Source organism: Xiphias gladius, chromosome 2 (assembly GCF_016859285.1).
Source record: "Xiphias gladius isolate SHS-SW01 ecotype Sanya breed wild chromosome 2, ASM1685928v1, whole genome shotgun sequence".
Classification (NCBI taxonomy): Eukaryota; Metazoa; Chordata; class Actinopteri; order Istiophoriformes; family Xiphiidae; genus Xiphias; species Xiphias gladius.
The window spans coordinates 735,982-876,207 of NC_053401.1; the positions used below are offsets into that span (position 1 = coordinate 735,982).

General features: G+C 47.7%; 8 protein-coding genes and 2 non-coding genes across 16 annotated transcripts; 1 reads left to right on the plus strand and 9 right to left on the minus strand.

Annotated features, from left to right (window-relative positions):
* Positions 1-5,916: 5,916 nt before the first annotated feature.
* Positions 5,917-11,434, plus strand: crebl2 (cAMP responsive element binding protein-like 2). Its single transcript, XM_040151003.1, has 3 exons — positions 5,917-6,148; positions 7,437-7,634; positions 8,827-11,434. Exons 1-3 carry the CDS (start codon positions 6,134-6,136, stop codon positions 8,983-8,985), a joined length of 372 nt encoding a protein of 123 aa, XP_040006937.1. The 5' UTR covers positions 5,917-6,133; the 3' UTR covers positions 8,986-11,434.
* Positions 11,435-11,773: 339 nt separating this feature from the next.
* On the minus strand, positions 11,774-15,916 carry gpr19 (G protein-coupled receptor 19). Its single transcript, XM_040141364.1, has one exon. It carries the CDS (start codon positions 15,901-15,903, stop codon positions 14,626-14,628), a length of 1,278 nt encoding a protein of 425 aa, XP_039997298.1. The 5' UTR covers positions 15,904-15,916; the 3' UTR covers positions 11,774-14,625.
* Positions 15,917-20,782: 4,866 nt separating this feature from the next.
* Positions 20,783-35,968, minus strand: tbk1 (TANK-binding kinase 1). 6 transcript variants are annotated; one of them, XM_040146533.1, is made up of 22 exons: positions 35,528-35,758; positions 34,608-34,714; positions 32,306-32,446; positions 32,047-32,176; positions 31,537-31,718; positions 31,036-31,196; positions 30,847-30,957; positions 30,274-30,453; positions 29,646-29,842; positions 29,042-29,100; positions 27,873-27,964; positions 27,385-27,486; positions 27,198-27,276; positions 26,286-26,407; positions 26,129-26,205; positions 25,866-25,905; positions 25,643-25,744; positions 25,439-25,535; positions 23,946-24,046; positions 23,756-23,827; positions 22,517-22,559; positions 20,783-21,005 (listed from the first exon to the last, which is right to left on the minus strand). In XM_040146533.1, the coding sequence occupies exons 1-21, from the start codon at positions 35,622-35,624 to the stop codon at positions 22,520-22,522; spliced, it is 2,289 nt and encodes a 762-aa protein (XP_040002467.1). In that variant the 5' UTR covers positions 35,625-35,758; the 3' UTR covers positions 20,783-21,005; positions 22,517-22,519. The 6 variants fall into 6 exon arrangements, with proteins under 6 accessions (XP_040002467.1, XP_040002460.1, XP_040002481.1 ...); XM_040146526.1 differs by having other exon boundaries at positions 20,783-22,417; XM_040146547.1 differs by lacking the exon at positions 35,528-35,758 and adding an exon at positions 35,785-35,968 and having other exon boundaries at positions 20,783-22,559.
* Positions 35,969-41,438: 5,470 nt separating this feature from the next.
* Positions 41,439-90,805, minus strand: lrp6 (low density lipoprotein receptor-related protein 6). Of its 2 annotated transcripts, none has more exons than XM_040150816.1 (23): positions 90,481-90,805; positions 86,999-87,395; positions 75,686-75,883; positions 74,383-74,579; positions 72,477-72,608; positions 69,866-70,262; positions 68,038-68,209; positions 61,277-61,493; positions 58,645-58,934; positions 57,325-57,551; positions 56,524-56,708; positions 53,295-53,621; positions 52,000-52,202; positions 51,686-51,897; positions 49,755-49,945; positions 47,591-47,800; positions 47,196-47,321; positions 46,837-47,073; positions 45,323-45,433; positions 43,873-44,103; positions 43,652-43,788; positions 43,013-43,110; positions 41,439-41,766 (listed from the first exon to the last, which is right to left on the minus strand). In XM_040150816.1, exons 1-23 carry the CDS (start codon positions 90,533-90,535, stop codon positions 41,454-41,456), a joined length of 4,863 nt encoding a protein of 1,620 aa, XP_040006750.1. In that variant the 5' UTR covers positions 90,536-90,805; the 3' UTR covers positions 41,439-41,453. The 2 variants fall into 2 exon arrangements, with proteins under 2 accessions (XP_040006750.1, XP_040006741.1); XM_040150807.1 differs by having other exon boundaries at positions 46,828-47,073.
* A 3,538-nt stretch (positions 90,806-94,343) lies between these two features.
* On the minus strand, positions 94,344-97,072 carry LOC120802726 (integumentary mucin C.1-like). Its single transcript, XM_040150828.1, has 2 exons — positions 96,824-97,072; positions 94,344-96,067 (listed from the first exon to the last, which is right to left on the minus strand). Exons 1-2 carry the CDS (start codon positions 97,063-97,065, stop codon positions 95,767-95,769), a joined length of 543 nt encoding a protein of 180 aa, XP_040006762.1. The 5' UTR covers positions 97,066-97,072; the 3' UTR covers positions 94,344-95,766.
* On the minus strand, positions 97,071-104,567 carry mansc1 (MANSC domain containing 1). The gene is made up of 5 exons (XM_040152608.1): positions 103,998-104,567; positions 100,754-101,086; positions 98,627-98,767; positions 97,324-97,765; positions 97,071-97,101 (listed from the first exon to the last, which is right to left on the minus strand). The coding sequence occupies exons 2-5, from the start codon at positions 101,004-101,006 to the stop codon at positions 97,071-97,073; spliced, it is 867 nt and encodes a 288-aa protein (XP_040008542.1). The 5' UTR covers positions 101,007-101,086; positions 103,998-104,567.
* Positions 104,568-105,632: 1,065 nt separating this feature from the next.
* Positions 105,633-109,075, minus strand: c2h11orf98 (chromosome 2 C11orf98 homolog). Its single transcript, XM_040140131.1, has 4 exons — positions 108,939-109,075; positions 107,812-107,936; positions 107,094-107,191; positions 105,633-106,076 (listed from the first exon to the last, which is right to left on the minus strand). Exons 1-4 carry the CDS (start codon positions 109,050-109,052, stop codon positions 105,964-105,966), a joined length of 450 nt encoding a protein of 149 aa, XP_039996065.1. The 5' UTR covers positions 109,053-109,075; the 3' UTR covers positions 105,633-105,963.
* Positions 109,076-115,441: 6,366 nt separating this feature from the next.
* Positions 115,442-123,340, minus strand: pthlha (parathyroid hormone-like hormone a). The gene is made up of 4 exons (XM_040150177.1): positions 123,246-123,340; positions 122,820-122,941; positions 116,607-117,137; positions 115,442-115,461 (listed from the first exon to the last, which is right to left on the minus strand). The coding sequence occupies exons 2-3, from the start codon at positions 122,924-122,926 to the stop codon at positions 116,630-116,632; spliced, it is 615 nt and encodes a 204-aa protein (XP_040006111.1). The 5' UTR covers positions 122,927-122,941; positions 123,246-123,340; the 3' UTR covers positions 115,442-115,461; positions 116,607-116,629.
* trnat-ugu lies at positions 118,984-119,056 on the minus strand. Its single transcript has one exon. It is a non-coding gene; the product is annotated as a tRNA-Thr (tRNA).
* On the minus strand, positions 119,406-119,478 carry trnat-ugu. The gene has a single exon. It is a non-coding gene; the product is annotated as a tRNA-Thr (tRNA).
* Positions 123,341-140,226: the final 16,886 nt, after the last annotated feature.

A 140,226-nucleotide genomic window follows, 5' to 3' on the forward strand; every position in this document is an offset into this window, starting at 1 on the left:
CGTTTGTTCAAGGTGGTGGAGACCGGTTCACGTACGCTCCTCCGCCAAAAAAAAACAAACCGCTTTTATTTCTAAAGGAGGTTCGGCATTGCTTACGGGAAGGGGGGGTTCGCGAAACGTAAGGTTTGGACGTTAATGTCAGCTCACAGAAAGTCGCGTTAACGGTATCTGACGAGCACACGAGCGTGTGGGTTGAGTTTGGGTGAACCTCGCCCGGTTCTGGGCGACAATCTCCGGCGTTACGTGAACGTTTCTCCCGACGTTAGCTAACTGTTCTCTGACATTTTCCGTCGGTCCGTTTCGATGCCACCGACCGACCGACCGACCGCCGCCAGGCCGACTCCCGTTCAAAACCCTGAGAGGCGACGTTTTCCTGCTTCGCGTTCGCGTCGGTAAAACGGCCGCGTTACCGTCGTCTTCGACAGACACATGGACTAAACTTTGACTTTAGGCCCCGTCAACGTAACTTTACCAGATGCCGCCGCCGCCGCCGCCGCCGATTCGCACCGTAACCAGAAATTTCGGTAAACTCACCGTTTGAAAAACTCGACGTCAAAGTCCCAACACCGCCTCAACCGCCCCGGCTGGTCGGAAGACGGGGGTCTGGCCCGCCGCGCCGGTGAGGGTTCGGGTCTTGCGGGAGCGAGGGCAGAGGCGGCAAAGTTGCGCTAAAGAGCGAAGGGGAGCCGCGGTCCTCGCGCTGCCATAAGCGATGAGGTCACCGCGATAAAAATAAAAGGATGTCGTCATCGGAGCCCCAGTCGAATGAACTCCACGGGCTGCTTAAAGGCGCAGGCGCCGTCCAGGCTGCGCCGACACAAAATGACCGCCGGCTTTAAGAAGGCGCTCAAGTACGGAGGACCGACGCTGCCCGGAAAAATATCCGCTCGACGTTAGGAATGGCGGAAATTAAGTTACTTACAAGTCTATATGCAGTGTTTAATGTTTGTTACGTTATAATGCTTGTTTCATATCTGTGTCCCAGTGATATACGTTACATGTCGATAGATTATCAGTTTGGGTTTTTTTTTTTTCTCAGCGGAAACGTTTCCCTGTCACCGTCTTGTATAATGTGGGTCAAAATAACAAAACAGTGAGTCGAAATGTTGGCCCTCTGAGTCTAAATGATCGCATATCCAGTCGGATTTTTAATTTTTTAATTCACAATAACTGTGACATTTTAAGTCAGAATTATGATAATGAAACACAGTTATGACTTTCTAGGTTAAAATCAAACCATGGGGCGTCCAGTGGCCTTCTGGTTTAGGTGCACACCACATGACCACGGCCCCACTGGATTCGTCACGCGCGTCATGTTGCACGCGAGTTAGAATCTGGCGCCGACCGCTACACGAGTATCAGTTGACCCGCGGTTTGACAACAGGTAAGATTATTTTTTGCGCTCGACAGTACGGTCAGGAGTCCCATGCTGAACTCGTGACCACAGAGAACGTGCAGTCGCTTTTACATCTTTGTAGCTGATAAACACTAAAACAGCTGCTAAGTCATCAGCGGTGCCAACTTCAGGGCCCTGACTGAACATAACGCAAACACCTGACGATATCTGGACCGTAAGAATCGATTATGTGATCAACAACGAACGATGTCGGACCGGTGCGCACGTGAAACGTGAGACTGCACATCAAGTCACCGTCGTGGTTAAAACTCGTGTTATTTGTTTTCACTGAGTTGTTTCTTTGATGGACTCTTGGACCTCTTCTCGACGTGGGACGCCCGCGTCCCCGGGTCTGCCACCGCTCAGCGGGCACAAGGAGGACCGCTCACGCCGGTCGGCCGTGTGACACGACGTACCTGAGGCACCTGCTCCGGAGCCCGGGAGGCTGACCCCCTACCTAGCGCCGGGGTCCACGGTCCGGCCCTGAGGGGAGCTATGTTGAGTGTCGTACCCTTTTCTCTCTGCCCTCGATTTCTGTCTCTCTCTGGACTGTCAAGTGTAAAAAATAAAGGAAAAATACAAAAAAAAAACTTAAAGATTATCAGACAGGTCGCCAGGTTTTCTGGCACGTTAATGCCACCAACTGTAAATCAATGCAATCTTGTCAAATCTGCAGCAGCACTGTGAGTCAAGATTAAGACATATGTGTGTGTGTGTGTGTGTGTGTGTGTGTGTGTGTGTGTGTGTGTGTGTGTGTGTCTTAATCTTACTATCTATGGACTTTGTGGGCTCCATACGAAATATAACTGAAATAAACATTTTAACTTTATCCTGTTAAGTTACTTTTCTTGTGCAGACGAGTAGTTACCTCGGTGTAACGTCAAAGTTTGGTGAGCGCGTTAACCGGCTGCGTCCCACACGCAGGACTTCATTCCCGTCCTGAGGCTGCGGTTACGGGACGGCGAGCGGACCGGGGACAATGGCTGCGACGGGGGCAGAAGGAAAGCGAGAGGCTTCTCATACCGGAGCAATTAACACGCGTGGTTAAGTCGCGCTGATGAATGCGAGCGAGACAAGCGGAGCCCGGAGCCGCTGCGGAGCCGGAGGAGACCGAGACACTGAACCCGGCGTCGGTCCAATCAGGCTGCAGAAAATACGCGTCCGTGTACGTGTAACCGCTCGCAGCCGGTTCGCGCAGCCAGGTGACATCGGTCTTCCGTTAGTCGGCGTTTGCGTCTGGGCAGATGTGGAACGCATCTGCGGGGTTTGTCAAACCGTGCTCCTCGAGGCAACCTGCGTCGGGGCCGAGCCGCTGCCTCGGACTCACGCGTCCGGGTTTTCTAGGCTTTTCATTCAAAAAGAGCCGGAGCCCCTTGACGGGAGCAGCCCGACGATCTTTGTACCCAACCTGCCGGTAGTTGAAGCGTTTTTCCTCTGGCTGAATATTCGTTCTCATCTCATTTGAGTTCCACCCTCCTCTTTTAATTTCATGTTTCGGGGGAATCGTCCTGACGCAGGATTCGGGGTGATTGTGAATTTGACTTAAGTTTTAGCAGCTGAGTAAATGTTCTTGGTTACTTTGCGCCACTCACGCGGTGTTTATCCTGCGTGTCCCCGGCGTGGAGTAACGAGGCCCCTGACTGCAGTTGACTCCATCAAGGAGCTTCTGTTTGCTTGTCTGTCTGCAGGATTGCGCAAGAGCTACCGAGCTGATTTACACCGACCTCGGCGGAGGGACGGACGGGGCCCGGTCCAGGGAAGGGCCCGTCAAATCTCGGGGCAGATCCGGTTAAAGGGTCAGATCCCGGAATTTGGTTTATGGCTCTTGGCCCGTGCGCTCCGTTGAGCGCCGCTCTAGTTACATAATGAAATCTGTCTCAGTCGCAGCAGAAACCTCCAGAGCATCAATGGACCCCCCAGTGCTCTGTCGTCGGCCTCGTCGCCGTGAATCTGGTCGATGGAGCCGCCGTTTATTCCGTATCGGCTGCCCAGTTCTCCCAGCGCCGCTGCCCCCAACAACAATACTGGGTTTCTGTGAGTCTGCCAGTTGCTCGTGGTGCAAACTCCCACAATCGCCAGTTCAGCTCTGCGGGGCTCAGCCTCTCGGTTCTGTCGAAAAGCTCAGTGAAGCTCGGTTTGGTTGTGAAGTGAGGGTGTGGGATAAAAAGAAATCACAAGTAGGATGACACTAACACGTCTTCTTTAGAGAAAAATAAATCTTAAATTTAAAGCGAATCTTTGCAGAGCTGATCAGAAGTCTATGGAAGCTCGTTACTGCCAAGAAGAGGGGCAGAGAAAAAAAAGGTGAAAAGTGATAATATTCCCCAGTGTATTATAATCATGAGATGCAAAGACAAAATCATGAGATACGGGAACAAATGTTTTTAATTAGTAAATCAAGTCAAAAATTATGAGATGAATCGAAAAAGGTCATTTTTGAGTCAAAGTTATGAGACTGAATAATTCAAAAGCAGATAGTGAGTAAGAAATGTACTTATGGAGTTAAAATGGTGAGACAGTAAGTGATAATTATTAGACACTAAGTCAAAATATTTACCTTTCTAAGCGGAATGATGAGACGCTAAAACAGAAATTTCACTTACAGGTTTGACAGTTATGTGACAGTGAGTCAAAACAAAAATGGCAAAAAATATCTGACACTGAGTCACAATTATGAGCTACTAAGTCCAAACATGTACCGGTAAAGTCCTGCTTTTGAAGCGCCAAGTGGGAAATTATGGGATAGTGAGTCAAAACTGTACTTAATGAGTCTAAATTACGAGACTGTAAATTATGACGAATGACAGTTTAAGTCATGATGATTCTGAAATAAAATTATGTAAATGCTTGATTCAAAAAAGTGACGTTGACATTATGAGGTTATCCAAAGCCGTTATTGTGGCTTATGGCCTCATTACGAGCCATTTACTCACTATCTCGTACTTTTGACTTGTAATGGGCATCTTTCATCTTTCGCCGTAGTTTTTCAGCTCTTTCTTTCTTTTCCAGGCAGAAATGCCCTTTCATGTAAATACCATCAGAGTGAGAAGTGAAAAGATTTGGCGGAAGTGGAACGGGGAGATAAAGGGAAGAGGGCAGTGGAAAACAGAAGTTATTCTCTCTCCGTCAAGTGAACGGGTAACTGATGGTTGCACCGAGGGCAGAATAATGAAAACTATCTCAGTTATGGGAAAATCCAGATGGGTTTCATTCTTGAATCAGCTCTTTTACAGAACAAACCAGACCGTGAAGGGAAAACGCTGTAAAACAGTTCTTACACTAATGACTCTGTTTTGATCAACGAAAAACATGCTAACAATAAATTGATGTATTGTGGCTTCTTATTATAAAGACTATATCAGTTTTTATTACCTATGTATTTTCCTTGGAAAGTGGTTTCCAATAGTTCCTTGTTGGCGGATCGTCGACCTAACGTTCAGTCCTTATAAAGCCACATTTTTCCTTAAAAGAGCAAAGCTGTTGTTTCATATTATGATGGTATTATTTTAAATAAAGCTTTATTGTACACCGATTATATGGCAGTGTAAGATCAGGTGTATCAGTCATTACTGAAAAAACTGAGCTGCAACATTGAATTTGGCAAAAATATAGTAATGTATAAAAATATTAATAGTGTATAATGTATCCAAAAATAAAAACATTTACACTTAATTTTTCAGCATTAAAACAACTAGTTTTGGTAAAAACTGGGCTTTTTTTTTTTTTTAAATATATTTTATGATTCAGCCCTTTCTTGAAATTAAATCATTTAACCAAAACACTGGTTTAATGTGAATAACTCAACAACTGTGAAAACGTTGGTTGGCCTAAATAAATAAGTGATTATTTAATACTGTAATAACTCTTTTAGCTACGATTTATGTAACACCACTTTTTTTTACTCCTAATAAAGATGACTGACTGTAAATGCATATATTGCTTTTAATTCTTTAATTCTTTTGTTTTATTTGTATTAGTTCTTATTTCTTTTATTTATCATTTGTATATATTGTGTATGTATGTACACGTGTAGTAATTCTCTCATACTGAGTCAAGAATTTTACCTAGAAAGTCAGAATTACGAGACACAAGGTCAAAATTAAAAACGTTATTTTCTAAGAGAAAATTTTGAGATATTAAGTCAAATTCTTTAGATTTTGAGGCAGAATAATCAGCGACTGAGTCAGAAATTGTTCTTTTTAGGTCAAAAGTGTGAAGCAATAAGTCGCAATTGCAAGATACGAAGTCAGCCATTTTATTAACTTGGGAAATATTATGAGATAATAAAAAATTTGTACCATAACAGTTCAACTTAAAATGTTCCGGTTTTGAAGTCGGTCGAGTCGAGTCGCTTATCCTCTGCTGTTTCAGTCCGAGTTAGTTTATCATTTATTGTCATTTATTTATTTTACTATTCTCACATTTTACTCTGCGATTCACTTTGTTCGTTGTCAATTTCATTTCCTTCAATAAAGATTTTGTTGAGGAAAAAAAAAACCAGAACGCGACGAGGAAGAAGACGTATCGCTGACGTAGGCGGGTTACGTCACGAGGAAACACGATGTAAACAAAGCGAAACCGCATCAGGTCGATTATCCGGGTGGATTTATAGTCCGAGCGATTCTCGTTGGCGCTGATTCACCTGAAGTTTGTTTCACTGAGCCTTTTTGCGAACTGAGCCGTTAGCTGACCGTGGCTAACGTCAGCTAGCTGCCAGCACGTTAGCTTTTGACCAACATGGATGATAACAAGGTGAGAAGCTAACGGCGACCAGCTCCAGTTCGCCCGTAACCGGCGGTGACTCGCAGTCAGGCCCGTGTTTACCGAGCTCGTAGCGTTAATAACCGTCCTACCGGTGACTAGCTAGTTTGTGAGGCTGGCTGCGGTAGAACGTGTACGGTAGATGAAGCTAACTGTAGCTAATGCTAGCAGCGTTTCTGCGGGTCTGCTAAAGTCTTAGAAGGCTTTGAATTCAGTTCCTTAAAACGTCCCGAGTCCGAGTTTTAAAAGGTCTGAATTTCATGAACAGGGTCTTGAATATCTTTCCTGCCTGCCACAGACAGTAACATTAGTTAGCACTTCTTTTGTTGGGAGGCTCGTCGACTCTTAACGAACTTAAAACTTAAATTAACAAATGTATATTCGTTATGTTATTTGGTTTTTAATCGGTTTTCTGCCGCGTCGTTTGCAGTGGTTTTCTGTGTCTTTGTGGTGGTTTTCTGTGTCTTTGTGGTTTTTGAACTGAGCTCTGTGACTTTGAGACAATAAATATTAACAGTCTGTTGATACAGAGGGTCTGGCCCAGGAACCCCCTGACCTTTAGGGCCCCTGGGCCTGGGCCTGTTCAGTAACCCAAACACGGGTCCAGGTCTCTCCAGGTCTTGAGTCATTATATTACTAGGAATAATTGTTTTCTAATGCTGGGAAATGCCGACGAAAATGTCATATATTTCAGAAGCTGGAAGCAGCGAATGTTTGGATTTTTTGCTGGAGAAATGACCGATATGATCATTCAGTTGATCAAAATAGTAGATTGACTTTCAATCAACTGATCGATTAATCGCTGCAGCTCTAATGCTCATAATAATCAGTGATCATACTTGTAAGGAAAGCATCTCGATCACGTCTAGTCAAAACCCAGTACCTATAATTAGCGCTACTCTAAAGATTGATTTGAAACTGATAACAACTCTGAAAACTTTGAATATCAGCAGCCACATTGACGATGAACATCAGATGTTATTTTGTTTAGTATCCTAGAAGTGAACAGAGACACACTGTTAAGTACTCAGTTGTACATAACTAATCTTTTATTTTAATGGATCATTTTATACACAAAAACGGACATATACTGGTAGAAAGCCTTATTTTATTATACTTACAAAGGAGATGAAATAATCCATTGATTTGATTTGTTTCTCTGTAGATATAAAATCATAAAGACTTGCAGCTCGTCTTTAGCTCAGTGCGTCTGTGCTGTTGTACGCATTTTGGACCTGTTTTATGGTTTCAGTTACATATACGTCTGCTTTGTGGCCAGATGGTGGCTGGTAAAGTGAAGAAGCCGGGGAAACGCGGCCGTAAACCTGCAAAGATCGACCTGAAGGCCAAACTGGAGCGGAGCCGTCAGAGCGCCAGAGAGTGCAGAGCCAGGAAGAAACTGAGATACCAGTATCTGGAGGAACTGGTCTCCAGTAAGGAGAGAGCTATCTGTGCCCTGCGGGAGGAGCTGGAGATGGTAAGGAAACTTTTCGCTTGATGGAAATGTACAGATTTTTAAATAGTTTCCCTCAGACTTTGATTTACAAACATGGGGAGACAGAAGCTTGACATTAGACTCAGTTTTTAATGTTTCACTCACTCAAATAAACCCTTAGTTTCCTGTTAAATTCTCCTCCATAACCTCAAATCATAATGTGTTCGACTCCCTGAGAGAGAAGACGACTCCAGTCAGAATTCAGTCCGTCCTGCCGTCAGCTGCTTATTTCAGTGGACGTGACTTTTCTTGAGCTTGGTTTTACTTTTTGAAAACATGACACCAGCGCTGGCTCGTGTCTACTTGCGGCGTTACTGCGTCGTAAGACCGACGCCGGGGCTTGAGATCGGGAGCCTGTTTCGCGCGGCAGGTTCCCTGAGTGATTTTGATCGTTTTCCTGAGCGAGTCGTGGAGTTTAAGAGCTGCAGGCGACGCACATTTACTGCAGTTTGGGTGAATTCAAAACTCCGGCGTGTCAACAAGGTAAGAAACACATTGGAGACGCCGATTGGTGGCTTCTGCTGAAATCCAGCTGAAAACATCAGCCGACGCCCTGCAGGTGCGCGCACACGCCGTCACACCGACCTTTAAGATTATCGGTTATTATCAGTATGTTGTTTTATTTTCGGAGATTAAATTCTCACCGGTGATTTTATTGTAAAAGTAAATGCGTCCGTGTCAGGATTCCACGTCTCAGTGAGTTTACATGTTTCGTTGTGAACTAGAGAAGCTTTGTGTCGAAGTGAGCCAGTGTCGTGTTGCTGTTGTAGCCTGAGTTAAGTCTAAATTAAGTTAATCTGCCGATCGCCGCGGATCTCGCTTTGTGATGCAGACAGACAGGCCGGATTTTATCCGCCCGTCCAGCCCAGTGGTTCCCGAACCGTTTCAGTCGATACAGCGAACCCCGTGATGCATAAATCAGGAGCAGCACTGTGATACGTGGCAACAAATGGCGCCGAGCCATTAAAGCAATGTCATCATTTCCCGTTAGTCACTGTTATCAGGCTTCTTCACATTTTAATCGAATCACTTTTTAAATCCAAATCCTCCCACGTCCCTCATCGAATCTCGTTAAGTTCATCTTTCATCATTTGCAAGTAACTAAAGTTTCAAAGAACTACAACTCAGAGAGTCAGTTTAGGTCTGTTTGTTACTCTGATCTGTGTCCCCACAGTACAAGCAGTGGTGTTCAGCCATGGATCAGGGGAAGATCCCCTCCGAGATTAAAGCTCTGCTGACAGGAGACGAGCAGAAAATGCCACAAGGTGGCAGCAGCACCAAGACGTCCAAGAACAACAAAAACAACAACATCAGCAGCAGCGGCCAGGGTTAGTCTGATCTACGAGGACCGCAGCTCCTGAGAGGGAAGCCTCCGCCTGTGACGGAGGTCAGAGACTGATGACGGGAAGGCTTCAGAGTGAAACTGCTGCTGAACAACACACAAATTAAAGTTCTAGTACAGTTTGACTCACAGGAACGTGCATGTAGTTGCAAACTCACAGCCTGTTGATTTTCTACATTTCCTAGTTATTCCGGTGTCTGATTTTGCGTTTGACAGTTGTTTCACAGATACACACGAAGCTGCATTCATCTAAGTAATTCCCAAAACCTGCGTTTCCACGTCTTAGCGCCAGTGAGATACACACCGTTCCAGCACGCCAGGCTTCATTCAGCAAAAACCCGCAGCCGCCAGGCCTCCGTCAGGGTGTCGGAGGTCGTTTCTGTCCTCCAGTCCCGCGACAGCGTCGTGTGACCTATAAACCACCATAGACAGTGAGAAAAGCAACATAGCTGCCATGTTAGTCAGAATAGTCTTTACTAACCCAAAATGCCTCCCTCCAGCCGAAGGATTTTTAGATTACAAGTCTGACAGGGTTAGATGAGGAACTGAAAGCAGAATTTACTAGATTACCTTTGTTCTTAAAAAACAGGAAGTACTGTATGACGGCACGAACTTTTTAGTCGGAGCCAGAATGTGTTCAACCTTGGACCGACGGCGAAGGGGAAGGCTTATCTGTGACCGTTAGAAGACGTCACCCGTGTCTTGAGAACTGTGGAGGAAACAGGAAAGAATTTGCTGATCCTGGATGAGAATGGTGATTCATCCTTTTCACCGCAGTGGGTCTCGAACTGAATTCATTCTTTATCAACCATTTATATCTATCAGGGAAAACATTACCCAAACAAGCCGCGCTGAATTTCACCGAAAAATATCATTTGGGGCGTTTCCAGAAAATCCTAGAGCTTTGGACACAAAAGAGTCAAAGTTCTGCAGCTACAATGGCGGTAAACCTGAGAGCAGAGTTTCAGCGCACACCATCCGGCTCCCCTACCACCACCGTGGTCCTGCATGTCTACAACGCAACAGTAACTCTTCAGACACGTGCGGGAAAAAAGGGAGGCTCAAGTTCTGTATAAAACTCTTTAGGTGAAATTCATCTTGAATCAGTTTCTTCAACAGTGTAAATCGCTGTAATGGACGATTTTAAAGTTCATTCCAAAATTTTCTTGGCTTCCAAAACAGGGCAAACAGAAAAAGGTTGGGGACCACTGTAGGATGGGTGAAAAGTCTGAATTTCCATTTTTTAAAATACAGAAGAGAGAAAGTTAAACACTTAACCTCATTTTCCAATCTCATTTCTCAAGACACTGTCTACTCAAACCTCTGCAATCTCTCTGTCCCATTTTTATTATATTTCATTTGTTACGTAAAGTGTTCCTGAGTAGTTTTATGGTCACTTCATGGTTTATTAATGAGCGATTTTGAGGTCAAGCTTCAGCAAACCTCACCACACCCCCCCTTTAAAAAAAGTTCAAATAATTCAGGCTTCAAATCTGGTTCCTCGTTTAACTCTTTCAGTGAGAAACCACTTTTAGATTTGTAAATACCGATTCTACAGAGAAGTTGTTGTGTAACCTTATTTTGTGAAATGAGAGAAGGACTTCGACGCCCTGATGAAGGTAAAGAGAGCTGAAAACCTTTGGTGAGGGAGTCTCGTGCTGGTCCGTCGTCAATCGTGTGACGGGCTTTAGTTTGCTCTTGGGAGGCCGTTCTCTTCCTGTTCAGAAACATTCGAGGAGGACAAACAACACGGTGGACATATATTTTTTCAAACTGAATAATTGTGTCTCCCGTTTTAGCATCAGAATACAGATCGGAGGTCTGAGGTTGGTCTGAGGACCGGGAATCAAAATGTACAGTGATGTTGATAAGCGAGTTGGACACACGTGGGATATATTTTTGTATTTGTATTTTCTATCGGCTCAGAGGAAGCACGCCGTGCCGTGTTTGTGCTGGTGAATGTTTGGTCCAGACTTGGTCGGTCTGTCGTTTCAGCAGAACAGGTCGGACTCGGCTTTAGTTCTTGTTGGAGGTGAGAGCTTCTGCTTATTGTGAGTAAAATGAGGATAAATTATGCATAAACGATGAGTAGGTTCATTGCCCACAGCGTCTTGTTATTTTCTATCTACATCTGCAAACTGACCGTCTACTGTTGTATCTCTGTTTCTTCTTTCTGCTTACCTGCAGCTACCAGTCGAAGCAGACAGATCTCTGCAAATGTTGCCCTTTGATTTCATTTTGGACCAACAACTTTTAAGCTCTCTTTTTGTTTTGTTTTTTTTGCGGTGAGATGATAAAAATCCTTATTAAAGTTTGTGCACTTTCTTAAATTTGGCAGAAGCACTTTGTTAGATGATTGTAGTTTGAGGCTTTGCAGTGATATCTGTGAATCTGCTCTTTTTGTTTTGCAAAGGAAATAAAAGTGTGTGTGAGACTGTGAGTGTGTCTCTGCAGGGCTGCTGCTCTTTCATTTATTCCTGAACATATTCTTACAAAGACACATCGACACCGTCGTCGGTCCACGTTCGTTACAGCAGTAATTTACCGCCCAAAGAAGAAGAGAAGAAGAAAAAGAAGTTTGAGAACCAAAAAGGTTGAATCTGCATTTTTCAATCTAAAAATTTTATGCTCAGCCTCATTTTCAATACACAATAAAGTCAAATCTTCCGTTTTTTAATACTCAATAATTTCTTTTATTTATTTCCCTCGACACCCCGACTGAAACGTCCTCCCCGCCCTCATCCTGCATCAATAAACTGAGTCAGATGTGACACCTTTTTCATGTATTTACACAACAGTTTGATGAAAGATCCTAGAAACTGAAAATGTTACGATCTGAGCTTTATGACCCTAAACCTCACTTGTACCAGGTGTGTGGTTTGTTTAAGTTAAACCTCAGATACAGTGACCTCTGAGGGCGTTCAGGTGATTTCTACAGGACACAACAGCAGGTTGAAGTGGACACGTGACTTTGAGCCATTCAACGCTAAACCACAGCGAAGCTACCGGGTCTGTCGGGACGCGCCGTCTACAACCATGTGGATGAACACAGGAAACACATTGAGGCCATTTATGTCTTTGCTTTTTGCTGATTTTACTAAGTATATTTGAAATGATAAAAGAATAATTTATTTGTACATACAGTAGCACATTGTCTAGACAAACTTCAAAACATTAGAACCACGTGTGCGTCTTGTGTTTAAACAGAATTTAAGTATAAAGCATGGACCTTTTAAATCACAGTATATCTGACAGGTTACAGAAAGCTTCAAAGACGTTTCACAGGTGTTTCATCACACAATGTCGATGTGTTTTTTTACAAGCAGGTAAAGCGTCAGAACTGAGCAGGTAAGGAGCCTCTTTGGACAGGTGAATCTGCCTCGACCTGAACAGACTCTGGTGCAGCAGCAGCAGCTTCTGGACAGAGTCGCTTTAACTTAAAGTCTGGAAAACTCTACAAACTCGTCCAGCATCAAATTCAAGGCAGTAACTAATGATCATTTTTTTATTATCGATCGATCTGCTGATTACTTTCTTGATTAATCGATTAGTTGTTTGGTCGCAGCTCGCTGAAGACCAAGGTAATGTCACCAGATGCTTTGTTTTGTCTGACTCACAGTCCAGAACCCAGGTTTTCTGCACCATGAAGACACAAAAAAGCAACACACTTCCACATCTGAGCAGCTGAGACCAGTGAATTTAAATGACAGAAACGTTTAATCGAATATCAAAACAGCTGCCGATGGATTTTCTGTCCATCAGCTATTCGATTAATCGAATAATCGTTGCAGCCACACTGGGCTATATGTTCATTACAAACCAAAATACAAAACAGACAGAGGGATGAAGAACATAACTGCTCTCATCTTAGCTCTTTATCATCCGTTGGATGAAGACGTAAACTCGGTCACAGGAAAATGTTACCTAGGTCAACCAGTCCATGTACAGTGGCTGTCTCGGGACATCTCATAATTTCCTAAAGATCCTCTTGTGTTTGGCTGTAAATCACAAGGATTTTTCCAAGAAAGGCCAATGCAAACAGTTATTAATTATTGGGGAAATGTAGAAAGTGTTGCTACAGTTAATGAAGTAGCTGCTCATTACATTCGAGTTAAGAAGAATCTTAAGAGTTCATAAACAGACGTCAGTATACGTCAGCGTTTCTTAGAAAGACGGGGGGAAATCGTTGAGTAGATAGAGGATGGTCCTCTTTATTTTCCAGGTCTGGTCTTTGGACGTCAGGTAGAAAGATGTTTGTGCTGAGTCGGTGAGGTTTTATTTGTTGATCAAAAAAACTAAGGAATTTCCACTGCAGCTGAACTTCAGGCAACGTGTAGTATAAACGTCAGTTAAATTAATATTTACGACACATAGTTTTGTCTTAAAAACTCAAATATAATGAGCGGGTATTTTTAACTGTAGCAACTAGCAGCTAAGAAGCTGGTCTTGAAGCAGGGCAGGACTTGGGCTTGCTGTAAACTTACCAAGTGGGATGAGCCACTGGTTTTAGAAGCGTTATCCTTTACTCCAAACTCCCATTTCTTTAACGATCTCTGTGTTTGTCAAGGTAGAAACACAGGACTCTTCTGGATAATTGAGCCATACTATAAGCTGTATGTTATGGCAATCAGTTTAAATTACTTTAACTTAGCCTCCAGCCCATATCCCAAGGGATTATGTCCATATCGGAGGATTGAGCACCTCACGACTGATGGAGAGTGTTATGTGTCCTTTATGTGGAAAGGTGAAAACTAAGGGGGTGGAGGTCGGGATTTGGAAAAAATCCGAATTTAATGCAGGAGACCGGGGTTCACGTCCAAGTAATTTACCCTTACCAAGATCTTTTCCAACCACACTGTACTTGCCATGTGGAAATACTGAGAGTGAGAATTTGAAGCCATTTTGAAGCCATATACAGGGGTCCAAAAGTCTGAGACCACTCTGAGCGGGAAGGTGGTCTTTCAGACCCTACTGTATGTAGTTACCAAATGTAACTACATACAAAACTGATCCAGCTGCTCTGAAAACTCCTGTTCCTCCTCCCACTTAGCAGCTCTATAATCTTTACTCTTTGTTGTGAGTTTTACTTTGAGACGAGTCCGCACAGTTAACCTGAACAGACTGGACATTTAGGGCTTTGTTAGCTCACCATTACTCTTAATTCAGCAAAGCAAATGATGTCAATGTTAACAAACGGCTACTAACGTTAGCTTCTACCCCATGCATTACTGCAGCAAATCAGACACAACAGGTCACTGACAGATGGCCACAGACTATGGTTAGCTAGCTAACAAGCTGACATTATCGAAAGACAAAATCTGACGCATCAATGGCTAAACAATCCATCAAAACACGGCACAGAAATAAACTATGATTAAATCTATAGTATAAAAACCGGCTAGCTGTTCACAGCTGTTGAGAACCTCCAATATGGCCGCCAGAAGGCTTGTTACATCAGAAAAAAAAGCCCTTTATGCAAACTGAACACATTCTGCTTCTGTTGGTTGAATACAGGGCTAGCCTGTAAGCCTCCAGCTAGCTCACCTGCCAACACTGACGTGCTGATGATGAATAAAGTTTCACACAGGTCTATTTTCGTATGTTCACAATTTCAAAATCGTCCAAGGTCATTTACACAAAGGTGTTTGGCGGATTGGCATTCGTGAGCCAGGCTACCTTCTTTTCCTTCGCCTCTCGGTCAAATTTATCATAAACCGAGTCCTTGGTGACCATTTTTGCTTGCACTGGGATGTCCACCACCCCAACGTAGTTCTTTTTGGCCATCCGAGAGCTCGCTGTGATGGTGTACGCATTACTGCGGTAGCATTTCATGGACGACATACAGAAGGTCTCCCGCATGCCCCTCCTGAAGTTTGCATTGTAGACCGAGTACAGGGTTGGTTTGGATGCTGTGGAGCTGAAGGAGATCCAGGCGATGGCTGTGAAGAACAGGAGCCCCTGCCTGCTGGGTCCATCGGACTCCCTCGGGTGCCACAGCTGAGCGACGTAGAAGGGCGTCCAGGTGAGAAAGAAAACTGAATTTAGCATGAGGAACATCTTGATGGTCTTGACTTTAGTCCGTGGGACGATGTTCATTGTCCGGCGCACCGTGTGGCCATCAGCGCTGATCCTCCAGATGTAGCGGACCACCCGCTGGTAGAACAACACAACCAACGCTACTGGGACCAGAAAACCAAACAGCAGGTGAACGGCAGCGTAGGCTATACTGCCCCAGTTGTCCGGAAGGAAAAAGTCACAATGACTGCTGTCTGTAGATGTGGACCCGTAGAAGAAGAGGCAGGGCAAGAGGAAGGTTGCATCAAACAGCCATGAGGCCAGGATCATCTTCTTTGCTTTCTCCCTGGACACCTTGAAGCTGAGGGGGTAGACAATCGTGTAGAAGCGGTCTACAGAGATGGAAAGCAGAACGCACACCTGCACACCCGGGCACAGGTGCTGCAGGTAGCGTATAGCTTTGCAGGCAGCAGCACTCAGCGGCCATCGTCCTGAGGCGACCTGCAGGAGGACGAAGGGGGCGCAACCCAGGCTCATAAGCAGGTCTGCACAGGCCATAGACACCACAAAGTAGTTGGTGGTGGATTGAGTCCGTCGGCTCCGGTGGATGACCAGGCAGACGAGGGCATTTCCCAGGATGGAGACCAGCCAGAGAACCCCAAACACCAAGCCCAGGATGGCGACCTCGCCTGAAGTCAGCTCATAGGAGGTGAAGGTCCGGTTTGGCTGGCCGGAGGACGAGCCCTCGAGGCTGCTCACGGGGGTTGTGGGTAAGGCTTCCAGGACAGTTGAGTTTTCCCTCTTGGAGTAGTTAAATGACATCTGATACGTGAAAGATGGAGAGTATAGGGAGGGATTGACGCCAACCGTGTTTGATGACTGGGCATAAACCATAGCTATGCTGCTGCACCAGAGAGGAGCTGTGGAGACAGAAACAGATTCATCATTAGTACAAACACTGGAAGTCCTTCACAGAGCTGAATCAAGACTTTGCGGGGCCCTAACCAGAATCAAGTGCTAGAACTATTCCTTGACGAATGACCGTTTATCCTTACGCACAGTACAAATAAAAAGTGTTTCCAGCTACAGCAGGGTTTGCCAGATACAGCTGTGAATCCTGCTTTTGGTTTTGGTCTTGGTTCGGGCACAGTGATACCAAACCTGGCCACCTCACTGTGACGACAAGGCGTCAGCAAGCTGCCCTCAGTCACTGCAGCCAGATGATGTTTGTGAATAAATAATTCCCACAAGTAAGGTAGGTGGGTGGGCAGATTGTTCATAGGTTGCTTGGTTGGTTTGTAGTTACGTTGGTAGGTAGGTTAATTGGCTGGGTGCTTGGTTGGTTGATTGGTAGGTACTGTAAGTAGGAAGGTAATTAGATGTGTAGGTTGGTTAGTTGTGAAGTAAGTGGGTTTATTGCTTAGCTAGGTTAAGCTGGTTGGTTTGTTGGTAGGTAGTAAGTAGGTTTGTTGGTTAGTTGGTAGATTTGTAGGAAGGTTTGAATAGTTGGTTGGCTGGTAAGTTGGTTGGCAGCTTAGTAGTAGGTTTCATGGTTGATTTATATGTAGATTGGTGGGTAGGTTATTTGGATGGGAGGTAGGTTGAGTTGGTTGGTGGGACGGTTTGACGGTTGGTTTGTAGGCAGTTTATTAGTAAGTTTCTTGCTTGGTTTACAGGTAGTTTGGTAGGTAGGTTATTTGGCTTTGCCATCTGTTGGTCAGTAGACTGGTTTGGTTGGTCAGTCAGGTGTTTGCATGTGTAGTCAGTTCGTAGATATGTAGGTAGGTAGGAAGGCTGGTTTTTAGCCTGGTTGGTTGGTTAGTAGGTAATTTAACTGGTTGACTAGTTGGTTGGTATTAAGGCAATAATCTCTAAAGCCTTAAAGACCTCGTTGAAGATGATTTTCATTTCCCTATAATGGAGATACTGAAAAGAACTAGAGCGTTGTCTCTATTTAAGAAGGTCACCATCACTGACTGACACAGCAACGCGCCTCAGCGGGCTGACGGGGACTTTAAATAACGAAGGGAAATGAGCGATGAAGACGTAGTTCCACAGAAATCACATCTGGGGAAATGTAAATTCTCTGGAAAGTGAAGGCTTCCCGGGAACATCAGTGACGAGACTGCAGAGTTTTGCTTTGAAATGAGAAATGTGGCTTGGTTTTAGAGGTTTCAAATCAAAGATAATGACCAATAATGAATCTATAAACACCTTCCTGGCCTTTTCTATCAGTATAACCACATATAAGACAATGAACCCATCAGCAGCAGGTCATTCCCAGTCTCTGCTGACGGTTGATTTCATTAATCTTTCACAGGGATCCGGTTTGGTGTCCACAGGGACCCAGCTCTCTCCTGAGGTCGCCCATTAACTGAACGAAGAAGCCCACGAGGGAGAAGCTCTCTGTTTCCCGTTGCCTTCGTGTTTACTCTGCTCGGTTTCCACCTTAGCAACCTCATCCATTGCCCGGTGGTTAGTGGGTGAACCTGGCAACGGTAAACCGAAAACAGTTTCAGAAAAGACGGGGATCATGACTAAAATCAGAGGCGATCCAGAACAGAAAAAATCTTCTTTGAGGTTTTTACTTCAGGTGAATGGTTGACAGGAAAATCTGTCAGATTAGTAAGAATGTTTATATCAATGTTAATCCACAGGTCGCACATTAGTGAGGACAGTGAGGAGTTCTGTCTTCGGTCTTCACAATTCCACATGTATGGATTACATACATGTGGAAGTTCACTTAGAAAAATGCCAATGACCCCATTTTATCAGCATCAGCAGATCAATCAATAATGAAAACGATCATTAGTAGCAGCCCTTATCCGGCTAAAGAGAGGAATCGACAACACTGTACAACATTATGACCCATCACAACCTCGGAGTAAAAGGCCACAAAGCAACGGCGAACCTTCCCTCAAGGCGGGACGTGGCCCCAGCCGGACGTCCGCCGCTCCGCCAGAAGCCCCAAGACGACGCCGGAGCAACCCGCCTCTCAAACGAGCGAGCCCCGAGAAGCTGGTTCCACTCGGTAAAACTACTCCACCCGGACACAGGCAGCGACACCTCCCACCCCGTGGCGACGTCCGGCCTCTCGCCGCGTCGCTCCGTTGTCTTTCCCGATGCTCGGAGCAGATGTCGTCGAAGCTGCTCTACACGCCCGGATGTACAACCGGAGTAGAGCAGGACTGTCCCAAGTACCGGACCCGAACAGAAACAGCATCCGAGTGAACGTGCTTAGTTACCTCCCATCACTCTTTGCGAGTAGGAGCTTTTTTTCTGCAAAGAAACGAGAAGAGTCGGAGAAATGTGGCGGAGGGAAACAAACTCTCCCCTGAAAAGTGTTGAAGGTCGCAGGCGATCGACAACCGTCGTCTCTGACATGAAATCGGCAGTTTGTCCTACCAAGTCCCGGGAAAAGGTGAGCGCGGGTTCCTTAAAGCGACCGGGCGGAAAACCCGACGGGACCGTGGGCAGGGCGGATCGTCCCCCCCGTCCGTCGGTGGACTGACCCGCCGCCCGCTCGTCTCCGATCGCCGGTAACGCTCAGCGGTGACTCTGCGCCGGGGGAGCCGGCGTCTAGGTCCCTGGACACCGGGTGACCTCACCCGCTCACCCGCTCCTCTGCCCAACGCGCCGCAGACAGGCTCCCGCCTCCAGGTGAGCACGAAGGCCCCTTTCCATCCCACCTGGATGCGTCGTACTCGACTAAATGTACTTTCACTGTGGTCGTTTACCTGCCAGACGACTCGATGAACCCGCAGCTCGCACACACTCTTCTGTATTTCAGCTTTGAGCAACAGTGGATTTCTAAAAAATAAATAAATAACTATTCAACACGCAGAGCCGTTAAATCAGGTCCGTTTACCGATATCCGATATCACTGGAGCGTCGTCTTTACAACTAATCGATCGATCAGTGATCAAACAAACAAACTGACGGATAAACAAGCTCCAACGAACCGGGACCTGGACGCGGAGCGGCATCGTGAATCCGGGCCCGAGCGACGCGTCCGCTCCTGCACCCGGTTCTCCGCGACGGGGGGACCCGCGGAGAGACCGCGTTAAAACCAACAAAATGAAGCCGGACTCTGGTCGCTGCGTCTACCGGAGACCAAAGCGACCGTTCAGACGCGGATCCGAGCCGGGAGCCGCAGCGAGCCCCGGCGGCGGTGCCCGTTCGTGGGGGAAATGTCGGCGCTGGTCGCTGGACTCACCGGCGCAGAGCGGAGCAGGGACGGACGCTTCATCCTGGTGTTTTTCCGTGATTCAGAGCCGGTGGAGGAGACGAGCGGCGGCCCGGAGGAGGAGGTCCGTCATGGCTGTTCGGTCCGTCCGTCGGTCCCCCTGTGGACGCTGTCCGTCGTCGCCACGGATCCGCTGGAGGATGCAGAGGAGGCAGCGGGGGCGGACGAGGCCGATTCTGGGGCCCAGAGCAGAACCCCGATGCGGTCGAAAGGCTCAGAAGGCGCCGACCTGTTTATTTTCTCACTTGCAGCGTGTGAGGACGACTCATTAGGTCTCTGACCCCGAGCGACAGCGGCCGCGGCGCTGCTGCACGTCCGACCTCCGACGACCGACCCCCGCTGGCGGCGCCGAATCACGGATGCGAGGGGGCGCCCGTGCGTCCACAGACCTCGGGTCAGTTTTTACTACTTCGTTTCATGACTCGCGGTTCTCTGCTTGTTCCGTTTCCCCGCCGAGTTTACTACCAGCCGGAGAAGTTCTCGAACACGTATCATCATCATCATCATCATCATCGGTGTCGTCGTTATGTTTCGGTTTTCTCGTGTTTGTTGTTGTTACGTCAGGATTGCGTCCGCGTGCCGCCGCCGAACCGATCGGATGGATTCATTCATCGACGCTTATTGATTTTCGCGGCCCCTCGGTGTCTCCGCGACACGTCTGCTCTGTGAAAGGAGACGATGCAGACGGGGCCCGCTGTCGCAGCGTGTCGCCATGGCGACCGCAGCGCCCGGGAGACGGTGATTTTCCAACCGGCCGGTTGCTACGGGCGACCAGCAGTGGTGCTGATGGGAGAGGAGGAGGAGGAGGAGGAGCAGAGAGGGAGTGGGGACGGCAAATAACGTCAAAGGGGAAGAGGTGAGAGTCTGTCTGTGTGTGTGCGTGTGTGCGTGTGTGTGTGTGCGGTGGCGCTGACAGGCAAAGGTGTTCCGGAGATCCTCCAGGTTTCCTCTGGTAAACGAGAGGAAGGTGAGACGTTCACATCTCGACGTAACTCTGACTCCTCACAAGCAGCCCCAACGTGAGGCGGAAACACGTCACCGGGTTGTCACCCTTCAGAGACCCGTCAGTCCGGCCAGAACCCCCCTGAAACAGACCCTCACCCGCTGCAGTCCGGTCGCTGGGACGCTGCGTCCCGATGATTTGGAGTTCGCTAAACGGCCGGTATCACGCGATACGTGGAGGTGACGAGATGCCACAGGTGGAGGTGTCCTGACGCATCGTCTCAAAAGAGTCGTAGTTTGGTCTCAGCACGGGCCGTTTCCTTTCCCCGTCCTTACTCCGCGTGCAGGTGTGTCTCCTCGAGCTCACGCGGGACAAACCGGGATTTCCCGCAGAGAAACGGTCGACCGGACCCGGACCCCGGACCCCGGACACCGACCGACCGACCTCGGCCAGCAGCAAGGAGAAGGTCGGGGCCGTCACCGTCCACGTCCGGGTGCAAGCTCGCGCTCTCGGGCTGCTTTTGAGGGGAGCAGGCAGACGCGCGAGACAGACGAGAGTCAAAAAGCCGCACATTCATTCATTCATTCATTCATTTATTTATTTATTCATTTATTTACAGGTTTTTCCAACAGTCCGAGCACTTTGAATTCTGGTGATCGACAAACCCAAACTTCGACATCTTTTAAAGAGTAAACAGATGGAGAGCAGCTGACGTGTCCGTCCAGGTGAACGTGAGAAGGTATTTCTGCTCGTCACTGACGACGACCAGCGACTTCCTGTCCGGAGAAAGCACGTGACGAGACCGAGCTACAGAGAGAGGGCGGGAAGCTGACGGTGATTATTGATCGGCCGTAAAAGAACAATAAATTAATATCTAACAGAACCGGCAGTCCGCAACGTAGCCCCTCGAAGTTCTGCCTGCACATGGCATCGGTGTGACCGTGAACAGAGACGCCATTCCCACGAGGCTTTAGGGAGAAGATGGAGTTGTTTTCTGCAGGTTAAGAGCTTTTAAAGAAGTAAAAAAACAAAAAAAAATCCCTTAAAGTTGAGCAAATGACACGAAAGCGCTCCGTCCAGGGTTTTTCAGCTAAGGGGAGAATGGACCCGACCCTGGTCCCCCGGTCACCGGGACTATCGACCGATTGCATCCTGTTCGTTTGACCATTAATTCACCCCCGACAACACATCGAGCGCCTCACGCGACTTTTCCCTTCGTCGGCACGTTTGACAGATTAGTTATCGACGAGTCTGAGGAGATTTTGAGGTTAAGGTTCGAGCTCTGAAATATTTTCAGACACAAATTCATATTTTTAGTCAGTATTCAGGTATTTATCAGCTTTACCTTGACCTTCTAACACGTTCACGTACTAACTACATTAGGAGTTTTTTAGGGACCAAAAATCCCTTGAAATATACAAAATCAACTTTCCAGATACGTCTTAACTTGTACCTAAACATTACTGTAATTCTGGGATTAATTAATTAATGGATCGTGGATTTTATTAATTCATTTTAAATGAATTCTCTCCACAATTTAAAGGGTTTGCAAAGAGCAAAAACTCTTTTAAATGTAAGAAAGGGCCTTCAGGCTATTTGGTCAATTTTAAAAAGGTCTTAACCAAACAGCTTCAATCGCTCATTTAATACATTAAAAACCCCTTAAAACATGACACTGCTCCTTTAGAATAAGCCAACATGTCGGGAAGAACCTGAATTTGCACCTTAACGGAAAAACGAAGGCAGAAGTGAAGGGGCACCTGAAATGTTTTGTACATTTTAAAAACCCATGAAACACCAGTGAACACTTTCAAACCCTTTCAATTTAGTCCAAAATCTGAGAAAACCTGTTAAATAACTGAATACTGGACAAGTGCCTCAACATTGAATTATTAACGTGTAGCTGAACAAATCTCTGAGCCCTAAAACCAAATCCCTTCGGTCATAACTAGTGGATTTGACAAATACTCCAAGTTGGACGTATCCCTTGAAAACCTCCTTCATTTGTCGCCGAGGGGTTTTGTCGAATCGATTCAGACCGAGGCGCCTGGTGTGTTTTCAGGGGTCGAGTCTGGATCGCTTGGGGCGCTCGCAGCTCCGAGTCCCGTCACCGATCATCAGGAGAAAATATGGAGCCGAGCGGAGCCGTTTCTAACGCGGGGGAGTCCCAGCGTGTTCGAGAACGGATCGAATGACAGATGGAATCGGACGAGAGGCCCCTTCATACAAAACCAAACAAAACAAAAACAAATCAAAACCATACTTCATCTTACAGTCTCACAGTATTTACAAGAAAAAGACACTGAATATGTACAAACGTCTCATCCTCTCAACCCTCCGTCCAGCGTCAACGTCCCGAATCTGCAGGAGACAGAAGTCACAGGTTAACACTTGTTTCTCAGCGGATCGGGGTCAGATTCAAAGACGGCTTGTAGTCTGGCTCCACGGCAACGACAGAGAGAACCCAACATCTCCAGCTCCGTCTGATGCAAACGTTCATCGAACGGGTGTCGAATCAGCTGAAACGGGACAGTGTGGTCTGAGCAGCGGTTTGTGACTCCGCTCGGTCCGTCGGCCATGAACCCGCCACTAAAACCACCTTTAACTTACTCCTTGGCAACGATGGAATAAATTCATTATTTCATGGGTTGTAATTTATTTTCACTAAAGGACCTGAAAGTCGTCTCTATATTTTCACCTTCAGAATTTGGGCCCTTTTAAGATATAACTCATCCTATGAAGGGGTTTATCAATCAAATTTGGGGACGTCGTCGTTCCTAAAGATGTACGTGTAACGGAGTTAATTCATAAATAATTTGGATTCTGCTGTATGAAGGGGTAAAATGACTTAAAGTCAGAATTTGTCTTTCATGCTATTTGGTCAATTTTAAGGATTTCTTAGCCCCCATCCAAAGTTCTTATTAATTTATTCATGAATTATCCCTCTAAAAAAAAAAAACGCTCTAAAGACAGTCTCACTTCTTTAACCTCAGCTGACCAAACGAGACTAAAACTGTCCCTGAATTTCCACCTTACTTGAAAAATAAAGGTGTTCTTGTGAATGGATTAAGAAGGTTAATTGAAGTAGTTCAGGTATTTTTATGACTTTTCTGCAGAGTTTAAGGGGTTTAGAGGGTAAAAACCCCTTAAAACGTACAAAATACCATCAAAGCCGTTCCTGAATTTTCCCTTTAATTAAAAAATGAAGGCACCTCTACGGAGCTTTAAGGCGTTTTTACCGAGAGTCCATTAAACACGAGATATTACCAATAGAATCTATTGTTTATTCATGAATTAATCCCAAATTTCGATCCTGCCCTGTGACAGTTACCAAGTTTGCACCGTGAATTCAAAGAAAACAAGGCCTTAATGGTTTTGCAGTCACTACGTCTCTGGGCTCTGGGTCCCGCTTCTACAACATGTGAATCAGACGGATCTGAAAGAAGGTGGATTTTCCTCGTGTCATGGAGTGATCACGCTAAGCTAGGCTAAATGTTCCTCTGTGCTCGGGTGACATCTGACACGTGGGGAAAAAGGAAACACGTCCGGTGCCTGACCTCTCTAAGAAGTGGTTGTTCTCCGCCAGCTCTTTGACCACTCCCTCCATCTCCTCCTTCAGCTTCTTCATCCTGAGAAACAACATGGAGTCAGTCGGCAGCCTCAGAAACAGGTTGAACGCTTGGTCTGGTTGGTCGACCCTGGAAAATCTGATTGGCCTTGATGATGAAGAGTAAACCAAACGCTTACCCGAGCGTCATCTCCACCAGTGTGTTCTGACTCAGGTAGGCCTGCGGTTTCATCCCACTGGACACCAGAGGAAGGACTTTCTGAGGCAGCTGTTCCTGCAGCTGGACGACACACACAGAGCGCCACTGTAGAAGCACCACCTACAGGCTGATTTTAACACAGCACCTAGCACCGGTCGCTTCTCATGTGAGTGTTGAATACTCAAAAGAAAAGGCTCAAAATGTTCAGCAATGAGCCCATTTACCAAACACTGATGTGGTCGAGTTTTTCAGAGATGAACCAAAACGGCTCGTGTTGAGATGTTGCCGAGATCGCCGACCACCCAACCCGAGGAGCCAGCGAGAGTCTGATGCTGTGCCTGAACCCTTTAGAAAATTTGACCCCAAAACAAAAAACCCCGAAGCTTTCAGCCACATCTACTGGCTTTCCTCCGTCATCTCCGTGACTTCTGAGGATCCATCCACCGAGGAAGACCATGACATGTGGTTAAAGCTGACCTTTGATCTTTGTCAAACCAGCGTCTCCAAGGTCAAGAACGAACCTTGAAGCTCGACCCCTGGAGACAGTTTTGGTTTCATACTGAGACCTGCAGACTCTGTTTTTCATTCTGTTACGGACAATTTGAAACTTCATTAACTGAATTTCAATTTTAGAAAGTCGAGAGCCAAATGTAACAGTGTAGAGTCTCAATGCTGTGCCGTCATTTCAGTGTTAATATCGAACACAGTTTGCAGAACCTTGGAGATAATACGGAGTCTTTCCTATTTTTATTTCTGGGTTTGTGCTCTCGTCTCCAGCGATGTGCAGTGGTGGAAGGTGACCAATTTTACGAATTTTGAGCTACTTGTGCTTCACTTGAGCATTTTCTTGTCATGATAGTTTACGCTTCTACTCCGCTGCATCTACCGACAGCCGCGGTTAGCGGTTAGTCCTCTACGCGAAACATTTGTTTAGGAGAACGTGCAGTGTTTAACTCCCCAACTGGACATGAAGCTGTTCCAATCGTGACAACTTTAAAATGCTGCAGCGGGAAGGTGGTCTCAGACTTGGGGCCCCTACTGCACGTCAATGAACCAGTAATACTCCAATAATAAATACTGGATATATGACAAATACAACTCTGAATGGAGCCGTTTTGCATAGTGAGAGTGTTTTTACGGTTTTTAGTATATTTACTGTCTACTTATTTTTGAGCAAAATGTTCAGGACTTTTACTTGTAACAGAGTTTTTTTTTCTTTGTAGTATCGCTGCCTTTACTTGAGCGAAGAGTCAGAGTACCTCCTCCTCCTCCTCCTACGCTGCCCATGTGCTGGAGCTCCAGTGCTTGTGGGGTTTGATGGAAAGTTGCAACAACGGCCAGCGAAGAGCGCAGATACAAACGCCGGCCTGATCTTACTGAGCAACCTTTTCTACAAACACGGATCCGAGCGTGGACCCGGGCTCAGTCCTCCGCCCGGCACCTGGGTGTAAAACGTGCGGGCCGGTCGTTTACCTTGATGGCTCTCTCCATCATCACGGTGACCTCCTTCTCCACGCTGATCAGCTGACCGGACAGACCGAGCAGCTGCTTCCTCACGTGATGAACCTTCCTGAAAACACAGACACAAGGCCTCAACGCTCACGCTGTCACTAAGGAAACGGAGGGGGTTATGGGCGCGGGCCCGGCCCAGTTCGCCGCCACCGATCTGCGTCGTACCTCATCCACTCCTCGCTCTTGGAGATGAACAGACGATATTTCATGGCGCACTCCTCCGTGAACAGGGATCTGGCTTTACTGGCGTGAAGGACCAACTTCTGTCTGTCAGAGAGACCACACACACACACACACACGTAGGTACAGGTCAGGACTTCAGGATAAAAGTCCAGACTGATGCAGTGCAGAAACAGAGTCGGAGTCAACGGCTGCCGAGCGAACTTACTTGTCAAATTTATGGATCTGTTCCTCGTTGTACGGCAGACCTTACCCCAGAAAATGAGAAGGGACAAAAGGACATGTGTTTGACGTGTTAGTGAGGAAAACAGACAAAACAACTATTTGAATGAAATTAGAAATCAGAGAAATGCGCCGTGGTGTTTGATGTTGGCGTCGGCAGTAACGGTAGATACTCATTAAAGGTGAAGCCACTAACAGCTGGCCCGTCACCCAGCTGCCGTCTCGTCGTGTTTGTGCTGAAAAACTCACGTCTCTCCGCCTTGTCCTTCTTGAACTGCTGGTAGATGGCTGTGATGGCGTCCAGCAGCACTTTGATTTTCTCCACACTGAAAGAGACAAGCTCGCCGTCATACACCCATTTATTACACCCACACACACACACACACACACACACACGCAGTCTTACTTCCTGTCCTTGGGGTGGGTCCCCACTTGTTGCGTCCAGCTGTCGGTCAGCAGGCCCCCTGAGAGAAATTTACTCTTGATGTCTTGTGTTGTTCGTTCGATGGGCTCCAGAGAGCTGGAGATCTGCACACATGAACATGTCAGCATGTGTTACAAACGCATCCTCAGAAAACGCCATCGCAACCTCATACGGGACACTCGGTAACACACGGGGAGTAGGCCAGAGCTACACTTCCACTAGCATCCTGCCTGCAGCCTGGAACAACCTAGAAACTACCTGATAAGACTGCGTGGCGACGCCCTAGCAACCGGCCCCTGAAGACCCGGTCACACCAGAGAGTGGTACCGCACAGTTAACGGGCACATCTTCGCAAACTATTTGATCATTTCACATGTCAAAGTTCACCAAAGTTGATCCAGGCGGGAATAATTAGTGTGGATTTGCTCCGCCCCCCCGACCAAACCCAGCCACGGCGGCGTTTCCGTTGGCGTGAACTGGAACAGCTGCAGACTGTTGTCGTCTTAAACGCTGTCGTGACCTCAATGCATCAACAACCACCCGAAACATCTCGGCAACCGCGCGCCGACGCCCGGGCAACCACCTAAAGCACCTCAGTGACCACATGCCGATGCCTGGAGAACCACCTCGAACCCCTTAGCAGTCGCATGCTCCAGCTTCAGCCGCCGCCCGGCATCACCTCAGCCACTAGCGTTCAGGGCGCTGCGCTGTAGCAACACGACGTCTCTGAGAGGACGTCATCGGCGCTGGCTGGTGATGTGGACAGACCACGGTCCTCTCGTGAGACACGTCTCTCCGTTGACCCGGGTTCCTCCTTCACTCACTCAAGTTTTACCCTCCGGGATAAACAAACAAACACGGCGACCTGTTAAAACCACTGTGCGGAGAACTCACCCTGAGAACCTTCTTGTGCATGTCCGAGATCTCGTCGTACTCTGTCGACAGCACGTTGGCCTGCATCAACACCTCGAACCTGTACGACAACACAGGAGAGTTAACGGTCTCTGAGGGGAACCTGTGTCCTCCGCCGCCGCCGCCGATGTGGCCGGATGGTGTTTATCAGCGAGCGCGAGTCACTCACAGTTGCTCTGTCTTCTCCAGTATCTGTGTGCAGTAGTTACACAGGTGGAAAACCTCTGACTTCTTGTGCTGAATCTCGCTGTAGTCCTCCTTCATCAGCTCACTGGGAAAAAAACGAGAAGCTTACAATAAACAGGTCAGGTTTTCATCATCAACACACACTGAGCTACGGTTGATTCTCTCTGGAAGAGGTGAGACGTCTTGTAGAGAAACTACCTGTCAGCTGCACTTTTGTTTTCCTTTTTTAAGCTGTTGGTTTGTGCTTTTAGCTTATTATTATGATTTAGGTACAGATTCAGGGTCACCTCCCTCCCTCTCTCTCTCACCCTCTCTCTCCCGTTCAGTTCAGCCTCTGTCATCCTCTCTCTCTCCCTCTCCCTCCCTCCCCCTCCCTCTCCCTCTCTCTCTCTCTCTCTCTCCGCGTTACAAACGGTTTCATTTTTCTTTCCCATCATTCACGGTCACACGGACCGTCCGATGCGAACTTACATCAGACCCCGAACTCCTTTTCGCACCAGTTCCTGATAAACCAGCAGAGACTCTGAGGTTTTCCATAAATGTCCGACGTCGCCTGCAAAAGTCTGAAAAAAAGGAGAAGAATGTCAGTGTGGATCAGACGAGCAAGACAAACGAGTCCGGCCGCGTCAAGTCCTCCTCCAGGCTTTCAAGTGAGCCTTCCGCCAGTTCAGCCAGTTCAGCCAGTTCAGTTCTGTCCTACCTGCGGTCGAACACACTCTGAGGTGTGTATGAATTTAACGGACATCTGCCGGCCAATAGGAGAGCAGGATTCTTAGTGGCTAGTCAGACATTAAACAAAAAGCAAACGGAGTCGCTCTAATTTCAGTCTCCTTCGTGGAGTCACAACTGGATCTGGACTTTGAATCTCTGAATCGTTCGGTTGCCTGCTGTTTACATTTTCTTTAACAACTCACTGACGACGGAGCGGCAGCCGTTGGCTACGGAGCAGATACATGAATGAAATGAGTTTAAGAGTAATTGTTTCTAATCATTCAAACACCTCCATCTATTGATCTGCTTCTGTCATAGCAACTGTCCTACGGGAAAAAACAAAACAAAAAACACAAGACGTGTGGAACAAAATGTGAAAAAAGGTCCTGGAAAGCAAAGAAGCCTCGACTCTCTCACAGGGACCAAAGGTGAAAGTATCATGAAAAAAAAAAAAAATTTCATAAAGTACCTGGGGACTCCTCGAAGGGTCCCGACCCCCGGGTTGGGAACCACTGCTTTACAGTGTAATCGATACGGACGCAGTTATTTAATCTGAGATATCCGAGTCATTTAAACGGACAGTAGTGACTTAAATCTTCCGTGCATTGGTCTGAATTTCTTCATCAGATGTTCCTGCTGCTTTTAGCCATTTGTGGATGAAATTTCTGCGTCCGAAGTGTTAAAACGTTCTGCAGGCTAAAATCTTGACACACTACGAATCACGCTTTTTTATACCAGTGCGTTGTGACGGGTCCCTGACGTCTTTTGTTACTGTACGTTTGTCGTGTTGCTCCCTCTGGCTGCCGCTCGGAAAACATTTCTCGACAAACCGATGAAACCTTAACGGGCTGCACTAAAAGCTGTGCCTTTGTTCTTTAAATGTGGACGAATCTGACAGTTGACAGCTCTCAGTTTTGACTGACCCGTACCTTTGCGTAGCTGGCGTCCAGGTCCAGGTCATAGCGAGGCTGGACTTTGGGAGGACTGGCTGCGAAGACGAAGACACTCAGAGTTAAATGTGCATCACTTCGTTTGGTCTTCATTTAAATATTCAAAATGAAACAAAGCAGAAAATCAGACGACTGAACTTCAGGGCAGAACTGCTGCACTGGTATTTAAGAGTTTAAGAGTTCAATGTTAAGAGTTAACATTTAAGTTTTTCTAGGATCTGCAGACCAGCAGAGAAAGACTTTCTCAAAACAGGACACGTGAGGGAAGTGTCTCCAGAGCAGAAGAAGTACAGCAGCTTGATAATACGATTGTGTCTGACTGGACATTATTTCAATTCAGAGTGTGTACGTGTGTGAAGGAAAAGGAAAAGCGTGAAAGGAGATCTTTTTACGGGGTGTTGTAAATCATGTTCATGCAGTTGGTTCTATTGATCCTAGAAAGAATCCAAACACAGAAATGATGATCTCCACGTTTGGTATTTAACAAGTTGTACACATCAACAAGTCTCTGTTTTGGGCTATTTCAGGGAATGCTTTTAATCGCCCTGCTGCCGCCTGCAGGGGGCGGCGTCTCGCTACGTACGGTCTTCGAAGATGAGCCCGACGGTGGTGATGGACTCGCGGCTGACGAGCATGATGGGGTTGTCTCTGGAGGTCTTGGGGAAGGTCTTGGCCTGGCGGTTGGGGTCGAGGACGAGGCGGCGGCCCTCGTACAGCAGCTCCTGGTTGTGTAGTGGGATGCTAGTCCTGCGGGACAACAGGTCCTGGAACAGCACCGCCCTGTGGACACGTGGAGAACGAGACCACGGCTTTCAGACACACGGTGGACAACTTTACATCCGGGGAGGGGGAGACAAAGAAACAGTCAAACCCCATTAGTGAAGCCAGCGGACTCCGGTGCATAATGCCAACGTTTATTATGCAAATAAACATTTAAGCAAAAAACTTGAAATGTTCCTTTAAGCTGTGCCCAGGCAGGTTTAAGCTTTTGGGACACTGTTGGAGAATTGAGATGAATATGGCCAAAAAAAAAAGAAAGAAATCATAGTAATATTTTGAAAATGAAGCCATGTGATATTTCAAGAGTAATTCCTAATATTTCCAAATGAATAGAAACATACGTGCAACAAACAGGAATATGTAACAGTCGTGTTTTCTGTTTTACTTCGTTTCCTGTCTAACGCCGCGTCCAACGCGTCTCTGAGTCTTACGTGTTGTACTCATGGATGTAGACGTGGTGCAGCGTGGCCTGCTGCAGACTGAAGACGTAGACCACGGTCCTGTGCAGGATGTCGTTGGTCTCGGCGAAGAACTGGTCAAAGCCCCAACATTTCTCCTGATCCGCCTCCAGGATGTTGGCGAGCACCGGGGTCAGGAGGCTCTGAAGACCCCTGAAAACATCAGACCGGAGGATCGCACGCTCTGTGACGAACAGGCAGGTTCAAAGCAGCTCATTCTTGACCTTGGACGCAGTAGTTTGACAACCACTCAGTGGACCCGTCCTCGGTCAAGTTTAATATTATTGTGCTACGATGACAGAAGAGTAGGTGGCGTTCGGGATGATGGTCCTGTAATACCTCTCCGTGTTGCTTAAATGTGTGTTTTGTGGTTTTATATTTTAGTAGTAAGTGAAGTAAACAATCAATACCGTCGGGTCAACATATCCATTACTAATGATTTGATTTTGATAAACAATATTCAAGCCTTTAAAAGCAAGTTAGCTTGAACCTGACATTTTCCCAGGACTGACTGTGAAAACACTGACGAAACATGCATGTTCCTACTTGGACAGACTGCAGGACACCGGCATCTCTGTGCTCCACTCGATCTTCCCGTTCTCACACTTCTGATGACCGGAGATGGTCCCCGACGGTTTCTCTGTGATGATTTTATACCTGAGACAAACAGACACCTCGGTCAGTTCAGCGTTAGTTTGCTTCTTCTCCCGGTTCAGGTCCACGTCGCGCTCTTACATGACTTCTTTGTTCCTGCGCGGCCCTTCGAACGGCCTGAAGGGGAGGCTGCCGGTGGCGGCGTGGTAGAAGGTGACTCCGATGCTCCACAGATCCACCGTGGCTCCGTATTTCTTCTGGTGGTCTTTCCTCAGCACGGCTCGCTCGTACATGTCAGGGTGCTGCACAGGAAACGCGAAGAAGAGTTACTGTGAGAGGTCAGAGGTTACGTTACCTAACTTGCGCATGTTACAGTTGGTTGTACGTGGATACTTAAGAAACGTGGCCAGAACGATTTCTGTCTTTTCTCTTTCTGTAAATCCCACGGCTGCCGATAAAAATTGGCTAAAACACAAACACCGCCCGGCGCCTTGCTCAAGGGCCCCTCAGTGGCGATGGCAGCGGGGGGTCCCGATGTTTAACGTTCCCTACTCAGATCTCCCCGACACGTTGGACCCCACGGACTTTCTTTCATTGGTTAGAAATGACTAAGGAGCCGTGAATCTGGGAATCTTCTCTCACCAGGTATTCCTCGGTGCCGTACAGGGACACAAACTGCTCGTCGTCCTCCAGCTCTCTGGCCGCTCCGAAGTCTGTCAGCTTGTAGACGGAGCACCCGTCCTCTCCGATCACCCTCATGATGTTTCCCGGTTTAATGTCCCGATGAACGATGCCGTACTCTCTCAGGTGGTTCATACCTGCCACTGGAGGAGCCACAACAGCCGATCAGAGAACATCACACACATGTGTCTCGTCCATATGCTAACGGTCCCCGCATGGAATTAAAAAACATTTCTCTGGCCATGGACGGCCTGGCCGCTCATGTTCCCTGCCTCGTCGTCTTTCTTTTTACAAATGGCAAAAAAAGATGCCGCACGCTTAAATTTCTACAATCTGTGATCCGCCTTTCGCCGTCTCTCGTCATCTTAAACGAAACATCTCAAAGCGACGGTTTGGATTTAATCCCGCTGAGTCCGGTTTAAAACAGCCAACTCTGATGTCACTGACGGGAAGATAAAGGGAGTTTCTCACCCACATCATGAAGGACTACGAGGAACTCGTCCTCTGGGAGGCCGTAAGCGTTGGACGACTCCTCTAAAACTGTGTAGAGGCTTCCACAGGGACAGTACTCCATCACCAGGACCTTATGACGGGTGTTGGACTGGGAAGGGGAGGGGGAGGAGGTTAGAAACATGTTTACGCTTATGACGAGGGGAAATGAACGGAGGGGAAAGGCAGCGAATGTTCCCACCGCTTCCGTAAAGACACATCATCTGAAGTGCTCACTCACCTCTTCCTCCACAGCGAAGAGTTTGACGATGTTTTTGTGGTTCAGTTTCTTCAGAACCTCAAACTCTCTCATCTGGACGTCCAGCGGCCTCAAAAAGCTCAGGTTGTTAAACACTTTGACTGCGTACAGGTCCCCCGTTTTCTACACAGACACACAAGTTCGGGCACAGCAGGCAAAATTTCCATTACTGTGATTAGTTAAGCGATTAGAAGACACAGAGATCAAGATGACACATCGAGATGACGCATCAATACTTAATATCTGTACAGACGTACCACACCCATGTAAAAGCCCCTTTTCTGATTAGATCTGCTAAGTAGGTGTTGACGATAAATGAGATATTAGATCCCGAATCCAAACAGTCAGATCAGGTTCAGACTGATCCGCGGGCTTTAAAGATTTTTGGGGAAATTCCCCGTCCTGTGGTTTTCACAGTCTGAAGGTTTGAAATCTTCTGGATCGACTACAAACGCAGGCTGATCTGCGGGAGGTGGAGGAGAATTAGCTGCGACTCCACCGACATCTGAGCTGCCAGTGTATGAAATGATATCCGAGGGTTTTCAGATCTGAAAGGAGAAAAACGATTCTCCCTGCACACGGATCTCTTCATTTTCCACAAACGTGAACGCAACTGATGGGACGGTTAAGATCCTGTAATGTTAAATAACGTTGCGTAATAGTGGCGCTGTAGATTAGACGAGCTCATTAGGTCTGACCCCAAGGCCTCGAAGCCTTGGCGCTTCGACCGTTGCCATGGTAATCGACGTCCAATCAGTACTCGAATGCTGCGTTTTTAAAAACGATTGAGATAATCATCGCAAATCAAGGCTGATTATCGGTAGTTTCTCTCAGACAAGGACGTTTAGTCTCGGTGGCATTTTTCGTGCGTCACAGCTTCGTCTAACGTTACCGGCACCGACACTGGGACAGTGACACGGGACCATGCGACAGACAAGTTACCACTACAGCAGCAAGATGTGGAAGAAGTCAAGCGTCTGGAAAAACTTCCACAGCTGTAAAGACGACTCCCGAAAAGTCCCAACTGGCCGATCACAGACGTGCGGCGAGCTCAGTAACAGCCGAGCCGTCCTCTCCACCCGCGGGCTAACAAAGCGTAACGCTGGAGTCCAATTTCTGTCCTCGTCTCTCTCCACAGTCCAGCCGAGGCTGATGGGAACCTCAGTAGTTCAGCAGGGGTTTGGTCGTAAACCAAAGTGACGGACAAATTCAGACGCAGACCTGATGAAGTCAGAGGATCAGCAGAGTCGCTACAGTTCATCCCGAGGGGAACACGAACGTCTGAACCACATTTCCTCACAGTCCGTCGCTTCGGTCTGGACCACGGTGGCGGACCGACACCACCTCCCACCGAGCCCCGCTCCTAAAAAGCTGCACCGTCACTGTTCTAATCAATCCTGTAACATCCCCCTGAGCCTGGAGAGGACAGACTTGCTGTATCTGCAGTCTGTCGTAAACCCATTTCACGTAGATCATCTTTAGCTGCTTAATCGCTTCTGTTCTTTAAGTAACAAACACACTTTACTCGTCCGTTGCAGTTTCAGTATCGGTTACCGTCTGTGACGCCAGCAGATCTCTGTTTTTACATTTCTATATCTTCAAAATTGTCACAGATTTTTTTTTTGCCTGCTTAAAACGAGGCTGGGGGCGTCCCGGTGGCCTAGTGGTTAGGACGTGTTGCCGTGTAGCTGCAGCCTACACAGTTCAGTTCCTGCCAGGGCCCTTTGTTGCAGGTCGCAGCCTTCCCTCCCCATCCCCGTGCTCCCCGTCTGTCCCCACACCTCCGGTCTCCCCTCAGAAGGAAAGCGCCCCTGGCGTGGTGTTGTGTGGATTTTCGGATCAACCGAAAACTGTGGTGACCCGCTCTGAGCATGGATCCCAACACGCCAAATGAAAACAAACAAACAAACCAAAAAAATCCAAATAAAACAGCTATTTTGAAAAGCTGAAAGTGTGAACAGAACTTCAGACTTTTCACCGGTGTTTTCAACCGCGACAACTGATGCTCGCCCAGAAACAGCTCCGGCTAGTGCGGGGTGATATGGATAAAACCCTCAACCACGGAGCAGGTAATATAACATCCAGGTGATATGAAGATATCCTCAAAAATTGTGTAGATTGCCTATAAACTGTCTGGGAAACCAACTGAGAAACGTTCTATAGATTCATGTTTTTGTTTTTGGCTTCTCCCGTGGTATGAACACCTGAAAACCTGCCCAGTGTTGTGCCCCGACCCCCGACCCAGCAGCACCAGGCTCGGGTGAGTCTGGCGCTCGGTCCGTACCTTGTGTCGTCCACGGTAAACGTTGGCCGTCGCTCCCTGACCCAGCAGGTCTGAGATGAGCCACAGGTAGTTGGTGGTGCTCTGCATCCTGACGGCCGCAAGTGATCCTGGAAACACGGCAACAGCTGGTCAGTACGCCGGGACCCGATGGGTGCGATCAATAAACCAGCGGCCAGAGGGGCCTCAACCCCCCCACCATCAAATAATAGTTTCCACAATCGAGTGTCTGGTTTTTTTATATAATATTCTATCATCGAAGTCAGAGTATTTGTGGACAGCCCTAACATATGGTGCCTTTAAGTGTCTAAAGTTTTATTGCTCTGCTTCTGTGTTGCAACAGACTGGATCGGCACCTGGTGGGAGCCCGGCGATCAGGTCTTCTCTGGTGGTTCGGGTGGCCAGGGTCACCCGGACTCCCACCTAACGCTCCAGGTGCGAGAAAGACCTGGAAACCTCGGCGGCGGACGCTTGACGCGGGGGAGGGGCACCGATGCGCCCAATAGCCACAAACGGGTCCAGGTCTGCGCGCAGGTGAGACGGTGCAGGTGGTCGCAGGTGAAGGCCGAAGCGCGCCCGGGCACGTTTGTGGACCGGATATGCTAATAACGGTACCGACGGAAACCTCGAACACCGAGTTCACGTTTCGGTGCGGCCGCTCGGTACGCCGTGACGTCAGCGGGTGTCGGTGGGAATTTCCCGTTTCAGGCCTCAAACATTCAACTCCGCGTGAAGAAGCGACGGAGACGCGGCGGATCCGAGCTAGAACCGACCATTTTAACGGGAACTAACCTGCTGACATTTCACACCTGAACATGCGAAGGAAATCTTCCGGCGGGGCTTTAGCGCGGAGCCGAGCACCGGAGCGCTCGACGTTAGCTAATACGTCTAGACTCCCGCGGCGCAGTTACCGGGGAACTTACCCCCCGCGTTTCGGATTGACGTTGAGAGGCGCCCGTTTCGGAGCGGGACCTGCGTTCTATTTTCGTTTTCCGTCGCCGGACATGGAAACACGATCATTTGAACCCGCGTCGCACTGACAAGCTAACCGCGCAAACCGCCCGAGGACACCGGGTCCGTTAGATAACACGTCGAGCTACACAACGGCAACGGTGAATAAAGCACCGGTAGGTTTTTTGTCGTATTAAATTAATCGTATTTATTTTGTTTATTTCCTCACCCTTCTTTCTGCGGCTGATTCCTCCTCTTCCGTTGTTTCCTCCTCATGTGACAGCCGCGGACCAATCAGCGGAGGGACTCTGCAAAAGGGGGCGTGGCTAGAACGTGAAGTTATGTTACCGTAATATTCAGAGGAGAAGCGGCAGATTAAAAGTGTGCGCACTCGATAAAGAGCGTGGAGCAGCGGCGAGGCTCAACGGGCCTTTTGCCTCCGTGGTCCTTTTCTCTCCGCACCTCGTGTGTTAAACTGGGAGTTAAACTCCGTCCGTACCGCTGAGTCGGCGGCGGCGGGACGAGCTCATCTGCGTCTGCGTCAAAACCCGCTCACTGCCGGCTCCGGTCCGTTATTACGGTAGAAGCAAAGCGGGTGCTTCGGAAACGAAACCCGATTCTTACCGATTTCTTACCGATAAAAATATCGATGATCGATTATCATCGTGTGAATTAAATTTTAATTTGTGCCTTTTTTGACGTTGACATAGAAATGAAACAGCATGGTGGTCGTCTCGTGTCATTGCTGGGCCCCGGGGCCAGCGCTCAGTGAGCCCGTTCACTGATGCATCGACGGATCAACTGGCAACTCATTTAATTAAAAGAAAACAAAAACAAAGTCGCAAACCGGATGGAGAGAAACGGGTGAACGTGACGCAGGAAGAAAACTGATCAGATCAGAGAGAAAAGAAGTGGAGAGGAAATCCACATTCAGCAGAAACGAGCCCAAGGTTTTCGTCCTCGTCCTCCAGACCTGAAGGTCGACATGTGGTTCACTGTCGGGAATAAAGTCTGGACATATTCTACTTTCACTCTCTCTCTTTTTTTGACATTATGTAAATTGATAGTAGAGGCTTATTTACATCATAGACACTGTTATGCCCTGGAAAACCATATAAAACCGTAGATACGATCATTTTATCAACATGCAGTGAAATCCCAACACAATGACGTGACCACATCGATAGTTCTTCATAAAAACCCGAAGAATTTCGCCTGTAAATCACAGTCGAGCTGCTCACTTCACTCAGCAGTACACAAACACTGACAAAGTAATATGAATATCAATGCTTTGATATCCGTTTCAATCTCCCCTCACAGGAGGGTCAGCACCGGTTCCTGCAGCCCCCCCCCCCAAAGAGTACCAATCAGCACACAGACACTGAGGTCAAAGTTCACTCACTTTATATTTAACAAAAAAAAAAAAAAAGGAAACGAAACAAAAAAAATAAACCAAAACAAAAACAGAACAAAACCAAAATCAGCATTTCATGAGTTACAACAGCTTATGGTGGCAGCTGGATGGGCTGTACAGGTCCATCTGATACTCTGGTTTACAGGTAAAGCAGTCATCGTATAAAAACGTAGAGTTGGCGGGAATTCAATGAACACGACGAACCAAATGTCGGTCGTCTCCACAAACGTCCTCGCAAAGCACCACGAGATCAAAACGGACGAAGGACATTTCAAAGAACGACGACACAAACTCCCGTTTTCCTGTTTGAACCTCCGACAAACCTGGAGACAAAAGTGCTTTTTTTTTTTTCTTTTTAAAAATGACTCAGCCTTTTTCAATCTTTTTACATTTCTACGTTCTTTGACCTTTTTCGCCCACGTTCCTCACGATCTGTACAGAATGTCACTTTCAGGTCGAAGCTCAGCCTAAACGGAGGCGTTCGATTCGTCTCCTTTCTGTCCGTCACACGTCTCCTGTGTGTCACTGCGCCTTCACACCCAATGCGAAGCCTTAGTGGAGTCTGGGGGGGGGGGGACTTTTTCTGGTAAATTGTTCCCGCAAATAAAGCAGGGCCTGGGGATCAGACCTCGGTACGTTTCGCGACAGGCTGAGAAGAGTCTGTGGCATCGTACTTTGAAAAAGGTCAGGTGCTAAAAGTTGGAATCGAACATCTGCTCCGTTCACGATCGCGTTGACCTTTGATGATCGGACAGTTCCAGGTTTCAATCAAAATGTACAAATTTTAGCAGCATCTCCTTCTCTGCGTCCAGTCAGGGACGTTCGCTGCATTGCCAGCTGTCAAATCTACGTTATGAAAGGCCTCCAAAAATATAATTTAAAAAAAAAAAAAAAAAGAAGCAGCTAATTTTAGGCTGTATTTCATCTACACAAAGTTCCCGTACGCCTGCCTCGTAACCCTTCAAATATTAAATCAGAAAATCAAATGACTTAATTCATTCCCTAAAATGATCATTTTTAATCACTTTGATTCTACTTGATCTTTTAATTATGAGGCTTTTTTTTTTTTTTTTTTTTTAATCTGAAAAACATGGACACACTAAGCTTGAATCAAACCCGGACAGAATAACAGCAGTTACCCTGTAAAGACAAAACTGAAGCGTCACTTCAGTTTTCCAGAAAAAAAAAAAAAAAAAAAAAAGATCGTACAAATTATTAATCTGAAGGGAAAAAAAATGTGGTCATTTGAGGCCTAATGCTGCTAAACTGAAGGAACTGAATAAACAAAGCGATGAGGTGATTTCACAATCTGAGGGAAGGATTTACCACAAAAAAAAGTCCCCGTCTCCAACCAGACTCTAAAACTCTGATGTTTACAGTGAAAATCTCCTCCTCAGCGTCTCAGCCGTCTTCTAAACACACGTCCACCTTTACACAAGCTCAGTCCGGCTGCGTGACAACTATGAAGTTTTGTACCGAAAATCCGCTAAAAAAATAAAATAAAAGTCCTGTAAAGTGCAGTTAGCGAATGAGAACCTCTCCCAAAAAGGTTTTTTTTTTTTTCTTTTCTCTCCCCCCCATTTGACGTGGATGTGTGTGTGTGTGTGTGTGTGTGTGTGTGTGTCCGTGTCCCCGCGCACGCGGTCGGCTTGAAAACACACCTGGACGTGTAGGTAAGTGATTGTACCACAGGCAGCTCTCAGCTGGTTGACAGATGTGAGCAGATGTTGAGGATGTACGGAGGCATCGGCACTGGTTTCTAGTGGTTCGGGTTTCTGTTCAGATGGGTGATTTTCTGCAGGAACCGAAAGGGCCTCAAAATATCACTGCGCTACACAAAAATGTCCATTTTGAAGTCAGACTCTACTTGTGCCCAAAGAAACATTGGATCCACATTTTGTGCAGAGCCACTGTCCTGTGTGCACAGGAGTCGTAAAATGTGGCATCGGCGCTTCGGGGCCTCCGTACGGGTTCGCTTCCAGAAAACAGAAGCAACTTCACTGGAGACGAGAGGAATCGTCTCAACCAGACGGAGCACGTTTTTAAAGTTTTCCAAAGACAACGTGACTGAACTATTTGGACTTGGCACCAAACGTCATGACTTTTAGGTTTTTTTTGGTTCCCGACTAGAACTTGTGCGGCAGCACTGCTGGCGATCAGACACCATTTAACATTCGTCTAATCTGTAGAAGTTGTGTCGAAAATCTTCAATTCTAATCTAATCTAAAAAATTTAAAAAAGGAACGCGATGCCCGTGATGCTTTGGGATTATCGCGGCCTTTTGACAGCGTGGGCTTTCGTTACTTCGTGAATATCATGAGGCGAAGCGTGAAAATGAGATTTTCTTGAAAGAGCAGGCAACGGGTCGGTTATCTCATTATGGTTTTCAAATTAAAAGTGTCTCCACAGACTAAAACGCCTCAGTGAGACAATGTTTTCTCTGCTTTCAGCGTTAAAAACAAAAACTTTACATCAAACGGAGCTGGTCGCCCTTTAAACGTCTACAGACAAATTTAGACTCTAAACAAAGTGATATGTCGGAGATGGGTTCGTAAAGCATTAGATTGTCTTCGAATTCATGCTGGTGTTTACATTTTCTCTTAAGCCGAACAACAAAACCGAACGTTTGACGACAGGGAGGGAAACGTTATCTTGAAAAATATATTTCTGGTCGTCACGAGAAGCACAAGAAGACAAGAACAGACCTACGGAAAAAAGAAAAAGAAAAACGAACAACAGTTTGCTGACACAAGCGTCAAGGCAACAGACCGGATGCCGCCTCGTGTTTCACCTCTGGTCCCAGCTTCAGGGTTTTGTCAGACTCAACTCCTGACATCTGCCTCCACATTGTTCAAAAAAAAAAAAAAAAAGATTTTGGCACAACAGTCCTTCAAACATCAGATTGACTTTACATGAACAGACACTAAAAACCTGGATATGTTCTTCGATTTGACTGATCTGAGATTGTCGCCGTACGTTTGGAGTGATATTCTGTAGAAAAATATAATGAGGCAATATAAAAAAAGACGGAATGAAAAGTACTGCAAGAATTCAATGGATAGATTTACAATGATTTTCTATATAGCTTATAAATACGTTATCTACACAATATGTGGTACAAAAATACTATATAGCATTTAGTGGGCACTGGATTTCCTTTGTGTTTTTTTTTCCTCAAAGTAACAACAACAACAACAACAACGACAACAACAACATAAAAAAAAAAAAGATATGAAGATGTGTAACTGGTCAGGCACAAGATCGTGTTCTCGGTGGGAAACGCTGCTTCCTCCACGTGCGAAAACGGGGATCGAAAAGCAAACCGATCAAACCAAGAGGTGGAGGGAAGCTGATGGAGGCGCCCGCGTCGGCCGCGCAGCTTCGGGTCGCTTCGCTCGAAATCACGCGGTTGCGGTCGGGCATTTGAACGTTTCGGCGAGAACAGGAAATGTCAAACACAAGCGTACGTTTTGGTTTAAATCCTGTCTGAGCATCATGACGACGACGATTTCTGGATGTGAGTCATGTGGCGCCGACCTGGTCTCCGACTTTTAGTGGGAAAAATTTCGTTTTAGCGTTTGGTACGGAGGCCCCGAGGGGACACGAGCAAAGGAAGCTAGGAGACGACGGTCTTTGCTCACGTGCTCTTCGGGCTCTGCAGCTTGTCCAGCCCCCCGCGGGGACCCGCGGAACCGGGGCTCCCGGTTTGACGGACTGGAGAATAAATATGTGCCTTACAGTGTTATTGCTTCAGCTCAGAAGGCGCCCCGGTCCTCGCAGCTCAGCACATGACTCACATCCACAGCGGACACGATCCTATGAACCGTTTCTCGGATGGAGAGGAGGTAAATGCAAATCCAAGGCCCAGTACCACATTCTCTGCCACGGAAAACCGGCTTCTTCCCCGGCCGCTCCCGATCCAGTTCACAGGGCGACTACAGACAAGATGGCTGCCGAGCGGCGCAGCGGCCGGGAGGAGCCTCCGGGGGGAGCTCTTCCGGGCTCCGCCAGCCTCCTCCTGTGGCTGTTGATGTTTTTCATATTTGGCATCAGATAAGTTAAACGTCCCACTGGTCAGTTTTCACCGTGTGCTTTTTGTCCTTCGGCCTCTTTTTCTCCTGGTTTAAGGCAACTTATATTTGTGATGATTTTAATAAAACCTTTTCTTAAAAAATGTACAAATTTCTTAATACAAACCTCCATGGCATTATCAGTAAACACTGTATAGAAAATATATAAATATGCTTTTCTCTTTTTCAATGTACAAATGTTCTGCAGCTCCCGTTTCTCTTTTTTTTCCTTTTTTCGTCCTGCACCTCACTCCTCCTCTGTGACCTCAGTCTCTCTTTCCCATTTTTAACCTCATTTATGCACAATTGCTATTTACAGTGAGGGGGCGGAGCTGTGTGGAGGGGGGTCTGTGTGTGTGTGTGTGTGTGTGTGTGTGTGTGTGGGTGGGGGGCGCGGGGGTCGGGGGATTCGGCTCACGAGGAGTCCGTGCAGGGCGACGGCGGCGGCGGGTAGAGGTGGTGGGAGTAGCTGCGCTCGGTGTAAGGCGACGGCGGGCAGCTCTCACAGTTCTCCTCCGCCGACAGGTACTGGCTGCGGGGCGTCGGCGGCGGCGGGAAAGGCTCCGAGTCGTAGTTGAGGTCGCTGGTGTAGCCCTTGGCGGCGGCGGAGGCGGCGACGCCGGACTTGAGCGGCGCCCGGCGTCCTGGCGTGTAGTCGCTGTCGCACACGTCGGTGCTGCAGGGGGTGGTGGGAGGGGCGAAGTGGCGGTAGGTGTAGGGCCGGTAGCTGAGAGAAACACCACGGAGCAGGAACGACAAAGCAAAACGGAAGAAAAGAAAATGAGCCGACAGTCTCACTTCAACAAAATCACTCAACCAGGCACAAACCGTTCTGCGAAGCTAAATATCGCAGCCTGATTGATCGATTATTGATTCTAAACATACTGCAGTTAAAACGTATTCGCACATTTCAGCTGGAACCCGGTTCACTGTACTGAACATTCATCCTTTCTTGCAGAGCGTTCCACACGTTCAGGCTGATCCCACGCTCACGTCCGAAGCCAGCAGCGGGTTAGCTTAGCTTAGCTTAGCTTAGCCTAGCTTAGCTTAGCATCAAGTCTGGGATCAGGGGGAAAACGGCTGCCTGGCTCTGTCCGAGAGGAACAACATCCTCCCGCCAGAACTTCACTGAGTAACGTGTCAAATCTCACTGGTTGAACGTGTTCAGACTCTATATCTTCTTCTAATCTGACAGGATAAAAAAACAAAACAAAACATGTTTTTATCCTGCTTGATTGTCTGACTCTGTTGTAACTGTTCACACCCAGACCTAAAATAAGTAAGAAGTTTTCTGTCTTTTTCCCCAGTATCTATAAGTGCGCTGAAAAACGTTACATCAAAAAGCGGCGGGACAGGACACTTTTCCAGTGTCTTCTGGAAATCGTCGGCTAAATGAAAAAAAAACGACGATGGCGTTCGCTGCAGTTTTCAGGCACAAGGCGACAAGACTGCAGAGTCGTGTTGTTGTGAAATTTACCGTTGAGCGACTGAAATTCAGGTTCGACCTGTCAGTTCCTGATTGTTCCTTGGCCTTCAGGTGTCACTACACTGAGAGCAGGAAGCCTCCGGGGTCAGTTGCGACGATTAGCCCCTGGTTCCTTTAGCGGAAACGCCGGTCGAGGTTCTCGACAGCCCCTTTCCACAAGACTCTAAACATACTTTCCCTTCTTCTGCATAAACACAACCTGTGGTCTCAGAGCGGGACGACATTAAGCTACAAACGGAGCTCGCAGTCGGAGCCTTTTTCAGGCCTTTCAGATCTCAAAATGTAAGAGGGGCAAATAAAAGGGTCGTCTTTGAAAGCGGCTCTGGGCCGTTTTCAGGGGGACTGTTGTAAACGTTCACACGTGCTGCAGGAACTCCTCCAGGTCACAACACAGCAGACTGTAATCCTGCAGTCTGATTACATTTCTAAACCGGATCCATTACTCCGGTACCCCCCCGAAAGACGGAACAGATAAAGGTCTGCGTACCTGTAGGACCTGTGCGTGGAGGGACTGTTGGAGGAGTAACCGAACTCCATGGTGTACTGAGAGCGAACCGTAGCAGGAGACGGAGGAGGATTCAGGATCTGTCAAACAATAAAACACAACAAGTTACCTCATGTCTCAGTTTCGCCAGGATCACAGTTGTTTAACTACAAATTAGCAGCTTCAGGAGAAAGACGCCAGGGAAATGACAGAGGCTGTTGCTGACAACGTCTCAACTGTCAAAATAATGAGGTTATTAAGACACAATCAGAGGATAATGAGCCTGAGAATTGGCAGCGGTGCCTCGTTTTACGGATCCGTCATGTCCCAGTCATTTCATTAGGCCTGGCACCGATTTCAGCGGAAACAGACACTCGGGTTTGTTGAGTTGAGAGGTCCGGAGGAGCTGCTCAACTGAAACCCACTCAAGTGTGCGTTGGTCTCTCCCCGCTGGAAGGCTGAGGACACGCCGCACACTCCTGTGCTCACCTGTTCAGCCGACCTGCCGTACACTGACCGGAAGATCAGCGACAGCTAACTGGAGCCGATCGATCGCTACCTCCCTGCGTCACTGACCCCAGAGCGGGTCTACATTCCTAGAACTGACAACTGGCGTCTGTTTCTGAGTAGCGTCTCTCTCACCGGCGGGAAGTAGGTGCCCTTGGTGCTGGACGAGCTGCTGGACGAAGCCCCGGTGACGTGGGCCCGGTCGTACGGAGGTCCGCTGCTCCCGCCCATGATGCTGAGGGAGCCGATCACGGACTTCCCTCTGGACATGCCTGTCCAAGCGCCAAAAAACAAACATTAGCACCGGGTTTATTCAGGGAAGACGAGACGCATCGCAGCGTGACCGCGCGTCTGACCTGGCAGTGAGCTGGACAGCGAGCTGGGATGCGGCACGTATCCCAGCGGCACGGACGACGGCCCGTGAACCACAAAATCGTTGGTGACCGTCTCGCCGTCGTCCTTCATCTGCGGGCAGAGGACGCGTTGACACACGAAATACACAGCGCCGACCACGAACAACGCCATGACCACGCCCACGATGGAGCCGATGGTGTTGTTGGGTGGAGGCGGCGGCTCCTCCGTTGGATCTGAAACCACAGAAGAAGAGTGATGTTAAAACACGACGGACTGATTCGCTTCAGGGAAAGCAGACGCGGCAGCGTGCGGAAGCTGAAACGATTCCCTCCGTCGAGCTGAGCGAGTAAGGAAGCGGATTCCAATCTAACACGTTGCGACATAACAGTGAAACACAGTCACTGCACTAACATGAACTTTAAATGATGGGAAACTGTAATGAAAAGGAAAATAAGCCGTATAAGTCCTGTCAACACAAAATGACAGCTGGGCACATTAAAGTTTGATTAGTTCCTTATTTTCAGACGCTTGAAACGTCGTATTTATCAATTCCTGATACTGATTTTCACCAAGTTGCTCAGCTTCACTCTGGCTACGTATTCAATGTGAGCTTTAATGAATTATTACCTTTACTCCCTTGTGACGAAGGCAATGAATCATTTCAGGAAAAGCACTTTTTTTCAAAAGTTACTCGTCTAATTCCCTATAAACGTAAATAAAGTGCAGTTTCACAAATGACAAAACGCATTAGACTTGTTGGAGAAGCCGAATCCAGGTGATGTTGACAAATGGTGGGCGTGACTGACTAAGGCTGGTGAAGTTGCAGTGAGCTGGAATGATCTAGAAAACATGAAACGTGACCCGGTAACTGCCTCAGCCTTGTTCTGCTCTCATGAACCTGCCGTTTCCTCCAGTCACAGCTTTTAAACTAGCCCGCGCTTTTTTCGTCAATGGGCTCCCCATTGACTGTTTGATGGTATTTGCTCGCCGGAGTCTGGCGGGACGAGTGTGGGACGAGTGTGAGACCGGTCCCGGTCTCGCTGTGGCGAGACGAGTTGGGACGAGTGTGAGACCGGTCCCGGTCTCGCTGTGGCGAGACGAGTGTGAGACCGGTCTCGCTGTGGCGAGACGAGTGTGAGACCGGTCCCGGTCTCGCTGTGGCGAGACGAGTGTGAGACCGGTCTCGTTCTTTCTTTAAAGCAGAATTAAAACTGGCTGAAGCAACTCATTGAAACCTGCTCATTGCTGCTCGCGGCTTTAATTTCGCAGCTGTAAATCAATATTTTTGTGTTTTTCCTTTTTTTTTTTGTTTATTTATTGAACGATTCACTTTCATATTTGCGTTTGACATTGAAACAAATCGCTCTGACAAGTTAATCTCTTGAAAACGTTAGAACATGGAGGGGCGGACAACGTTTCAGCGTCCAGATGCGGGCGAGCGCGTGGACTCACAGCAGCCGATCTCGTCGGAGTTGTCCGTACAGTCCATGTTGTTGTCGCACTTCTTGTGTTTTCCGATACACTGTCCGTTAGAGCAGGTGAACTGGTCCAGAGGACAGCGCACTGCAAGACAAACATCAAAAAAATTAAAATCCTCTCCCAGACAGTTTTCTCTGGTCAGGCCTCTTCTCAAAGCTGATTATATACTTTTCAACACTAGAGGCATAATACGTAGTTTAAATGAAAAAAAAAAAACTGCATCCTTACTATTATCGGCTGCCAAATACTGAGACCGTGAAACTTGTATGAGTTGCCCAGATGGCAGAATCATACCATAGTGACTCTCTCCAGAAATCATTCCGCACAAAAAGGTAGACAATCTTACTCTTCAAACAACAGATGGAACCGAATTAGAAAATGTCTCCTCGTTAAAAGACAGACTTTCCCCCTGCAGCAAGAGAAGAAGAAAAAAAAAACCCAAAACAAAACCTGGCTCAGTCCAGATTTTTATCTGTTTTGGAGAACGGTGACATCTTGTACGTGCACGTCTCCTGTAAAATACTTTCTCCAACATTTATCAGACCGGATCATCTCGACGGATCCTTGGAATGAGTTTGGAATAATCATCCCAGATAAACTTTCCTTGGAAACACTGCCTTCGTATCAGGCATTCGAACATGACACCCAAAATACGTTTCATCAAACATGGAACTGTTTTCGGCAGTCGCTCTCCTTCACCCTCTCGGGTTTTCTGTTGGAACCACGTGAATGCTGGAAAGGTTTTATGTGACTCTGTATTAACCGACCAGATGCTGAAAAAAGAGGCAAAGTAAAGGTTAAATAGAAGGTTTGAGGAAAAAAAAAAAAAAGAATCAGTCCATCGACAAAGGAACTCAAAGATCTTAGAGATTTCAACTTCTCTCAAATTTCAGAAAGACACCTAAAAAGTACAGATGTCCCGAGCTGATCCCACAGATGGGTATCGGGACCGATCAGAATCAGATCCTCCCGACTGTTCTCATCATCAAAGCTGAGAGCGGAAAACCTCCAGGCAGCGGCTTCTCGTGTTCATCTGGCGCTGACGTCGCCTGATGTCAGTTCTGTCAGGAGCTTGACGGCAGAACAAAATGAAACCTGCCTTTGGCCAAAGACTGTGTATGAGGCAGAGGAGGCATCGCTCTGTAACACCGCCGTGCAATCAGAGAGGACCGAGCGTGGCGGCAGTTTAAGACTCCAGCAGAGTGAGACGTCTTCTCACTTCCATTTATCAGATCAACAATTTAAGCTAATGGACCTGACGGTTTTGAACCTTCGGGGTTCGGATCAAGTAGCTCGTGAAAAACAAGGCGCGTCAGATTTATTAGCTACGGCCGTTATTTCAAACTGTCAGAACCTGGTATCCCCAGATTTCCAATGTTAAATGACTCAGAAAAAAAAATGTGCACCTGGGCTTTTTTATGGCAGCTTACCGGCCTGAAACCATCCAGACAAAAGACACCACGGTCCCTGAGCGTTACCTGTCACACCTTCACACTTGTTCTCGTCCGAGCGGTCCTGACAGTTGAACTCTCCGTTGCAGCGGAGGCTCAGGTCGATGCACTGCCGGCTGTCGCACTGGAACTCGGACTCGGAGCAGACCGGACAGTCCTCCTCGTCGCTTTTGTCGTCGCACTCGGCGTAGCCGTCGCATCTCCAGGCCTGAGGGATGCAGTCCACCTCGCCGGACGTGCAGGAGAACTGCTCCGGAGAACAGGTGGGGGGCTCTGAGGACGACACACGCACACACGCACCGAGACTGTTAGATTCGGCCCCGTAAAAGCTAGTAAGTGGACCTCGAGTGGAGGTTGGTGAGTGGGTCGGGTGCGTTTCATTCTGGAGCTTTCACCTCCACAGGAGAGCTCGTCCTGCAGCAGCACCAGGTGGACGGGGCACGAGCAGCGAGTGGTCCCGTCTCCCTTTACGATGCAGATGTGGGAGCAGCCCCCATTATCCCAGGTGCATGGGTGTTTACCTGGAACATAGAGCGGGTGAGTCAGAGAAGCCACTGCGGACAGTGTTCTGTCTAATAACTGATGATACGTACGAAGGATATATCGACACCGCTTTTCAAAAACACAGTATTTGTTGGGCTCTAGTAAAATACCGTTTGGAATTTTTATATTTCGTAAAAAGTATTTAGCTCTAAACGTCTTGGTTCGTCCTTGCAAACGCATGACGAGTCGAGCGTCTCTCTGCTCCGGGATCGGGATTAAGGCTCAGCCAGCAGTTAGGTGAACTCACTGTACTCCCTCATGTCCAGCTCGTGGACGGCGTGGATGTCGCTCAGGTAGGCGATACGAGCCTGGATCTTGGTGCGTCCCTCCCGCGTCGTCTTATCGATGCGTTCGATCATCTGCTGCTGTTTGTCGATCCAGTACAGGTGGTTGCCGAATACCGTCAGCCCGACCGGCTGCAGGATGTTGGAGTCCGCAATCACGATCCGATTGGCTCCTTAAAAAAAAAAGGCACCGGGGAAAAAAGAAAAACAAGGTTGTAGGGCAAAAAACTTCAGGAAACAAGGCAATAAAAGGGGTGAGAAACTGAGGGTGAGGCAGGAGGGGAGGCAGGAGGAGTGGACAGCGATACACCCAGGTCAGCCACAAGGCAACACAGCTAAGAATAATCTGGACAGAATGATAACAAACCAAAAAAATTATATACATAAATTATATTTCTGCCTATATTTGTTCACATTCAGTCAAACGGTCCCATTTAAAGCTGCTGAACCAGCTGTGATCAGCTCCTGTTGTAGTGTAGCCGAGGACGTTCAGACAACTGCCACTGGATCACTGTGATACTGAAGGAAACTTAAAAACATGACGATTCTGAATGAAGTTCTGCAGCCTCCTTTACCTCCAGTTTCTAAGTGGAATTCTGGAGCTTTATTCTGGAGGGACATGGGAGGTCACAATGTCCTCGGGAAGTGGACGTCAAACCGAATCTAACATGTGTCTCATGTCTGTGAGCTCAGATCTGACTGAGTCAGGACTCTGAGGAGGACGGTTTCTGAGTTTGCAAGCACCTTCATTTCCCTTCACCTGACACCTACATCCTTGCCTCACATCTCTCTCCCTCTGAAACTCGCTGTGAAAACCTGTGATCTACATGAGAGACGTCTTCCACCCTGTATTACAACAGTTGTTTTCATAGTGAAAAGCTCTCTCATACCGTTGCTTAATGGATTAATGTTGAAAAGTCTAAACGTCTTTGCGGATTTACCGGACACCCTCTCCTTCGGCTTTACTCTCACATGACTCACTTCAAGTCATATTCACCTCACAGCCGTGCTGCAATTATACAAGTCACCTGAGAATCCTCAACATTTGCCAAATTCCTGCCTGAACACTTTACTCCGGTAAGCCACAGAGTTGCCTCAGAACGCGGCCAAACTGAACCACTTCAAGCGGGAAGGCGTCAACTGTTCCCCAGCGGCGAGTCTGAGTCGTGATCTTTTTTCCGGTATTAACGGGGACACGGTGTAAGTTTTGAGTCTGTTTTACGTCATCACACCAACACGTTTCTGAAATTCATCTCCCTCTGGGCTGGACTCAGGTCTGGTCTACATCGAGTCCGATCTACTGTCGCTCATCTCCATCAGTTTCTCTCTAGGTGCTGTTAATCTAATCGTCCTGATGGGGGCGCCAGTCTCTCCCGAGCAGCCGTTCAGGCCCCCATCTGACTCAATGAGACCCACTGAGCTGAGCCGATCAGCAGAGGATCAAAAGAGGAGGACGGAGACCAGAACGAGCTCTACACGGTCTTCTTTCCCGCGTCAGAGACAGAGCCAGGACGCCTCGGAACCGTCCCGGCCCTCCGCTCTGACAGCCGGACGGCGCCGTGCTCTCGGCCAGATCCTTTACGTTCCCGTCGGCCCGCGTGGGGCAGCGGGGAATCGCAGGAATGCACTGGAACGCCCCCCTCAGTTCAGTTTAGTTTGTTTATTTGCTCAAGTAGCAATAAAACTAACACTCTCTGCGTGTCTCAGCTATTTTGTTTTGACTTCATTTCTCCCGGTTTTTTCAGTCAGATGAGCAGGTAAGAAATTTGATTTCTCTTCACTTTATTTCTGGTTAAGTAAGTTAGGTTTCATTTTGTTATTTTGCTGGACCCACAGCGAGGCCAAACCGAAATGGTTCCTGGGAGCTGGGAGGCGTCCGCGTTCCTCCCCGGGCCGGGGTTCAACGTTTGTACGTGCATGTCAATGTCCTCGGTGCTGCCGAGCTCATCAGTGTGAGACTCGGATGCAGACTCTCTACGAACACCAAACTGAGGTCGTCTCAGTGTGAAGACAAAAATCCTCCAGACCAGTTGTGACTGACGCGTGAACTTTCGTAACCAACGTAAATGACTACAAAACTAACATCGCTGGTACTTTCCCAGGAGGAAGTTCATCCCTCTGACTCACCGGAAAGGTCGCTGCTCTCGATGCGTCGCAGGTCTGAGTCGACCCAGAACAACTTCCCCATCTCGTTGTCGATGGCCAGAGCGACGGGTTTCCCCAAGCCGCTGAAGAACAAAACCTCCCGCTCCGTACCGTCCAACGCCGCCCGCTCGATCTTTGGAGAACGCTCCAGCAGGTTGGTGAAGTACATGTACCTGTAGGAGACAATGAGGAACAGGACAGGTTCAGTCAGACCGACCAGCCTAAACCCCCCCCCTTCGACACGATGCTCCGAAAGACACCGCAACTGTCGACTGAGATTTAATTCACCCAGATCGTCTGAGTCTAACAGCATAAGTCTTCAGAGGATGTTTGTTTCTGGCGTGACTTCCTCTCCGGGCTCTGAAGGAACCAGAACATCTGCAGACTTCATTTCTCAACCACACAATGACCCCGAGGTTACTTCGCGAACCCCGGCCCGAAGGAAACCCTGCAATTACGATTCCAAGAACTTCACGAGCCCGAGAGAACAAACGACAACAACTAATTACCGCGTGATGAGGAACAGGACACAGACGCGGAGGAACAGCGATACAAACAAAATGCTCGTAAAGTACTTTAGTCTTTCAGTGAGGAGCTTGTTGTTTGATAAGAAGCGTGGGAGTGGATCTCCAGGCCTCGGGCTTCAGAACTACCTGCATGGATCTGACCTGCCTGCAGAGTTCACAGGGCAACAGCTGAAGCTCTCACACGTCTGCTGGAACTGGATTCAAGACCAATTTGACTACAAAATTAAATAAGGAAATCTGGCAAAACAGCACATGAAGCAAAAGAGAATCTTTTGATAAAACGTATTAACTTCATGGCATCCGCCCAGGGAGCCCGTGTGCCAATCAATGCCTTCCTCTCATCTGTCCATCTTTGCTGCTTCGTCTTCCTCCTTCCCCCCAAAACGTCGAATCTGTCTTATGTGCTAAAGGCAAAGGGTGTAGGTTTTGGTGCCAGAGGCGATGGGACACCATTAAGTCAAAGGTCCATTAAAGACCAAGTGAATTCTATTTCCTGCATTTTCATACATTTATATCAATCTGGAAAAAATGGGTCATGATGCTTCCCACAATAATCGTAGAATAACCAAAAAATAATCAAGACCTACAGCTGAAGAAATGATCTTTTTTCAGCCAAAAATACGCAGTAATAAGTGATGGATGTTTCTACCCATCTGATGTAGCACGGCACGGGAAGGCAGGTACCGTCCAGTCATGCCAGGTCTCCGCAGCCTTCCTGACCCCGCGTTGCCTTACACGGAAACGATCCCTGTGAGTTCCCCTCGGTGCCGCACGGATTCAAATGTGAGATAAACAAAGTGCTGGGAGGTATTGCAATTAGTATCAGCTGGAGAGGCAGAAAACTCTGTCTAGAGACATTTTAGTGAGGACATCAAATTGAAACTGTAAACATCCCCAGCCCCATTTCGCCCTGGGGTAGAGCTTTGAAACTTTCCAAAAAATTTAGGCTCAAACGATTTTAAAACTACTCAAAATGCCACCACTAGTTACACAAAACTCTAATACATTGTCCTGCCAAAAATCTGCAGCTCTTTAAAGGCTCAGATGGTTTTTATCCACACAGTATATTTCTGCTTCTCCGTCACTCTCAGTAAAACCACGGAGAAAGGCCAGCTGAGTAATTTTGATCATTTTGAACTAATGAAGTGCAGGTGTACGGGACGCCCCTCCGTTGCATGTCATCTAGGGCCGAAACCAACGACCGTTTCCATTATCAATCTCAATTTTCAATGGAGCATCCAGAAAACAGTGGAAAATGGGCGGTAAAGTACGGAAAAGAAAGAGGCTGAGCAAATATTGCGAGAGTGAGATCAAAGATATGTTATATATTGAACATGGCGTCTTTCGCCGCATCAGCGGAGAGAAGGTGCGGCTGTAAACACTGACCCTCTCTCCGGGTTGACCACGATGGCCCTGGGCTTGTCATGCTCCCCCCTCAGCACCACGCCGACTCTGCTGCCGTCCGTCCGGGTGACGTTGATGACGTTGGTGACCTCGCTGGTCCAGTAGATGAAGCGGCTGTAGATGTCGATGCTCAGGTCGTAGAGCTGCAGACCCTGGCTGGGTCCGCCCAGAGAGCTCGACACCACCGTCATACTCTGAGGGCGGAGACGTGACACAGGTCAGGGGCCGGCAGGAGGTGCGGTTTTTAATCGCAACGCTTTTAGACAAACCGGCTCTGGCTGCCGACAGGCGCTTACCTGGTTTCCGTCCTCCTGAGCTCGGCGGATGACGTTCTGCTTGGAGTCGATCCAGTACAGCTGTTTGTCCAGCGGGTCGTAGTCGATGGCTCGGACGTTCCTCAGGCTGTGGATGGGCAGGATGATGTCCGGACTCTGCTGCTCGTCGATCACCATGCGGTTAATGGCCGTTTTCTGGCTGAACAGCAGGAACGAAGTAGGAGCTGAAAAAGACGACAAAGATGAAAACGCGTTTCAGTCGAGACGACTTTGTCATTCTCACATTTTTCCACCAGTGGAGCAAAAAAACGTACAGTCTGTGGCCATTTGAGGACACAACAGAGGAGCTTCGAGCTTATGTCACCTTTTAGTGATATCGCAGTTATTTATTGTAATCGCAAGTGTCTGACTTGTAAATAGCGCAACAATCATTAACGTCAACGTCCAAATCTCGACTGTGACCGGAAAACTTCTGATTGTTAGGAAAAGCTCTGATGTATCTGACCCGAGTTGCCTGAGGAAGAATCAAAGCCAGATGCCTCAAACCAGCCACAGACCCACGTTTGACATGAGTAAATCAGACTCTGGCGGTTTTAGTGTTGTGTTTATTTGAATCCTCACATGACAACCTCACGCTCACCTCTAACGTCCATCCCGTTTGACGTGAACGGGACACTGATCTTAATTTTAGCAGAGCATGTTAGCAACGTCGCAGTTTGTGTAAAAAAGCCTTTACATTTTTTTTTTTTTTAATTATTTCAGTTTCCTAGCTCCACTTTGTTCAATGTCATTATTATTGTTTATCAAAATATGTTTTGTTTGTTTTGATTCATTTTGTATTTGATCTTTAGCCAATGTTGTTCTCTGTTTTTTAATTTGCTGGATCTTTTTTAATGCTGGTGTTGATTTGTTTTGGTTTGTAAAGCTCTTTGTGACATTGTTCTGGAAGGTGCTATATAAATAAAGTTGAAGATTCAACTCCTCTTGGATTCGTTTTGAAATGCACTGGACGGCGTTCGCCTCCGGTTTCTACTGAGGAATCAGTTGTATCATCACTCTCATCCAGACCTGTTCCTACAGCCGGGAGGAGTAAAGACTATCTGTGTGTGCTGGGGAGAAAGATGCGTTTCCTGTCAACATCTGGCTAGAATGCAATCAGATCTCCGTCCATCGCTTCTGCTCCTCGGATGCAGATCTCAGAGCTTTGTTGAGCTCATACAGCCGTCAAACGAGTCAGCGACATACATATCTGAGAGACCCTGGCTGGTGAAAGTTCCCGTCACGGCGGGTGTAAAACGGTTTCGTGGCTGTCTCACCGCTGCAGGTCTTGTTGTCGTAGTTGAGGGAGAAGTGTGCGGGGCAGCCGCAGACGAAGCTGCTGACGGGGACGGCGAGGCAGAGGTGGGAGCAGTGTCCGTTGGTGGAGGCGCAGGCGTTCCAGCCTCCCTGTCTGGACGAGTGAAACACCAGGATGTCCATGACGTAGTCCAGGTGGCCCTGGATGACGGTGCGGTTCTGACCGCTGGTCTTGTTGGCCCGCTCGATGCTGCGCTGGCTCCAGTCAGTCCAGTAGATGTAGTCCTGGTACTGGGTGAGGCCGAACGGGTGAGGGAGGTCGTCAGCTATCACCTCACGCTCCAGACCTGAGGAGGAAAAAGTGTGAGGAGAGACAGCGGAGAGGAGTTCATTTCATCAGTAAAATGGACGTTGAAAAACATTCACTTTTCTTCCCTCAAAGAAAAAGAGACAAAAAAAAAATCAAAAGGTTCAGCTGAAAACAAAACCAACAAGTTTTGTAAAGTATTAAAGTGACAGTCAGACAGTCTGGCCTGTTGCACTAATAAGCAGCACGTCGTTTGTTGTTTTAATGTTAAAAGCGAACAGACCTCTGGTCCGAGCTCAGCCACAAACCCACCGAAAGTGAGACAGGAAGCAGCAACTAAAGAGCTGGGACAACGGGGGGAAACTATTTGTTGACGATCTCTTTTTAAGACAAAAGTAAGAGGAAAAAAATTATTAAAAATGTTATTTGTTGACAAAAACCACGACAAAATGTATGACAATCTTTGTCAGTGAATAAAAACCACACAGTTATGGGAAAGATGGAGAAACGGACCAGCTGATTGAGCTGATTTGTCTCTGCACGTAATGTTCACTAGTGTTACTGGTTCTTGGAAGGAAAAAAATAAATTTATGGACTGAATTCATCTGCAAACCTCTGAAGACAGGAAGCAGCAACAAAACGGCTGGGACAAACGGAAAAAAACGCACAGGCAGCACGAGGACATTGATAGAAAGGTAAGTTAACGTGAAGTTGTCATCACGTCAGTGTAAAGTACAAGTTTTCTGAAAAGCTATTGAAAATATTTAAAAGTGTAGTTTAAAGGAATATGGAGGTATTTCATTCACTGAAGGAAAAAACCCGTGTCAAACATCAACTGCTCAAATACACTCGGAGTGTGAGTAAAGGTGGATTCATTAAAAAAAACTGCTGCCGTCAGTATTTCTAAGGCCTTGAGTCCAATGGATATAAACCAATCCAGAGAAAAATAAAACACTGACTACACTCACATTTAATCAGTCGATCATTTCAGAAAAAGTTTCACACATTCAAAACTTCTTTTGAGAATATCAACGGCGACAGTTCTTATTTTTTCATGGCACGCGGAAAATTCAAGTACGACGACTCGATTCAGTCGCAGCGTGTTTCAAACGGCGCGTGGGGGAGCCAGAAAGCTCCGAACGCACAAAGAGAGCGGGAATAAAATATTGACGGCAAAAACTAGACTCAAATGCCTGAACAGTTTTTGTCGACTACAATGTACAGATCAAGTGACCGAAACTGATACGCGCTAAATCAAAGCCAGCTGTCAAACTTAACACGGCCGGAGAGAAAAAGCTGAGAAAATAATAAAGGACTTTGGTGTAGGACACATCTGCCCAGCGAGGGCTATTTTCTGTCCTCGACGTCCTACGCCAAGACTGAGGCTATTTTCCTGCACACAAAATTGGTAGTGTTGTAAGAGCAGTGTGAGTGTGTGCAGAGCCCAGTCTAATAGCAGTATCATTTTAGGAGTTTTGTGTGAGGAATATTTTGGTCCTGGTTTACATCCACCCACGTGCTGAGAGGGAACACTTCAGGACAAAACTAGAGAGCGGAGCAGCTTTTGTTTCAGCAGCACTTTGAAGTTCCCTCTCATAAATACAGGAACAGAGCGAGCAGCTAATGGAGAACATGTATGTCTTCTGTCATCTCAGACCAACAGAACACACAGAGAGCTCAGAGATGTGCAGAGAGCTGCACGGACACATGGGACCACAACTGTAAACACAAAGAAAGTTAAGATCCAGTCTTTGAAGCCCACTGAAACAAAGATCACTGAAAAAAAAATCAAAATTCATTGCGACAAGTTCACAAAAAAAAAAAAAAAAAGCTTTTTTTTTTTTTTTTTTTTTTTGATGCCTTTTTTTTTTTTTTTTTTTAACATCCATAGAAAGAGGAAGAGGGGAGAGAGGGAGGAGGAATCCCCAACTGACGATGGGAGGGAGCGAGATGCTTCACGCACAGCAAAGGCCCTTGGCCGGAGTCGAAACCGGGTGCAGCAGGTGCAGCAGGTGCAGCATCCGTCTCAACCACTAGATCCGAGTACAGCCGATCACAACAGGCGATACCAAGAATGTCAGCGTGAGAAGCGTGTTTGCGTCTGCCCTGTGTTAAAACAGCACGGGGGGGGTGTTTAAGGTACCGGGGAGACAAGCAGCACGATCCAGAAAGTGCCCGCGATACTCAGACCGAATTTTCCAACTCTGGAAACTTATCCCGGTGGCAGCCGTTTCACCGGCTGTCGCAACCATCGCCTTCGTGTTACAACGTCATCTGCCACCAACGTGCGCCAGCACGCGTGTGATTGGCCACCGCGGCGAACTGTCGAAGGACGTTGTGTTGCGGCAAAAGTTGAGCTCGGTTCACCTTGCTTTGCCCGGAGCCCCCCCGTGTGACGCCGGCCTGGTTCCATTCAAATCAATGACAGGGCCGCGTGTTTTTTCACAAGGAAAAGTCCAGAGTCAGAGACGCGATGAGTCCATAAAAACTAGAGTCAGACCCGCTCAATTGAAAACAAGTAGTCGTAAACAGATGCTGATGGCAATGCTAACGTCCAATGTTCAAATCCAGCTGCAGATGCTCTCTCCTCAAGTTCCCCGTCTGCCTCTTCACATATACTGTTAATCAAAGAAGAAATGGCCCCAAAAATACCACCGAACTTTAAAGAACTTAAAAAAACAGCGCATATGTGATCAAGTAACCATGGAGGTCGTCCTAAATTTGTGTCAGGCTAGATATAAAAAATGTTGATGAATGCGACGCTTGTACTGCACTTTGTGTTTAAGGGGCCTCGGCCTGCAGAGCCATGGATTCTTGTTTTACATTACAACTACAATAATTTGGGCCGTACGCACCACGCTGCCCCAGCGTTTTGCTCTGATAACGGGAGACGGAGAAGCAGCTGCTGGAAGAGCGCAAGGCGATTAACTGCGGGCGATTACCGAGCATGTTGGAGGACTCGATGAGCGTGGTGTCCAGGTCGGTCCAGTAGAGGCGGCGCTCCGCGTAGTCGATGGTGAGCCCGTTGGCTCGGCCCACGTCGGCCACCAGAGTGATCCGACCCGTCCCGTCCATTGCCGCTCGGTCGATCTTCGGCTTCCCGCCCCACTCGGTCCAGTACATGTACCTGTGGAGAGGGAATAGGTGAACACCAACGGGTCAGAGGCAAATTAGCTCCACCTTCACCAGCAGCAAGATTAAACCCATGTCCCCCTGGAAGCACCGATAACTGTAATCAATAATATAATGGACGGTACATGATTCTGAAATTGGCCTGTCTGTTTAGCGAGTACTTTTACTTTTGGGACCTCAAGTACAATTTGATGCTGAGACTTCCGCTCCCCCTTTCAACACTTCAACTGTCATCTGTCATCCGTTTCATACACTTGAAGTGTCTCTGATTTGTTTAGGGACTGACGTACATCTCAACTCCTTTCAGAGCCAGACTTTAAACTGAATCTTCGTCTGCTCTCAGCGCTCGTTGTTCGACTGATATTTCAACTTCCACCTCATGCGGAGCTTCTTAACTGCATGTCAGACACCTGTATTCTGCCTGCCACTTCAACTACTTTCAGTGCATGAGGTATTTCAGATGTTATTCTTGTTTTTAGCAGTCAGTTAATTTATCTGACAAACTGGAGATAGTGCAGGCAGCAAATGAACCCCAACCCCCTCTAAACCCGCGACACCTGCGTTCCGTTCCGCTTTCCAACACAGACCATCTGTTTCGTCCGAGTTCTCACCCTTCGGCAGGATCCAGAGCCAGGGCTCGCGGGCTGTCCAGGTCCTTCCAGACCAGGACCTGTCGGTGCTGCCCGTCCAGTTTGGCCACTTCGATGCGGTTGGTGCCGGTGTCGGCCCAGTACAGGTTCTTCCCCAGCCAGTCCACCGCCATCCCCTCCGGGTAGTCCAGACCGAACTCCACCACGTGCTCCAGAGCGCTGCCGTTCATGAAGGCCCGACTGATGGTCTGCGGGGGGAGGGAGAGATTATGCACAGGCGTTGAAGGTCAGATTAAAGATGGGAGGGGGGCAGAACTAATAATCCAGATAAAACAGCTTTATACGCATTGTGTTTCTGGACCCGTCAAGACTTCTTCTTACAGGGTTTCTGCAGGTTCACCAAGTTCTTTTTTCTTTTTTTGTAAAATCGATAAATCTGCCGAATATTTGCCCATATTTTGATACATTATTTCGTCTGCAAAACAGCCGTGGAAAATAACAGTTGTATCAGAGACCAAGGTGAAGTCTTTACTTGTCTTGTTTTGTGCAACCAACAGTCAAAAACCCTAAAATGAGGAGTTAAAACAGTGAAAATCTGAAATTCCGGGACCATTTTAAAAGCGTTTGCCGGAGAATTTTGAGCTTATTTTTCTTTTTTTTTTGGACATAATTGATTTCATGATTATTGAATTATCAAAACCCTTCTTCATTGATTTTGTGGTGATTTATTGACCAACTGTTTCAGCTCTAGAAGGAAATATTATGCACATTTTAAAACTTGTTATCGTTAACAAGGTAAATTTGACTATTTAATGTAGTATACAGTGTTCTAGGTCATATCCTTGCTACGTCCTGAGTCCTGTTCAATGGTGCCTGGTCTTTCTAACCTGCGATTCAGACTTTCATCCTTGCATTTTACCTGATGAAGGTCTGACTAATTATTCTTCTTTTTGTTTCACTTGGGTCATTTTTAAGAGGAGTTAAATTTCAACCTGTATTTAGAAGAATTTAGAAGAAGAAAGCAAGAGAGAGCTGATTACAGAGACGTCCAGATTCGGCTAATCATCTCACAACATCTCAGGTTCATCTTGCTCTGCCTCCATCTCTGCCTGCATTCAAAATGCGGAAATCTATTAACGGGACTCACGAAGATAAAAGATCTCCTGTTCAGTGTGAAGGCGAGAAGAGGAGGCATACAGAGGGGATGGAGAGATGGAGAGGGGGAGGGAACCATCAATTATTTCCAACCCGGTGTCTCCTGGGAGCCCATTACTGCTCCACAATGCAGGCCTCCAGCCAACCAGCAGGTGGTCCTGTACAGACACACGTCAGGAATCTCACCTTCAGAGTGATGTCGGTCCAGTAGATGCGGTTGTCGGTGATGTCGAAGTCGAGCGCCGAGGCCTCCTTGACGCCAGTGAGCGGGATGGCCACGTTGTTGTTGTTGGTCTCCAGGGAGATGCGGCGGATGTCGGTGTGGCGGGAGAAGAGCAGGAAGGCCTCGGGGACGATGCAGGTTCTCATGTCGGCGATGAGTTCGAGTCCGATGGGACAGCCGCACTGAACGCCCTGAGGCTTGTAGAGGCAGAGGTGGCTGCAGCCGCCATTGTTCTCCGCACACGGGTTTGTACCTGAGGAGGGAGGTCAGAAGTGGACCAGGTGTTGACTTGGGCTGTTTGGTCTTATCACTTTTTCACGGTGAAGGGCAACTTTACGCGTTGGCCGGAGATAGTTCGAATCTGTAGCGGCGGCTGAAGTTAGTGGTGCTGATGTACTGAACTACACTGTCACTCAAGATTCCCGCTGCGTTATTGGGACAGGTGTTTCTGTTATTGTGTCCGCCCCGTTTGCGTCAGGGAGTGTAGGCTAAGCTACGGAAACGCAGCTCTGTGTGACGTAACGTAATACGGTTCGACCGCAGCACAAACTGCCGCCAGACAGTTGAAGCAACACGTCTGAAACACACAACAAACACTGAACATCAGAAGCTTCACGGAGGAGGATTCTTCCGACTGGCTCAGTTTCAGCTGGGTGTTCCTAATAAACTGGACACTGAGTGTACAAACACGTGCCTGTTCCTGGTGGGCTCTGAAACGCGAACGCCGCGACTCCCGGCGGGAGCTGTAAAATCCTGTCCGAGTACGCCAAACCGCTGTGCTGCGTTTTGGCGTCCGCTGAGCTTTTAATCACATAAACCCCTTCTCCTCCAGCTGGACGTCCCGGGCCGGTATTTCACCGTCTCACCGGTTCATGGGGCGACAGGACGGCAGGTTCATGCTCTAGAACGTCCACTGTGTAGGGCTAACGTTAGCCACTCTGCCCACACTCACTTGCGGGATAGTCTACCTGAGGTGCTGAGTAGCTCATCGCATATTTGCTCAGTAAACATCTCAACACCATTATCGGCGCTTTCTTTCTATAATTATGGTGCTGACTAGTTCCGCCCCGTAACATAAGGACGCTACATGGATCAGCTGGTGAGGACGACGACCTCTAGCCGCGACCTGTTAGCTGTAGCCTGCGCGGCATCATTTCGCGGCACGTGGCCGTCCGGCTGGAGACGGAGTTGGGAGGCCGCTGGTGGAGTTCATGCTGTTGAACCGATTTCACCAGCAGTTCGGGTGATTTATCACTAATGAACCACGCGTTTACAGGATTTCTTAGTGAAAAATGTTTTACAAACAGACCAGAACCAACAGCTAATCCCAACGTGACGGACACAGGGAACCCGCTTCTGTACTTCTCCTCTCGTCCGCAAACCACTCTGATTTTTTAATGTGAGCTAGGCCTAAATATTTAGTTTGATTCAATGAGTCAATGATTCCTTCAAGTAAAACTCAGAGGACCAGTCAGTAAAATCTACAACATAACCTACCTCATCTTTTATTTAAGGAGCTGCGACCCCACTACAAGTATCCGTTTCTGAATTTCAGTTGGGAGTCTTTGTTACAGTTGCAGTCAAATTGCTGTTTCAGAGCTTTTTCCATCCAAACAGGAAAAGGGGAAAAAATAAATAAATAAATAACGGGTAAACAGTGAATACTTTGAATTTTTGGCATGAAAACGGTGAAATCTGATGAAAGCAAACACCAGGACTCAAAACTGGCTTACTGGCAGCTTCAAAATCCTGATATAACCCTGAATAAAACTCCTTATCAAACCCAAAGCCCTGAGCAGTGGACTGTAAGAGAATGGACGAGTATATTTCCTGGATTCCAGAGAGGAGATGAGGAATGAGAGAAATTCCTTCTCTGGTCTTCATCATCATTATCTCAGAGGTAGCGGGGGGAGGAGGGGGGAGGATAGCAGCGGGTTTGCAGCTTCGTTCAGCGGAGCAGAAGTGCTGAAATATGAATGCCCCATTATCCCCGTTTCCCAGTCAGACTGGGCTGCAGATTCTACAGGAACCACAACATCAGGATTCAGGAGCGAAAACACAACGAGCTGCAGGACTGAACATTTTAAAGGCCTGCAGCACCCAGCAGAGCTGCAGCTGCTGCTGAGCTGAAATGGAATAGAAAGGGAAAATGGAAATGACTAGTGCAGAACAGTCCCAATTTCAAATGAACAAAAATCAGTGGCGGACAAAAGTTTGAGCCTCATTTTAAAAGGAACCGAGAGCTGAAGCAGGTCTTCTTTCCTCTGGGAGTTCCATGTGTGAGTTTCGAAAGAAAATATTACCTACTTTGTGGTGGAGAAGTCGTCATGCCTATGTAGAATTAAAGAGGAACTGGGACTGAGACATACCCCACCCCATTATACTGGACTTTCACAAGTCCTAACTGGACACAACTCCCTCAAAGAGTGTGAAGTTTAATCTGGTGAAATTCAATCCGGCCTCGCAGAGTCACACAACTAGAATGTTTCATTTTTAGGCCCATGCACTGAGACGATGTTGAAAAATAACAACACCCGTCCCAGCAGACTGAAACCAAGCGCTGGTCTCTAATGCTGCTCAAGATCCTGGACTTACCAAAGGACTGGTGTACGTATGTGGCCTTGAGTCCCATGAGGTCGGGCAGCTGGTCGATGATGAACTCTCTCTCCGCGGTGCGTTTGTGGACGCGTTCGATGCTGCGGCGCTGCCAGTCGGTCCAGTAGATGTAGTCGCCCAGCAGCGTGAAGCCGAAGATGTGGGGAAGTTTGTCCTCCACCAGCACCCGTCTACCCGTCCCGTCCATGTTCATCACCTGAGAGACAGACGGGCGGAGAGGTTACACGCCGGGCACGCCCGCAGCGCCGCGACACATACGCCAGGCTCACTGAAAACTGGATTTCTGCAGGGTTAATACTCATTAAATCTTTGGCACTGGATTTAAGATGCTGTACACTTACGGGAAAGAACCTGATTTCAAAATAAGAGAAATGGATTTAGGAGGAATTCGAACAGCAACAGCTCGCAGCTACAACCACACCTGCTTCATTTAACTGTTGCAAAACCTGTGAAAGTACAAGCACTCGAATGTTGAATGAAGAGGAAACGAGACCGAGGACTCACACACGTGTTACACCATACTGCGGAGTTCTGCCCTTAGCAGCTGCATGTAGAGAAGGTGCCTGTGTTCAGTCGACCTGTTTACGACTGAACCACCGCGATTGTTGCTTCTTTATGTTTCACGGAGGGAAATCCATTAAACTTTAGTATCGGTTCTGCTCAGCAAATCAAAAAAATAACAGGCCAAGATTAAAACCATTTAGTCCAGGAGAGAAGAGCGTGTTAGGGTCCTGGTGTTTCAACGGCCTGGAGCCAGGCTACAATATGCCGGGGTGGTGATTAACAGAGCAGAGAGCAGAGAAGGACATAAAAACTGTTAAATCTATGCAAACGTATGCCAAGTCGTACTAACGGTTGTCCTCAAATCCATGCAGCGCACTGCTTCCCCGTCCCCTGACTGGGCTCCAACCAACATCAGCAGCACGAGCTCCCAGCGGCCCCTCAGCATGACAGTGCCTGTACCTGGATCAGCCGTCTACACTGGGGGGGGGGGTTGTGTAACATGCACGTAGGATCTCATGTCAAACCTCTATGATACTTCCATCAGCTTCCAACAACAGCGTCCTAAATTGTTTTCCCTCGTCCAAAAACACCATCCGGGGACACCTGTCGAGATTAGCATCGACAGATCCAAGGGGGACGCAGGGAAATGGTGATGAGCCAGTCAGAGAGTTTATGGGCGGGCGGACGCGAAATGTTTAGACAGAAAGTTTCTACACCATCGACAGCAAACACGGAAAATAAAAAATCTGAGGATGATATGGAGAGGACGACAGCAGGCTGCCGTGTTCGGCTGGTCTACAGTACTGCTGTTAAAGTAGTCCGGCATCTTTTAAATCGAGCTTCCACGCACACAGATGAGAAGAAAACGGGCGTGAAGAGTAAAAGGACTCTGCCAGAGTCACACGAATTCATTCTCCCCTTGTTTAAATTGCTGTGTTTTTACAGTGGCCGGGACTCTCTGGGGAGCGGTGCTGAAAAGTAACTGCCGACTATTTGGATATTTCAATTGATTAACGGCTCTTTTTTGTTGTCAACTCTCACTTTGCTCTGGCCTCTTAAATGTGAGGACCTGCAGCTCTTCTCTGTCTCACGACGTTTTATAAAAACGTCTTCGGGTTTTGGGCTGTTGGCCGTGGAAACGGGAGCAACCTGAAGACATCGCCCTGGACTTGGGTGAACCGAGACTTGCCTTTTTTTCCTGACTTTTTATAGGCTAAAGAATTCATAAAGGAAATAATCCTCAGATTAATTGATGAAAAAAATAATAATCCTTAGCTGCAGCCCTAGAGTGGATTATCCTGGTGAAAGACACAGATTTCTTCTGTCGAGGGTTAACGTCCTTCAGAATAAGACTGACTGTTGTGTTTCGTAGTTAAAAGCAGCTGAAAGAAGTTTCATAACCTAATATCCGAAGAAAATCCTCAGGATGACGGCGCAGGAGGCTGATCCTGGACAAACCAAATCTACACGAGTCCACGAATCCCCGGCGGTGTGGACATTCTCCACATTGTGTTTCTCGCCGTGGATACTGAGCACGCTCGGAGGAGCTCAGGCGACCTGGCAGCACATCGCAGCGCCGCTAATTAGAAGCAACAGCCGGAGCAAACAAACAGCGGCGACATATGGCCGCCACATTTCGGCCTCTTCCTCTCTCACACTAACTTTGACATCTCACTTCTACGAACCAGCAGAGGCAGCGGCAGAGTTTCTCCAGGCAGAACTTGGACTGCGAAAGACCTGAAACCGAGTTCAAACAACCAGACACGGATACTAAGACGAGGAGAAAAAAAAAGAAAGGGATCAACCCAAAGTTCTGAGATACGAAGCAACGAGTTCAGTGTGTGGGTGCGTGATGCTCAACATGTTCGCCAGATTTTATTCTCCCCTTTAAAACCAAAGTAAGGGCAGAATTCACCTTCGCTCGGAGCCACGGCAGGTATCAGAAGCGCATGTGCTTCCTGTTAGAGGCCTCGGATCGTCCCCCAGCATCTCAAGCCCCCTTCTCTACGTGTTGGATCATTTCTGTCATTTACCCAAGGACAGACAGAGCCACACGAACACTGATTACATGAAATGCTGCTTGATTCACCGGGACCGGACGCGTGCGCGCGCCTGCAGGAGCCGCCTCGGGTTTTCTCTCATACGCCGTCCGCACATGATCAGCGGCAGGATTCCCTTCATTCGGTCCGGACGGTGCCCACGTCCACCAAGGTCTACACAGACCTCATGCACTGACAAACCTGAGCAATTAGCTTCATGATCGATTCATCTGCAGATTATTTCCTCAATTAACCAGCTGATCTATAAAACATCAGAAAACAGTGAAAAATGTCCCTCACACAGAGCGAGCTCATCAACTGTCCAGTTTTGTCGGACCGAAGCCAAAAATGCTAATGTTTACTCTAATGTAAGACCAGGAAAAGCAGCCAATCCTGACATTTGAGAAGATTAAACCGTGTGATTTTTGGTATTTTTGCTTTAAAAAAAAAAAATTGATCATCAGAACGGTTGGACCTAATTTTCTTTTAGTTGCCTAGCCCTTGCAACTGCGGTGTTTAGACGCCCAGTGAGGTACAGACAGAGCCACACGAACACCCAGTGTCCACTTTCAGGGATTCTACAGGCTCGGCGACTTTCGTTAAGGTTTTCGAAAACCTCGTTTATACCACACGGAATGAAATGGAAGAAAATGATGGAGAAGCAGTCGGGACAATATGGCCTAGAATTATTTATTATTATGACATGTTTGTCGTTGTCATGTTTTTCCTAATGATGTAAGTGATTAAGTGAACACGACCTATAATATTTACTGTTTCTAATTTTTTCAAATGTCAGTATTTGATGTTTTTCTGCGTCCTGCATCACATTAAACTGAGTATCTTTGGGTTTTGGACCGGCGGCTGGAAAAAAACAAGACGTCACCTCGGGCATTTTATGGACGAAACAATGAGTCGTTACATCGAAAATAAAAAAATAATGAAAATAATTGTTAGTTGCAGGCCAAACTGTTCCAACACACTTTTTTTCACGTTAATTCAGATTTGACTGTAATCCAGATGATTTCTGTTGGCGTTTCGTTGTTGGTTCTGGGGATTGTAAATGATCTGATAATAATTAGAGAGAAATGACCTGTTGAACTAATCTACGAGGTTCTCTGGGTCTAATCCTCCTTTTAAGACTCTGATCCATATTAAAAAGTGTTAAATCTCTGATAAGGTTATTTCTAAAACATGCAGTGTTTTACATTTCTCGACTTCAAGTGTCGAGAAATGTCAGGAATCTACAGAAGAGAAAAAATCTGAGGCCTGTAATCTGCTCATAGTCCTTTAACCGATCAACACAGCGTGGAGCGACGCTATTCGCTGCTCCCAGAACAGCCCCTGCGTGGCCGGCTGCCATCTTTCAAAACATCCTCCACACACACACACGCACGCACACACACACACACACACACACACACACACACACTCAGAGTCAGAGAAACGTGGTGTGTATAAATATAAAATGAAGTTTCCATCCTCAGCTCGATGGCCTCAGCCAAAAGGTCTCCGCTGGTTTGGGAGTTGTGACCGCAGTGCGGCGACGGTTTCAGATTCTGGGTCTATTCTAAACAGAGCCAACCGCAGCTGGAGTGCAGGCCGCAATTGGAACCAGATGTGGGATCTCGCCGCAAAAAACGGGTCCTCCGAGAAACCTGGAGGGGGGAAGGGAGGCCGGCGGAGGCCCCTCCGCCCTTCCAACCTCGCGAAGGGCCGAGGGGCTCGCCGGGCGTCACCCGAAGCACTGCCATCTTTAAGGGGATCGGAAAAGGGGTTCCCCACCCTCGAGGGGCTCGGAAAGGGGGTTCAGGTGTGATCGTGCCTCCCCCGAGGAGGAAACCCAGAATGTAAAACCCCCTAAAAACATGGCAGGATGGCGTGAGGATGCTAACCGCGGAGAAAGAAAAGGCTCCATCAGAGTCGTATCCTCTCTACCCAGCTGGTCTGTCGACACCCTCCGCAGCGCCCACGTTTAACAGTCGTGTTTGTGAGCTTTGATGTGGAGTTGAGCACATGATGTGGACAAAGTTTAACAGCTCTCTGAAAGACTGACGGGGCCCGGAGACGAGAGAGCGCGGCTCGGGCTGACTAGTGTCAAAATGCAACCAATAGTCAAAAACTATTTGTATTAAAGCTTCTCGGCTTCCACAGAAAGAGGCCAGAGACAGCTTTGTTGAGGTGACTGTAGTTTTTCTCACTAAAGGGAAATTCGTATCATTCTGAGTGTGTCATTTCCTGCAATTCTTCACTCAGCGCGTGTTGAAGTTCTCCGTACACGCTGGTCAACCGATGTGATTTAAAGTGTGATGTCGTTCTACGGGGGCATAAATCATTCAACCCAAACAGAGGAAAGCCAGAGAGAATACTGAGGGTGCAAATGATTCCCGTCGGCATCAGCTGTGCTTTATGTTCACTGCTCGTTAGGATCGTCGATGCTGTGGCACAGTGTGAGGCTGCGTTGAAAAAAAACAAAAACGCCGCGCTCTCGCTAATCTGAGGGAGGCCCGTCCGTCTAAACGCCGGATCGTCCAGCAAAATCTGCCCAAAGCCCCTCAGCCCTCCAAGCACCGACTCTGCATGTTCTCGGTTTTGCTTTGCATACAAATCTCCGTGTTTTTAAGTCGTCTGACACACACACACACACACACACACACTCTCGTGTCTGGGACGTACTGCTGTGTGTATTATGTGTCATGTTTGTTTAGGGCCCCTCCGTCACTTTGTGTGTGTTTTCATTGCGACCTGCCGGCAGACAGCAGAAGGAAATCAACTTTAAGCTACTGCGAACAATAGCCCAACGCCTTCAAATAAAAGAAGTCGCAGAAAGTGCATCCCGGTGGATTACTGCTGATTTCCTACTGTTTGTACAGTGGTCAAATCCCGTCCGAGAGCTGCAAACCATCGTGCGGTGTCCTGGCGTCTGACGGGCCTGCAGATTTATGGATCGGTTCCTGGACCTTCTGCTTTTGCAGAGTAACCTCCTCGATGTGACCTCGCACATTTTTGTTGGCGTGCGCTGCTGCATCGGTTTCGCCATGAGTTCAAACAAAACTCCGGCCTGGTTTCAATGTTTTTTTTCTGGACCCCTTTGCACCAGCCCCCCCCCCCCAACGGACTGAAATGAATGAGCTGCGTTTTCACACAGTGATGATGTCTGGTCTAAACATGTTCTTCAGCCCCATGTGGACTGGATTTCTGTCTGTAGTGCAGGGGTGGTGATTTTAATCACCCCCCACCCCAGTAATAATTACAGCCACAGCGACCTCCTGTTTTTCTCCTCCCGTCGTTGAAATCCCGCCTCGAGCCTCGTCCTTGGATTCTGAGTTTTTTCATCCTGCTGGATTTTATCAGCTCAGTGTGAAATTTGACTTTTGTGTGAAAATGGAGGAAGTTGAAAATGTTTCTGCTCATCTGAGACACCAACATAGAGGCCTATCTGGGAACCAATATGAATGGGGGGGCAGGCCGCTGTTCCCTTTTCAGCCCAGTCAGACGTCAAACTGAATCTTTTCAACACGCGTCTCATGTCTTTGTGTTCACATCTGACTGAGTTAGCTGGAAACACGTTTTACACAAAGAGTCTCATTCTGTTTTCTTGTCTTTTCCGCCAGAGGAGGTTGGACATTCTCCTGTTTTGGGTTTTTTACTCGCCAGTCCTTTCACTGACTTCAGCCTGCCTTGCTCGTAGTGACAGGAAAAAGCGAGGTCAGAATCATGTTCACACTGACACTGTGGCACTCTGCGGCACCGGCACTCCCGTTTAAACATCTCGGTCGACAACCGGGCCTTTCTGATCCCTTCACCGGAAACAGAGAAAAAGTCTTTCCTGCTTAAATCGACCTTCGGGAAATGTGTTAGGGCCAAACGCCAGGACCGATCACGTCGGTAAACATTCTGAAAGTGAGCGGCTGGCATGGCGATTTCATTTGGAAGGCTAAGGGGAAGTATGAGTGTGTGTCTCTGACCGCCTCTGGTGGCCTTTGGCTCACTGGCCGGCCCCGTGGGAGGTCGTGTTCGGCGGTTAACCGTCGCAGCGAGCAGCAGCCGTGAAACCAGCAGGAGCTCGACTTTAAAGAGGTCGAGAACAAGAGCTCGCTGCTCTCATCCTACGGAGAGCACTGAACTGCTCCAGTCCCAGGTCAAGGCTCACGCACGCACGCCCAGAATGCAGAAACTGATAAAGAATAAAACACCAACCTCAATCTTATCAGTCTTGGCGTCTCCCCAGTAGATTTTGCGTTCGTCATAGTCGAGCGCGAGGCCGTTGGGCCAGCCCAGGGAGGTGTTCGCCATCACCACTCGCTCCATCCCGTCCAGATCTGCCCGCTCGATCTTTGGCACCTCGCCCCAGTCAGTCCAGTACATGTACCTGAGCGGGTGGAAAAGAGAGCGATCACTGCAGGTTCGTGGCATCGTCGGCCTCCGCTGAACAACAAACAGCCGCTGCTTCATCTGAACGGTCTGATCTGAAGCTGCGATAATCAAACCAGATGTCGCGGGGGGAGACCGGGGCTTCAGCTTCTGATTTATCTGAACATTTGTATTTTCCATGAGATTCTTTTTTACAGGTCAGGTGATAGCGAAAATGCTTCTCGTGGTTTCCCGGAGCCCAGGCTGACCTATTTAAATGTCTACGAGCTAAAGACCTTCAGTTTACTGTCACACATGACAAAGAAAAGCACCAGAACGTCACACGGAGTCAGTGCAAACAGAAACGATCTGGCATTTAGAATGATTATTTCAAACTCAGTGTTTGCTGCAGCTCTACGGTAAACCAGGGAATTTTTGATGATGTTGTTGTCACCAGCTCTACGGGAGAAAGTTGAGGCTCATTGTTTTCTTACGGACAGAACCTGGTTTTAACAGAATAGATTGAGATGTGAAACCCTTTTTTGTCTCGTTCAGCTGATCTGGAACTTGTTTCCACTAAAATCCAAACCACCCTGTAGATGACGGAGTAAACGGTTTAACTATGAGCTCAACTTTAGATGGTGGATTTGGGAGTCGTGTAACGGAGGGACAGTCTTGTCACTCAGTTAACTAGCCACGGTTTGTCCAAAATTGTGTCCCTGTGGGAGACACCCGGGTCCTCTCCACTTGGCCTCAGAGACGTTCATTTCCTCGATGAATGGATTAATTATTCATCCTCAAATGTCTTGTTTTCTTCAACCAACAGTTTGCTAATGTTGAAAACTTTCCCATTTGAAACCGAAACTGAAGCTGCAGCCAGTGAATTTTTGACTTAAACATTAATTGATTATTGAAACGGTCGCCGATTCATTTTCTATCGATGGGCTGATTGTTACAGCGGCCCGGGTGCATCATGGGAAATGCAGCAGAGTCCAGCGTTTTTAAACCAGAGTCCGGGACACGTCCACGTCTGCTGCTCAGATTTGGATCATTCTGTTCTTAATGCGTCTGTTCTAAGTCCAACTGCTTTATAGAAGAGACACACTGAAGCACTGCGGTTCAACCGACGCGCTACATGATTAATTAATATCGATTATCAGCCAAACTGACAGCTCCGTCATTTCGTTTCAAACATCCAGACTCATGCAAAACACTGATGCGAAACCTCTATAAGGAAAACTCATTTTTGCCATAAATCAGTTCCCGCTCACTGGTTTGACAATTCGCCCACACTGGACTACTACACTCTCAGATATTGGATATAAGGGGGAGCTTCCTTTCTTTCAGCGCTGTGGTCAAATCTCTGACAGCAGACACATTTATAAAATTACTGGACAGCTGTTTATTTTCAGGCAACAATAACCTCTGATGCATTTAAGATGTTTGGCTCCACTTCTCACGTGTGAAGCACTTGGAGACACATCAGTATAAATTACGGTTTAGGGAAACATTTGAACTTGTACTTTGCATAAAAAGTCTGTAAAATGCAAAGCGAGTAGAGCACAGTAAAGACAAAGCTCCGTCAGAGTTACCCAAGACCGAGTCACGGTCCCAAAACCACGACCTGTGTCAGCGAAAAAGAAAATACATTATGAAACTGGCGGCGTCGACTCACCCGGCCACTGGGTCCAGTACGATGGCTCTGGGCTCATCCAGGTCCTCGGAGATCAGGATCTTGCGCATGGTCCCGTTGAGCCGGGTCACCTCGATGCGGTCCGTCCCGGTGTCGGTCCAGTACAGATTTCTGGCGACCCAGTCGACCGCGATGCCGTCGGGGTGGTTCACCTGAGACGTGACCACGAACTGGGCGTCGCTGCCGTCCAGCAGGGAGCGGCGGATGGCCTTCACGTCGTCGTCCGTCCAGTAGATGTACCCCTCCACCGGGTCGTAGTCGATGGCGATGGCGTGGCGGATGTCGTCCACCTGCAGGATGATGTCGGTGAAGTCCGGCGTGTCCAGGGAGATTCGCCGCAGGTCCGTCCGCCGAGCCAGCAGCAGCATCTGAGTCGCACCTGAAGAGGAGCGGAAAGGTTCGGGATGTAAAACAAAAGGGGTCGGTTCACCCAAACTAGTACCAGACACGTGCTTTATCACTCAACCCGAGTCGTATCCAACCATGCAAACAGCTTGGCTTTTATTCTTGAGCTACAAAAATGTTTTGTGAACTTAAGCTTTAATGTGACATTTTCGTTCAGTTGAAAAGAACCCAGCTGAATTCCTGCAGCCAGAGTTTCTGTCTGAAATGTAGTGCAGTAGAGCTACAGCACAGCATCGACCCAAAATACTCAAGTAAAGTACAAGTAAAAGTACCTCAAAAATGTACTTCTGAGTAAAGAAGCTGACTAAATATACTTAAATACTTCCCACCACTAGTTTTGGGCTACATTTGGTTCGTGGTTTGTACCTTGAACTGCCTGTATCCAAATCATCTGTTCACTGACTCTAAACCAAACAAGTTTTTTGTGGCGTTGTTGAATAGAAGCAACAAATTAGCAAAGTTTTAACATCCCAAAGTGAACATTGTGTGGTATGTTGGCGGGGTGGGTGGTGGAGGGTTCCTGGTTTTCAGAGGAGAGACGTGGCTGCAGTCAAACAATAAACTTCAAGGTCAGACTGTGGCCACGTTTCACTGCTCCAACCAGCAGATACTCTGGTTTAAGAAACAAAAAAAAAACCTCTACTGAAATAGTTAAACCCCCAGCAGTGAAAGGAGGCATTGTCTGCAGGGGGAGCATGTGATCCCATCTTTCACAAAAGCTTCCCCGCCTTCGCTCTTCTGTCGCTCTGCAGGCGAGGGTTACCGAAGCAAAAAAATGTAAATAAAAGAGGCAGAGGGAGGGAGGAGGGACATGTCCAGCTCGGTGATGGAGCGAGGTTCCCATGGCAACCGCAGGTCGGCCCGACACCGCCTTAAGCTGCTCGGGGCGTCCGGAGAGGGTGACGGCGACGAGGCGGAGGGAAGCGATGCAAACACGTCAGACTTGTCCGATTTCATTAAACAGCTAATGGGGTTTGGTACCAGTTGGAGACTCAAACAGAGAAACTGCTGGTTCCTTCTCGTGTAGGAACACACAGCTCGCAAACACTAATGAATTCAATCTGGCAGTTTGGTCTGAATTCTTGTAAATGGTTACACAACAGCGTTTTCTGTGTTTTTTTTTCCTCTCTGAAAATAATAGATAATCTCCAAACTTCTACATCTTTGACTGACGCAGTTCATGAAATATTTGGATCTTTTTTCTGTTTCCAATCAAGTGTCTCAGAAGCCAAAGTTTCCTCTACAGAGTTTTCACTCAGGTTCACTTTCTGAATTGAACAGTTTGCAGACTTTTCAGGCTCGTGTATCAGTGCCCCCCCCCCCTACTGCTTACTCTGCATAGAGCAGCAGAGGTAAAACACCGATAACGCGCAGAGCTCTGAGGAAAGAAAATGGCCGTGGTACTTCCCAACTTCCCTCTGGAATCTCCCGTTTTAAGACGGGGTTGAATGACATGGCCTTAAAACAATAACAAGACATTTCTGCAGTTACAGCATGTATGACAACATAAAGGCCAGGACCTGCTGAGGTTAGATGTGAGCCCAGCTGGTCAGCGCCTGACCGGCAGCAGCACACGTTCCCACCTGATCGGGACCGACTCCGCCATTTCAGTCTTCTCTGCAGATTTAATGCATCGTCATGATCTATGAGGTTTACGGATTTGAAACCAGCTGGTGTCAGCAGATACTTTGGGGTATTTGAGGTATTGGAATCTGTATCCAGAGATTTTTTTTTTTTTAAAGTTATTGGTGCATCCATAACCAAAACTTCAATTTGTCTTAAGATGGTATACGCAGAGGCGTGAAGTTAAAGGCAACTGTACTTGCGTTAGATCCTTGAATATGTTTCACCTCTCATCCGTGAAGAAGGCATAAAGACGCCTCGGAGATTAAAGGAGATAAAATAAATGTTTAAAAGAAAGAGCAGATAGGCTTCTACCGTGATCTTACACTTGAAGCCTCCACTCCTAAGGTTCCAGACATTAAAGAAAAGTTTCAGACCCTGAAAATGAAAACTAATTAGGACCCTTTAGGACTTCAAGCAGCAAGAGGGAACCGTGGCCACAGATGGTCTGTAAGTAATAGATCGCTGATGCTTTCCCAATGCGAGCACTTCTTTTTCTTTTTTTTTTCTAAAGTAAACTGATAGAAGATATTTTAGATGTGCACCAGAAGTCGGGTATCCTCACCGTTCCTGCAGGTCTTCCCGTCCTCCAGCAGCTGGACCCCGGTGGGACAGGCACACTGAAAGTAGGGCTTCCCCGGAGAGAGGAGGCAGAGGTGGGAACATCCCCCGTTCTTCACAGAGCACGGACTGCTCACTGTTGACGAGAACCAAAAAGACTCAGGTTAACTGAAGGTCCAGGACCAGCTGCCCGCTTCTGCACGTTCCGCTTTCCCTCAACTCTTTACATCTTTTAATCTTTTAAATCTTATTTGCACTTTTTCAGTAAGAAAATCAGAGAAGGGTCCCGGTGGATGTTTTTTTTTTGAAGGACACATGAAACTCAAACTGCTAATAAGTTTGAAATAAGCCACTGATTAATCCGTAACGCTCCAAATCCCAGAGAAGTTCAGCTTCTAACGCCGTAAAACAGAAAAGCAGGAAAATACTGGAACCAGGCAAATGTTTAATGTTGCTAAAATGATTCATCAATTATCAGGAAGGCTGGCAATTCATTCTCTGCTGACTGATCGATCAGTCTGTTGACGAACCATCAATTTGGATATTAGTGCCAATACAACAGCTGAGTTTCAGAACCAATATCAAAATAATGTTTGGTCATTTAAGAAATAAAAACATGTTATTCTACAAAGCCTTTCTGAAAATTGGTAAAATTCTGAGTTAAATCAGGAACTGTCATCAAAAAACGAAATTAACAATTATTTCCATTATTGATTCATCTACTAACTATTTTCTTGATTAAGCTCAATCATTTAACCTAAGAAATTTACAAAACTGGTCAAAAAAAAAGTTTTCAGAGTACGAGGTGACGTTGAAATGTCATGTTTTGTCAGACCAACAGTCCAAAAACCAAAGGTAAAAAAAACCAGTTAACAAGCACAGAAAAGTCTGAAAAATCTGAAAATATTTACATTTTAAAGGCTGGAACAAGTGATTTTTTAAATTTTTTTTAAAACTTTTTTTTTCCTCTGAAAAATAGTTAAACGATTCATCAACTATCTGACTAACTGATTAAATTATTAATTGACTAATCATTTCAACTCAAAGTTTATGAATCCAAAATGTACTTGGACCCAATTCTGAGGGTTGATGCAAAATGACACCATCAACATATGTTGTCCTTTAAAACACTGAATTAAGTTGTGTTGTTTCGGGGAGATTATACCACTGGTCCTGAAACTTTTTCTGTAGTTCCCCAATTTGAAAGCATAAAAAAAGCAAATTAAGGTCCAAATTAATAAAATATAAGTGAAACAAGCAAAACAGCGTCTGTCATAAGCCGTGTCCATCTACATGTACAGAACGTCATCGTCTGGCGATAGTTCCTCCACGACTCAGATCCTTCTAACGTCATTTCTCTCCACATTTTACCCCCTGGCCACGTGCGACCCACTGCCATGACTCCGAACAAGGCCTCAATTAGAAGATTAGAAACTTCAATGTAATGTTAAGTTACACAGCGTGACGACGTGCCAATAACTCGATCGCATCACAGAATATTCAGCTACTTCTAACCAGTCGTATACTATAGTCCAGCTCTGGCTCAAGGTCGGCGCTTGGTCAGCACATAGTCGGCGCAAGTGGCATGTGCCAAACTGAAATAGAGTGGAACCCACGCTCAACTGGAACAAACTGGTGCCGTGCCTCTCGGGTTTTTGGAAGGAACCCAAAGGAAAAAGGAGGTTTGTAACTGTCAGACAGCGTTTTGCGGTCTAAACATCATTTCGGACGTACCACCCTGAAAACGACAGGGTAAAAGAGTGGTAAACAAAAAGCTCCGGATGTCGGCACAGAACCATCACATCGCACCAACTAATCGTCCTTCTTTTAAAACCCCCGTTGGTCTAATAATCCTAAATCTTCAGGAGTCTGCCGGAGATCAAACAGAAGCAGCAGCAGCTTGAACTCACAGATGGGTTGTCTCTTGGGGCTGAAGACGTGGATGTCCATGGGCGAGAAGATGTCCGAGTGGACGATTCGTTGTTCGTCTCCGGTCTGTTTTCTACAGGAGTGGATGGAGTGGGTGTGCCAGTCGGTCCAGAACAGAGTGTCCTCGTACAGGGTGAGGGCGAAGGGGTGAGGCAGCTCTCCCTTTACCACCACCTCCCTGAAACCAGACGACAACACAACACACGTCAGCCAGAGTCAGGTTTGCTCTCTATGTTTTTTACCTCGTTCGTTCACGTCCCAGGCGGGTTTTCCTTCTAACGGGGCAGTAAACGCATTGTCAGTGTCCTCAAACCTCAGTTTCTACCTGCCATCTACAGACGTTAAGCTGGAGACCCACTAGACGATGCTGGCCAGTGCAGAGTGAACGCCAGATGTCGCAAAGTCAAACGGTTTGGTTTTTCCAGCGATAATGGCAAGAGTCTCAGCCCGATAGCCGATAGATAGCAAATAAAGGCTGGGTATGAAAAACATTTCGGGGTGGTGTAATTACCAGTAACATAATCTGGTCTAACATGATGAATTAAAGTACCACTAATTCCATCAGTGCAACCGCAGACATGTCATTCTCACCACACTGTGTAAAACGCCCTCTCTTTTCTACCACAAATACTGTTTTTTAATCAATCATTATTTTTAATTACTTCTACTTTTTCATTTTTTCAATCACTGTTATGCTACTGTAGATAAAACTCAACACTTCCTGCAGATTTTCCACAATAAAAGCCTACCAGGGAGGGAGGTGTTATGCCTCTTAACCTGCACTGATTCAATGGGAAACATCTGCAGGAAGTGTTGAGTTTAACTGATGGTGGCATAGCAGCGATCAAAAAAACGACAAAGTGAAAGTGACTCAAATGAATCTGTTACACAAAACAAGATAAAATGTAATTAGAGATTTTACTGTTGAATTGTATTTTCTGCGAGTTTTAATTATCTACATGAAGATGAAAATGCTGAAGTGGTGGAGAAAACCCCGTTGTGTTTCTGTGTTTGTGTGTATGTCGTTTGGTGGATGACGTTATATATCATAATGTTTGTTTTGCTTCAGCTATGAGACAGAGTATCCACTTCCACGCCGCATAGTTGTTAGTGTCCTTGAATTTGGGGGGGGGGGCCTTCTGAAGGAACACTGAAGGGAGGGGTGTCTTTATTTTGCTGTTGAGTTCAAGTATCAACAGCCTTTCCCCAGAATCGCTCACTCCGTCTATAAAACAACACAAAGATAAAATTCCTCCCCTGAACAAAAAGGTGTCGTGTCTGTACCTGGAGGATCCGTCCAGGTTGGAGCGGTGGATGAAGTTGTGTTTGGCGTCGGCCCAGTACAGTTTCTGCTGGCTGTAGTCCAGAGTCAGCCCGTTGGGCCAGTAGATCTCTTTATCAATGATCATGGATCGATTCGTCCCGTCCATCCCCGCCCGCTCGATCTTTGGGATCTCACCCCAGTCCGTCCAGTAAATGTACCTGGGAGAACACAGCAGAACAGACATAATCAGAACGCGCGGCTGAGGAGATACGGGGAAACAAAAATCCTCAGTTCGTGTGTCACTGTCAGATGATGGTCACCCGAGGCGCCAGAGGAACCCAAAAACCAGTCTAATAAAACCATTTGTTCGTCAGTTCAGAGAAATTTAATGCACAATGTTTTTACCTGCTGCATCGTTTTAAGTAGTTTTTCAAACATTGACTCCCTGGTGTTTCTCCGATGTGGAAGAGTTCCAGTTATAATAAACAATATCGAATATTAAACGTACGACAAAACAATCCGCTCACTGTAAAAAATAACTGGCAGATCAATCATAAATGAAAAGAAAAAACATATATAATTGATAAAGCAGGTTGCCTTAGGAAAAAGAAGCAACTGACAAAAACCATTATGTTGAGCTTATGGTTTCAGTCCCGTTGGTTTGCTTGTTAGCAGGATATTCCAGTCAACGTGGTGGTAAGATGAACCCTATGCCGGTTAGTACCAGAGTCAGGAATTTCATGATTTGACTTCCTGACACTGTAAAATAGCCCTTTTCTGAACAGTTTTGCCAAGAAAAAAAAAAAAAAAAAAAGGTACTTGATCCATCCTGTGGTTGTCACTCACTAAACATTTCTTAGCACCTCATTAAAATAATCTGTGCAGCATCCTGGAACACATGTGCTCAGCGGCGTCTGATCGCCGATCTTTAAACCATAGAACAACACTAGCAACAGGCGTCCGGTCAGTCATAGTGGAGCTGCTTCCACGTGACTGACATCAATGCACTCGGCACCGCAAACCATACCTGTGGCTACGGGAGCCTCCGCCAATGAACCAGCAAGTAAAGACGCCAAGCCGTTAAACACGTCACCTGAGAGTGGTAACCACAGACATCTATCACAAAATATAAATTCCTGTTTTGATTTTTTTTTTTTTTATTGTTTCAGCCTGCTGTTTCATCAGGAAATAACTGCTAAAAACACAGCCTTGATTTTGGTGCCAGAGATGTACAAAAATCCAGATTATTGTACATCTGAAATTTACCTGTACGAAATCAGTATCCAGCAGGAGATGACATGAAAAGACAACAAGTATGTTCATGTTAATGTTGACGTTTAGGGCCAGTTCCAGAGCCGGTTTCCTACATGTGGACGGAGTAAACACGGCGAGTGGCTCCGCGGCCTGCATCCGCTCTCCTGTTGGTTGCCTAGCAACAGCAGCATCAGCAAATGCTCATCCTCCGCTTGAGACTCGACTGCCTCCGTCTGCCCGAGTCCACGAACATCACCCTGCACTGGGTCTGTCCTCTGCGGGGACCGGACTGGAAAATATCACGACTCCAGACTCAGTGTTATCTTTGTTTGTCTGAGCGGTAATTTAATTTAAAACTGAGCCCTGTGTGTTTGGTTTTGTTGGTGTTGTGAGCTGTTTTTAGGGGAATTCTGTTAATGCCGGTTTAGACTCCAGAAGACTGGAGAAGCAGTGTTCGTCAGAGGTCGGTAATATGGCCTCAAATCGTGGCATGGTATCGTGTCTTTGTGAGTGTGATGGATTTTGAGGAGCTCGTGACTCTGTGCTCTCCTTTAAAATGACTCTCTCTATGGATGGAAGTGGACCTCAAATACTGAACTTTACACTAACTTCAACTCGATGCAGACTGTACTGGGTAAAAGGTGTCCAGCGGGTGATTATCACACACATGTTCAGCCCCCACCTGAAGACGACCCACTGTCTTTAAAAAAAAACTTGCAGAAACTGAGACAGCTTTCCTTTTCCCCCCCAGACGCTGCAGCGTGCCGCTCCGACGGACCATCCGTTAATCACTGTCACCTGAGCTGAATGTGGGTCATTTGAAGGCCGGGGAGAGAGAGAGGGGGACCACACGCGGCCGAGGGATTCAAACCCGGCACACTGCGGTAAGGACTGAGCTGTCACACGTGGTGCGCGCTCTACCATGTGAGCCACCGGCGCTCCCCCTCATGATCGGCTTTGTTACACGATGCGCGCGTGTGTGCAGCGTTGGTTGCGCGACATAGTTCCTCTGCTGTTGATATCAAACCTCTTGTGTTGCAGTAGAGCGAATGTCACAATGTGAGACATTAAAATGTACACTAGTGTTGTCATGAATGTGGTAAGGCACAGCCCTGGTGTCCTGGTCCTCTACTCTTCGACGGGTTACGACGGGGAGTTGTATTCCGTGGCGTATGCTCGGCATTTATTGTACTGTCCTTGTCGAATGGACCAGAAACAACCTCCGACATCCCAGCGAAGCCACAAAAAAACAGTTGAAAACATTTAGTGAGCGCAGCCCGGTCCAACTGGAGAAGCGTTGGTTCAAGTCTGATAAACGTGCATCCAAGCTCACACTGGTCCGTGTTCTCAAAATTAAAAAGCGCTGAAGCAGAACTACATCAAATCTATAAGAAGACATCGGGGACATGTTTCCTTGGGACTCTACTGCAAACTGTTTTCTCTGCTCATCGGGACGATAATCAGCCGTGGGGGTGTTTGTAGGAGGGCGGGGGTGACCGCTGTGCAGCTAATTCTCCTCTTTGTTTGCCTTAATTACCATCACAGCTGGACAGCCCCTCTGTCCTGCCCCCATCCACACCACCATCGCTAATCTCCATCCTCCTCCCCTCCCCTCCCCCTACAGGGGGCCAGACGGCAGCGTAAACTCCAACCTCCACCACAGAGAAGAGACCGGAGAGGAGTTCGAGAGGAGCTTCAAGGGCAAACAGAGCCGAGACCACAGCGAGGTGAAGACCGCAAGGCCGACCTGACAAACAGACTCCTCGCCGCAGCAAAAACAAATTCAACAAATCCCGTAAAGGCTGACGTAGTAATCACAGCTGGATTTCCAACCTCACTGTTTGAGTATTGACCCAAAACTCTGCCCAAAGTGGCCTTGAGAGCTCGATCTTCGATTCTTCATCCTTAGCATTATTTGCTTATTGTTCGATCAGATATTTCTTGGTTCATAGCAACGGTTGCCCAACCTTTGGGTTTAGTGATCCATTAAAATAAACCAGAATCTTCTTGCACACCCCTCATATCAGGCCACGTATGTGATTTTACCTTCTAAATTTGAATGAAGAGAGATTAGAGAAAGGTCTGAAAACAGAAAATGAACGCGTTAATGTAGACGAATAATGTTTGGATTTCTTTCCTAGCCTCTTAACCATCTCACAACCCCTCAGATTTAACTGGTGAAAAAAATGGTAAAATAAAAAGGTGTCACAAGTCCAAAGAGACGTCTGTAAATGTCTTGTTCTGTCTCACATACACTTCCAAAACTCAAAGATATTAAGTTTAATATGAGAATGACTGACAACTGTTTTTGACAAATACATTATCAAAATTGTTGCTAATTAATTTCCAATTAAATAATGGTTTCAACACTTCCTGGAAGCTTCAGAACGGTGAAGGATCCTAAATAATTAATGGCCGTCAGTAAGAATTAAAATAGTGATATGCTGCGATACAGTAAACGTGCTGAAAACTCAACTGAGCAACTGTTTATCGATCAGGCAACCAGATGATAATGTTGATTTTTGGTCAATTGAGTGAAGGAGATATCTGACGAATGAAAGCACATCATCACATGGATGAATAAATCTTGAGAGGCCAGCGTTACATGAAGCAAGTGTAACCTAGTACATCATCAAAACGATGATGTTTGCCCCCCCCCCGACAGTTCGGTGGACATTGCAAACCCCATTGAATAAAGACACGTGACACAGGCTCCTGGCTGAGTCTGAACTGGAATCGTTGCTGATACACAGTCCACGCCACAAACCCGTCTCAAACAGAAGGGGCGCTGTGGATGACGTGGTCTTTATCAGGGGCCGGGGGACTAAGAAACGCTTGCGGAACGCTTGGAAAAAACCTTCACGACAGCGGACTGTCCTTCCGTCCGACAAACACCCCCGTCGCAGCAGTGACGGCTGAAAGACGTTTCTGAGATTGCAGCAGCTTGTAGGAGACGGACAGAGGGTTACAGTGAGAGTTTCTGGACACAACGTCGCTAAAACCGTCCGTCAATCTAAGACAGTCTTTGTCAGCGACTCGCAGCTCATGTGAAAAGCTGTTGTGACCAGAACCAAAGACGCCACAGAGGCTGGCAGAAACTCAGAGGCAGGAAGGAGTGAACACGGGGGGCACAAAAGCCTGATCCGGAGAGGAGGGGGGCTGTGCAAAATGAGCCCTTTAATGAGTCCAATTACACGCCTTTAAAATCTTCCTGATGTAATGACCGGGCCTCTCCATCTGACAGAGCTGCTGTCCGCTCGCTAGTTGTGTAACAGGGCGTCTTTGTCCTGTTACGGCATCGACAGATACACACAACTACGAGATAACAGCTAAAACCTAAACATTTAAAGAGATACAACTGGACACACGGCTGCGACTTCACGTCGTTTTCATCGTCCACTAATCTGTCGACTAGTTTGGATTTATTCATTAATCTGAAACAATTAGTCACTTATCCATTAGTTGATGAACAGAAAATTAAATCAGCAAAAATGTTGACTATTCGTTGAGACCGTTTTCTGATTTTACCCAAATCTCACCTCCAGGTCCATTTAGTAGCTGTTCTGGAGCTTTCGATGTGATTCGTATGAAACTGACCATCACTGGACAAACGAGGCGGAAAGAATGTGTCAACTGGGACTCTGGGAAGCCGCCTGACATTTTATAGACTAAACAACAAAATCAAAAGTAAAAGTAAAGTCGTTAGCTGCAACCCTAGTTCGGTATAAAACTTAGAAAACAACAGCCCAAAATCTGGTTTCGATCCGATGCCAAGTAATACCAGGACCCGAATCGCAACATCTACAGTATCCTGATATTCCTTTACCATTTTAAGGGGCTCATGCACCGGTTGTAATTAAAGTCATCTATTCAACTTTATTCAAATCCCATTTTGATGACTATATTGTTAACCTGTAACGGGTTCTATAAGACGGGTTTTCTTTCTTCTGGAAAAAGACTAAAAAGTTACACAGGGTTTTTTTACCTTAATGATTTGAACACAGGAACACGCAAGTCTTCTGGATAACACAGCTAAACTACTGGCTTATCTTCCGACTGTCAGTTTGAATTATTTACACTTTGATTTTTCTGTCGGTTTGGTGGCTGGCTCTAAAGACTACAATACCCAGGAGCCTCCACTGCCGCCGCTATTGAGGATAACCCTCGTGGGAACAAAACGCCGCAGACTGCACCGCACAGTTAAATAATTCATCAAGATGCTGAATTTGAGGCTGCTGCTGAAATGCACCCTGGGAGACGTAGTTCAGGCCTACCGTTAAGTCTCCTACACCACGGGCTTCTCGTACCTTTTCTGACACAGCGGTTCATCATCTGTTCTGATGACTCAACCAGGAGAGTTTTCGTGTTCAAGTCGCCGAACAATGAACCTGACTTTGACTTTTCAAACCCTGGACCCCGGGTGTAATGGGACAAATATAAAAGCTGCTATGAAGCGGCTAAAGGTTGGCTCACATCAGCTTATAGTGGGTGAGTATCAGTAGCTCATGTATGCAAGAGGTAAAAAGTACTCGCATCCTCTAACTTCATGTTTAGAGATGAAAAAATGACCCACTAACAGAGCCGCCGGGCCTCTCCACGTAATCCCATTCAGTCCAAGACAAAGGCTTTAACTGATAGCCTGCCCAGGAGCAAAAAACAGCAACAGCCTTTAAACACGGCAGCTGGTTGGGTTTCACTGCAAACAAAGCAAACTCCAACGACCAAATGAGCTGTTAGCGGCACATGATGACCGAAGGGTTTCAATTTGCACATCAGAAACTCAGGAAAGAACAGAAACCAGCAAAACACACCCGAAATAAAACCCGGGTCTTAAAATATGAATCCAAATGTAAGTGTTTTTGTAAGTTTTTAACGGAAGAGATGGATACGATGCGGGAACGATTTCAGTGTTCTCAAAACATTTAGGTCTGAACAATGTGGGCCCCCCCCCCCCAAAAAGTCTGAACAATGTGGCCCTGGCCAGGCAGAAAAAGGGAGTAGAAAACTCCAGAGAAATGCCTTGCACACAACACGTCCACTCACTACAAGAGCCGCATTGTATTTGGTACCTGATGCATTAATCATCCCAGTTGAACTGAGTCCAGCTCTGCGTTCCACCGTGGATTTGGAGAACCAGTTTTCCTGTGCTGCGCTACGACAGATTGAACTGGACTACAGACTGAAAATATGTGGAGAAGCGAATGCTGGAAATAACTGACGTAAAACATGAGCGCTCTGGAACAGCTCGCGAACGACCAGGTTGAAATTTTCATTTCAAGGTTTGGGTTTCTGTGTTTTGTCATCATGGCAGTTCACTGCGTTACAACAGTTCAACACACACTTCTGTATTTTACTGTTGCTCCTCCAGTTTTCCAGTATTACAGAGTCAGACTCCAGACCAGAGTCAGTGAAGACCAACAAAAGCAGCAGCAGCAGGAGCAGCAGCAGCTAAACCAGACCACAAAGGAAAAGAAACCTGCTACAGAGCCGAGCTTTAAGAAAAGAAACGAGCCTCTCAGGAGTAAACTGCGTCCCTCCTGTGAGCACAGCACAAAGTTTCAGACGTTACATTTGGAAACAAACTCTCCGTTTCAGCGCTCGGTTCAGAGTAAAAAAGCCGGAAAACGGAGCTCTTCCAAAATGTCGAGGTATAAACAAGACATCATCAGTCACTCGTCTCCAACTTTCTCCATTGTCACGCATTTTAAACGCTGCAAAGCTTTTGTCACGAACCCGATTCATGCCGATGTTGATGATCAAATACCAATGTCGTCGAGCGGCTGTCTCACTCCTCATCATTTGTCCTTTAACTGAAAAGAGGCTGAAGAGGTTTAAGCTTTTTTTTCCCCCTCTACTAAAACTACCTGTAAACACTAATGTGGACACCAAGCGTTTTCATACGAATACAACGATGGCTTCCTGTAGACCAGTGGGTCTGAAACCTTTTCTGGCATCCCCCTCCTTCAGAAGCCGAAAAAAGGACTTTCGGAATAACTATTAACACTTTAGCCTTCAGACATGGTCGGACCCGTTCTTCTCTAGCGTGACCGGGACCTTACTCTAGCACGTATGGAGGGAATGCTCGGCCGTCCACACACTTTCGGCCGGCTGGACGGCAACGGACAGACACGGACTCCTCTCAGCGCCCTGTGCTCTCTGCAGACTCACCCAGAGGGAAACGCGAATCGGTGTAGCTGGTGTTTTGCTGCTGCTGCTGCTGCACCTTCGTCGGTGACTGCTGGAAAAACAGCTGCCGAGGCAACAATGGGCCTTTGTGAAAAGCACGCAACCACACAAAACAACAGAGAACAGGAACGTATGCAACCCATTTTATGCATCAATGAAGGAGCCTCAGTTTGTGTAGCAGCCGTGCTAATGACACGGAGGACACGCACGCACGCGCGCCCACACACACACACACACACACACACACACGCACAGAGCAGAGGATGTGACTGATTAAATCAGAAGCTGGTGTAGTTCTTGTACAAGAGTGTGATCACGGCTTTGTTCAGCACTTCAGCTCATCCTGCCAACTGTGTTAGGGACTCGTGAATCGGACTGACTGGTTGCCGATATCCGACCCCCCCCACATGCACTCGCGCCTCCATCTACGAGCACGTCAGCATCCGGCCGCAGCCTCTTCCGTCCGTTTCAGACCTCCGTCCGCACCGAAACTTTCCAAGTCTGAAAACTCCGGTTCAGTGTGCAGCCCAGCGGGGGTCAGAGGTTATGTGACAGTAGCCTTAAGAGGACGACCTTTAGTCGTCTCCACCTTTAACTGTGAGCTGTTTCTGTGATTAAATCGCCGTTGCATCCTGGTTCAGTGTCTGTGAGTGAGAACAGGTACACGGTGATGCTGATGACAGAGAGCGGGAGGAGACTGAAACTGTGTCTGTAGCCGTTCAGTCACAGTCGACCGTGGAAGCAAAGTCCAGGAGAAAACTTCTTCTGCAATGACGCATTTTAAACATCGATGTGACCGATGATACAGCAGGGTTGTTTTCATTTACCTGATTAAAACTGATTTTGTCAGACGACGTCCCGACCATGAAATACAGATGTTGTCTCACCCCGAACCAGATGTTGCTGTGATGCAGTTTTAACTAGTTTAACTGAAAAGAGGCTGAAGAAGACGACCAACTGTTGGTCTGTTTCATGTTCACAACCTAAGGACGAGTGAACGTGAAGTCAAGTGGGCTGCTGGGTAACTCGGTCACTGGACGGCGGGGTCGGGGTTCGACAGCATTTCCTCTAATCTGAATTCTCAGTTACCATCAGGACAGAAACACCAACAGGTCAGTTTCACTGCTGGAGATTTAAAATGGTCCAAAACTCACGATACAATATTTAAAAAATGCATATAAAAGAAAGAACTCAAAGTTTTATGTCATCAACAATTAATGGCCAATATCCAGCACGTGCAGCAAGGACGAAGTCAAGGTCAAAACCCAGGGTTTCGGTCTCCAACTGATCAGGACGTACATCTCAGCGTGGAGGCAAGTTCTTCGTAGAGAGTTCTAAGAACCTGCCTTTTGTGTTTACGTATCAAACGAAGACAAGTCCAAAACAAATCGGAGAAAAACAAGCGTGCAATTCAGAATAAACTATCCAGAGTGATATCAGCCCCCCGTATCAGCGACCGGCTCGGTGTGACTTTTATCTCGGATACTGTGGTGGATCAAACACCGAGGAGGGAAGAGTTTCCATGAATAGAAACCCAGGAGAGAAGAGAAAGAAAGACACGGAGAGAGAGAGAGAGAGAGCGAAAGCCCCAAATTTAAATAAAACTAATGAATACATTACAGGCTTCTTTTATCTGAGTCCTAATGGATTTACATCCTAATCCAACGCCTCTCTGGAGCCCGTGGCTGGAAACATGTTGATGAAGGACAGGGAGAGGAGTGTGTGTGTGTGTGTTATGTACTCGGAGTACAGTGTGACAGTGACGTTGGCTGTGACCTTCAGTGGCAGATGAGGTAGAGCAGGTGGAACAGAGTCGCCCGTCTGTTCTACGGTGGCGGGTGGAGAAAAACGGGCCCCGCAGCAGGTTGGTTTACAGTGCGGCGACGGCCTGGTGAAGGCCAGCATGCGTCAAGGCCTCTTTCTGATGGCGAAAAGCGGGATACTGACGCGAGCGACCGCCACGAGTCAAGTTGTGCTGCCAAGGTGCTGCTGGTTTTCCACAGGACAGTTGGGGGGGGGTCACGGTGCATGTTTTCAGCCCAAGCTGTTTGGGTTGGTGGGCGACTGTCTAAGGTTCGGTTCCACCTACCAACTATAAACCAAGTGGGTTTCCATCCAAATGTAGCACAAACTTTAACCAAACTTTGAGAAAACCAGCGAGAGATAATGCGAATGAATGCGCGTTTCCCTCCGAATGTAAGTTCATTGAGATAAAGAGCGTGGAGCCGTTAAGCCACCACAGAAGAAGGAGGACACGGCGAGACGAGGTCGTTAAAAGAAGCTGCAGTCGAAGCTCAGACGACGGAGAACCACGTGGAGAACGCGATGGAACCTGACGTTTCTGTTGGTTCCAGCCTCCTCACGGCTCCACACTGACCTGATGGTTTTGACTTTTGTTCTAACAGTTGTTATACATTAGGGGATATTCAGTGATTCTTAGTGAAACGGCTAAGTGCTTTGTTATCGGGCCAATAAATTCCCAGTTCCGCGGGCGCTGCGTTATTTGTATGTGGCTGCCTGATGGGTTTATCTGAGAATCCTCCCCCTGAGCCCCTCCTGCAGATTCCCTCTCTATCTCCAGCTGATACAAGACATTCCTCGGCTGCCGAGAGCCAGCTCCACGTCTCCCCTCGTCCTCACAACAGAGAAAAAACCTCCACACTGACGTTGCTGTTTAGTTTCCAGGAGGATCCGGTGGACGGCAGCCCGCTGGAGGAGCAGCCCCGCCGCCCTGCAACCCAATCTGGTCCCGGACAAGCTACAAACAAAGCAGCACAAACACACCCTCCTCCTCTTGTTCAGGAGTCAAAGCCTGGAGGTACATTCAGCTGCAACACAGCGTCAAAAGTTCTCTTCTCTACTCGCACCACATTTGACCAGTAGAGAAGTTTTTAGCCACAGAAAGACACAGAGTTGGTTTCCACACGGATAATGTGGATGTTTTAAAAACACAAACTGAGCTCCTGCGTGTCTCAGATTCACAACAAAAAAAACTTTCCAGGAAGTAGGTGTCGTCTCTTACTTCACCCCTGCCTCTGCTCTAAAGCAGCAGCTAATGATCATTGTCATTATTGAGAAATCTAATGAACATTTTCTTCATCTATCGATTTGCTCCTTCAGTTCACACAATGTCAGAAAATAGTGCCAAGCGCCCGTCAGAATTTCCCAATATCCAAGGTGATGTCTTCCAATGCCCCGTTTGGTCCAAAACCCAAAGAGGTTCAGTTACTGTGGCCGAACCGGAGGCTGGGTGGAGCTCTTGCCGGGAAAAATAACAATTAACCGATTATCAAACTAGCTTTCGACCGTCTATCCGCATTTTCAACCGTTTGCCTCAACTTGCACCAGCAAAAGCAAATTTGCGTCCGTCCAACTCAGAAAACCACAAGAAACGCAACTGTCGGCTTCTGCAATTCTGAAGCAGCTAATAACACAATGATTTCTCCTCAGAATGTTGCCGGCGAAATAAGTGGAACTGCGCAGCACCTGAAATTCTTTCTGGATTTTGTGAATACACCCTGTGCCATGACCCAGAGACTGATGTTAGCAAAGTCCAGCACCAAAGTCCAGCACTGGGAACCGACCGACCACCCAGCACACATCACACCGGCTCTGATTCAGGAGGAGAAAGAACTGGGTCTGTAGTAGAGGCGGATCAATAAATCAGCTGGTGTAAGCTAAAATGTTGCTCGTGATGCTTTCAGAGATGTAACATTGTCCCAGAACCTCCAGCTCTGGCCAGGCCCCAGTTTGGTGTTTATTTCTAAGATCTGCACCTGCACAGCGTTGTAGATAATGATGGCTTCCCTGGCGCTAGTGTCACGGCAGAGGGGCTGAATTCTGAGATTATTCCCCCTCTGTGTACCTGAAAACGCCCGAGCAGTCAGACTCACCCTCGTTCTGGATCCAGAGCGATGGCTCTCGGCTGGTCCAGCTCCTGCCAGAACAGGACCTTCCTCAAGGACCCGTCCAGCTCCGCCACCTCGATCCGATTGGTTTCTGAGTCTGTCCAGTAAAGTTTCTTCCCTAACCAATCACAGGCCAGCCCGTCCGGGGAGGCCAGACCCGGTACCACCGTCTGGACCGTGCTGGCCCCCGACTGGTTGAAGACGGTGCGTTTGATGGCCTCCTCGCTCACGTCGCTCCAGTAGATGAAACCCTGGGAGTAGACGTAGTCCACGGCGGCGGCGTCCTCCAGCCCTCCCACCACCACCGTGGCGTTGGCCTTTTCGTGCGCCGCGTCGACGAGCTGAAGGTCCCGTCGGTTCGCATACAGCAGCAGCGGCACGCCTGGAAGATGTGGGAAAACACAAGCGAGGAAAACACCGTTTAAAGTGTGGGTGAGACGAGCCGACAGTTCGATGTTCACCGAGCGCCAGCCTCCGACTCGACGTCCGTTTAATGCTCCTGTTCTAGAAACACACGATTACCTGAATTATACTGTTAAGCAAATTCCAAATCCATGAAGACATTTTGAAAATCTCTCAAGTTTCAGAGCTGTTCAGTTTGAATGATCTCACCAAAAAGGATTCTCTGGAGGCAATAACCAGCAACAAATAGAGCCAAGAGTGTCTGAAAAACATGGAAATCTTTCTGCCAGAGCCTTTGTAGCATTTGATCTGTCGTTTTTTTCATGTGCTTGTTACAGCTCTATACATTCTTTCAATTTCTTAACGCTTATGTCTGTCGTGTTTTTTCTGGTATCTCGGTTGTTATTTGCCGGTTGATGCAGACTGGTTCTGTTAACGCAGACGAAGAATTCAAAGCAAAAAAAAAAAAACGAAAAAAAGACACAGGACACAAACGCAAACAAAGATTTGCCAGAATATCCTGGATCTTTCTCGCTCGTATCGCTGGTTATGGGCTGAAATCTAATTTTCCAGCAGATAAATACCATTAACTGATAATTCATCGGTTCCTGATGTTGATGTGTGATGTCCCCTGGTATCTGCTAAGGAATTCAACAACCCCGACTGAACCAGATTCAGCTGCCGGGGACTCTCTGCGTCCTCTCTGCTGGATCTTGGCCCTCGTCCTAACCCGCAATTTGACACATCCAGAGCTACAAGCCACCGTCGGATGAGAGGGGAGGTGACCCGGAGCCCCGCGGCTCCGACCGCCAGCCCGTTTCCACTTCGCTCGGGGCGAATTTCCCTCTCTAAACATTTACCAAATCACAACATCAAAAGCTCAAACTCGGGTCCTTCGAGGCCTCTCGCGTCCCAAACCCGGGAAATCCGATTCTCGGGACTCTTTGAATATACACGTTACTGGTGTAATTAACTAACAATTATTGTCATTAACAAAGAATCCGCCGAATTACTGCCTCGATTAATTGACTGTTTGATCTGTACCTGTCATCAGAACTGTCAGAAAATAGTGGAAAGACGTCCAGTGTGATGTCCTCAAATGTCTCGTTTCGTCCAAAACCCAAAGACAATCAGTTACTGAGACGGAAATGAACCTAAAGCGGGAAATCTTCACGTTCGAGAAGACAACATGGATGTTTGGCGTAAACACAAACTGAGCTCCTGCACGCCTCAGACTCACAACACAACTTTCCAGGAAGTAGGTGTCGTCTCTTACTTCACTCCTGCCTCTGCACTAAAGCTCCAGCTAATGATCATTCTCGTTATTGATAAATCCACTGAACATTTTCTTCATCTATCTTCTGATCATTTGGTTTGAAAAAAGTAGTCAGAAGATCCCGTCTCCACGGCGACATCTTCAAATGTCAAAAGAGATTCGGTTTACAATCATGTCAAGACAAACGGATGCAGGAAATCGTCAAGCACATTCTTCTTGGACAAAAAAAACCTTAAATTATCAGTTGATTATCAGAATTGTTGCAGGTTGGTTTTCTATCGACTGACTGATCAAATAGTCATTTCAGCTCCTGTTATGGCCTCATTTAAAGACCAACTAATGAACGTCTGTTTCCTGTCACAGGAAAGTGAATCTCTGTGGGTTCTGGACCAGACAAGACACCTGAAGACATGTTCCATTATTCCTGGACATGTTACGGACAAGATAACTTACTGATTAACGGAGAGGACGATCTGCAGATTACTCGCTAATGAAAACTTAGTTGTTTATTTGATAGTTTCTGACACGTCTGGTCCGATGTGGCGGCGCTTGTTAAGGAGACGAGCTTTTTGCCGTTGCTGCGTTTTTACCCTCGTTTTATTTGTATATCGGGTCTGGGTGCTTGCGGATTTGCACTCGGGGCTGCAACGACTAGTCGATTAATCAATTAACTGATTGTCAGAGAAGGAATCTGCAAGTGTTTGGGTAATCAGCTGCTCCTTTGTGTCAAGGATTCCAAGAGAAGGCCGTCGTCTCTCTGTTGTGTGCCTTTAGAAACTGCATGTCTTTGGGGCTTGGACAAAGCGAGACATTTGAGGACATCACACTGGACGGGCATCAGCATGTTCACCAGTAATGAAAATAATCCTTAGTTGCAGTCCTGCATGAAGCAGACTAAAGCTTCTGCTTTAGTCTCAGCTGATACCAGGTGACTGGCAGTGAATTTACAGACTCAAGGTAATACGAGACTTGTGGGTTGATTTTCATTTGCTTGTTTGTGCTGGTTTTTTTTGTCTGACTTGAGGATCTGTCATCTTAACCAGGGCCACAGTGGAAATACGGTTTTGGGATTTTTTTCTTTTCTTAATTCTAATTGTAATTGTAAGGCAGGTCCTGGTGCCGGCAGCCCCCCCCCCTCCCCGCATTCACCTTTGTTATCCCAACAACCAGGGGTAAAGCGGGTTAAATATAACAGCGGTCCCGTGCTAACGCGGCACCACAACACGGCGTGTAGCCCGGCTTGAGCAGAGCTTTCTGCCCTTACCGGGGGACGAGAGACCGGGACGGAGCGGCGAGGTTATTTACCCGGTGCCGCGGTGGCTTTGTGCAGAGCCGAGCGACTCGCGTCCATAGCGTCTGTTGTGCTAACTGCTGCTATTCCCCGAATCCGAGGTTTCAGCCCGTTCAAGTTACAAAACCCAAAGTTAGCGGGCTAACGACCGCCGCAAACTCGGCGAAAACGGCAGATCCACCCCGAAAACAAAGGCTCGGGGAGGGGGGGAGGCTGGCACGGCTGGGCGGATATTTTCCCCGGCTAAGCTGGCTACCGCGGGCTGTCTGCGGTTTCGTTCTCCGGGGCAGGGGAGCACGCAGAGCTGGCTGGCTGGCTGGCTAACGCTAGCTCCGCTCAGGAGAACCAAACCCCGGAGAGTGGGCCCTGGCCCGGACACGGCTCCGAATATCCGCCGCCAAAGCTGCTTTTCCCGACCGCTGGCGGCACTTTAACACGTCTACGGAGCGCACATGGAGGAAACCCGAAGCCAAAAGGCCGATTGGAACACAAACTTACCTCGTATGAGAAAACAAAAACTACACAACAACAGACTCCGCAGCACGACACCCATCTTTCTGTCGTTTCTTGGCCCTGCCGCCGCTCTCTCCTCAGCGCCGTGTGCCCATCGCCGCGGCCGCTTCCTCGGGCGAAAAAATGCGGATTTCCAAACAATAGTCGGGTCGCGGTTCAGACACGGTGCGTGCTAAACGATCCCCGCTTCCATCCCGGCCGGCTGGCTGCTTGCTAAGTGCGTCGGATCAACTCTCGGTGTCTCACATTGTCCTGCAGGAGATCCGTCGTCTCCTTCCGCTGTGAGGAAGCTGTTCCCCCTCCTCCTCCTCCGCAGCCGCCGCCGCCGCCGCGGCCGCCTCCTCCTCCTCCTCCTCCTCCTCCTCCTCCTGCTGCTGCTCCTCCTCGCTCCTCGGCTCCGCTGCTTTCTATTGTTGCTCTGATTTCATGCTCTCAAGCCAAAGATAATGTTACAACAAGGAAAACGCCCCGCTGCCTACACGTTTAACTGCCGCTAAACGAGGAGGAAACACGTCCCGGATCCCAGAAAGAGGGGGGAAACGCCGTGTTGTGGTTCTGCAGGAGCCGGAGTTCAGCTCCGACACTCGCATTCCTGCGGGACTAGTTTATCACAGCCAGAGTTGACGACGGCGGCGGCGGCGGCGGCGGATTCGCTCCGCACGGCAGGACAGCGGCACCGAGCACCGCGGCGTTTACCAGGACACCTCGGACACATTTCACCCACACAAATCGGGTCTGGGCCGCAAACCGAACTTTACTCCACCGGCGCTTTTTTTCTTCCTTCCTTTCTGGTTCAAAAACGACGTTAAGATTAATCAGAGAAAAGTAAAGATTTCCCAGGATAAAGTCAGACTTCAGTTCACAGCTGAGAAAAAACGTCCAAACCGATTCTGCCAACAAAACTTCAACGGCTGGGAAAAAAAAAAAAAAAAAAAAAGTCACAATGTGTTCTGGATTGATGTTTTTTTTTTTTTTTTTACCGGGGACAATTAAAATAAAGGCAGAATGGGATGGAATTCAGAATTTTGATCAAAATAAATCAGAAAAAGTGAGAATAAAATCAGAGATAAGTATTTAATCTGAGAACTCTGAGAAAAAAGTCTGAAATCTGAGAAAATTCTGAGAAAATTCTGAGGAAATTTTGAGAAATGCGACAGAATTCAGGACCTAAAAAAAAACCCTGGACCAGAGAGCAACGTTTAATAGAAACAGATGAAATGGCAGGTTACGGTCCAAATGTCCAAGTCGGGACTAAGTGTGGGACCAAGTCCCATTTCCGGATCAAAGACTCAGGGCACTGATGGTTACGAGGAGTAAAAAAATGTACCTTCGAAATACAAACTCTAAAAAACAATCCTTTGAATCCTCAGACTAAAACTAAAAGGCCAGAGTTTTGAGACAAGCCCGGACACTGAGGATAAATTCAGAACGAAGAGATTCACAGTTTAACATCCAAACTTTTGAGAATCTTCCTAAAAAGTCTGAAATCTGAAAAAGATTTTGAGGAAACCTCCGGACTTTTATAAATGCTACAGGAGAGTAAGTGTAACCAGATTAGAAGCTGTTCTTTTTTTTCCCCCCAGCAAATCTGAGATTAATCTCAAACCTGAAATAGGCTCTCGTCACATGGTCCCTAATCAGCTTCCGTAGTGCCGGTCACCAGGCCGACGTGAAACCAGTCTGCTGGTTAAAACCTGCCACTTCTGAACATCTGTAACTCTCGACTTGAACGTTCGTTTCATGGATCAAATCTCTGGTAAAAATCGCGTTCAGGTTTCGTGAGACAATAAAGTCACGAGTGCTTGGGTCAAAACCATAAGAACCGAGGACGGTGGTGGAGCCGAGACCAGCGCGTCCTCATCAGAAACAGAATCAGTGTCCGTTCATCACAGAGACAGAACACACGCACATTCAAGAATCACTTTTCCTTTTTTTTATTCCTCACAGGAACGAAACATCAAATTCCAAACTTATGCGGAGGCATCACTTCACAAAACAAGACCAAACTTTAACCATCCACGTAGTAAATGAGACAGAGTCGGTGAAAACAAGTCAACGGTGCGTCTGCAGGAGGTTCATCGGGCTGCTGGCGCCACCAGGTGGTGGACTGAAGCTGCAGCAGTGGTGTCATCCTGTCCCCCCCCCCAACAACAACAACCCTCCCCAGACCCCCCCATTACACTGACATCCAATACAAATGTACTTATTATACTTATTATAGGAAAATAGTGCGCGGCCAGTGTACTCTTACCTATGAAAAACAATCTAATATTCAAAAAGAAGCAGATCACATTTATCAAAAACCGCAGGATACAATAGTGCATCGATTTTCAAAGGGTTGCATCGATCATTTCGGTTTTTGTCCGTACGAGAAAAACGTGGAGAAAATACAAAAAAACAACACAGTGAGAGTGAGTCTGACATCTAGACTGAGTTGGTGATTTAAGAAGCAATCACAGGCTCGTATGGCTGAAGCACGTGGAAGTAAAAAGACATGCAGGTGTACATCTTATACAGAAGGGGTTAAAGGGCCCCCGTGGCGAAAAGGCCTCGAACCCGGAAGGCCCAACGTACGTATCGGTGCGTCCGCTCGCGCGCTCCTGTGTGTCTCTGCATCAGCTCGACTCCAGAGGCTTCCTGAGTTTCGGGGGAGTAAAAATATTGCTGTTTGTTCTTTGTTCCTTCGCCAGCTGAAGTTTGTCTACGGCCAACGGGACAAGAAATAAACGGACTGTTCTGCAGGACGGTGAAGGGACTCTGTGATTATCTCGCCAGGTGATGACGGCTGTGACTTTTAAGATTTGCTCTCGGGCCCGTCCTCAGAATAAGTAAAAGGCAGGAATGAAAGTCGGCATGTGGCCGTAATTCTGTGGAACAGAAGTCCTGAAAGATTTTTTTTTTTTAATTTATTTTTACATTTTAGTGCGCACAAGATACAAAAAGTAATTCAGAGAAAAAGTACGTTTTCTGTGAAAGAAAGTCCTAATTCTCAGAAAATGGTTAAAATTTTGGAAAATATCTCAATTCTGAGGATAAAGTTCAGCGATAAACAACTCAAGTATGAAATTTAAGAAAAAATGACAATTCTGAGACAGAAGTCAAAGTTGAGAAAAGTCAGACTTCTTAAAAAAAAAAAAAGTCGTTCTACAGAATAATGAACAAAGAATAAAAAATCTAATCTTTCGGACGTTAGTGGCTCTGTAAACTCAGAAAAGCCACATTTCCGAGACACAGGTATGAGAAAAGTCTGACTTATACTCATCATCAGCATCATCATCTAGGGAGTTGAAGTCCCGAGAGACGATTAAAAAAAAATTAAAATCCTTTCTTGTGGACACAAGAATAAAAATAATCTTTCAGGACTTTTGGGGGTTCAGTACAATTCAAGAAAGAGGAAAAATGTCTAAGAAAACGTCAGAATTCTCCGAATATGCTTCAAATCGCCAGGAAAGTCATAACTCTGAGATCATAAAAGCCAAGATCTGAAGATTTAACTCGGAATTCTGGCCAAAGGTTTGTGGGTCTTCTCTGCTCTAAAGCAACAGACGCAAAGGTCAGAAACGGAAGTCAGTATTTACTCCAAAGAAAGTCCCAGTTCTGTGGATAGAGTCAAATGGAAAAGCGTCAGATGTGTCGCGGCTCACGGGAGCGATCGCCGCTATTGAAAAATAAGGGTGGGCGGTGCGACGGTGTGCTGAGCTCTGAGATTAGGCCGTGATGTTTACGCCGTGGTCGTCCTGCCTTTACTCCGGTGGTGACAGACCCATCTGTGCAATGTTGGTCATCAATGAGCAGGACTGAGTTACGACAACAGTGGATTTTAAATACCTTTTTTTTTCCTTTTTTTTAATTTGACGTCAGGTGATTAATTCGCTGGAGTGGCTGAAAACAGACGTTCTTGTCTGGTGCTTTTGAGGCGCGACACCACAGGTCAACTAGGTCATTAAAAAAAAAAAAAAAATTTAACTCGTTTTACAAATCTTCTAAAATTGTATGTTTACATATGCAAATGAGGCACTGTCTAATTAGATATGCACTCATTTGCATACATTTCCAGAAAGGAAATCTGAACACTGGATAAAGCCGGGTTCAAAATTCTTGTCTCATTCTGTTGACATATTAGAGCCAAAGGTTTTCACAGAGATTTTTCTTTTTATCACTCCATAAATCAGAAAATACTGTCAACAGCCATGAAAAAAAAGAATCTTGATTTAGGAGTAAAACGTTACATAATTCAGGCTGTGAACGTTAAATGAGCAAACCCCTCGGTGAAAACCCTCGGAACATGGACAGGAATAAAACTGGAAAGTTTGGTCGATGAACGTGCTACTGAGGTGGAGATTCCTGACTCAGCGTGTGAGGAAAAAAAAAAAACTCATTTGGAGAAAACGGAACTTTAAAGATGTATCGTAATCGCAATCTACAGACGCAGAGAGACACAGTGCAGTAAAGTAAACGCCTAAATGTGAATTTCGGACGTTTTTCTTTCCGCCAGTCTGAAACGAGACGCGTCATAGAAGCAAAGCAGGCCAAAATCTCAAAATTGAACGGTGTGTGAAAGAAACGACGTTTTCGCCTGTAGTGTCTCGCCTTAAATGTACGTTATAGAAATCCTGAAACAAAACTACATATCGTCGCTGTCCATGAAAAATAATAAATCTCACAAACAACAGCTTTTTTTATGAGCCGAGAAAACAGACCGGTTTCCAGCAGTCAAAGTGTATCTTTTTCAGAAAATCGAACTGGTTTTTAAATGGTTTATTTTAGCTCAGAAAGGAGAGTGATTTTTTTTGTGATGGAGGATTATTGTATGCATATCACCCACTCCTATTAAAAAATAATGCCAGAGGCTAGAGAAGGGTTTGTCTTCACACAGTGCATTATTTTTAATAACCGCACGTGTCTTAGCGCATTGTCCCTCTTTTACCACGGCCATTGCCAAAGATCAAAGGCTTGTTTACTCATATATTGGGGCAATAAACGTAATTATTTAAATGTAAATGAACTGAAAACACTTTGTCAGAGCTGTGTGGTTATGTGAAAATAATGCACACCGTCTGATCAACCAGAATCCAGTCTTCCCTGTGATCACGGTTTAACGCCTCTTTAGCTAAGTGAAGCAGACATTCCACTATTGTGTAACTTTGTGCTGTGTAGAAATTAACATGTTACCAGGTGAACAATCTTAAACGAGCTCATTTAGTCTTGCCAATTGTCCTTCTGAGCTCCCGTCTTGAAAATCAAAGACCCGTGAAGAGTTTTTCTCCCCCCTCACACCTCATAGTGCAGGTCATTGAGTTCCAGTCTTGTGTAATGCCGTCTGTCGAAGGACTCCATCGCTTTACGTCCGCCGACGGCCAGAGCCAGGGTTAGCACGGCCAGCCCCAGCACCATGAACGCCACCATGCCGTTCTTCACCGCCCCCTGAGCCGCTACCGCTTTCCCCCGGCCCACGCTCGAGTTCTGGAGGGCGTGGTCGGACTGGAGGGCGCCTTTGGGGACGATGACCAGAGTCGCTGCCGGAGTCGTCCTCGTGGTGGACGGCTCAGTGGTGGTAGTAGTTGTAGCTGTGTAGCTGTTGTGGTGGGGGTAGTAGTAGGAAGAGGAGCAGCGGCAGTAGTGGTAGGAACAGTAGGAGGGTTGGTGGTGGTAGTGGTTGTGGTGGTTGTGGTGGCTGTGGTGGTAGTCGTAGTGGGAAGAGTCGTGGTTGTTGTAGTTTCAGTGTTCAGCTGTGGTTTATCAGTAGTTCTATGATCAGCCTCCATGCCCAACGTTACAACAGGAAGTGATGTCATGGAGCTCAGAGCCGGCCGGGGGGTGGCGGCGGTGGTGGTGGTGGTGCTCAAAGGATGAGGTTTTCCTTTCTTGGTGGTTTTATTTTGCTTTTTGCTGGTTTTGTTTGGCTTTTTAGTGGTGGCGGTGGTGGTGGTGGTGGTAAAAGCTGCTGTTGGTGTTGTTGTTGTTGTTGCTGCTGCTGTTGCTGCTGCTGCTGCTGCTGTTGCTATTGTTGATCTTGTTGTTGCGGTTATTGTGGTGGGGGGTGATGATGGGTGATGGCGATGATGATGATGGGTGGTGGTGTTGTGGTGGAGGTGTGTGGTTGTTGTGGTGGTGGTGGTGGTGGTGAGGTTGTGGTTGTTGTGGTGGTTGGTGGTGAGGTTGTGGCTGTTGTGGTGGAGGTGGTGGTAGGCTGCGTGGCTGTTGTGTGGTGGTGGTAGGCTGCGTGGCCATGTGGTGGTGGTGGTGGTGGTAGGCTGCCTGGTCGATGTGGTGGTGGAGGTGGTGGTAGGCTGCGTGGTCGATGTCGTGGTGGTGTGGTGTAGCTGTCGTGGTGGGGGTAGTAGTTGTAGCTGTTGTGGTGGGGGTAGTAGTAGGAAGAGGAGCAGCGGCAGTAGTGGTAGGAACAGTAGGAGGGGTGGTGGTGGTAGTGGTTGTGGTGGTTGTGGTGGCTGTGGTGGTAGTCGTAGTGGGAAGAGTCGTGGTTGTTGTAGTTTCAGTGTTCAGCTGTGGTTTATCAGTAGTTCTATGATCAGCCTCCATGCCCAACGTTACAACAGGAAGTGATGTCATGGAGCTCAGAGCCGGGGAGTGGTGGCGGTGGTGGTGCTGCTCAAAGGATGAGGTTTTCCTTTCTTGGTGGTTTTATTTTGCTTTTTGCTGGTTTTGTTTGGCTTTTTAGTGGTGGTGGTGGTGGTGGTGGTGGTAAAAGCTGCTGTTGGTGTTGTTGTTGTTGCTGCTGCTGTTGCTGCTGCTGCTGCTGCTGTTGTTGCTATTGTTGATCTTGTTGTTGCGGTTATTGTGGTGGGGGGTGATGGAGTTATTGCAGGCATCGTGGCGATGATGATGATGGGTGGAGGTGCTGTCGTGGTGGCCGGGGCCTGTGTGGTTGTTGTGGTTGTTGTGGTGGTTGGTGGTGAGGTTGTGGTTGTTGTGGTGGTTGGTGGTGAGGTTGTGGCTGTTGTGGTGGAGGTGGTGGTAGGCTGCGCGGCTGTTGTGGTGGTGGTAGGCTGCGTGGCCGTTGGTGTGGTGGTGGTGGTAGGCTGCCTGGTCGATGTGGTGGTGGAGGTGGTGGTAGGCTGCGTGGTCGATGTCGTGGTGGTCGGCGGTGTAGTTGTTGTACTTTGTGTGGTGGTCGTGGTTGTCGTGGGGGTTGTGGGTGTAGTCGGTGCCGGTGTGGTGGTGGTGGAGCTGGTGGTGGTTTCTTTTGTGATTGTGGTGGTGGTGGTGGTTGTAGTGGTGACGGGTCTCACCGTGGTTGGATGACTCAACCCTGTGCAAGGCAGAAGACAGATTGACAATTTTACAACCTGAACCTGAACTAACTAACTAACTCACTAACTAACTAAACAGTTAGTTAGTGAGTTAAATACTTTCTGGAGGCCTGACAGAAAACCCAGTAAGATTAGAAGCTAGTCTGGAAAAATAAAATCCGTATGTGACCGAAATGTGTTTTTTCTGCTTTCTTGTCCCTTTTCTCCCTTTGACAATCCCTCAGAATTACCCAGAAACCCATTGGCAGGTGGGGCGTCGAGCCTCAGGTGCAGAGCCACGGGCGTTACGGAAGTTACACGTGTCAACGTACGGGCAGAGTCTCGGCAGTAGAGCAGACCAGAGCCAGCGCTCCAAAGTGTTTCTGGGCTTCACAAAAGGACGGGGGTGATACAGCGACGCAAGAAACTGCAAGAAAATGGATTTCGCCGCAGCGGGTGTAGAAAGGATATTTCTCTTTTTTTGTATTTTCATTTTTTTCAGTCAAACATATTCACTACTAACTTTGATTTTTATAAGAGAGAACTGTACATAGCAGCCTGATGGAACCTGCTGAAATTGGGGGTCTTTGCTTTCAGGCCTGCTGGGTTTCTTTTTTGTCTCAATGAACACGACAAGAGCTGAAATCGGGATCAGGATTTGAGAGGAACCGAAGCTGATGTGCAGAGCTGGGACTGGGGTCTGAATCAGTAAAATCTAAATGAAAACTCTCCCGGGGAGATCCGATAACCTCAGGAAATCAAACTTAAACTATCTGCATGAGGCGGCATCGCCGGGGTGAATCACTGCGTGAATCGCCCTTTGAAACGGCGGGAAACAAACCCAGAAGGGTCGATATCTGAGGGGAAGCGGATTTCTTTACCTTTGTAGATGTCGTAGGTGTTGATGCCGTCCTGAGCCTTCATTAGAGGACAGTCCTGCTCAGTCTGACAGTGGAACAGGAAGCAGTTATCATCGCTGGCGTGTTTGTTGGCGTTGAACACGGCCATGTTGCACTTTGCCCCTTCGGAGACACAGAGACAAGTGTCACGCTTAGCACGGGTGTACTGACTCCAACAAGACTTTGAACGCTGTAAATCATTTTTATCAGTTAGAATATTGGAATATTATTATCATTATTATTACGACTGCATTCACATGTAGCAGCATTTTAATTTGAGCCTGGTTGGGTTTTGTTCTGGATGTTAAATATGAATCTGCAAAGCGAAGCGTGAAATGTTTTTTGTAGATATCAGATGAATGTTGTTTCCCTCGTAGTATAAAGAAACACACAATGGAGAGAAATCAGTGAAGAACGAGTACGAGTGCCCGCAACAGCGTCGCTCTGCGGGACTGTGTTGAGCCGTTTTCTGTTAGTAAAAGGCCAATGGGGGGGGTCACCTCTGCTGCCTGGCTGCTTTAAATGTCAGTGAAGTTTGAGCTGAGGCGTTTGCTGGTGTTGTACCTTAACAAATAAAGGCACATTACAACTACAGTTATTTGGGGAACCTTCAGTAATTCTCAGAGGCCAGAACAAGGGCGGACTCCGAGGGGCCCAGTCGGAAGTTTTTGGGTACAGAGGCTGAGGAGATGCTGACGGATATCGGTTTCTTTTCTTGGGCATATTCGTGCGTTTAGCCTCTGGCAGAGCGATAACGGCGGCGGCGGCGACTGAATATGGCGTCCGTGAGGTCCCGAACTCAGGGTCGGGGTTGGCAGCTCGATGCCACTGCGCTGGGCCACGGGGCGACGACCTCCGGGGCTCGGTGGCCGGCGAGCTAACTGCTAACGCGCTAGCCAGCCGGTGGTTAGCGAGCTGCTTTGCTAACCAGCACGAAGCGCCCCCGCGGGGCATGAGCGAGAGACCACTGACCGCGGACGGCGCCTCTTTAGTGGGGCGATACTCTCGGACCAGCAGGGTCTGGACTGCTGTGAGCCAGGGGTCCGCAGAGACTGCCCCTCAACCCCCCCTCGGCGCGTCGCCCGACTGATCGCAGCGATTCCAGTGTAATAAACTGATTTCCGGGTGAAATGTGTAAGAGCCGGGGACCCTCATTCCCAACCAGGTCCGCGGACACCGGAGCTGCTGCGAGGCGGGTCTAGTCGGGCTAGCGGTCTGGATCACCAGGATCACAGGGGGACTTTGCAGAATGTCACAGTGCCTGTAACGTCCGTTTCTCAAGCGAGAGCTCGATCCAGATCCGGATCTGCGAGGCCGATGCTGACTCGGTGGCTCAGATCAGCACACGGACCTCGTTAAAGACCGGTGACCCAGATCTGCGGCGTTCAGGGCACTTCTCTGGCCTAAGAATCGGGCTCTCGGCGCCATCTGGTGGACTAACTCTGGAACAGAGACCCCGTTTCCGAACCACCTCGAACGTATCTTCGGCTTCTCGGGGCCGGAAGTCCTCGTCACCTGCCGCCGCGGCGGAGCCAGTCGAGAGCCGCGGAGCCAAATGCATTTAAAAGGAGCCCGTTACAAGGCACAAGTCCGGCCCTCGGAACCGCAGTTAGGTCGAAGTGTGGAAGTGAAAGTTCGGACGACGAGGCCGAGGCGAGCTCCGAGAGTTTACATCGTTAGAAGTTTCACTGTTTAATCATAATCACTGACGCCTTGACATGCGACGGCAGTGAATCTCACTCTTCCCGTAAACCGTCGGGTCGCTCAGCTCACTAGAGACGTTTAGTTTTAAAGGTTGGAAAATCAACCTGCTCCGCTGAGGTCCAACTGCCCCGGAGCTGTACCTTGGAACCAGAGCAACCGTCCTGGGCCACTTCCAGCCAGAGGCCTCGATATCTGCAGCGAGATGGCAGGAGCCGTTCACACCCATCAGCGGTCTGAGCCGCTCACTGCCCCGATCTCGCTCCAGATAAAGTGCCAGTGGTCAAACTCTGCTGCTGGTCCAGACCCGGGCTCTCAGACTCCTCTGGTCCTCGAACCCCAAATCCCGACGAGCCCGGCGCTCGGAGTCCAGGTTTCCCTCCGAGTCTCTCTCTCCCTCTCTCTCACCTGGTTTGACCTCCTCCGAGCAGCAGGCGAGGACACAGTCCCCCTCGGACCGGACCGCCCGGGCGTCCATGGCCGTCGCCGGCCTGTTCAAGGCCAGTCTGACGTTGACCCTGGCGTTCTGGTGCTGTCTGGAGAAACAGGTCTCCGGTTCCACAGCCGCCGCGGGAGGCGAGGCCAGCATCGCCACGACGGCGGCGGCGGAGACGAGCAGCCGGAGCGTCCAGGAGGGTCGACCGGGCTCCGGAGGAGACATGGCTGCGGCGGATGGACACTCTCTCTGATGGGACGCGCCTCAGTGTCGGCGGGAGGAGAGCCGAGATCCACACCAGTGCTCTGCGGGACGGAAAACACAGTGAGCGGCGGTAATCAAGGCTTCATTCTGGGCCGAAGTAGCTCGGAACCACAGAGGCTGGAGGCCGCTCTGATTCTAAAGGTTCTCGCCCCAACGACTGGTGAACAGGTGACCCGTCTCCACCCTAACAGCCTGTGTCCTGGGCCTCTCTGATAATGGGAGCGTCCACTGGTACTGGCGACGAACCCAGGATGCAACAGGGGGGCGGACCACGGCAGACCACCACACTGACCACGTGTATTTGCGCCTTTCGGGAGCCGAGCGCAATAGAGGGCCGCGGGACGGCGAGAGATTTTTCTAATTTCCGGGAGTCTCCGGCTGGAACGGCTTCATTCCGCTCTCGTCTACTGAAGTCCAGCAGCGGGACCCGGAGCCCCGCAACACCAGGACACCAACACTCGGCGAACGAGGCGGCTTTGCGAAGGAACTCGGGGCCGTCGGTTACTACGCGCACGTCCTGGTCAACGGGCGGCATTCGTCGGGCTGGATCCAGGTCTGGGACAAACCGGCGCGAAACACAACGGAACAAGCTGCAAACGCGACCCCCGACGCATTATCCCCGTGCACAGTGTGTTTGCAGCCTCACGCTGCCGGACTATTCGAGGATGAACGATTTCCCGGTCTCGATTAGGACTTTGATTGGAGCGTTGACGCGTCAGAAGGCCGTGGGCAGGTTCACTCCTAACGACGTTGGACGCGGACGGGATGGTCGGAGCCGCGCCGGTTGTTTTCTCAGTCGACCTGGAGAAATACAAAACCCCGGAGTCGACACATTTACGCGCCCTGCCACGGGACGGATAACGCCCGCCGCTGCTCATCGATTTACGGCGAAGCGACAACAGATGAGCCCCCACATGTCGGACTAACGGAGGCGGAACCCGGGGTCAGCTCAGTCCGGTTAAACACCGAGTTAATGAGGAAGTCGTTATGTCCTCGAAGGCCAAAAATACATTTAAAAACAGCAGCCGCTCGGGTTCGAAGAGCCGGGTGACAAAACCAGAGGAAGCGGTTTCCGGATCAAGCACCACTGAGACTGGGGACTTTCTTCTGGACTCGATCTAAGTCTTCAAACCCTCAGCGAGACGCCTCGGTGACAGCTTTTACCGGACCTGTCACCACAGAGCCTCTCTTCTGCTGTTCCTCAGTCCCAGATCTGTCTCGGCCGACGACAATAGAACAAGGAGAGAATAAAATTAGAAACCAATCTGGGGAGTAAAAATAGAAATCTAAAAATGGAAGCGAGTCCCGCGGGGAGCCGGCGACGCAGCCTCCTCTTGCAGATTTCCACCGAAGGTGAATGAGGTCGGTCGTGAATTTGCGCGAACCGCGAGAAACTCCAGAAACACGTTGAAACCGCGTTTCTAAAAAGTCCCAAATCATCTCAGACAGTGTTCAAAATGAACTGCTTCGTTCGAGCCAGTCCGCAGCTCTTGACCGACACGAACTCAAAACGTCCCGTATTCAGAGCAGGGACTCACCAGGCCGAGGCCGTGAACAGTCCTCCATCAGTTCTCAGCAGCTCTGCGGGTCCACAGTCCACAGAGCAGGACTTTGGCCCGTCTCCTGTGCGGGACGGGACGGGGGGGGCCTGTCTCCTTTACAGCCGGTGCTCTCTGACCCACTAACGATGGGGTGGGTCACCAGGTGCACCTCGGCACGTCCGGGGGATCAGACCAGTATGTTCGGGTTTTTGTTTTTTTTGAGCGTGAAAATCTGCGTCAGTAACCATCAGCTGTAGACGACGGAGCGTTTTACACGAGGAAGACGACGTGAAAACACGTCAGCGCCGCAGTTGAACACGACCTGTCAAGAACACGCAGAAACAGGCAGAATAAAAGACGCAAACTGCAACAAAACAACGGTGAAGTGGACACAGCGAGAGACCTGCACTCAAGGCCCACTTACTGGCCTCTCCTCCAGCTTTCAGCCACTTCGCACGGGCTTTCTGCTGGAGGAGGAAGACCGTCGGATGCGTCGAAAGCTCGGGAAAGAGCTGGCAAACGTTTCCTTGGTCGGGTTCAGATTTTCGCGGCTCTAGCAGAGTCTGAAATAAAAGGTCTGACATCCGGATGCTGGACTCACACATGAACCCGGACTGATTATAGAGACACAACTCGGGCGATTCTTCATATATTTTGGATTGATATTTTTATATAGATCATGTTTTTGAATTGTCTCGTTGCTCCTTTAACTCCGGAGTCTTGGTTGTAAAAACTCCGGTTTCGGCTTCTATTCGGTCGGCGAACAACAATAAAATCGATCAGTGTGTCAACCGCAGGCGAAGCGAAGCGAAGAGTTCGACGCGGCTCGAGTGCACGGACGCGAACCCGAGGCGAAGACGCGTCCGTGGAACGTGATTGAAGCTGAGCGAAGACCTTCGCGCTACGTAGTTTTGGGAAACGGAGCCCGGAGAACGGCGGAGAGCGATGCCGGGACGTCGGTACTTCTAGCGAACGAACGTCGCCGCCGTCGGCTAACCGTATCGTTAGCTTTTCAGCTGTTCGCGGCGAATGGGAACTTGAGAAGGCTTCTTTGGGCGAAGGCGAAGCTGAAACCCGCTCTGCGTTCAGTGGGACCGCACCGGGCGCCGAGCATCGCTTAGCTAAAGGCCAGAAAGCGACGTGCGGGAGCTGGAAGTCCAACATGGCTGAAACAAACCGCTCGAACCCCCCGAACAGCTTCACGACACGCCGCTAATTCCTGCCTTTGTGTAACTGTTCGCCTCCGGGTAATTCCACCTACCACCTGCCGAACAAACATGTCGCTGTACTGGTCTGGATGGAGCTAATGGTACCAGATAATTCAGCCCAAACCGGGACACGAAGCGGCGTGGCTTACTTCGGGCGGAATCCCGGTTTTCCCATTTCCCCCTCCACGGCTCCACGGCTGTACCTTTTTTCTTTTCACCGAGGGCGCAGATGAACTAACTCGGCGCCGCATCCATCGTCCCTCCGCCGGCAGGTCGACGGTCTGACGAGTCGGTGTTGGACTGGAACCGGGAAGCCCACCAGCGGCGATCTCTGTCAACACCAGTTCGGTCCCAGTAAGAGAACGAGGCAGCTTCACCCGTCCCGAGAGGACATGTTAATAAAAACAAAATTAAAAAGAAATGGTGATTAAAAGATGAACCGGTGGCACGATTCAGAAATTCTCCCGGACGAAACGGCGCGTTTCTGCGTTAAATGCTGAATAACGACGGTCGGTCCGTCGTCACCCACGGTCACATTTAGGGAATAAAATCGTGTCTGTCGGCGACATGTCGGAGCTTTTCTTTTTATACAGTAAAACAAAACAAACAGGAAAAAAAAAAGCCCCAGAAAAACCCCCTTCAGCCGCTTCTGGTTCCCGAGGCTCCGGGACGAGGGACCACTTTACACGACGGCTGGTGCGGAAGATCTGCTTCGCTCCACAGTCTGACCCATTTTAGTCTTTGTCCTCCGGTAGGGGGGAGGGATGGAGCCTGCATCCCGAAAATCTGCCTACCATGCTCAGTCTAATTATCACTGCTGATGAGCTTTAAATCAAATCCATGTGCACGTAAAAATATCTGATAAAAAAACAAACAGCATTTTATCAGATATTTTTAAACGCTGCCTTTTGAATTCTTTTTTTCATTTTTAAAAAAAAGCCTGTTTATATAAGCAGTTTATAGGCAGGTTCATCAATAATTGAAGATGCTGAACGCGAACAATACATTTGAAAGGAAAACACTTCTCCAGTTGAGATTTACGGCAAATGTTGGAGAGAGATTTAAATCAGAGACCGAACGGTTTAGTTTATTAAAGCCCTGCGGCCGTGACCTATGTAGAAGCTCATTAGAGCCAAGAATAGAAAAAAAGAAAAAAGCAATACTAAGTCAAAACGACAAAATACTAGGTCAACGTTGTGACCGATGCATGGAAGCTGTTTCCAGCCCCGAGAAAGAGGGAGATGAAATGTCCGGAATGACAACACACTCAAACACTATTAACGGTAAACAGACATTAGGAGACACTGGCTGAAATCTGTGAGGTTTAGAAACAAAATCTTCCATGACAGGTCAAAATGATTAGCCAATAAATCCGAATCTTGACTAAGAACTTAAACATTTTAACTCATTATCTCATGATGTTGACTAAAAAGTGAAACTTTTTTCATAAATGTCATAATTTTTACATTTACCAAAGATAAAAATATGTTGAAATACGTGATCAAACTTCTGAGAAAATAATTCAGAATGAGTCCTTGAAGTCAAAACTATCCACAGGTTTTCCATCTACAGACAAACAAAGGATGAATCACAGCCCTGAGGTAGAAAACACGTTTCCATGATTTCACAACAGCTTTTTTCCTCCAGACATGTTGACTAGTGAAGCCGCTGCTGGAAACCTGTGAAATCTGTTTAGAGGTGAACTTGATTGCCACACATCCTGGCATTGCACATTTTTTTTATTTATTTTTATAAAAACCACACATAACCTTTGATAGACGTCAGCAAACATTTTGATTTACAATCCTACAATTTGTACGTAACATGAATATTTTGGGTTTTTTTTAATCTTTCCTAACTTTTCCTGATTTTTTTTTTTTTTTTAACTTTTGGCAGGGATGGGTTTCCATATCTTCCTGTAACTCTCAGGCTCTTTGTATTGTTCCTGTAATAGTTCTTTAAAAATCACACCATGTCTGACTCATACAGCTGCAGACAGATTTTCATCCCTCCGAACTGTGAAAAACACAACTTTACTTTCACACGTTTGTTCAGAGAAACCACTCGATCGCATTTCAGGGCTCCATTCGTGATCCGCTGCGTCCAAAATGTCCCCTGGGTTAAAAGACAGGACGGCGCCCTAATTCACCAGATGATTCTGTCTTCTCTTCATTCGACATCGGCCATGTCTACGTCCTCCTGGGATCCAGCCGCTTTCTTCTTCTTCTTGGTCGGAGCTGAAGAGGAGTCCTGTTTCTTCGGTGCTGGAGCCGCCGCTTCAACTGAGGAGTGAAGAGACAGCAGAGGGAACATTTCACAGAGTTTTATTATCTCAGAGAAATTGGGTCTGAAAACTCTGGACCAGACTGAAATGTCTCAACCAGTTAAATTATCACAAATCACATCCACTCAATACAGTTTTAGCCGAAGACGCAGAAGAAAAACAGAAACGTTTGACTAATTAAACTATAACCAAAGATCCAAATGAAAGAAACCAACTGCAACAACAGTCAGTTCACCCTTTATTGGTGACGTTCCAGTCTTTTATTTTGTTAATACTTCGTGAGTCCGCCTTTTTTCTTGACGACGGGTTCGATCCTCCCGTTCATGGACGAGACCAGTCTCACACACATCTGTGGGCAGATGTTCTGCTTCGTCACATGAGGGGTTCTGTTGCTTTAAAATACTCCAGAGGTTTCCTGGTGGATTCGGGTCAGGGGACGGACTGGATCAGGTCGTCGTTTTGACTTTATTCTTCTGTACAAACTCCTGTGTGACTTCTGCAGTGAGACTGGGATCATTGCCATGTTGCTTTACTCCTCTTGAGACTGGGAGTCGTCTCTTGGTTCGGTATTTGGGTAGAAACCTGCCTCCCTAGTGTCATCTATTGACGTCGCCTCCCCAGCACCCTTTGCTCCCACATCAGCACCTTCCCACCTCCGTGTTCGTCACCTCCTTTCCGGCGCGATGCTATGACGCGTGTTTAAGTTCCAGACAACGGCCAGGAACACAGAAATAAAAAAAAGGTACCAGCCGAGACGTAGTCACAGGCCTCCAGGCTGCTTCCTACTGTTTACCAACCTTTTTCTGTCTGTGACGTCGCACGTGAAACACCAGGGAGAAGATGGACAAACTCATCTACCGGCAATGGGAAAGGAGTCAGGTGCCTTTTTAAAAATTTTTATAGCAGGTTTACCCACGTTACCCCCTAACTTTGGGACACCCTTGAAAGAAATGTATCCGTATCCATTCTGGTGTGAATGGCGACTTGAAACCAAGAGTGTTGTGCCATCAGTTACCTTCCATACCGGCCTTCTCCTGGTGCATGTGCTGCAGCTGTTTGAGCAGCTTTCGTCTCTTCTTTCCAGACAGAGTGATGTTCGCTCTGGGACTCGACCTGAAAAGGAAATTGGAAAAAAAAAGGAAAAAGTCTTGAGTTTGAATGGATGCAGATTGTAAGCAACGTCTTTAAGCCGGTAGTCGGCCACGTTAACAATCGACCGCCAGTTCGTCTCGTCTACAGTTCTGTTTTCTGACTTTCAGCTTTACGCTGCAGCGTTCGTCAACACGACGCCGCAGCGAGCACAGAAAACCGCTGACGCTTGAGTTCTTCCTCGGATGGCGAGGAGCTGCGTTTGTTTTACCACTCAGTCCTTACGAGGCACCTAGTGGCGTACCCAGGTACTACAGCAAACTCCAGTACATTTTCTCATGTCAATGTCTTCTGCATCGTCAATTATATATTTTTTAATTCATTCAGTTACTAACATCCCTAAATCAAAGATTTTTAATAACATTTAGCAGAACTTCAAGGCCTGTCCTGACCTGAAGATTTTTTTTTGTTAAATAATATTCATAGAACTTCTTAAAGTCACTAAATGTATTAATCGGTCAAATTGTTCTTCTTGCTCATCAGTTTCCACATTCCCCTTTAATAAAACATGAAAACGTGTGAGGGGTCAGTTGAAAGAAGAATGATTGTGTCAGGTTTCAGTGTTTGTGGTGACGATCACTGACTTTCTCTTCTTCAGGTGATGGACGGTGATGAGACCCTGATCCACCACAGCTCCGACTATCTGGTGTTTCTTCCTCTTCTCTCGACCCAGGACTCGCCGCCGCTTGAAAAGCTTCTTACCCAACTCCTGCGGCAAAACAAAGAAAGGACCGCTGACGTTTTATTTGGCTCCTACACCTCATGTCACCGTGACATTTCCAGGTTCTCTGCTGCACTGGAAACATCGTCACCTCGAGAGTTCAGAACCAGAAAAAACAAACTTCATCTTGCAGTGAGACCAGGAGCCCAGTGGACAGCAGACTGATAACCCACCAGGGAAACTAACCCTAACCCTCAAAGCTGAGCATCAGTTTTTCTGAAAGATAAATCTGTGATGATCTTTCAAAATGGCGGACGGATGGAAAACAACAGTTAGACCTGCTCTGAAGGGTTTTCCAAGACCCTTGTTAAAAAATTACATTTAAGCTATTTTTATTGTGTTTTTAAATCAGGTAGAACAGAGAAAAAATAAGCATTTTACAAGGAAGACAATACAAACTAAACTGAAAATTCAGCCATTATCTACATGAAGTACCTTTACTGTGATACTGGCATTACATAAAGCACTTTTACTGTGATACTGTTACTACAGGAAGTACCTTTACTGTGATACTGGAATTACATGAAGTACTTTTACTGTAATACTGGAACTACATGAAGTACTTTTACTGTAATACTGTTACTACATGAAGTACTTTTACTGTGATACTGTTACTACATGAAGCACTTTTACTGTGATACTGGACGTACGGGTAGCTGATAATACTCGTATATTTTCACTTAAGTAGGGATTTGAATGCAGCACTTTTACTTGTAATGGAGTATTTTCCTTTCGAGGTACTCCAGTAAGAGTACCTGAGTACTTCTGGTGTTCTGACTGCCTCGGACACAAGCTGAACTACAGGGACGTCAACTGCCTTGAAACCTGCGGACTAACGACGGTGTTTACATTAGCCGCCCATGCTAGCTGCTAACTCCCTCTGTGTGTATTATGTCGCTCCGGCGACTCAAACGACGCAACGCGCAGCCACAGCGTCTTCTCCTCCCGCCCTTTACCCCCGCATCGTTAGTATGAAGCGGCTTCTCTCACCGTTTTCGGTCTGTTTATCTTCCCTCCTGGAGGAGACATGCTGCTCCGCTCACGTGGACACAGGAACACGCTTCTTCTTCTGCGCTTTAAATTACCGGCAGACCGCCACCACATGCGGCTGCCTCTTCTTCCTCACCGTCTTTTATAACGGCGGTGTTAACGGTCGTTGGGGCGCATTACCGCCGCCTGCCGGGCTAGCGTGGGGGCTAACGTTTCGGCGCTACCCTCCCTCGGGGCCTACACCGGGTACGGACCTCCATGATGCGTCGGCATCCGGCGGAGGCGAAACAAGGTGCTACGCGGTGCTGAGCTGTAGCCTACACGGAGCCGGATACTCACCGAACCCAGGCCCGGTTTTACTGGACCCGCCGTGGTAACTGCTTTTTCTTCGGCGTCTGGACCATTTGAAAACGAACGGCAGGTTATTCAGACAGTGGCTGAACGTCGACACCTGGTGGCCGCGGGTCACTACTACAACTTCAAACGGATTGTTTTGTTTTGGTTTTTTTCCATTGACATTTAACCTGTATTTTAATTTTGTAAATGATCACACACACACACACACACACACACACACACACACACATAAACATATGAGAAGAATTAAAAACAATCCCTGCAGCAAAGAAACATAAAAAAATGAGCCAAATATATGAGTCAAATATTGATGCACTGTTTCTTTATTTCAGGAACTTAAAAATACAAGAAAAAAATGTAACCAAAAATACGACATGCACACAAGTGTACGTGGGAGTGCTTTCAGTGTGCTGAGTAAAATCTCAAAATAGATTCTCGACCCGACCGTGACCAGTGTGACCTGGTCTCCTTGGATTTAGTTCAAATCTGAGCAGCTGCGTTTCGTGCTGACTGAAGGCCCGAGATCGTCTTTCGGCTTCAAAGCCCGACGCGGCGAGCTGCAGGTCGCGTCTCGAGGTCAGGCTGAGGCAGAACACGCCGGACTTTTCAGATGCTCCTCGGTGGGAGGAAGCCCGACGGAACCACTCTCGTGTCCTGTTGGTCAAATTGAAAGTCACCTCACCCAGGTTTCTTTATTTCAGAGACACAAGATATCAGCTGATGTAAGCTGAAAGAATTCTCTGCGTTCTCTTGGATTCTGGTTTAAATTCTAATGAAGAAATCAAATCCAATGTCAGAACCTGCTTCTTCCATCTGAGAAGGCTTAAAGAAGTGAAATGTTTCCAGTCCGTCAGAGATTTTGAGATCGGACCTCACGCTTTTCTATCCTCTCCTCTCTTATGTCTGTGTTGTTGCTTTTTTGATTGTGATCAAACAATCTCATAATCTCATCTCTCGTCGGTTTTAAATGTGCTCTACACATGAGCTGACTCGTCTTCCTCACTGGTTTTTAATGCGGCGTAGATCTGCGTGTGGTCGGATCAGACCTCGTCACGTGGAAGCCCGCATGCCGAGGACCGGTCCGGCTGCAGCCTCACCTCCGACATCTTAACGGAGGGACGGTCGGGGAGCTGGTCCTGGATCTGCTGCCGACGGGATCCGTGCTGATGTTTCCCACCCCGACGGCCGATCCAGAGGGAATATCGACGACTTCCGTCTCATTGGTCTCTGCAGCCCCCAAACTGGAACTCTGAGGACTGACCGGATTGCTTCTGCACATCTGGACCCTCCGCTCGGTCTGTTAGGATCTCCATCCACCGCAGCAGCTCAGATTTAGCCATAACAATAAAAGGATTCGACACTGTAATTGGCTTATTTTGCCTCCCTCCAGATAAATGTCATCCGCGCTGAACTCCTCTCAGAGAACAAACTCCGATCCAGAAATCCTAAACAGAATCTACGACAGCGTTAATGATCTCTGACACAACATGAATGGACTCACATTTGTTAAGTTCCTCCGAGAGTCTGGGATCAGTTTTACATGTCGGTGAAGTTTTGTTTTGGGCAGGATTTTTGGTGATTATTCATGCTCTTTTATTCGAGCTTTGGAGGGGTTTCAACTTTTCCTTTGATTTAAAGCCAGTCTGGAAATTAGGCCAAATGTTTTCAGTTTTTTTTTTTTTTAAAGCCTCTTTCTCATCTGAACAAGAAAAGAGTTTCTGTGAGTTTTCAGACTCTCAGTCTCTGCTGCTGACAAATCTGGTTCCAAGCAAAAATGTGCCCCCTGTGTTCCCATTAGACTGAGAGAACATTGCTTTAATATGTTACTTAAGTTTCCACCATGTTCTTCACAGAATTATCGAAATGTTACTGTAAAACGTTCCGTTGAAAAATCTAAAGCAACGGATCCGATTTCGGATCTGGTTTAGGTGTCGGGGAGACCAGAGCCGCTGTGGGCTGAGAATCGGCTCTGGTCGGACCAGCTTTGGACCGGCGTTGGCGTGCAGGGGTCCGGCCCGAGTCTGGGGCTGTGACCCCCCCGCGGCGGTCTGTACTAAATCTCTAACGTCACCTCGAGGCCCCTTTACATTGCGCTATTTTCGGGCCGTTTGAGAGGCAAGTTGACGATCGTGAGGGAACCGCGGTCCAGTCTTCGGTCCTCGGTCCAAATGGGTGAACGGCTCACGGCCTCTCTGCAGCAGTGGAAGTAAATGAAACTTTGACTGTTGAGAGCGACGACGACGGGACTGAGGAAGGACCCCGCTCGCTGTGGCCTCTGCACGGGGAACCGAGGGATGTAGATACAGACCGCGCGGCGCAACTTCATGTTCAGTAATGCAACGCGGCGAAACATGTGTCGCTTGTTTCGCCGGCCTGCTCCTCCAGCCCCGAGGCCTTGTCTGGAACATTTTCCGAGCTTCTGCAGGAACGTTCCCCTCCAGCTGGCTGCTCGGTCTTTGGCCGGCTGAGCCACCAGTTATCTCTCTGTAGCTCCGTCTCCCTCCGACTCTCTGAGCGTTTCCAACTTTTGTCTCGCTCGGTTGGACGTTGAAGCCGCTGCTGCTGCTCGGAGCCTAACGTCAACACCGCCGACACCATCAGCGCCGCCGCTCGGCTCCTTCTCCTCCGAGTCTCTCGGCTCACCGACCCGCTGCCAAACCAAACTTGTCCTGTTGCGAGGCTGCAGCGGCGGGAGATATTTTAATGGCCGTCGCTGAAGCCAAATCCCTCTGAGCTCATTCCTCAGCCCGGAGCGGCTGATCATCCCTCGCTGAATCCGGGGTGGAATTTATGATGAGAGGTGGTAATTTGTTGACATTTTTTGCTCATTGAGTGGAAAGTTGTCATGTTCTTTCCCACCGTATGTGTGGATGTTTGAAAAAAAAATTAAAAAAGCCGTCGCAGAGGTTTTGAAATATAAAAGAATGAACTCCCGTCTGACGCGGACCACGTCCCGAAGGACAGCTGACGGTGAACAGGCACTGGCGGGACAGACAGCAGGAGTGATGAAAACCTGCAGACATGCAGCAGAGGAAGAAAATGTGTTGGTGGGCTGGAGGGACCTTTTAAAACCTTTCATTTTACCAGAGTTGGGTAAATCTGCAGACTCCACGGCCGGCGTGCGTCCTGGCGTTACACCGTAGGGGGGCCTGAGTGGCCCTGCTGCCCCTCTGGTGCGACTGCGTGGCTGCAAACCGTTACAATCTACTATTTAAACTAGCACGTCACTTTCCGTTACTGATGGTTAATACTTGGCAGTTTTCAAACATCATTTTAGAGAAATAACAACACGTTTGTGACAGTTTACGGCTAAAACTGAGCCTGCCGTGTCTAAGACTGGTCCAAAATAACCAGTATAACCCCCCCATGGTCATTTTCAGGTTAATTAACCCAAAAGTACGTCTGTGCTTTAATGACCCAAACTGGGTCCATTTTGAGCCAGGGATTTTTTTCTTTTTCTTTCGTACGTACAACCCCTACATGCCACAGATATTTTGTGAAGTATTATGTTCATAAACTTGTACGGGGAGTCGCTTTAAAAGGATTTTATAATGGGACGGGATTAGTCACTTTATTGAGTAGGCAGATGACTGATGCAGGGACGATGCTCTAATGTTACCAACTGAAAAAAATCTGCTGAGTGATGTGTTTCAGTCTGTGTTGGAAACGTGTTTCAGTCCAGCTTTTAGTTTTTGATCGTCTGTCAGTGGAAACTTTCAGAGCGTTGGTGTATTGAGCTGCTTGTTTCTGAACCGACATGACTCAGCCTGGTGAGACCTCACTGACTCCCGGAGAGAGTTTAATGCAGAAGAAAGAGGCAGATTTTCTGCTGAAGTCGAAGGAGAACTGAGTGGATCTGCTGGGGGTCCAAGTTTTGGAAGCGAATCCATGTCAGTAACTTTGGAAAACTGCACATATGTGCATTTGTTAAAGCACCAAGTTCCTCGCTGCTTGTTCATCATGTTAATGGAAGTTGGTGTGAATGACTTTCTCAGTATATTTGTCCTGGCCAGAGGGTTTTTACAAGGCCTGCCTGACGGGAGAAACTGGAATGAGTTATGAGGGAGTTGTGAGGGGTCCTGATGAGGGTCGGTTTACATTTAACTGATGGATCAGGAGCCCGCTTCATTTTTATAAATAGAACAATGTATGTAATACTCAATAAAAGTTTGTACCGTGTTACAGAAGCTCGCGGAGGTTAGATTTGACGACAGGACCCCAGCTCTCTGCAGTAACCACCGAGGGCGACTAACTGATCACTAACAAATCTCTTGATTATTTGATTGATTATCTTTAATACCCTTTTTTAATAACTTGAATGTCTGAGATCAAAATCGACGAGGCCTCTGATTCAAATCCTGGCACAGACAGCAAAGTCAGGGCAGGAAAGCAACTCCAGATGAACGATAGATGCGAAAACAGTCTTCTGTTTGCTAGCATGCTAGCCCTAGCATCCAACATGTAAGAATTTAGGAGGTTATGTGACGTAGACAATGTTGCGATATTTTGAGGCTCGAATGGGATGTATAAATAAAGCTGTAATTTAATATTTAAAACTGCTTATCTGCCCAAGGAGAAGCATGTACAAGGCAAACAAAAGAGGACCCAGGACAGGACCTTGGGGCACACCACAACTCTGAGTTTTAAGTTAGAGCTTGACGTAGAGCTCCAATTAATGATTATTTTCATTATCAGTTCATCTTGTTAATCATTTGCTTGATTCATGGATTAATTATTTGGTTTATAAAGTGTTGTCTCTATAAGGTGACTTTTTATTTTGTGTCTTGTTTTGTTTTGGAGTCCAAAATCCAAAGATATTCAGTTTATTGTGATATAAAACAGAGAAAATTGTGACATTTGAGAAGTTGCAACCAAAAAATGATGAGTCTTTACTTGAAAGAATTACTTAAAAATATTGATTATCAAAATAATTGCCATTTGATTTTCTGTCAGTCAACTAATCCATTAATTGGCTAGTGTGAACTCTGTCCATCAGCATATTTTCCCATTTTGCTGCCCCTGGTGGCCAAAAATAAATGAATGCAGCCCTAAGTAAAGCATTTGAGTTATTTCATCACTTGACTGGAGATGAGCGGGAAACAAAAATCTACCATCCGATTTTCAATAGATGTAGTTGAATATCATCAGGGCCCAGGACAGAACCCCGGGGTACACCACGATACAAACTTGCAGATGAGGACTTCATAAGCGTGTCTTATTTTGAGGTTTCTGCACCTTTGTTGGCAAAAAAGTCAATCAATCCAGCTCTGAGTAAAGAGCATGAGTCATTTTACCACCACTTCATACGAGGTTTCGGGTGTAAAGTGACCACCACCGTGAACTTAATGCGTTCTTATTACCAGTAATAGGACAAAGTGACGTAAGAAGACACAGGGACTGAGAGGAGTTACTGTCAAATGTTTAATCTGTTCAGTACAGGGTGTTTATCTCAGTGCAAGTGCCAAAAAACAACAATATCGAGCCGTGTTTGGTTTATGTACAAATATGAACTTTGGCGTTGAGAAGCAGAGCGGGCCGTGGAGGAAACGGAGACAGTGAAGGCAGCAGGAGGGTCCAACTCAAAAGGCGAGACGGCAAACAGCTTCGGTCAGAGCCGAACAACGTCCGCAAAAAAACAGCAGCGAAGAAACCAACAAAAAACAAAACAAAAAAACTGAGCGTCTGAACAGAGCGAAGGGTCAAGAACTAAAAACCGAAATGTAACACAGAATGACGACTGTCGTTTCTTTTCTTCATTTCAATCAACCACAAAAACAAGTCAATGAACAAAATTAATGGTATATATATTTATATTTATATATCTAAAGTGCATTATGGTACAAAAATATAGAGGGTCAGCAGCACCTCGATACATTTACAAAATAAATACACCATTCAGACAAAATAAATTACCGCAAAGAAATCTGACATAATTGGAATAAAAAAAAAAAAAAAGAAAAAAGCAAGGATTCACAAAGATTAAAATCTGTTGCCCGACAGAGCATCAATAAGTTTTTTTTTTTTTTATCATATTCTGCTGTCTATTCTGCTATATTTAGAATATTTACAGACAATAAATATTTTCCAATTTCTTTCCAAACGAATCACTATTACAGGAGACTGTAACATGAGTATTTAGGAGTCCACTCCAACTGTCCGTAGGTTCCTGAAACACAAACACAAAAAAGAAGAGAAAGGAAAAGACAGGTTAGCTGGGCGGTTTGTTTTCATGTCGGAGCACAGTTCGGTGTCTCAGAAGGCACCAGAGTTCGTTGGCGGACCTGCGGCTGTGGCGGCATATGGCCGAGTAACCTTAGAATTCCTCGTCACGTTTACGGTGGGTCGGATGGGCTTTTACCGGACCGATGGCGGGGACCTGGTTTTCAGACTTTGTCAGCCACCAGTCCTGCCACTTGTTTTGATTTCTAACTTTTCATTTTCCCTCTGGCGGGGCCTCGGGCGGGTGTGGGGTCGGCTTTTTCGTGGCTCACCCGCTGCTACTGAGGGTCACCGTTCACAGTGATCCTTGTCTGGATGCATTCGGCGTCCTCTCTGGGTCGTGCCTCTTTTCGAATGAAAAATTAGACATAAGTATCAGCCTTGTGGGGCCGGTCCAGGTTTTGGTTCGTCCGCCGCCGGAGCGGTCTCGTTCTGGCGTGCGGCGGTTCGCCCCCGTCTGCCACAAGGGGCACTAATAGGCCACTAACGAGCCCGCTTTGGCCCGGCGCACCAGAGTGAGGCGAAGAAGACACCGCGCTCAGAATGCTTGGACAAGCCGCGCAAAGATGAGATTTATGCTCTGCTGGAAGTGTTTTAAAACAGTCTGTTCAGAGTTTTTCCTGGAGAGGAGACTTCAGTGCTGAGGACTTGGCGCTTGGTTTGGCAGAAGAACAATGACTTCCTCGTGTCCAATTAGCAGCAGAGCCGTCCCCCACGCAGGGGCCGACACAGTCTAACGGGCTCGTTTTCCCCTCCTTTCCAGTTTAATGGTGTCCAGTTCCTTTTTTAAGCTTTTGTCTCTCCTCCTCGCCCTTTTTCCTTCAGTGTGCGGTTTCTGTTAACATAACTTCTTTAGAAAAGCTGAGATTCAGATCTCGGGAGGCAGCTCGGTTAAATAAAAGGTCAAAGAAAGGAAATGTAAGGAAGCTGCTGACGGTGCTTCTGCCGACGGGATTTCTCTACGAGAGCCACCTGATTAAAACGAGCGAATTTACTTTCCTGCGGTCGTTTGTTTAGGGTCGAAGGTGACGTCACAGCAACAGTCCTCTACCGACGGACTGTTCCTGATCAGACCTGGACCTGTGGACTCACCTTTGTCAGAGACTGACAGCGTTTTAAAGCAGCGCCCTCCGCAGGCCGAGCAGAGACCGCCACTCCAGGTGGAGCCCGCTCCCGGGTTCGTCCTCCAGCATCCAGCCCAGCGAACGCGCCCTCCTCTTCCTCTTCTCTCCTTCCCTCCTCTTCCCGGACCTCCCTTTCTTCTTCTTCTTGCCGGGTGCTTTGAGGACGCCATCTTTGTACGTCTGAGACTTGTTGGTCTCCTGCGGCAGGTTGGTGCCCTCCTCCTCCTCCAGCCTGAAGCTGATGGGGAGGTTCTTGGTTCCCCCGGGGGGTTTGGAGTGCAGGGTGCTGCCGGTGGTGCTCAGGTTGATGCCCAGGCCGACGCCCGGCAGCCCGACGCCGCTGCTGCTTCCGCCTCCCCCGGTGGTCCGGACGGGAAGGTCTCGGATCTCCGCCGTGTGGACTTCGTCCAGAAGCTCCTGAAGCCACATGCGACGCTTAAAGTCCTGCAGTGTCCGGCCTTTGTCGTGCATCAGCTGAGCGTGAGTCACAGAGCGTTTCCTGCAAAAAAAAAAAAAAAAAAAACCCCAGAAGATTTGATGAAATGAGACTGTAGCTCATTTAGTTCAGGAGCACAGAAAGTAAAAGCGTGTAAAAGTACTTCTCCTTGGGTAAAAACGTGACGGACTCCCAACACGAGATGGCTGAGCCTTGCACCAGACTCCACTGAAAAATTTAGGCTTTTGAGATGCTGTGCCCTGCTCATCGCTTCGGAGAGAAGCTTCTGCCGAATGAAATTAATGTTGTATAAGGTCCTAAAAACTCAGGACAACAAATACGATTTGAATCATGAATCATTTGTCACGTTCTCCTTTCTAACGTTTTTCCATATTTCAAGAATTATTGAGAAACAAATATGACCGTTTTTTTTAGTGTGGTTGTGTATTGGGGGGGGGGTCATCATGCGTTAGATTTGTAGGACAGGAGGAAAAAACAAGTTTTCCTATCACGTGCAATGCGCGCCACGTGGCCAAAAGTACGCGGACACCAGGTTCGTGTAGTGCAACTGACGGGTCGGGCTCGGGGAGGTTCCGTTGAATCGCCAGCAGAGGGCAGCAAACGCCCGAGAACGAGTGCAGGAGGGCGCGACCGGCTGCAGCGAGACAGAGATGAGTTTTACGTTTTGGCCTCTCCTCGTTTTTCTCATATATTAAAGGAGATTTCTTTGTCTCTTGCATTTAGGTAAACTCCCACAGACCCGTCCCTTTGCTTCCTCTCTTTACTCTTCGCTTAAATAGGTTACAAAGCTTTGGACACTATTTCCCATAACCCCCCTGTTGCATCCATGCAGTGAAATGACATGATTCATCAAACCGCAGGAGCCGAATTCGTTTCCAGGGTTGTTAAAACTGATACAGAAGATCTCCGCCCTGCCGGAGGTGGTCCAGATGAGCTCGCTCTCTTTTTCTTTTCACAGGAAAATGCCAGTTTTCCTTTTGATTGTTCTTTATTATGATCGTGGCACCCGCGAGCAAAGCAAAAAACCTTTGGCCCCTCGCTTTTCATTAGCGCGGATGTTAACTGACAGATTCATGGCGCTCGGGGCCCGACGGGTAAAAAAAAAAAAAAAAACGGTGCCACAAACGCTACAAGCCAATTAAACTGTGGGCCAAAGAAAAAAGAGAGAGAAAGAAAGAGAAAGAGAAAGAGAAAGAGAAAGACTTGGGGCTGAACTCTGCTGCGATTCCTGAATTTGAACCGAAACTGCCTCCAGATCAGTCACAGAGGAAAAACCTCCACCAAGGCTGCACTGTCCTCCAACGCCGGGCTTTAAATGCTCTAATCCGCATTTGGATCCAAACCTGCTTTCAATGAGACACAGTTATAGAACCTTTGGGATTTCGATGAAAATCTCCAGGGAGATCCGGGCGTTGAAGTGGGTCCTGTCGCTCTAGCGCCAACTACTGGCCAACCATCATCAGATTCTGCGGAGCCTCTGAGACTGAATCGCACACGGTGGTGTTTATTTATTGAAATATCCCACGGCCCCAGCAAGATTTAGACCCGTTTACAAGACCGGGACTCTGGTCCCCTTTGGGATGAACCACCGGCTGGACCGCGCCCACACAGCTTGAAAAACAAGCAACCACGGAAGGATCCAAGAAAAAACAACTTTTTCAGGCTCATCGATCGAATTAGCAAATGTTCATGTGACAAATATGTAAATAAATAAACAAACTCTTAAAATGCTGACAAATCTATCAAATATAAAAGAAGCTTGTGTCGCTCACAAGGTGGCGCTGTCTGCACAGAGAGGAACCTCCTGTTCTTTGGCTGATTTCATTGAGTCCAGCAACATGTCTGAGACGTGGTGGTCAAGGGAACCGTCACCACGGAAAAGGTACCGAGGCCCCAGCGAGATTTGAACTCGCGACCCCTGGTTTACAAGACCAGTGCTCTAACCCCTGAGCTATGGAGCCCTGTGGGTGCTGCCCCCGCCGCCCCGACAAGACGTCGGCCCCCTACCGAGAAACCACAACACTATGACGGTCACAAAGGTTTCAGGCTCATTAGGAAAAGAGGGAAGAAAAGGTGAAAAATCCGTTCAGGTGCAAAAAAGCTCGACGTTAAATTACCCACGGCCATGGAATCTGATAACAAATGAAAGAACACGCTTGTTTCTGGGCCAACGGCCGAATTTTACACCAAACTACAGCGAACAAACGTTTCTTTTTTGACACTTTGCTCTGCAGTTATTCATCATGATCCTGCAGCGTCAGGGTCGCCGGGAGTCGACCTATGAGCACGTTTCCAACCCAAAACAGGGTCAGGCCCCAGCGAGATTTGAACTCGCGACCCCTGGTTTACAAGACCAGTGCTCTAACCCCTGAGCTATGGAGCCCTGCTCCTCCTTGGCCACACGGTGGTGCTGCGGGCACTCGGGACCTGAGGAGACGCCGGACTGTACTTTGCACTAGTATTTACTGGAATTTATTTGTTGTTCTGAAGCGTCTTGAATGCAGAGATTGCAACTGGGTCTAACACCTCTGCTGAATAAATGTAAAGCATTTTCTGCAACTAAAAAAAACTGACAAAAGGGACTGGAAACGAGCCTGGAGCTGTTCGTTGGACGAGGAAATAAAACCGGGAGTTGGAATACGACGACACTGGACTCTAACAAAGTCTTGAGGCCTGAGAGCAGAGGAGGAAGACACGGCTCCGGCTCCGGCTCTCCATCGGCTCTGATTCTGACCAGATGGGACGAGGCCGACCTGTTATCTTTCCAGATGCGGTCGGGGCAGCAGAAGGATTCGGGCTTTGCTTTGCCGCGGTGTCGCGTTACTCAGAGTCTTAACTCCTAGAAAAACAGAGAGGCAGAGGGCACGGCTCGAAGCCTGGGAACCACCGAGCACCAACGCCGGCCAAACACTTCAGGTGTCTGAGCACACAAACAGGCCGGCTTCAGTGGGAGATGCCCTCCTCCCCCCCCAGCTCAGTTGTTTAGCGTTTGATTTGGATTGAGGTGCGGAGGTCTTAGGGCGGGGGCACAGGCGTTTAGTTGGGAAAACTGAATCCTGTTGACCAGCGGGAGCCTGAGAGCTAAAAACGGGGGAAGACATTTCGACTGATGAGACCACAAAAAAGAAAAGAAAAAAACGTGAAAGTGTATTTTTCCGCTGAATATTAATGCCATCCTGAGCAAAACTCGCCTCCCAAACACAGAGGGAGCCCCTGAGAAACGCTTTTGTTTATATGCATACAGATATTTCCTGTAAATCTCAGGCCTAAAGAGAGAAATCGCCTCTTTGAAAACCGATCCGGCTCTGTTTCTACCTTCAGCATAGCGAACATCAAACGCTTCCCAGCGAGAGGAAAGCAGGAGGAAAATGGCCCCGATACATCCTGAGGTGGCAGCGCTCCAGCGCTCCTCATCCGCGGCCTACCTGACGTTAATTGTTTCTCTCTGTGGGAGAGGTTCCCCAAAACCACCGCTGTGTCGTTTCCCAGCGCCGCCTGCCCGAAATACTTTGGCCCGCGGTCAGACGTTTGTCGGTTCAAATCCCGAGGCCAGATATCGACTCCCGGCCTCCTGTCAGGACGAGCTGGGATGATGCACGGCCCTGATGTTTCATTCATTTCATAATGTTAACCACAGTGGCTCTGGTTACCGGTCTCTAATGGGGTGGTTCTGATCCTGATTCTGGAGGTTCGGAGGCTCAGAACTCCCACCCTGACTAACCGGACTGGAAAAAAACCTTCAAGTTTTCCTGCAAGGCTTTTCCCTCAATTTTTTCCCCGGGTGAAATAGTGAAACTTTTCACCTCCTCGGGCCTCAGAAAATATTCAAAATAATCATTTAAGAAGGAAAAAAGAAGAGCGATCACCAGAGCCGGTACAGACCGAAACATATCCGCACCACCGAGGATCAGAAACTACCAAAGTCAGATCAGATTCAAAATCCTCTTCGCCTCCTCCCCCCTGATTCGTTTCAGACTGTTTTATTCAGGCCAAGTTCCTAATACAGCTGCTTGTGTTTACCATTCGAGAGTTTTGGCTTCTTTCGGTTAAAAGAAAGAAGAAGTTTTTCGAAGGAAAACGTGAATGTTCCTCGAGGCTGCAGAAGAGAATCTAGCATTATTTCACTTCGATGGATCTGCCGCTCACCCGTTTGCCTTTTGATCAATAAAACTAAAGAGACTTGTCCGTCACAATATCTCAGCGCACGAGGTGGCGTCTCCAAATGTCTTGTTTTGTTTGACCGACGGTCCAAAACTGGATGTGGGACCACGAGGAGCGGCGAATCGTCACACTTGCGAACCTACATCCAACCTTTGTTTAAAGGTCAACATGGCAGCCGGTTGACTTTCTACCTCCTGATCGATTACGTGAGCGCCGGCTGCAGATCTGCTGGTATCAGAAAAGTTTTTTTGAGGGGACCGCCCTGTAACATCACTGCAAAGATTTGTATTTTTCTACGCCAGATTCGAGCTAAATCTAAATTCCCTAAGCCCCAACAGCCTCGGATCCGGACCGACACACCGGCCCCTTTTCTAATCCAAGACCACGGCCGCGGATGGAGGAGGGTCAGAGGTCAGCAGCGTCGGCCGCCGTGTGATTTTTGCCTCACGGTTTTCACAGCGCCCGTGTTTTCCTTTCCACTCAGGTGGCGTTAACCCCGTCCCGAAATCCCATTAAGTGCGTATCACACGACGGGTGTAGCTCTATTTCCCCTGACACGAGCAAAACAGGCCCCACACACGCTGAGTGTGGAAACTGCTGGAACGCGTTAGCGTCCACGTAAACCTGAGCAACGCACAGTTTGAATCACTTTAAAGAGTCAGCGCTCTTCCTTTAGCAACCGGGCTCCAGACTCAAAGCGCTGCCACCGAAATGCGTTTCAGATGTGACCCCCCCCCCCGCGGAGACGCTGTGCTTAATCCAGTCAGAGAGGCCAGAAGTTTAAGGCAGAAAATCTCCCTTACTGACTGTTTGTAAGCTACAGAAACCCCAAAAACCAGCCCGCTTCTAGGGCATCCTCCCACTGCTTCATTAAAAACTGATTACATCCAAAAACTGTCTCAGCGATATTATCTTTCCAAAGGGGAAAAAGCTCTCAAAGTGTGTTTAGCATTCTGGCTTAACAACTTGAAAGAACATTTATTCTGCTTGGCATCAAACACCTCAGCAGGAGCAGCAGGTTTGGTTTGGTCCACGGCCGAGGCGAACATCAGCATTATTCATTTCCCTCCTTAGCAAAGACTTAAAGTCTTTGTCCAGGGAAGGACACCGGCAGGCAGAGGGTGTTAGAAGCTACGGGGACGCTCGTCTGGAAGCTGCTGAAAACTCCCGCCCGGGCCCTGCAAACGTCAGAGACTCTCTGAGCCCTGGATGGAAAGCAGCAGCGAGGAGGTCGGGGGGTTTCAGACGGAGCTGCTGGGAGTTTATCACGGCTTAAGGTAAACACACAGGTGGGCGAGGGCTAACCAAACAGCTGCCGGCACGTTTCACAAATGAACGCATTTTCCAGCCTCCGCTCGCCCACCACGCAGGGGGGAGCGGAGCGTGGAAATGAGTGAAAAGAAACTCGCAAGTATCGGAAAAAAAGATTATCTGGAAGTGAATCCCGCTCTCTTTATTTCCAGCATTCCCGAGCTTTCATTTTCAGAGCGCAGACTGACGGATTTTCAGTGAAAAGAGAGTCAAAAGGCTGAGGAGCTAGAAAAAAACCAAATCCGGTCTTACATTCTGCTGCTCAGGGCATCAATTGGCCGTCCAAAGTGCGGCACCGGGGAGCAGAGTAGGAAAAGAGCGAAGCACCACTGCTGCAGGACTCTCCTGGAGCAGAACATCGTGGAGATCCGCGTCTGAAAAGGAACCAGAGACAAGAACAACCTGAGCCCAGAATGCAGATACTTATACCTGAGCAGCTTTAGCTTAACAAGGCACCGTCTCTCTCTAGACTCTGACATCCTGCCAACTGTGAGAGTTTTTCTCTGAGCCCCAGTTGCTGAAGCCATTAACCCTGCTCTGCTTCACCCTCTGCAGACCGGACGGCTACAGCAACCGGTCCGGCATGTTTCAGAGCAGATTCCAGATGAAGCCACAACAAAGCTGAAAGTAGACAAACCAAAACAGAAGGAGGAGGAGGAGGAGGAGGGGGGGACTTACTTTCCCACAGCAGTGTCTGTCCCACGCGGAAAAAGACAAAGTAACAGAAAGAAAAGGAATTCGCCTATGTCCTATGACTTTGCACCAGGAGTGGGAAAAGTCTCAGGAGACAATCCAGGGGATGACACCTCTGGGAGTGGAAAAAAAAAAAAAAACCCCCACGAGCCAAAACACGTCCGGGAGCTCGCCTTCACTTTTTTATGATCCTCGGTTTTCAAAATTCCTCAAAGTCAGCCAAGTCCAGCTGCGGCTCCAGCAGCGCTCCAGGTGAGCTGCGGTGAAGAGGTGGGCGTTAGAGCGATGGCAGGGCAGGCAGCGGCGGGACGGGCTGAGGCTGCGCTGCTGCTGCTGCGGCTGCTGCAGGTCGCTCTGATGGGAACGCTTGCTGCATGCTGCCTGAGTGCCTGAGCAGGTCAGAGGCGAAGGGAAGGGGGAGGACTTATTAACAAAGAGGAGGGCTTCCATGATGTCTCTGCCCACTTCATGTGGAGTCTACTGAGTGTGTGTGTGTGTGTGTGTGTGCGTCAGGAGACAGATAGTAACAGGGAGAGAGGAGCCGGCAGGAAGGTGGCGCTCGAGCAGCACACTGCGGGTCAGCTGCAAACCACAGCTGGATCTAGGGGGGTCAGTCCCTGCCAAAAATGCTGCACAGCCTCTTGTTCACGCTGACTTTCTTCAGCGGGAAGGACAGCGTCTCCAAAACCTTCACTTTTATTCTTAATGAGCTGAGAGACACAGAACTGCTTTAACCCGGTGGGTTTTTCCTTTGTTTACCTCAAGCAGGAGGAGAATTTATTCGACCCCTCTGGGAAAACTCAACCTTTGAGTTTCCCCCCGAAACTTTTAAAATCAGCACATTTGGGAACCGAGCGTTTTCACTGGGCGGCGACAGGCGAGCTCGGCCTCGTCTTCGCTGAGCTGCATTCTGTGCATTAAAATGGCCAAGTTAAGTGCATTAATCCTCTTATCTTTTAACAACACGAGCAATATCGTGGGTATTCGGGTTTCAAGGCGGAGACGGCGGAGGAGACGGGGATGGGGACAAAACTGACACACGAGAACAGCGAGTCCATGTGAGACCACAACTAGGGGCAGCTAGTGCCAAACCTACTGTCTGCTGATTGACTCGAGTTATTCGGATGGCGACTGCTGCTGCGTCGATTATTAGACAAGCAAAGACGCCGTGTGTGTCCGCGGCCCGCCGACGCCGTGGCTGAGTTCTGAGGGACATTCATTCAAAACGCATCAAGGCTTTAACCTTTGCATTGACCCTGTTTTATGTCTGCTGGACCGAACCGGCTGCATCTCATCATCCCTCGTCTCCATCATCAATCTCTCGGGGGAAGCACGTGTGTCGCCAGCGATTCGCACTGGACTCGGAGGGTCACGTTTGTGCTTCTTTACGTCGGCCTTAGGCCTGGATTTTCAGAACGGCATTCTGAAATGCAGCGTTCAAAACGCATTGCTTAAACTTCTTGACATGTAACTCTATGAGACCGGAACGGCTCAAGTGTCTGCCCGTGTCCCTCGCAGGCCGCTGCAGATGTTGAGCCCACCGCTGCGCCCGAGCCCGGAGGCGTTTTCAGTCTGATGCACAGTGACAAGTGGTTTGAGTGGAAATCGCAGCGCTGACCGGGGGCCATCCCTGGCCTTTACGCGCTCGCTGCAGACCCGGGGTCGGCCGCTCCGTCCGCAGGTATGATGCTCGGCCTGGGGACACCAGGCTGAGATCCGAGCGGAGGTGATGACGTCTGGCAGGCCGAACCTTCAACTGTCAGCGGCGTCCCGGTGTGCACAGGCCCGTCTGCCTCTCCGCCGATGACTGTCCAGCAAAGGCTAGAACGCCCAAAAGTAATCTTTCCACAAAAAAAACGCTGGTACGTGCAAACGTTAAACGTCGGCGTCAGCTCAACGCTAGCGGAGCTCATCCCTCTCACACAGAACATCTCCAGATAACGAGATGATGAAACCGTTGAAACAGAGAAGGAGATAAAACACTGAGTTACTCTGAGACGCCGAAGTGGCTCCTGATTCACAGCCACAGGAGGCGACGTGAGAATCAGCGTTATCGGCTTCGTATTCTGTCTGTAAATAGCAAAAATACGAACTTCAAAAAGTTGCCAGTTCAGATTTAAAAATAAAAAACCATCTGGTAGAAAAATAGAAAAATAGAAAATAAATTGCGTCCAACAATTTTAGTAACTTTCTGAAACAGACAATCAGGCCCAATTTAAAGGAGGTGGACGGTTCATTGGAGGCAGCCTCTAACATGCAGAGTGGATCATTTCATTTTACTGTGAATACATTTCTACCGTCTGCACATCGGATGATGGGAACATCCGTGATCCAGCTTCCCCTGACCTGTAACCCTGTCACCAGCAGAGACTCTCTGATCCCACTTTCTGCTCGTTGTAATTAACTGTTACCACCGTTAACTTCGTGCCCCGTAATGGGTCTTAACGCTGCTTCCAGCGGGACGCTTTGGGCAGCTCCCACAGAGATCATTACAGAAATCCGATCTAATCCGATCTAATCCGATCTAATCCGATCACGGTAGGAACGACGCCGGGTGGAAACATTCCTCACGAGTGGATCCAACTGCTTCGCGCTGAAGAGCCTCAGACCACCAACACGGTCGCTGCTCTTTGGCTCAGCCTGCTCTTACGTAACCTCTCATACTGTGCTGCATTTATTAGCCTGCTGCAACGTTTGCAGCTCCTGCATTAGGAAGCACAAAATACAGCTGAGCTCTGATCTTCCCTGCCGGTGTCATCGACCTCACATCAGAAGCCTGATGTTCCCCCGTCCGCTGCGGTCCAGGGTCGGTCCTGATCAAGGACAGTGATACTCAATTCAATCCCCCAGTGCCTCTTCACGCTGAGGAAACTACAGCGAGTCTCTTTCATACACTTCCCGACCCCCCGTGGCAGCGCCGAGCGGCGCTCCAGTCGGGGCTGAAGGCGGGAACACGCCGAGCTGAGCGCATCCGGGGGCACCAGCCGTCGGCCTAGTAAAAGCACCAAAACAACGATGTGAAAAATACTTGGTAACGAGGTAAAGTCCCGCGTTTTAAAACCGTGTTATTATCGAACGCAATTACTGAAAGAATTAAGAGTAAAAGAGCTCGTTCAGCCTGTGAACGACGCAATAAATGACTTTATTCCTCCTGAGTCATGGAGGCTTCGGCAGCGTTTTACTGCTGGAGCTGCTCCAGGTGGAGCTGCTTTCAGCTACGTCAGGGACAGAGAGAGAGTTTAGTCCACCGGTTCCCAACCCGGGGGTCGGGCCCCTCCAGAGGGTCAGCAGGTGACCCTTTGGGGTCGTCAGATGATTCATGAGGACAGAAGGAAAAACAAAGTTCTGATTCACTGATTCATGTTTTGAACTTTACTGTGAAACACTGGAGAGTCTTTGCCTCTTTGGCTTTCAACAGTTACAAGTACGTCGAGTACAAGTACGTCAGAATTGTTCTTAAACACAGTACTTGAGTAGATGTACTTAGTTACTTTCCACCATGGGCACTGGGATTGTTCTGCCGCCACCCGACAGGAGTTAAGTCCACAGACCCGGCTTGGTTGACGCTCAGGCTCGGACAACATTGTGTTGAGATTTGTGAGGTGTGAAAAGCAGAGTGCATCTTCGGAGAACTGAAGCCTGAAGAAGGAAATCCTGCGGCATCTTCGACCGTCTATGGTTTGTGTAATGTAGGAGAGAACTTTCTTGGTCGGAGCCAATCAGGGTTGTTTTTGTTTTTTTCTTTTTTACTTTGCAGCCGCCTGACGTCATTTTTCCAACATCACATAAACTGCCGACCAAATCCAGGGAGTCTGATTGTCGACATTCCTCCGGTAACGAAGTTTACGAACCGCTGAGTGAAATGTACAGTTCCCAGAACGAAGCCGTCCAACGCTACGGCACGTGGTACGACGAGGCTGGATTGGGGCCAGTCCAGATCACAATGTCTCAACAGCCACTGGCCGAACCGTCACAAAATTATTCCACGATTGTTCACACGCCCCCGACGACGAAGACCCCAGATATTGGCGACTTTCTGACCTTTCCTCTAGCAACACCGCAGACCACAATTACTACTCATACACGGTAAATCTTGAATCAGAACAGAAGATTGCCGCATAATGTTCCGATCACTTTCCCGCTATGAAGACGACGACCCCCCGACCTCATCTCTACCGTCACCCTCGGGTCAAACCTAGCAATCAGGGTTCGAGAGTCAATCAACCATCAGGGCGTTGTCCTGTTCCGTCCGGCACTTTCAAGTGATCTCTGCGATGAACGCCGCAGCCCCTAGGGGACGCTAACGAGACTTGGGACCGTCGGTCTGGTTTAAGAGCAGATGACGCCACAACCGAGCTATTTCCATGATAATTGAGCAGACTGTGCACCGAGGCAGACTGTGAGGTGCAGTTAAAAGCTCCGGGCAGAGTCAGTGAGTGGAGTTTGGGTTAAGTTTGGGTTTTTTTTTTTTTTTTCTCAAACAAAATCAATTATTTAACACACTCACATTCCACAGTCCCGAGAGAAAACACACACAAAAAAAAAGCCTTTGTATGAAGTCTGCACCGCAAAAAGTCAACTGGCTAAAACGAGAGTAACATTAATCACATGTCCCTTGTTTCTAAACATGTATGGAACTCAGTATTCACATGGTCCTGGGACAGAAAAAAGCTGCACAATTACCCATAAATCTCAGCTCCAAACATGTGAAATGTTGATGCCACATGCTTGTGTAAACATTTTTCCCCGCAAATGATTTCCACACAGATTTTCTGGGGGTCCTGCCCGACAGATAAGACCCGGCGAGCCGAGTGTGTGTTGGGCTGGTTCCCCCCTCTCGGAGATCTGGTCTCAATTGTAAGAGGCGACAGCTGGAACACATTGCTGATATTTCAACACGTGTCAGTCAGAGCGGTGGAGGGGAATGGCGCTGCTGCCCGCAGTGTTTGTCTGACTGACTGTTGTTTGCTCTTTAGAGCGGAGAGAAGGCTCCCATGTGTGGAGGTTAACTCAGGGAACTGATACGCTTTACTACGTGCGGATTTGTTATGCGATTATCTTTCGAATTATTCCGATGGCAAACGTTTTTAGTGACAAAGTGGGACAATCCTGGTGAAAATTGGCACAAATTCCACGTGCAGCTTTTAGCCCGTTCATCCCGGTGGCCCCCAGTCAGAGCCCACAGCTAGTTCAGCTTTGAGGAGAAACCAAACACCCTGTTATAGCTAAAACATCCGCCCTTCACACACGGCTGGATAACCAACCAGGCAAAGCGGGAAACTGCCCCGGAGCCGCTTTTACTCCACATCGTTTGGGTCTGCATAATTAGATTAATGGCGAATTTGTCAGACGCTTGTGTCGCTGAAGAGCAGCGTCAGCTCCGAGCGGTCCTCCGTCCTCCATCCCTTTCTCAAAATCTGGTTTCAAGACCTGAGGCTCGGGGTCGGTCGCATTATTCCGTCAGAGAAACCAACAGTTCCTTCCCTTATCAAGATACAGGACAGTCACTTTCTTTATTAGCCGGCTGTTCAGTGAATAAAATAGAAAATAGCGAAAAACGTATTGAACGTCCTCGTTTTGTCTGAGGAGTCAAAAATCCCGGTTTCCTGTCAGAGAAAACTGGAACCGTTCACATTCGAGAAGCTGGTACCAGTGAACTTTTGGCCTTGCCAGTGAATTTTCTCTCAATCATCTCCCCTCAATCGATCAACTGATCCTTTCTGGTCTGGAGCCCCGGCTGGTTCCTGGGGGCCCGGGGCAATAATCAGACTCCCATGTAGAGCGGGGGTCAAATTCTTGCCCCGGGGCCTCGGGAGCTGAAGCCAACATGCCTTCGTATAATTATCACAGTTTCGCTTAATTAAATCTAAACAAGTTTCAGAAGTAATTATTGTAAAGTCAGTTGATATCGGAAAACGTTAATCCCCAAAATCTGAGACAGGTTTCATAGCTGACGGGGGCGGAAACCTCAGATCCTGCATTTCCTGATTTAAGGATTATATTGAATCTAGGTGTTGATAAGATGCTCGTTTGTTACAAAGCTGATTTTGTCATCGGGCTGAAACGAAGCTGTTTTTTTTCTCCCAAAAAGATTTTTAGCTGACGAGAAACGACGTTTTAGAACGGACAAGAAAGGAAGGGAGGAACGAAAGCAGAGAGGAAGGAGGAGTGGAGGAGAAAATGAAGGAAATAGGACACAAGGACACAAGACAGGAAGAAAGAAGGTCTTTTCAAAGTTTATGAACATTGTGGACTACGAGACTTTATGACCTTATGTCATGTTGATCTAATATCTGGACTCAGTTACTCAACACCTCTAACTACTGCCATTTAAAAAAACCTAAAAAAACTGGACCCGGGTTTGTTTTGAGGCAACTTTAATCAGTGTACCAGCTAAGCTGCCCCCCCCCGGGCAGCTCCTGTGAGTGTGGACACACTGAGTGTAAAGAGCAGCATGAAAGGCTGAGGGTTAGCCCACCATGCACTTCCAAATGTTTAGCTAGCGTTAGGGATGGCCTCCGGGGGTTTCAGACGGGCAGCGCTCCTCCGACGGGGAGGGGGGCTGGGGCCGGGGGTCGGGATCCTGTGTGTGAGACACAGGCATTTAGCAGGACTTCCCCGCAGCATGTACCCGGACTCAACGCTAAGCTGACGGGCTGAGTTGAGTCGGACTGTGTTTTCAATTTACTCGGTTATCTCGAACGCTCTGGCTTCGGTGACTGCGGTCTATTGATGCGTCCTTGATTTTTACCCAGAAATGGCAGCTTCGCTCTAAAGGTCGCTGTATGAACATGAAATGCACACAATGAACATATTATTTGTTAAATCTGCAGGCTGCCAACATGAGGTCTGGATGGGGCGATGCAACAGCCCTTTCTGCCGCTCTTCTCATTCATTAGTGATTCTAAACAGAATCCATTGTTCCCTCCCCAGTCATCATTTGGTTTATAAAAAAAACTCAGCGTTTTGATGGTGAATGATTAGTGCCAGGGAGAATCATGGGAGTAGTTTTCCCCCCAGTTTGTCTGCAAATTAGTCAAGTTCCCTCCAGTTTATGAGCTCCTCTGGTTGGAGTCGATTCAGGAACACAAAGTCCAGGCAGATTTTTTTTTTTTTTTGCATAGCGGAGAACAAAAGGCAGAGTGTCCGGGATCGGCGGTGGGAAAGGCTACCTGTCTTTGACCCCCACACCCCCTCCGACGCCCACCTTGTGCAGCACCCCCCCGGTCTGGAAAGAGGGATCTCGTGTGCTTCAGCCCTGTGAAAGCTACTTTACCTGCACGTAAACAGGTACGAGAGAAAAAAAAAGTCTTTTCCTGGCAGCGGGCAGCATGTGGGGTCCGAGCCAGGAAAGCTGTTTTAGATTCATAGAAAATTGCTGCTTTTTGGCAGAGCACGACATACACAAAACAAATGTCCGCTTTTAATCTTTGCGACCGCACCCCCCGCCTCTCCTGCCTCTCTCCTTTTGAAAACAATTCTCCACACAAAGGCATGCACTGTTAGCGTTCTCCCCCCCATCAGCGGTCCGGACTCTGCCACCAGCTTCGTCCCGAGGGCCCCTGCGCCGATACGAAGGGACATTAACCCCGTCGGGTCACAGCTTCCAATAACAGCTCTTTATGAGATACTCACTGTGCATGAGATGTGGAAATGAGCAGAAAAAGTATCGGACCTTTCAAAAGGCCTTAAAGAGTCTTGGTATCAGAGCCGAAATGGCAGATCGGCAGAAAGCTACTTAAATAATTCCAACATCCGTAGTTGCTCTGGCCCCTTTTTCTATAATTTGTCAATTTAAACTGAATGTGTCTGGGTTGTGAACCTTTGGACGGACGAAACAAGACACCTGGCATTTTTCATCACTTCCTAAGAATTCAAAGGCAAAACGACGAATCAGCTGATCAAGAGAAGAACTGGGCAGATTGACCAACTATGAAATCATCATTTACACCAGGCACAGCTGGTGTCTCTCTCCTCTTGAGGCCGGAGTAAGATTTGTGCACTAGCAAAAGATGAATCCGATCACTAGCAGACACGCATTCCTCATAAGAATGATCAAAATGCCTTCATCTTCCCGTCGGTTATAAACCAGTACGAGACGTCGGGAAAAGGGTCATTTTCGGTCTGTAATAATCTGTCTGAACTCAAAATTCAGGATCCGGGATTCCTTTTTTGATCGCTTTTCCTTAATACCGTCGGTATTTGGCCTTGGTGGAGGTGAGCGCTCTGCTGAGAGCCAGTCTAGTCTTGACCTGTTTCGGTCAAATTCAACGAGCAACATCGTCCGTGGAACGGGACGTTGGCACCGTTTTGCGAGGGGGTCGCAAATTGTTTTTGAGAAATAGGACCCAGATGGGCGACATGCCACGTCGCCCCGCGCAAGTTAGACCGGTGCAGCTGTCCCAGTTGTCTTTGGTGATGGATGACAGTCTGACTGAGGGATGCGGAGGAGACCGTGAGACGTCTCAGGGGTGGCCCTCCTCTCTGGCTAGCCTCCAGTGCTCCTCCTCGGCAGCCCCAGCGACATATTTTAACAGAGGAATTCAGGAATGTACCGTATTTCCTTGGAGCGGGATGAACAGAAACACTTAGTGGCCTAAGGAAAAACTCCGTTTTTCTCCTTCACCCTCCCTCACCCCCTCTGTTTTTACTCTCTTTCACATTATAGAACACGCGCCCACCGCAGGAACACATGCTCCACCACCGCCGTGCAACCACAAATAGCGATTCTCTGGAGCTGTACACTGCACCGAAGGCTGCGGCAGACACATTTTCAGAGGCTTTTTGCTACCCAGCCTGACCCTGTGACCATCTGACATAATATGAAAAGTGCAGCCCACATAAGTGCAGTGTTTTCAGCCCTGGGTTTGGGGTCATGAGAAATTTCTGAAATATGTGTTTACTGTTTGCTTGATTTACAAAGAATAGACTCCTTTACACATGTTAGCATTTATGTGTGTGATTCATTTGAAGCTGCTCCCATGTTGTGTCCTAATTATATCGATATCATATCATATGTTGAGGTCGTGAGAATTTTGGGTCCTAAAAGACAGAAAAAGCATCTTCGTTTCAATGCTTCAGTATCGACGGCGCCGGGAAAAGTTTGTTTTTCTTTTCCTTATATGATAATTTGCCAAGTAGCTAATAAATATGAAATTTCATAGATCAAACTACTAATTTATCAACAGCAGAAATATACAGCAGGTTAAATGATAAACCCAATTAAACCACACTTGGAGCAGCCAGTGCCTCATTATTATTATTATTATTATTATTATTATTATTATTATTATTATTATTATTATTATTATTATTGCAGTGTTATTGTGTCCTAATGATGTGGCTTTTAATACATGGAAAGAGTCTTCTCATTGCAGTGGACGATCTTCTCATTGTTTTACATTTGATTTTGCATTGCGTGCATTCAAAGCGCCATTTCAGGATGTATGTCAATATGGGGAAACTGGCTTCGTGTTGTGATTAAGGCCTCAGCTAAGGATTGTTTCGTCGCTGGTCACATACAGAACGTCAGGTAACGTCCTGAAACCCAAAGATGTTGAAGTCACCATCAGATGAAGAGAAGCAGCAAATTCTCACAGAAAACCAGAAAAATGTTTGGAATTTTTGCTTGAAAAATGACTTCGTTAACCGATCGATCAAAAACAGTTGCCCATCATTTTTTCTCCTCAATCGACTTGTCGGCTAATTAACCAGCCAGTGCAGGTCTAATTGTGACACTGATTCAACGATATCGGTCGTATCAGTCAGGACATCAGACGGTTACGCCGCCGCCAGTTGAAGCTAAACCTGTGGTCTAGGCTCAGATAGAGCTGGGGAGTTCTAAATAAGATATCATACGCCAGGACGAGTAACTAAAAGGGAACAGCAGGGCTCAGCAGGAGTCTTCGTTCCCGTGGCCATTTGGCAGATGAGCCCTCGCTTTCTGTCAGCGCAGGATGAAGCTCCAGCACCGAGGCGACCGGCAGCGTCCGGAGAGGAGGGGAAGGCGCCTGCAGTCTGTCTGCCTCGCTGTGTCTCCGGGCGACTTTTGCAGATGTCACCAGATGGGTGTGCATAATCTGCTGGTGTGTCACTCTTGGATCCCGCTGAGGCAGTCGCATCCCTGCGCTCAATTAGATCTGATTATGGTTAGAGCCGCGCTGCCAGCAAACTGGATCAGTACATGCAGAGGGACCGAAAGTGGTTTTGAGCAGTTTCTACTGGCTAAACAGTCGTCATTTGCGGCGGTCTTTATGGGTTTAGGCTCAACATTTGATTAGCATTTAACGGGAGACACTGGAACAATTTAACACCGGCTCTTTCTAATTGTTTTCAGGCCATCATCTGCGTCTGACACGTTAGCTTAGAGCTTCAGTGAAGGTGCAGAGCCACAGCAGAAGGGATGGATCGGTGCCCTTCGTTTGCAGTAGAAACCTTTTGGTGAAACTGCGCAGAGACGGAAACAAATGACTGAAAATAAGAAAATAGATTGACTGCTTGAGTTTGACCTGAAGTAACGAAGCTGTCGTGTAACAGTCCGAGTGTATATTAGTCTTAGAAACAAGTATTTAGGAGCAATGTGCGCTCGGAGTCAGTTAAAAAAAAAAAAAGAAGACATTTATGATCTGTTGTGTTGGAAAAACCACACATTGAAAAGTTGTCTACTGCTTGAACCTGACTAAAAGTGACTGTCGCCTACTTCCATCATATAATCTTAAGTGTTTAGCCACTAGCCAGGGTAACTTATAGAGGTAAATTAGCCTAGTGTAGCTAACAATGCTAACCTCAGAGGACAAGTGACTGTTTGTGTCGGTGTGCGTTTGGAAGGAGCAGGAATTGGGGATTTCTAGTCAGTGTCACAGGATCTGTCTTTAAACCGGAAAAAGCTGCCGATAAAAAAAACCCATTATATTGTAGGTGTTGGAACTTTAACACCACTGGTTCACAAAGCTCCTAACGCTGCTAGTGTAGCTTTCCTGCTCAGTGGCGTTTGGCAGAGTTAATACTTCAGTTCAGTTCAGTTTGACTGTGGCTCATTTTAAAGCCTTCACCTGTAGGAACTTTCTCCGATGATTTAACATCACAATTGTCCCGACGGCGTTACACGTCTTTGTCCGCAGACGAGTGAGAATCCCGGCGAAAACGCCGGACACCTTCTGGTTCCAGCTTCTAAAATGGTAAAATTAACACCTTTGGGCTTTGTTTTTTTTTTTCAGACAAAACAAGCAGATTGAAGATGTCCTCTTGGTTTCTTGTAGACTGTGATGAGTTTTAATCGATCGTCAGTTGCAGCCCCGTGGGGTATGACGGATTGTTAAGAATGAAACCTTTGCATTAGCTCTAGACGACGGCACCATCTCACACAGCCTCGGGTCAGTGCTGTGTTTTTGTGGGGCCCTGTTCTCTTTTACTGTACTGCCACTAGCGTCCTACATTGCAGCTCAGCATCAGACGTCTTTACAGGCCGCCTGGTCCCACAGGACCTGGGACGTTAAGTCTAACAGGGTCCGGGTAAGGTTCTCATTGACCGCACTTTCGACTGGATTTAATCATCCTCGAGTCTACGTGGACCGTACGTGGCCCTTTTCTGATAAGGTCCCTTTTTTTTTCTTTTTTGAAAATTAATTCATACATTTCATGTTCTGGTAGATTTTCCAAGGGTCTGGTTGTGATTAAAAGTTTCAGACCCGTTTAGACCTCTTACTCTGCAGGTTCTTTCACCGGCACAAATGAAGACACATTTATTGGACCTCTCTCTCTTTTTGAAAAAGACACTTGAGAAAAACTGCCAGCCCTGTTCTTTCATTTTGCTAAATCAAAGAACACTCCAGTCCCTTTCTATACACTTTAGATTTGTGCAGCAACCGACGAAACTTTTTTTTTTTTTTTTTGAAATGATACCGCAGTATTGTCCTACCTGTGTCAGCGCCGCTGGCTCCTCGGGAATAATATGAATCCAGTGAAGAGCTGTCAAAAACAATCAAAACTTCCCGACTCCTCTGGGGATAAGTTGTGCTCCTCTGAGGGGAGGGAGGTCCTCTGGTCTCTTGGAGGCTGCCGGAGAGTCTCTGCACTCTCTTTGCTTGGTTGGTGAAGGTTCGAACAGCTTCTTAAATAGGGTTAAGCCCTCCTGCTGACATCATAGGCTGGTCATCACTGCCTCACGGTAGCAGAGGAATCCGTGAAGCTGAATATGTAATTAGATGGACTAACTTACTCACTCTATCTGTTCTTCCCTCCCTCCCACATCCCCTTTCCCTCGTCCTTTTCCTTCCCTCACAAACACACCACAGCTTCAGTTCATAATTCAGAGTCCAGACTAACGACACATGTGAGTGCTCCTTGCTGTGTTCGCTCCCCGGCCGGTTAATTTAGTGCTTTTCGCCGGTTGTGGTTTTACTGGTTGCTTTACTCTCGCTTTGCTACAGAGCGATCCTGCTCGCAGAGTTTTTTACTCTTTTGCACGTCACTGAGGCATGGCAATAAAACCTACACGCTAAATTCATCCTTACAGTGTTGTTTCTACACCTACCTGAACTTTACTTAGGCAGATTAATGTAATAATTTAAAAACCTATGGTGAAAAACCAGGTTCAGACGGAGCAGTCTAGGTTGGCGTTGTCTCTGTTTTTGTCTACCTCGTCTGTTTTTGTCTCAATTTAATTTGTACTCTATTAAGTAATGACCCCCTGCTGCCAGACTTGTGTTTGACAGACCGGAGGCGGGGTGGGGGTGGGGTGGGGGAATCTCTCCAAAACATGGTAGTAGTGGTTTTGTCCATCACGCCCACCCCTGCTTGCGTAGCGTCCCTCCTAATCTCCAACACGAAAGCACAGCGCTCTAGTTTCCAGTCGTGCCATCTGGTCTGAGGTTCTCTATGTTTAGCCGAGGGTCGTGGTTTGGGGTTGTGAACGCCGGGTCAAAAACTCCTTCGTGAGTGAGGCCTGAGTCGAAGCCAGATGCCGCTTGCCTGCCATTTCCAGGCTCCCAGCCTCGGTTCTCTGTGAGGCCGAGCAGTGTTTAGTGTACAGCACCCACTTAATGCTCCCAGAGGAATGGCTGAGGCCCAACGAATGACCTGAGACATTTAGAGGACTGGTTCAGCCACATCCAAAAGTCCCACGCCTTGTTCATCTAGTGCCACTTTATGCTCTTACTTATGTTGGTTTTAATTTAACGAACCAGTGGAATATGTAGGATTCATCAAGCTGCAAATTAAAAGCAAAAGACAAAAGACTACAAAAAAAAATCTGCTCACAGCACAAGCCTTTATAACGAGGCCATGAAAAACCGGCGTTGCAGGTGTTCTGACAGAAAACGGCACAAGGGGCTGCATTGGTGGGGGTGCGTCGCTCCTGCGACACAACCCAGGAAGGACGGTGCGAGTGAAAGATTCGCGAGTTTAAAGGCTTATTAGACGTCCAAACGCTGCGCGTGGGCTTCTAACAGCTGAAACCGTCTACCAGAAACGTGCGACTGCACATATGTGATCGACCAGTCGAGCGCGTTGACGGATGATGTTGCGATGGTGTTTCGGCCGAATCTGAGACTTTTTGGCCAGATCATCCTGTACCCCCTTCTTAATCTCACCATGTGTTAAACTGACTACAAACACGCTTCTGAGAACCCGAAGAGGAATTAAAGACTTGCGTGATGAAGAAAAATAAAGTCCTCCGAGACCGAAGCTGAATGAGGTGGATCCGTTACATCGTAAACCTCATGCCCCTTTAAAACAGGCCTAAATTAAACTTAAGAGCGTGTTGGAACATTAGTGGCTAAATACAGACAGTCATCGATCAACATCAATACAAGCAGTGAGTCGACTGCACAAATGATCAACTGAACGGAACTGATTCAATAAACATTAACACATTACACATTAAACTGAGGAAATGCAACGGTCTCATGGAGCGTGCAAGTTGGTGTAATTCTGAGGGCAGAGGGTTTTGTTTTCTCACACACATTTATCCAGGCGACCCCGGGAATCGTCGCGGCGACCTTTCAGTGACAAACATGCGTGTTTCTCCGACTTCCATGTCAACCTGCCAAATGTCAAACGGATTGCTCATCCTGCCCGTCTGATCTTCCTCCTCGTGCCCTTCATCACACTCCAGTCATCTCCCTGGAACATCAACCTACACTGCGCCAACCCTGACTCACCTAATCACCAAAAGGTTTTTCACTCTGTGCATTTACCCCCGATTCCTTTCCAGGGAAAGACCAGAGAAGATCCGACATCTGGAGCTGGATTCCCAGGCTGTTTCCCGGCCTCTCTCAGGTAGCGACTCATTTCCTCTTCCTCTGCGCCAACCTGGAACAGTCAGACCTCCGTGGACCGGAGGACAAAGTGATGGTCTCATATCTTTGTTCTGTCGGCGTTTTGATTTATCAGAGGTTTGTGGGTGTAAGTCTCGATGTGGCACGATGGCATTGTGGGGTCGGGGTTAGGGGAAAAGATGTGTGGGCTTTTGAGAATAAAGTAATTTGAGGAAAAGGTTGTGTGGATATGAGAGAAAGATATGAGGGAGAAACAAGTTGTCGTGCGATGACATAACCGTACCACTGTGTATCAACGCTTCGCAAAGAAAATATTCTTTTTTTTTAGTCATCAGTGAACCCGGATTCAATTATTACTCCTGATTAAATGTCCGGCCGATGTCTCACACTGTTAATATCCAAGACCCGACTAAAGATAGAAACTAAAGAGTGAAAGGGCACTAACGAGATAACGTGAAGAAGAATTATCATTAGAGGGACGTCGTCCTGAATGTACATTCTGCTCTGCTGCTGCTGAGAGCGCAATGTGTCTTTCATTTACAGGCTTTTTCCTTTAGAAAGACACTGTGAGGTGAAACCGGAGCCTTAAAACGCTTCCGCATGCGTAAGTCTCGTGTTTATTGCGGAGATGTAAAGTTGAAAGTCAGTATATTGATGCAGATACAACTGTCTTCCTCTAATGAATCTCCCTTTGAAGTTTATTCGCCGTAGTCCCGCCACGATAAATGAAATAACATCCAGACGCCCCTGGTTAATTCACGTATCTGAACGTGGGAATTGAAAAATCAAAAGAACTCGAGTCTTAATTAAAAATGAGCAACAGGGAACTCAAACAGGTGAAAGCCAAGAGAGTCGAAGGGAAAATAAACCGCAAGGCACCAAATTAGCCCGTGCGCACGAGATCCAGAAAAAATCCACAAGGAGACGTATACGGTCTGTCGGGAATTTGGGGGCCGAGTCGTAAACAGAATTCACCAATAGGTTTCTATAGCAGTTCTTAAGTCTTAAGGAGGGGGGGCTTCACATGAAGTGCACGTGGGATGGTCTGACAGTCTGAGTGTGTGTGTGTGTTGGGGGCTCACACAGAAACCCTGTCCAGGCGAACAGAAGGAGGGAAACGCCGTAGACACCCACTGGATCTGTCCATCTCAGACCACGGAGGCCTCGTATCATCTTCACAGATCTGATCACAATCTGTGGTTTTCACAGGCTACACGGAAACCAGAGGCTCTCCCCTGCACCGCTCTCTCACCCATGCAGATCCCTGAGTGGGTGAGCCCGCCAGGGATCAGATAAGAGCCAGGCGCTCTTCTGTACCAACCGAAAGTGTGTGTTGAAAGATCGGCTTGGTAAACTCGTTCGGGATTGTACACGAATCCCTTCCGGTCAAATAGGCCGCATGGTATTATTTAACCGCGTCGTTCGTCTCATAAGTTTGTCAGACCTCAGTTCGGTACCGTGAACTGTTCATGGCTTCCTGTCGGGTCAGTATTAGACGTGACCAGGTCCTATTTATCGGTATTTACCGTGTTTCAGCTAATCGTCTGTGTTTTTTGGTGTAAAGTAAAGGGAATTCTTAGGCCAAATATTTTTTGTTGGAGGGCCAAATTTGGCCCACGAGTCACTATTTGCCTACCACTGCTGTAGAGGTCATTCCCACAGACGTTCATAGACTGTTACAGATGTATTTACACCTTTTCAACATCTGGTAAGGATGAGTGTCAGACCTCCCCCGGAGGTGGTTGGAACAGTCAGGTATGAATCAGTGCTGAGAGGCCGTTGGACGCATTTAGTCTGAATGTTAGTGATGTACGACGGGCATCCGTCACTCAGTGATCCGTCGGCGGTGGGCCGGTGTGAAAGTAAGCAGGGTTCGGACTTCTCTCTCAGCGACCTCAGGAGAGCCGGTCTGAAAATGTGCTGCTATCCACATTCTCTAGGATTCGTCTCGTGTCCCCCGTCTCCACGTGGAGGGAGAAACACTCTCTGAATCTCTGAACGCTTCCTGACCTCCCTCCTCTGTCTGTGGCTCTCAGCTCCGAGCCCGTCGGTTCCTGCTGGAGACAGAAAGTTTCTGAAAACATGCTCTGGCTGGTAAAGACATCCAGATGTCTCTTGACTTGCAAATGACCAAATCAACTCTCACTCACACACGGAGGCCCAAATAAGACAACATCAGATTTGTCCCGTTTGATATCGGTAACTCGTCAGTCTGAGAATTTGATGCCCAAAACGCACACATTTGCCCTTTTTCCGAACCAGTTTTTCACCCCAGAGTCCCAGAGATTCTTCTTCCTGTGATTCCTGAGCGGGCAGATCTTTAAATAGAGCTTCCATGGTGTCTTTTGGAAGGCGAAGAATTTGAGCAGAATCTCTCATTTTCATCTCCTTGACAATGAAAACATGTTTATTCATAGAAGTGGTTGTGAGTGAGTGTGAGGCATTAGAGAGCTGCCTACGTTCTTCAGTTTCTGTTCCCAGAATCCATTTTCCCCCCCGACTCTGTGAGCATATATTACTGTCCTGATCCCCTCTGTCAGCTCTCATATGTTCCCCAATATGGTTTCACTTTGAAAGCATAATTTGATTCAGTTACATTTCATGCAGAATATAGTCGGGTAGTTTTTCTTTTTTTTGAAATGAAAACACGAGAACAACACAAGAAAAGTACCACAAGTTCTTCATCCTGC

What these genes read in the sequence shown, in the direction of transcription:
- crebl2 (XM_040151003.1), top strand. An exon ending in TGCGGGAGGAGCTGGAGATG is followed by an intron (nt 7,635 to 8,826) that starts GTAAGGAAACTT and finishes GTGTCCCCACAG; the next exon opens with TACAAGCAGTGGTGTTCAGC.
- gpr19 (XM_040141364.1), bottom strand. Translation starts at nt 15,903, where the DNA reads ATGGTTTATGCCCAGTCATCAAACACGGTTGGCGTCAATCCCTCCCTA.
- tbk1 (XM_040146533.1), bottom strand. Translation starts at nt 35,624, where the DNA reads ATGATCGTGTTTCCATGTCCGGCGACGGAAAACGAAAATAGAACGCAG. An exon ending in GTCAATCCGAAACGCGGGGG is followed by an intron (nt 34,715 to 35,527) that starts GTAAGTTCCCCG and finishes CCGTGTTTCCAG; the next exon opens with GATCACTTGCGGCCGTCAGG. An exon ending in TGCACAAGAAGGTTCTCAGG is followed by an intron (nt 26,408 to 27,197) that starts GTGAGTTCTCCG and finishes TCATGTGTGCAG; the next exon opens with ATCTCCAGCTCTCTGGAGCC.
- lrp6 (XM_040150807.1), bottom strand. Translation starts at nt 90,535, where the DNA reads ATGGGTGTCGTGCTGCGGAGTCTGTTGTTGTGTAGTTTTTGTTTTCTC. An exon ending in GTACTGGACCCAGTGGCCGG is followed by an intron (nt 68,210 to 69,865) that starts GTGAGTCGACGC and finishes CCACCCGCTCAG; the next exon opens with GTACATGTACTGGACTGACT. An exon ending in GGACCGACATCACTCTGAAG is followed by an intron (nt 57,552 to 58,644) that starts GTGAGATTCCTG and finishes CTCCCCCCGCAG; the next exon opens with ACCATCAGTCGGGCCTTCAT.
- LOC120802726 (XM_040150828.1), bottom strand. Translation starts at nt 97,065, where the DNA reads ATGACATCACTTCCTGTTGTAACGTTGGGCATGGAGGCTGATCATAGA. An exon ending in ACAACTACTACCCCCACCAC is followed by an intron (nt 96,068 to 96,823) that starts GACAGCTACACC and finishes CCACAACAGCTA; the next exon opens with CACAGCTACAACTACTACCA.
- mansc1 (XM_040152608.1), bottom strand. Translation starts at nt 101,006, where the DNA reads ATGTCTCCTCCGGAGCCCGGTCGACCCTCCTGGACGCTCCGGCTGCTC. An exon ending in CTCGGAGGAGGTCAAACCAG is followed by an intron (nt 98,768 to 100,753) that starts GTGAGAGAGAGG and finishes GTGTCTCCGAAG; the next exon opens with GGGCAAAGTGCAACATGGCC. An exon ending in CACCTACGACATCTACAAAG is followed by an intron (nt 97,766 to 98,626) that starts GTAAAGAAATCC and finishes TGCCTTGCACAG; the next exon opens with GGTTGAGTCATCCAACCACG.
- c2h11orf98 (XM_040140131.1), bottom strand. Translation starts at nt 109,052, where the DNA reads ATGTGGTGGCGGTCTGCCGGTAATTTAAAGCGCAGAAGAAGAAGCGTG. An exon ending in AGATAAACAGACCGAAAACG is followed by an intron (nt 107,937 to 108,938) that starts GTGAGAGAAGCC and finishes GTTTTGCCGCAG; the next exon opens with GAGTTGGGTAAGAAGCTTTT. An exon ending in CATCACCTGAAGAAGAGAAA is followed by an intron (nt 107,192 to 107,811) that starts GTCAGTGATCGT and finishes TTTCCTTTTCAG; the next exon opens with GTCGAGTCCCAGAGCGAACA.
- pthlha (XM_040150177.1), bottom strand. Translation starts at nt 122,926, where the DNA reads ATGTTCTGCTCCAGGAGAGTCCTGCAGCAGTGGTGCTTCGCTCTTTTC. An exon ending in GATGCCCTGAGCAGCAGAAT is followed by an intron (nt 117,138 to 122,819) that starts GTAAGACCGGAT and finishes TTTTTTTTGCAG; the next exon opens with GAAACGCTCTGTGACTCACG.